This window comes from Chelonia mydas, chromosome 1 (genome assembly GCF_015237465.2).
Source record: "Chelonia mydas isolate rCheMyd1 chromosome 1, rCheMyd1.pri.v2, whole genome shotgun sequence".
NCBI lineage: Eukaryota > Metazoa > Chordata > Testudines > Cheloniidae > Chelonia > Chelonia mydas.
The window spans coordinates 207849319-207986570 of record NC_057849.1 but is presented as its reverse complement, the minus strand read 5'-3'; the positions used below and the strand labels follow the sequence as shown (position 1 = coordinate 207986570).

At 46.3% G+C, this 137252-nt stretch overlaps 1 protein-coding gene across 5 annotated transcripts; it reads right to left on the bottom strand.

The window, feature by feature from the left end:
• Positions 1-15870: 15870 nt before the first annotated feature.
• Positions 15871-96005, bottom strand: LOC102929785 (scavenger receptor cysteine-rich type 1 protein M130). 5 transcript variants are annotated; one of them, XM_037911442.2, is made up of 16 exons: positions 95843-96005; positions 93311-93424; positions 67134-67448; positions 65101-65415; positions 42882-43196; positions 42134-42445; positions 31839-32156; positions 29998-30312; positions 28209-28535; positions 27375-27410; positions 26853-26990; positions 25809-25901; positions 25034-25105; positions 24233-24322; positions 18040-18192; positions 15871-16557 (listed from the first exon to the last, which is right to left on the bottom strand). In XM_037911442.2, exons 2-16 carry the CDS (start codon positions 93378-93380, stop codon positions 16433-16435), a joined length of 2994 nt encoding a protein of 997 aa, XP_037767370.1. In that variant the 5' UTR covers positions 93381-93424; positions 95843-96005; the 3' UTR covers positions 15871-16432. The 5 variants fall into 5 exon arrangements, with proteins under 5 accessions (XP_037767370.1, XP_043400450.1, XP_043400513.1 ...); XM_043544515.1 differs by lacking the exon at positions 93311-93424 and having other exon boundaries at positions 95843-95991; XM_043544578.1 differs by lacking the exons at positions 93311-93424; positions 95843-96005 and adding an exon at positions 84897-84961.
• Positions 96006-137252: the final 41247 nt, after the last annotated feature.

Genomic DNA, 137252 nt, shown 5'->3' with positions numbered 1-137252 from the left:
GAAGGCGGCTAGTCTGTGAAAGAAGCTTATCTTGAGGGTGAGATTTTACCTGTAATCAATTTCTTAATGTATTAGGCTTAGACTTGCGTGCTTTTGCTTTATTTTGCTTGGTGACTTAGTTTGTTCTGTCTGTTATTACTTGAAATCACTTAAATCCTACTTTTTATACTTAATAAAATCAATTTTGTTTATTAGTAAACCCAGAGTAAGTGATTAATACCTGGGGGAGCAAACAGCTGTGCATATATCTCTTTCAGTGTTATAGAGGGTGGACAATTTATGAGTTAACCCTGTATAAGCTTTATACAGAGTAAAACAGATTTATTTTGGGTTTGGATCCCATTGGGAACTGGGTGACTGGGTGCTAGAGATAGGTGACCTGCTGAGCAGTTTTTGGTTAAAGTCTGCAGCTTTGGGGGTGTGGACCAGACCTTGTTCTGTGGTGCAGCGGGCTAGCATGTCTGGCTCAACAAGGCAGGGTTCTGGAGTCCCAAGCTGGCAGGGAAAATGGGCTCAGAGGTAATTCCAACACATCAGGTGACAGTCTCAAGGGGGTCTCTGTGACCAAACCCATCACAGTATTAAATAAGGGGCTTTTATTTTAACAACATCCCTTGTTCACGCTCTCTTTAGCTGGAGAGAGTTTGTAGAAGGAAAAACCCCTCTTGTCTGAGAGGCTTTTAGATGGTATCAAAGATGACAATAACTGTCTTTTTTGGAGAAAAGATGTTAATTAAGGTAGTTTGGAGCTATTGTTGTTGCTGTTGTTGTTAAAGTCCGAACCCATTTCCTAGAAGACAGAACAAGACAAACACACACAAAAGGGAAGAAAAAAGAACAGCAAAGATAGAAGGATAGAACCATGGATTAGTCAGCCTGACTTCAGTGTGAAGCTATCAGAGCAATGTATAAAACATTCCTTTGCAAATACCTGGAGGATGAAGGAGTAATCACTAGCAGCCAGAATGCATTTACCAAGAACAAATCATGCCAAACCAGCTTGATTTCCTTCTTTGACAAGGTAACTGGTTTGGTGGATAGGGGGAATGAGGTGAACATAATATACCTGAATTTTAGCAAGGCTTTTGACACAGTCCCACATGACGGTCTCATAAGCTAACTAGTTTTCTTCCAAATAACATGGAAAAAGCAGCAAGCAACTGTTCTTACTTGTAGCCCCTGACAATGTTAGGTTTATTTGCTTTTCTGTTTGAAGATCCCAGCCACAGAACAAATATTGCTGCTGTGCTAAGTTGATGTTGGTTGGGGGAACTGTAAGGAGTTGAATGAAGAAACCTTTTCCCCCATTCCCCACTTCTTGCCTTTAACTTTGTTCAGTTCCAAATTCTGTGGAACAGCGAGTGGTTTTGCACCACATTTGGTTTATTCAATGTGTTCATGTCTACAGAACTAATATTGCTCCTGTCTTTGCTGTGTTTGTTGGGTGTGGGGAAGGGGCAACTTTAGTTGAGAGAAATTGTGTAAGGAAGGGACACTCACACTTTTATTTCCTGTTGAACTTCCCCTCTTTCCCCCCAGACAACACTGGACAACTGGCTTGGCACCACATATGATTTATTTACTGTTATGTGTGTTTCATGTTTGCAGAACAATTCCATGCATAGATTTTCAGAATTTCTCTCACGCCTGGTCTGCTTCTGGTTTCAGTGTAAAAGCCACAGAGTAGGTGGGTGAAGTGTATGCATGGGGCATTTTGGGGGAGTACACTGTGAGGATTTTGGATCACTTGTGCTATTACTATAACCTAGCCCACAAATAGGTAGTAGAAGTGATGACTAATGTTTCCCATGTGTTGTTTTGGACAACAGTTACCTAAATAAAACAAATGTTTGTTGACAATGAGTAATTATGGACCCCAGAATGGTTTCTTTAGAAAGTCTTTAGGAGCATAACAAAGGAGCGATGATCAGGGACACACCCAAACCCCTCAAAGCAGGAGATGGAGGAAGAGATGCTAAGCAAAGCACAGCTGTTCAGGTGTTGCTTAGGACATGAACAAGGCTTCACCTTCCCAGTCTGTCATGCTGTATGCAGGAATGGCTGCCCTGATTGCTTCTATAATTTAACATTTTTTAGAAGGATGGGTTGCTGGCCTACCACTCCACCCTCAACCTGGGTGACGAGTCTACTGCTTTTCATCTGGTCGCTCCCCTTTGGCCTGTCCAGCTTGGGTGGCCCTATCAGGATTTACACTCCTGCCAGCATAGCTTTCCAGTCACTGGAACACACAAGCTCCCCTGCCACATCAAGGTACAGTCCCCAGGAAAAGATCAGAGAAACAGAACTAACTTAATTAACCACAGGAACATGAGGAACAAACAAATATCCAGGAACAAATCCATTCATGCAATCTAGCTGGGTGTGGGGCTCCACATGCAGTTGTGCTGAGTGATAACCATGCCTGGAGGGGCTTGCTGCTTGTGCCTCGAGGTGCTTTCTGCTTGTCACTAGCAAGGCATTGTGAGAGACAGCCCAGGCTGGAGAGTTTAGGAGGCACTGCAACAGACAATATTGATAACATTTCACTACGCCTGCATTCAGTACTAAAGTGATTTGTCACCCAACACCAGCCAGATTTGATCACTTTGAGCAACACTGCTCTATCTACTGGATATCTTGGCAGAGTACGTGTGTTCATATAAATACAGTTTGTTCCTGAAGTCTCTCCCCATCCCAGCTATCTGTCGGGAGAACTCATTCAGACCCTGCTTTCACAATTATAGCCATGCCACTAAAACCACAGATCTGGGATGGTACCCCTGGGATCAGCTGTATCAGAAACACAGGGAACAACCCCTGCTCCTTCTGTGGAACCCAGACTTCTCAGGGCTTCCTGAATGGAACAGGACTGTCAGTGGTACATTGGCATTAGGAGTGTTTCCTTCTTCAGATGTGACTGTTGGGATATTTCAGGGTTAAGTATAACAATAAGCTACTAATGTGCTGACATGGTATTAGTGGACAAAGGCATATGTAGGCAATATTTTCGTGTCTAATACATAAGTTGCAAATTTTTCAGTATTTGTCTAAAATATAAGTTGCCAGATTCTTCCCTTCTCTGTTGCTCATAAAGATTAATAAAATGCAGCTGTAGAAGCTGCAGGAGAAATGCCCTTGTATAAAAGAAGGTAAAAGGAATGTTTTACCTCCCTTTCTCAGCTACATAAACCAGTCCCGGCTTAGGGCCCCTTCCTTCCTTTCCCTGAGAACTGTTCACAGCCCCTTCCTGCCTCCCCTGAGAACTGCTGACAAGGAAAATTTATGGCAACAAATTATTGCAAAGAAATGTATCTTCAAGGTAAAAGTATGTGTAATGCTATGAGTAATAGATAGAGGTGGGTTTACTAACAGTAAGTGTTTCTATTACTTAATAAGGGTTTTGGGGGAGTTGTACCGGATGTAGGCATGTACATACTAACCCAAACAAAAAGACTGTCCTGTAACTAATTCAATGCTTACTAAACAATGGGGTCCAAAAAACCAAGTATCGCAATAAAGAAGCCTGTACTCATATCCGCCTCTGGGTCAACCTGCTTTTTTTTCTTCTAAGAGTGACCATCAGTGGCAGCAGAGTCTTGTAGGGCTTCCTGTTCACCCTCTTAGAACTTGTTCTTAACGCTTACTGATTAGATTATTTTCAGAGTAACAGCCGTGTTAGTCTGTATTCGTAAAAAGAAAAGGAGTACTTGTGGCACCTTGGAGACTAACCAGTTTATTTGAGCATGAGCTTTCGTGAGCTACAGCTCACTTCATCGGATGCATAGCATATCGTGGAAACTGCAGAAGACATTATATACACACAGAGACCATGAGACAAAACTTCCTCCCACCCCACTCTCCTGCTGGTAACAGCTTATCTAAAGTGATCATCAAGTAGGGCCATTTCTAGCACAAATCCAGGTTTTCTCACCCTTCACCCCCCCCCCCCCACACACACACATACAAACTCACTCTCCTGCTGGTAATAGCCCATCCCTCTTTGAAACCTCTCTTTATAATGCGCATGATAATCAAGGTGGGTCATTTCCAGCACTAATCCAGGTTTTCTCACCCCCCCCCCCACACACACCCCTCCAAAAACCACACACACAAACTCACTCTCCTGCTGGCAATAGCTCATCCACACTGACCACTCTCCTTACAATGTGCACAGCAATCAAGGTGGGCCATTTCCAGCATAAATCCAAGTTTAACCAGAACGTCTTGGGGGGGGGGGGGGTTGTAGGAAAAAAACAAGGGGAGATAGGCTACCTTGCATAATGACTTAGCCACTCCCAGTCTCTATTCAAGCCCAAATTAATAGTATCCAATTTGCAAATGAATTCCAATTCAGCAGTTTCTCGCTGGAGTCTGGATTTGAAGTTTTTTTGCTTTAAGATAGCGACCCTCATGTCTGTGATTGCGTGACCAGAGAGATTGAAGTGTTCTCCGACTGGTTTATGAATGTTATAATTCTTAACATCTGATTTGTGTCCATTTATTCTTTTACGTAGAGACTGTCCAGTTTGACCAATGTACATGGCAGAGGGGCATTGCTGGCACATGATGGCATATATCACATTGGTGGATGTGCAGGTGAACGAGCCTCTGATAGTGTGGCTGATGTTGTTAGGCCCTGTGATGGTGTCCCCTGAATAGATATGTGGGCACAGTTGGCAACGGGCTTTGTTGCAAGGATAGGTTCCTGGGTTAGTGGTTCTGTTGTGTGGTATGTGGTTGTTGGTGAGTATTCGCTTCAGGTTGGGGGGCTGTCTGTAGGCAAGGACTGGCCTTTCTCCCAAGATTTGTGAGAGTGTTGGGTCATCCTTCAGGATAGGTTGTAGATCCTTAATAATGCGTTGGAGGGGTTTTAGTTGGGGGCTGAAGGTGACGGCTAGTGGCGTTCTGTTATTTTCTTTGTTAGGCCTGTCCTGTAGTAGGTGACTTCTGGGAACTCTTCTGGCTCTATCAATCTGTTTCTTCACTTCCGCAGGTGGGTATTGTAGTTGTAAGAATGCTTGATAGAGATCTTGTAGGTGTTTGTCTCTGTCTGAGGGGTTGGAGCAAATGCGGTTGTATCGCAGAGCTTGGCTGTAGACGATGGATCGTGTGGTGTGGTCAGGGTGAAAGCTGGAGGCATGTAGGTAGGAATAGCGGTCAGTAGGTTTCCGGTATAGGGTGGTGTTGATGTGACCATCGTTTATTAGCACTGTAGTGTCCAGGAAGTGGATCTCTTATGTGGACTGGACCAGGCTGAGGTTGATGGTGGGATGGAAATTGTTGAAATCATGGTGGAATTCCTCAAGGGCTTCTTTTCCATGGGTCCAGATGATGAAGATGTCATCAATATAGCGCAAGTAAAGTAGGGACGTTAGGAGACGAGAGCTGAGGAAGCGTTGTTCTAAATCAGCCATAAAAATGTTGGCATACTGTGGGGCCATGCGGGTACCCATAGCAGTGCCGCTGATCTGAAGGTATACATTGTCCCCAAATGTAAAATAGTTATGGGTAAGGACAAAGTCACAAAGTTCAGCCACCAGGTTAGCCGTGACATTATCGGGGATAGTGTTCTTGATGGCTTGTAGTCCATCTTTGTGTGGAATGTTGGTGTAGAGGGCTTCTACATCCATAGTGGCCAGGATGGTGTTATCAGGAAGATCACCAATGGATTGTAGTTTCCTCAGGAAGTCAGTGGTGTCTCGAAGGTAGCTGGGAGTGCTGGTAGCGTAGGGCCTGAGGAGTGAGTCTACATAGCTGGACAATCCTGCTGTCAGGGTGCCAATGCCTGAGATGATGGGGCGCCCAGGATTTCCAGGTTTATGGATCTTGGGTAGTAGATAGAATATCCCAGGTCGGGGTTCCAGGGGTGTGTCTGTGCGGATTTGATCTTGTGCTTTTTCAGGAAGTTTCTTGAGCAAATGCTGTAGATGCTTTTGGTAACTCTCAGTGGGATCAGAGGGTAATGGCTTGTAGAAAGTGGTGTTGGAGAGCTGCCGAGCAGCCTCTTGTTCATATTCCGACCTATTCATGATGACAACAGCACCTCCTTTGTCAGCCTTTTTGATTATGATGTCAGAGTTGTTTCTGAGGCTGTGGATGGCATTGTGTTCTGCACGGCTGAGGTTATGGGGCAAGTGATGCTGCTTTTCCACAATTTCAGCCCGTGCACGTCGGCGGAAGCACTCTATGTAGAAGTCCAGTCTGCTGTTTCGACCTTCAGGAGGAGTCCACCTAGAATCCTTCTTTTTGTAATGTTGGTAGGCAGGCCTCTGTGGATCATTATGTTGTTCAGAGGTATTTTGGAAATATTCCTTGAGTCGGAGACCTCGAAAATAGGATTCTAGGTCACCACAGAACTGTATCATGTTCGAGGGGGTGGAGGGGCAGAAGGAGAGGCCCCGAGATAGGACAGCTGCTTCTGCTGGGCTGAGAGTATAGTTGGATAGGTTAACAATATTGCTGGGTGGGTTGAGGGAACCATTGCTGTGGCCCCTTGTAGCCTGTAGTAGTTTAGAAAGTTTAGTGTCCTTTTTCTTTTGTAGAGAAGTAAAGTGTGCGTTGTAAATGGCTTGTCTAGTTTTAGTAAAATCCAGCCACGAGGAAGTTTGTGTGGAGGAAGTTGTGTGGAGGAAGTTTGTGGGGGGGGGGGGGAAGGGTGAGAAAACCTGGATTTGTGCTAGAAATGGCCCTACTTGATGATCACTTTAGATAAGCTGTTACCAGCAGGAGAGTGGGGTGGGAGGAAGTTTTGTCTCATGGTCTCTGTGTGTATATCATAGAATCATAGAATCATAGAATATCAGGGTTGGAAGGGACCCCAGAAGGTCATCTAGTCCAACCCCCTGCTCGAAGCAGGACCAAGTCCCAGTTAAATCATCCCAGCCAGGGCTGTGTCAAGCCTGACCTTAAAAACGTCTAAGGAAGGAGATTCTACCACCTCCCTAGGTAACGCATTCCAGTGTTTCACCACCCTCTTAGTGAAAAAGTTTTTCCTAATATCCAATCTAAACCTCCCCCATTGCAACTTGAGACCATTACTCCTCGTTCTGTCATCTGCTACCATTGAGAACAGTCTAGAGCCATCCTCTTTGGAACCCCCTTTCAGGTAGTTGAAAGCAGCTATCAAATCCCCCCTCATTCTTCTCTTCTGCAGACTAAACAATCCCAGCTCCCTCAGCCTCTCCTCATAAGTCATGTGCTCTAGACCCCTAATCATTTTTGTTGCCCTTCGCTGGACTCTCTCCAATTTATCCACATCCTTCTTGTAGTGTGGGGCCCAAAACTGGACACAGTACTCCAGATGAGGCCTCACCAGTGTCAAATAGAGGGGAACGATCACGTCCCTCGATCTGCTGGCAATGCCCCTACTTATACATCCCAAAATGCCATTGGCCTTCTTGGCAACAAGGGCACACTGCTGACTCATATCCAGCTTCTCGTCCACTGTCACCCCTAGGTCCTTTTCCGCAGAACTGCTGCCTAGCCATTCGGTCCCTAGTCTGTAGCCGTGCATTGGATTCTTCCATCCTAAGTGCAGGACCCTGCACTTATCCTTATTAAACCTCATCAGATTTCTTTTGGCCCAATCCTCCAATTTGTCTAGGTCCTTCTGTATCCTATCCCTCCCCTCCAGCGTATCTACCACTCCTCCCAGTTTAGTATCATCCGCAAATTTGCTGAGAGTGCAATCCACACCATCCTCCAGATCATTTATAAAGATATTGAACAAAACCGGCCCCAGGACCGACCCCTGGGGCACTCCACTTGACACCGGCTGCCAACTAGACATGGAGCCATTGATCACTACCCGTTGAGCCCGACAATCTAGCCAGCTTTCTACCCACCTTATAGTGCATTCATCCAGCCCATACTTCCTTAACTTGCTGACAAGAATACTGTGGGAGACCGTGTCAAAAGCTTTGCTAAAGTCAAGAAACAATACATCCACTGCTTTCCCTTCATCCACAGAACCAGTAATCTCATCATAAAAGGCGATTAGATTAGTCAGGCATGACCTTCCCTTGGTGAATCCATGCTGACTGTTCCTGATCACTTTCCTCTCATGTAAGTGCTTCAGGATTGATTCCTTGAGGACCTGCTCCATGATTTTTCCGGGGACTGAGGTGAGGCTGACTGGCCTGTAGTTCCCAGGATCCTCCTTCTTCCCTTTTTTAAAGATTGGCACTACATTAGCCTTTTTCCAGTCATCCGGGACTTCCCCCATTCGCCACGAGTTTTCAAAGATAATGGCCAAGGGCTCTGCAATCACAGCCGCCAACTCCTTCAGCACTCTCGGATGCAACTCGTCCGGCCCCATGGACTTGTGCACGTCCAGCTTTTCTAAATAGTCCCTAACCACCTCTATCTCCACAGAGGGCTGGCCATCTCTTCCCCATTCTGTGATGCCCAGCGCAGCAGTCTGGGAGCTGACCTTGTTAGTGAAAACAGAGGCAAAAAAAGCATTGAGCACATTAGCTTTTTCCACATCCTCTGTCACTAGGTTGCCTCCCTCATTCAGTAAGGGGCCCACACTTTCCTTGGCTTTCTTCTTGTTGCCAACATACCTGAAGAAACCCTTCTTGTTACTCTTGACATCTCTTGCTAGCTGCAGCTCCAGGTGCGATTTGGCCCTCCTGGTATCTTTCCTACATGCCCGAGCAATATTTTTATACTCTTCCCTGGTCATATGTCCAACCTTCCACTTCTTGTAAGCTTCTTTTTTATGTTTAAGATCCGCTAGGATTTCACCATTAAGCCAAGCTGGTCGCCTGCCATATTTACTATTCTTTCGACTCATCGGGATGGTTTGTCCCTGTAACCTCAACAGGGATTCCTTGAAATACAGCCAGCTCTCCTGGACTCCCTTCCCCTTCATGTTAGTCCCCCAGGGGATCCTGGCCATCTGTTCCCTGAGGGAGTCGAAGTCTGCTTTCCTGAAGTCCAGGGTCCGTATCCTGCTGCTTACCTTTCTTCCCTGCGTCAGGATCCTGAACTCAACCAACTCATGGTCACTGCCTCCCAGATTCCCATCCACTTTTGCTTCCCCCACTAATTCTACCCGGTTTTTGAGCAGCAGGTCAAGAAAAGCGCCCCCCCTAGTTGGCTCCCCTAGCACTTGCACCAGGAAATTGTCCCCTACGCTTTCCAAAAACTTCCTGGATTGTCTATGCACCGCTGTATTGCTCTCCCAGCAGATATCAGGAAAATTAAAGTCACCCATGAGAATCAGGGCATGCGATCTAGTAGCTTCCGTGAGTTGCCGGAAGAAAGCCTCATCCACCTCATCCCCCTGGTCCGGTGGTCTATAGCAGACTCCCACCAGGACATCACTCTTGTTGCACACACTTCTAAACTTAATCCATAGACACTCAGGTTTTTCCACAGTTTCGTACCGGAGCTCTGAGCAGTCATACTGCTCCCTTACATACAGTGCTACTCCCCCACCTTTTCTGCCCTGCCTGTCCTTCCTGAACAGTTTATAACCATCCATGACTGTACTCCAGTCATGTGAGTTATCCCACCAAGTCTCTGTTATTCCAATCACGTCATAGTTCCTTGACATCACCAGGACCTCCAGTTCTCCCTGCTTGTTTCCAAGGCTTTGTGCATTTGTATATAAGCACTTGAGATAACCTGTTGATCGCCCCTCATTCCCAGTATGAGGCAGGAGCCCTCCCCTCACAGACATTCCTGCCTGTGCTTCCTCCCGGTATCCCGCTTTCCCACTTACCTCAGGGTTTTGGTCTCCTTCCCCCGGTGAACCTAGTTTAAAGCCCTCCTCACTAGGTTAGCCAGCCTGCTGGCAAAGATGCTCTTCCCTCTCTTCGTAAGATGGAGCCCGTCTCTGCCCAGCACTCCTCCTTCATGGAACACCATCCCATGGTCAAAGAATCCAAAGCCTTCTCTCCGACACCACCTGCGTAGCCATTCGTTGACTTCCACGATTCGACGGTCCCTACCCAGGCCTTTTCCTTCCACGGGGAGGATGGACGAGAACACCACTTGCGCCTCCAACTCCTTTATCCTTCTTCCCAGAGCCACGTAGTCCGCAGTGATCCGCTCAAGGTCATTCTTGGCAGTATCATTGGTGCCCACGTGGAGAAGCAGGAAGGGGTAGCGATCCGAGGGCTTGATGAGTCTCGGCAGTCTCTCCGTCACATCGCGAATCTTAGCCCCTGGCAAGCAGCAGACTTCTCGGTTTTCCCGGACAGGGCGGCAGATAGATGACTCAGTCCCCCGGAGGAGAGAGTCCCCGACCACCACCACCCGCCTTCTCCTCTTGGGAGTGGTGGTCGTGGAACCCCCAACCTCAGGACATCGCATCTCATGCCTTCCAACCAGCGGAGTCTCCTTCTGCTTTCTCCCCCCAGACATATCATCTGGTCCACTCTCCGCAATGGTACCTGTGGAGAGAACATGAAAGCGGTTAGTTACCTGTGTCTGTGTTACTGGAACCCGGACATTCCGCTTACCTCTTCTGGAGGTCACATGTTGCCAAGCTTCTTCACTGGCCTCTTGGCTCCTCTGTGCAACCTGCTCTATATCTTTAGAGCTTTGTGCCCCTAGAAGCCTATCCTGAGTTTTGTCCAGAAAATCCTCAGTTTCTCGTATACAACGCAGGGTCGTTATCTGTTGCTCCAGACCTTCAATCTTCTCTTCCAATATGGAGACCAGCTTGCACTTTGTACAGACAAAGTCGCTTCTGTCCTGTGGAAGAAAGACAAACATGGCACATCCAGTGCAGGTCACAACAGCTGAACCCCCCCCTTCCATATCACCTACCTACTATGAGCGTCCTCAGAGACGTTTGCAAGATGTAAGCCTCACTGGGCTCACTCCAGGCAAACTCCTGCTGTGAGCTGCTCTGCTGTCCCCGCTGCTCAGCTGGTTCGCTGCCGCTCAGCTGGTTCGCGAGGCTCTGGCTATTTTTAAACAGCCATTTATAATTTATAATGTCTTTATAATTTATAATTTATAAAGACATATATAAATATAATTATATTTATTATATACATATAATAAATATTATTTATTATTAAATTAAATTAAATATTAAATATTAAATATTAAATTAAATATTATTAAATTAAATTAAATTAAATATACATATAATAAATATTACATATTATATAAATATAATTTATATTTATAAATATATATTTATAATTTATAATGTCTTCTGCAGTTTCCACGATATGCTATGCATCCGATGAAGTGAGCTGTAGCTCACGAAAGCTCATGCTCAAATAAACTGGTTAGTCTCTAAGGTGCCACAAGTACTCCTTTTCTTGATTAGATTATGAGTGACTATTGCTCATACAGTAGTGTAGGTAGCGATCCAATCCAGGACTCTTAGTCCAGGCCAGTATGGTCTACCCTGTGTGGTAACTCTAGGCAGAACAGGCAGCTGGAGAGAACCCCAGGGTCCTGTACATTCCCATCAGTTTGAATAGAGGATCTCATGTATAGCCAGTGCTATTGATTCCCGTCTCTCCTGTACCATGAAGGGCATTACATGGCTAATGAGGACATGAGTTAATTTTGATCAAATCTTGGAAAACTGGGGAAATTCCAAATGAATGGAGAACTGCCAGTGTAGTTCCAATATTTATAAAAGGTAAAAGGGATGACCCAGGGAACTATAGACCAGTTAGCCTGACAGGAATCCTGGGTAAAATAATGGTACAATTAATTCACGACTCTACTAACAAAGAGTTAGATACTAAAAATGTAATTAATTAAATGGCAAAAAAAATTGTTAATGCAGAGTTAAGGTTGGTCGGTGACTGCTCACACCCTGCCAGAACATCAAGTTCAGCAAAAGTCATACTTGTGAAAACCAGGAAATACAGAGCTACAGTACATGCCCATGCAACCTCGTGGTCCATTCATCTCAGTGAGATGTTTTCAACGGAGTAGGAACTCCCTATAGAAGTAAATACAGCCTAAAACAATAGTACACTGCTGAGACGTGAACTGCTCCATTCATGTCAGGAAGTGTTCCCACACTCCACATCTCCACTGCTACCATGATCAAGCATGCCCTTTCTCAGCGCCTCACTCCAGTATCAGCAGTATGTTCCTGGTGTACGAGTCTACTATGCTTGTTCTCAGCTTCACACCCAGAGGGGCAGGGCTTCCCCTGATGCTGGCAGGGAGAGGAGCTCTGACAAGCTCCCCCCCCAGATCCCAGCTCACATGGTGGGTCAGGGAGAGAGGCTCAGATACCCAAAGGGGCAAGAGCCCCCAGATCCTGGTGAGTGGGGTAGGCTGAGAGGCACAAGCACCTGCAGAAGGAGAACCCCCCCACACACAGAACCTGGGTCACAAGAGAGGCAACACCCTGCTGATCATGGCACACACAGGGGAGGAGAGAATGTGGGGCTGACAGGCCCCCCTACCCCTGTTCTCTCCCAGTCCCCTTGCCACTCACACACATGACCCCTTCCTGGTGTCCCCCTTCCCTTCTCTCAATATGTAGTCCTTCCCTATTACTTCACCCAAACCCCTTTCCTACCCACCCACTCCCATTTATCCCCTACCCTCATTGCAGTCCAAACACCTCTCTCCCTATTTCCATCTACTCTTCCAACCCTAATCATCCTTCCCACCCAGTGAGTATTTGCATATGTAATTTATTTTCTTTTTTAAAAAATGGTTTCAGTGCCTGCTGAATATTGTTCTGTGCTCAGGTGACATCTCTCCAATATAATAAATAAAAATATTTTGACAGATGCAGATTGTAGTAAGACACCTCCTTTCTTTATTTCAGATGCCTGCCTGTAGCTGAATTTGACTTTACAGCACCTGTGTGCCGTTTAATTTCAATGACTATTACAAGCCCCTTGCGCTATTCAGTACCTGTAAGCATAGCTAGCTTTCAACCCCCTTAGCCTCTGTCTCTGCATATGTACAATGTAATCCATTTTGCACATGAGCCTTAGAAATGCTTGCAGCACACCTAACTGGAGAACCAAAATATTTGGCTAATAAGTTTATATTGGCTAATAACTCAGAGCAGGTGCACATGGGCATTGTCCTGCCAATGTGACTCAGCCTATAGGTGGGGAGTCCAGTTCTCAGATTAGAGTATAAAGCCTTCCCAAATTGCAGTCATTCTACTGAAACAGCCACCAAAAGAGCTAATTATACAGTTTATGTACTCGTGCTCCTTATGGGCACCTGAATTTCATCAATAGCACACTCACAATTAGGAAACAGGGTGGGCAGTGGAATTTTCCCACAGTGCACTCCATTCACAGGGCTAGAGCGTTGACACCTGTGGGGAGTGGGGAGCTAGGCACTTTGTGATATGTTTACTTTGAGTCAGGTCTGTGCAGAGGTTTGAGTATGGGTCAGAAAATCCTTAACCTAGGATTAAAATGCAATGTAGATGCTCAAGCCCAGGGGCCCATGACATGAGTTAGCTGACTCAAGTCCCACTAACCCTAGGCTTACATTGCTGTGTAGACATACCTTTAGAAGAGTTGAGCTTTAAACAGAAAGCTTGTCTTTGGTGCTCTGCTATAATATCAGTTGGCCTGGTTCCATGGAACATACATCTTATCAAGCAGACCTGTTGTCTTTTTTTGCTAGGATTACAAATCTGGCTGATGAAGGTAACTGTGTTGATATACTCAACTTCCATTTCTCCAAGGCATTTGCCTTAGTACCACATATATTTTGATTTTAAAAGTTGCATTATATGGAATGAAGAGGGCATGCATTAGATAGATTAAAAACTGGCTCATTGACAGATCACAAAGTCTAGTTGTTAATGGGGAGATATAAGTGAGTGAGGCTGTTTTTAGTGGAGGGTCCCCTAGAGATCAATTCTTGATCCAATGCTATTCAATAGTATCATCAATGATCATATGAAATCTTTTGTGGTAAAGTTTGAAGATGACACAGAGATCGGTGGGGTAATAAACAATGAGGAGGACTGGTCATTGTTACAGAGATCCTCCTGGTAAAATGGTCACAATCCAACAACACACATTTTAATATAGCCAAATTCAAAGTAGGACACCTGGAAACAAAGAATGCAGGTTATACCTACAAGATGGAAGACTCTGTCTTGGAAAGCAATGACTCAGAGAAAGTCATCATAGATATGCACCTCAACATGAGCTCTCAGCGCTGTGGCACAAAAGGGCTAATGTGATTCTTTGATGCATAAAAAGGGAAATATCAAGTAGAAGTAGGGAGAAGTTTTGCCTGTGTACACAGCACTGGTAACACTGCACTAGAATGCTGTGTCCTGTCCAGTTCTGCTTAGGTTCATTCAACCTAACTCAAAATTTTTTGTTTCAATTTAGGATATTTTCAAAAAAGCAATAGACGAGTAGATTCACAAAAGAGCTACGGGACACAGGCACCAACCCAGTGGTTAAAGCCCTCACCTGCCTTTTGTGAGACTCAGATTCAAATCTCCAAACTGCCTGATGTGGAGAGGACATTTGAACTTGGGTATCTCACATTGCAGACAAGTGCTCTGGCAACTGGGCTATTCTGATGTGAAACTTTCACATGCCAAAGCTGTTCTATTTATAAATAGCTATTGCAGTAGGGACTTGACGTCTGGTCTCCCACATCTTAAGTGAGTATCCTAGCCACCAAGCTACAGAGTCATCTGCTATTGTCCTTGGCCCAGTGACTATCCAGTCTTAGTATGAATGCTTTGAATTCCACTATGAATGATTTGAGATTAAACAAAATTTTGAAATGTTGGTGTTTCCGGTACGATGGGAATTCTGTTTTTTGAACAGCTCTAATATCCAGTCATGATCTCAATACTACAAGTGATGGAGAATCCACCATTTTCTTAGGTGAGTTGTTCCAATGGTTAATTGGACTCCGCCTGGGCATGTAGTGCCCAGTCCTGAGGAAACAACCACTGCTATAGAAAGCAACAGAGCACCTCCTGGCAACCCAGGTCACCAGGGCACACCAAGCCTGTCCTGGGCTCACTACACTGGCCTCCCGCAGAACACTATGTCTAATTTAATGTCTCAGTCATTCAAGAAACTTCATGATTTGGGCCTGGGACACTTAAGAGATTCCCACTCATTCCAGGACTGTGCCCATCAGCTTTATCCCTTAGACCAGTGGTTCCCAAACTTGTTCCGCCGCTTGTGCAGGGAAAGCCCCTGCCGGGCCGGGCCGGTTTGTTTACCTGCCGCGTCCACAGGTTCGGCCAATCGCGGCTCCCACTGGCCGCGGTTCGCTGCTCCAGGCCAATGGGGGCTGCTGGAAGCGGCGGCCAGTACGTCCCTTGGCCTGCGCTGCTTCCCACAGCTCCCATTGGCCTGAAGCAGCGAACTGCAGCCACTGGGAGCCGCGATCAGCCAAACCTGCGGATGAGGCAGGTAAACAAACCGGCCTGGCCTGGCAGGGGCTTTCCCTGCACAAGTGGCGGAACAAGTTTGGGAACCACTGCCTTAGACACAAAGGAGCTGTCTCCTGCAAGGGGAAAGCTCATTTGTACAGGAGACAGTTTTCTTGGGGGCTGATCAAAGACTCTAGAACAAAATCCCACAAGATCTAAAAAATCACCTGAAACCTCTTACTGTTCCACTTGTGAGGTTCCTCAGTCTGCTTTTGCTAATATAAGCCCATATCACATCATAAAATAAACTCACCGATAACCACCCATGACCCACCATAAAAATCCATGTGTTTTTGCTCTGGGGAGGAATAAAAGTACACATGTACACTGAAAGTAAATCATTGGAAGGTGCTCTGATGGCAGAATGATGGGCATGGCACATGAATTTATATAGAAGAGAAGAGGAAAGGATAGGGGCATATTTTCACTGCTATCTGATTGTGTGTGTATGGGCATTAAGATACCTGTAAATAGCATCCTATTTATCCTGGGGGTTAGGGCCATCTTTGGAGTGAGGAATATTCTGTTGCTAGGTATCTCACCATTACCACACACCTGGCAGAATATTCATTCTCAATGTAACACCCTGTCCAACAGCCTGAGATACCCGAGGGGCCGACATTTTACCATTATAATTTTTTGGTGGTTCAATCTCAATCTTTCCCCCAGTGGTCTCCAGGGAGCTGCCCAACACACCTCGTTGGAGAAGCATCAGCCCTGGAACAGTCTTTCAAAAACAGTTTACTAAGAAAGTAAAAATTCACAAGGAAGAAATAATATTTCATGTTAGAAATAAAACAGCAGGAATAAAAAAGCAGGACAGTTCCAGACAGTCTGATCAATTGGGAATTACAGGGTAAACCACAGACCCTGTCTCAGTCACACATATTTCTTGCAAGCAGACAAAACTGCAATATAAAAGCTGTATGAACTAGTTCCCAGGTAGGGATTGTTTCTGATGGCCCAGAGAGCATTTGAGAGAAGAATAGCCCAATCATACAACATTTATGTCCTCACAGGATATTTGATCTGAACTCAGCATTCTTATAGCGATGTCTCAGAGACCCTATCTTCAACGTCATCATAACCTGGGTCTCCAGGAAGTAGGGACAGGGCGTCTCTCTCAGCCTCAGAGACCTCTTCACTTCTTAGCAAGTGCAGACTCCAATCTGAAAATGAAAAAGGGGGCACATTGCAGTCAATGTAACCATTCTACACCCATGTGTACTCACAGTATAGGCTGTGACTTATCCCTTCTGTTCCTGTGACTGGGGCCCTGACAAGTTTAATCCATTATCTCTCTATAGCCTACAAAGAAAACATCTGGGAGTGCATTCACTCTGTGCTGAGACCTGCCTGTTGCAGGAGTAGTGTGGAGATGTCAGTGAGCTGGTGACGCCTCCCTGATGCTCAAGCAGGGGCTGCTCTAACTCCTGATGGCTGGTACAGTCCCTAAGGGTACATACACCAGCTGAAACCAGGTAGGGTGGAGCAGGCTGGAGCTTCTATCCCACAGGACATTCAAGGACAAGAAGCCAGAAAACAGGGGACATCATAGATCTCAACTGCCCACACAATATGAGTTTGAATGTTTCTCTCAACAAGAACAAAGAAATGCACATTTCATCCTAACCCACTTTCCTCTGAGGTGCAAAGTGGGAGCTCAGCCGTCAGCTCCAGACTGTGAGTTGCTCTCATACAAGGCTAATGGAGCCATTTACATATTGAAGAGAGTGATTTCAAACCTGATGCCAGGCCTCTAACTAACCCCACTGCAGGGCCCTGCTCTTCCCATTACCATACTGGGCACTGACACCTTGTTTGGGGGAAGACACACAGGCTGTGATCCTGCAAACGCACCTGTGTAACTTTGTCCTCACAACAAGTACTTTGGCCAGGGTCACTTCCTTGCTGCATAATCCATATTCCCATCCAGACATTGGTCCCGTGGATCACTGGGAAACACAGACATTTCCAGCTTTGCCAACCCCAAGCGTTCAAAAATTAGAAGTTGACAGGATGCGGGGCCTGCAGCACAGCCAATCTCCAGAGAACCTAATAATCTGCCTCATTGGCTGAAAGAGTCCTCAGAGTGGCTCATTAGTCCAGCAGAGCTGCAGTTCAGCAGCTACTTGTAGCATTCACCCATGGCTGCCATAGCTCCTGCCTTGTTCCCACTTTACCTCAGCCTTACCCCTGCCTTGCTTCACTCCAGGTTACCTGGTCCTGACCCTCAGCTCCAATTCCTGACTCCAGTTCTGCCCCTTGGCTCCAATTTCTGACTTTAGCTCTGACTCCAGCTCTAACCACTGAGCCTGATTCTGGGTCTAACTATTGGACACAACTACCTATGTCTCAGTCACTGACAGAAGTTAGGCCTCAACATATCATGAGATTTGGCTTAAAAATCAGTAGATTAAAAAGACTTTTTTTGGTCTTTTTTTTTCTCCTCTGGTTTCTGAGCCTTTAGGTGAAACTCAGTTCATGTTCTGAAGCTTCTTGCTGTAACCATCAGGGCTAGAGAACTTGCTTTTTAAAAAATTAAAGCAGAGACTCTCATGTCTCCTGGAGTTTGAACTTTTAAAAATACTAGATATCATGAGATTAGCAATAAACTGCAAGAATTGGCAAAAGTGCATTTCCTCACTCACCTGTCTGTGAATCCCTGTTCCTGTCACTCTCTCCTGGGGCTCCAGTGTCTTCCCAGGCACACTGCCCGGGGCCGTGGTTATCATTGGGGTCAGAAACTTCTTTGACATCATCATAACCGTTCTCTGTGACATCTCCAGGCAGTGCAGGAGCCTCTGAAAAAGAGGCAAGAATTAATGGTAATGAGGAGAGAACTTCCACTGAATAGAGAAATAAATTATACACCAGGTACAAACAGCCTGAGGTACTGACACCCCAAGGGGGATGAGAAACCAAAAGTCCCTCCCCCACCAACCTTAGTGTCAGAGGAATTTCATTCATGTAACTTTTGTCTGACACATTTCAAGGACCTGATATAACTGTAAATTACTCAAAGGAGCCTCAAACAGAAACTGAAATGAAGGTTGTGGGAGATTTGAGAAGAGGTGGCTAGGAGTGGGGTTTATGTCAGAGGAAGATTTGCCCATGGTACTTTGTTGTTATACTAATTACACAGATAAATGATACTTTAATTTGTTCTATCACTTACTTTCTAAACTTTCCATTATTGTGAAAAAGCTCATTTTGTTCCATTTCTCTAAACTAGTCTGGCCCATAACCCACCCCTGATCTGCAGTGTCTGGAAAACACACCACCAAGTCAGGCCAAGCATAGGAAAAACTTTTTCACTAGGAGGGTGGTGAAGCACTGGAATGAGTTACCTAGGAAGGTGGTGGAAACTCCTTCCTTAGAGGTTTTTAAGGTCAGGCTTGACAAAGCTCTGGCTGAGATGATTTAATTGGGGATCGGTCCTGCTTTGAGCAGGGGGTTGGACTAGATGACCTCCTGAGGTCCCTTCCAACCCTGATATTGTATGATTCTATGGATCTGTGGGTGTGAAATCTGTACATCCCTTTCATGTGTGAAACTCAAGTATAGATCAGTGGACTTAGCACAGGCAGGGATGGCTGAGGGAGACCATTACCACAGAGCAGAGGGCTGTGCTCAGAGAGCTTGTCCCCTAACTTTGTGAGTAATGTTAGTGCACATTAAAGTGAAGGTCAGGGAGCAGTGACTAGAGTCAGGGGCACCATGGGCAGGCACTGAATAAACTTCTTCTAGAGTCACACTGATTGGCCTGTGTGGTACCACATGCTTTACTATTTCCCCTCCATACAGCTCTGACCTAAACCAGCACCCACAGCCATGCTCTGTGGGAGAAGAGTTAGAAGATCCTATGACATGCTGAGCACCCTGAGTGTCACAGATTTATGGAGTTCAAGGCCAAAAGGGACCATTAGCTCATCTTGGCTGACGGCCTGTATATATAACAGGCCACTGAATTTTACCTAGTTGCCCCTCTATTAAGGAGAATAACCCGTGTTTGGCTAAGGTATGTCTGTCACAGTTCAGGACAACTGCACCTGTATTCCCCCTCTGTGGGCCACCAAGGGCACCCACTCTAGGCTCCCGGCTCCTCAGCTGTCTCCTCTCTTGGGCAGATACCTCCATCCCTTCTGACCAGGATTTTTCCAGCCTTCACAGTTCTCTGCCTACATGGTGATATTCCCAGCAAGTCAGACTGCCTAAGGGCCAGTGTGAATGCTTTGCTTTCTCTCCAGAAGTTATTCCCAGTATATTGCCTGCAGTTGTAAGTTGCCATGCACCTCCTTCCAAGCAAGCACATTTATTCTTAAGGTAAAAGCATTACAAAGAAAACATAGAGCAATAAAAGAACCTACACACAAGCTAAAAAGCTTACCAGAGAGCACCCCAACTCAAACCTCAGGCTCTAGCAGGTGCCAGTCCTTCGCAACCCACAAATGGGTTTTCTCCAGAGTTACAAGTTCACAACTGTCTCAGATTCAGAACCCAAACCCAGGTTGGGTGGTACAGCTGTTTCTTTACACAGCTCTGGCTTTTTAACTCATCTCTGGGAACAGGTAATCCGCACACAATGACCTACTCCTCGGGGTGTAGCTTCAAAAGACTGGATTTTTACATAACCAGCAGTGGTGCAATTTGCATTAACCACTCCCTAGGGATTCTCCAGGAAATCCACTTCACACTTATTTTCCCAAAAGTCCATTCTTGTCTGGCACATTTTCAATATAGTCCTTTGAACTCCCAGAACTCATATCACACCTCCCCTCAAATAGCGTACATGTAATCCTGGCCCATGGTAATACATAACCTTTGCATTTAATACAGTGGACCCCAGACATATTTAAACTTAGTTCAGTAAGACCGCCCAATGATATGCAGGAAATTGCCATATAGAATCATAGAATCATAGAATATCAGGGTTGGAAGGGACCTCAGGAGGTCATCTAGTCCAACCCCCTGCTCAAAGCAGGACCAATCCCCAATCAATATCCCCAATCAATCCCCAATATCTGCCATAGCATTCATTCTTGATTTGAAGACATCAAGAGATGGGGAACTTATCATTTCCCTTGGTAGTTTGTTCCAGTGATTAATCACCCATACTGTTAAAAATTTGCACCTAATTTCTAATTTTAATTTGTTTTGCTTCAGCTTCCAGCCAGTGGTTCTTGCTATGCCTTTTTATACTCAGTTAAAGAGCCCTTTAATATCAGTATTTTCTCCCTGTGAAGATACTTTATTAAGTCACCTCTCAATCTTCTTTTTGTCAAGCTAAACAGATTGAGCACTTTAAGTTTCCCCATGTAAGGCGTTTTCTCCATTGATCAGCTCCCACTGATTGCATCAGTACTGTTAGAAAATAGGCCTGTTTGTTAGCCTGAGATAGAATTTTGAGTTTGATTTTTGATACTCTTATATCCTTACTAATATGTGTGGACAAGAAACAAAGAGACTGTGTGTTGCATTTCCCACAACCAGATGGGGCTTTTAGTACAATGTGAAAAGATAAGAGATAGACCTAAAGTGTTGCTAGGTACGGTGGGAGTGTAATATATGAGCGTACACTTGAAGACTGCCTCAACTCCTATCTCAAGGCAAGGTCAAGCAACCAGTTGGGAGGAGTGAGGTGGATGGTGGGGAAGGTATAAGAAACACTAAAAGCCAAAGAAAATCCTGACGCTGGCTGATACATAATCTCACTCCCTACCCCTCCCATGGGATACAAAAGAAGTGGCACCAAAGCCCCCAGTGTGACACTATGCCCCCATATTCTTCATAGAAATATTATTATGATATGAGTATGGCATAATTATGATGTATTTGATTCAAGATAGGGTATGTGAAATATCACTGATATACTGAATATGATTATCCTACTTGAATGCATGTATCATTTCTGTATCTGAAGTTAGGAATATTGACTATGTATCTGTACTACAAATTGTGTTTACACATGGGGAACACCCACTAGACAGAATGCAATCAGTCTAGATGGCTAGCTAGGAACAAGTCAATGGACCATTAGAGAGAACAACAGGTCTTTGAAGATGCTAATCTCCCACCTTCCTGGGAAGTCTTCATGGGGATGCTGCAAACAGCCTCTGAGTTATGACTGCAGGGACATGTGACCAAGTCACCTGGTATTGGACACCATGATAATACTAGTATTTTCCTACTGGCCGGGGGTGGAAATCAAACTGGGAGACAAAGGATTCCCGCCACATGCAAAAACTAGTTAAGGCAGGTGTTAGGATATAGATATTCAGGCCTGTCTGTAAAGGGCTATACTCTAAGAATTTAGGTGTATTCTTATCACTTGGCTAGTTATAGAGGTATAAAAGAAACAATCAAAATCACTGTCTGCCAGTGTAAGAGCCTTCTCTTACTGTGACAGTCTGAGGCCCTGTTCTTAGGCTAAGGCCTTTGGCTAAGTAGCAGAGGCAGCCATAAGCTGGGAAGCGAACGGTTCCTCACATTCCAACCTAGTCACATTGAAATAAGGTGCTATTGGGCTGTTAGGAATACAATCCTGTCCTGATAATGCCTATCACCTCCAGAGAAAGGGAAGTGCCTAGAAGATGTAAAAGGAAACTTAGTTTGATAGCATCCTGTCTGGCAAGAACTCACTTACCAATAGCTGGGATGTGAAATCCTCACTTCTGTGTTTGTTCTATCACTGTAGTCCCCATTTCCCTATTGTTTGTCTGCATAATCTCTGTCTGGTTCTGTGATTGTTTCTGTCTGCTGTATAATTAATTTTGCTGGGTGTAAACTAATTATGTAACCAGTTATATCCCACCACCTTAATCATGTTACAATGTGTTAGGATTGGTTAGTTAAATTTCAGGAAAATGATTGGTTAAGGTATAGCTAAGCAGAACTCAAGTTTTACTATATAGTCTGCAGTCAATCAGGAAGTAGGTGGGTGTGTGGGTGGGGGAAATGGGAACAGGGAATGGGGGTGGGGAAACTGGAATCATGTTTTGCTAAAGGGGGAAATGGGAACAGGAAATGGGGGTGGGGAAACTGGAATCATGTTTAGCTAAGAGCAGGAATGGGAACAGGGACACAGGTAAGACTCTGTGGTGTCAGAGCTGGGAAGGGGGACACTAAGGAAGGAAACTGGAATCATGCTTGATGGAAGTTCACCCCAATAAACACTGAATTGTTTGCACCTTTGGACTTCGGGTATTGTTGCTCTCTGTTCATGCGAGAAGGACCAGGGAAGTAAGTGGGTGAAGGAATAAGCCCCCTAACAGCAGGGGAGTGATATCATCGTGGTTGGTTCTTCATTGTCTCCTCACCTATGATGACTGCTGTAAACACCTAAGACTGAACCTGGGGGGAGGGATAGCTCAGTGGTTTGAGTATTGGCCTGCTAAACCCAGGGTTGTGAGTTCAATCCTTGAGGGGGCCATTTGGGATCTGGGGCAAAAATTGGGGATGGTCCTGCTTTGAGCAGGGGGTTAGACTAGATGACCTCCTGAGGTCCCTTCCAACCCTGGTATTCTATGATTCTAAGAAAGGACTGAACCCAGGCTAGAGGGAGTTCCAGCCTGTGAAAGAAATACCTGGAGATTTAAGTTGCAAGCAAGTGCAGCTTGCCTTCAGGAACCTCTGCCTAAAACAACATTTAGGGTGAGAATTTGTTACACATATCCAGTTTCTTTAGTATATTAAGCTTAGCTTGCGTGGTTTTTTTTGTTTTTGTTTGTTTTTGGCTAGGTAATCTGCTTTGATCTGTTTGTTAACCCTTATAATCATGTAAAATCTATCTTTTGTAGTTAATAAACTTGTTTTTGTTTTGTCTAAAACCAGTGTGTGTGGAAACTATAATTGGGGAGCAAAAAGCTGTTGCATATCTCTCTCCACATTGAGGGAGGGGGCGAATTTCATGAGCTTATGCTGTACAGTTCTCAGTGAACTGCAAGACAGTATAATTTTGGGTTTACACCCCAGAGGGGGGTGCACACTTGAGTGCTGGGCAATTGCTTAGCTGAGCCTTCCCATACACAGCTGATCTCAACATGTGTGTGTAAAGCTGCAGGTGGGTGTGTCCCTACCTTTATGTGTGCTGGTAAGGTGCAGTCTGAAACCTGGGGATGGGCTTGGCAGGCTTGCCTCAGCAGTACATTGAGAAGGGAATCCAGGCTGGTGGGTCAGGTGGGTTCAGTTGTACCCCAGTTCCAAGCGGCACCTCAAATGGGGATGCGGGGAACATGTCACAACAAGACCCTCCAAAATGGAACATGATCATAAACTGTAAGGGGTGGGACCAAGGGCATGCATTATAGGTATAATTATGCCTGCTAAGGAAAGGGAACAGTGACACTGGGAAAAAGGCTCTGCGGCATCAGAGCTATGGATATGCTTGCTTCAATTAACCCCAATAAACATTGCATTGCCTGTACTTCGGAGTTCCAGTCTTCTGCTTTCTATCTGCATGACAAGAACCAGGGGAGGGGTGAAGGGAAAGCCCCTAACAAGTACTAAAGATGCTCAGCACCTCACAAGATCAAGCCATAAATGACAATTTTTGCCTGTATAGACAGACACTGTGATCTATTGGGCGGAGGTCTAGACAGGGATGCAGAAACCTGGGTTCTTTTCTCAGTTCTGCCACTGCCCTGCTAAATGATCTTGGGCAAATCACTTCACTACTCTGTGCCTCAGTTTTCCCATCTGTAAAATGGAGATAATAGTACCAACCTCCTTTTTAAAGTGCTTTGAGGTCTATGTATGAAAAGCCCTACTTAGGAGCTAGGTGTTATTAATTACTAGTTCTTCCACAGGGTATCATTGCTTCAAGGCTATAGATTTACTCCTCACCTTGGCTATCTGAAGTCAGGAGCACATCACTCGACACAGGGTCCTCCACATTATCGAAATCCAACTGAGACCCCCAAGGGGAAGCTCCCTCTGTAACAGCAAACAGCACACTCAGTGTCCCCTGAACACACCCAGTTCCTGAGCAGGTTTCTAGTTCCCCATTAAGTGCCTGTTCCCTTGGAGCATGGGCTGTTTACCATGGAGTTTGTAGGAGAAAGTCACAGGGTGATCCAGGGGAAAAGCATGATTGATATTCTGTGAAATTTTCTCATGCATTTTAGTGGGATCAGGATCTGTGTTGGTGCTGAGCTAACACTGGACACACTGGAAGATGGTAGCTCCTGCACCAGAGCTGACTTTTGTGACTCCAATCAAACTCTATAATGATGGTTTATAGTCTCTTAGTTTATATGGACTAGATTGTGACTTGGGCTACTTGCTTATGCCAGCTGGTAAGACCACAGGTACAGATCAAGGTCTGTTTACTGGTAGGTTCCAGCTGTGACTTTCAGTACTTCCATGCCAAGCGAATAGTTCTGGACCGCATTCCCTGAAGCTCCTCCCCGAGTGGAGGGCATCACAAACCACATACAGGAAAGGTGATGATTTTATCACACATTTCCATCACAAAGGTTGACAGAAATCATTGAAAGTCTGGTTAAATCTAATCCCATCAGAATGTATAAAATCTGTTCTGGGCCATGAAATTGATTGAGGGGAGATGACAGCCTTTACAGAAAATGCTGTGGAGATTAAATTCACCACCCAGATATGGTCTCTGTATCTCTCCTTCCCCATTACCTTGTTCTGATGCAGGATCATTTCCCACCTCACTGTCCCTGGTGTAATACCGAAGTTTCATCAGTGAATCATCTGAATAGGAGGTTGTAGGGACAACAAATGAGATGTTATCAAAGTGAGAGCAGCTAAATTGACAAATGGCTGGTGCATCTGGGGGCTGGGAGAAAGATTTCTGGTCTCCTTCTTTTAAGGAAGATGCTGAATGCACAGTGACACTGAGAAATATCCATTTTATTGTGGTAAACGTGGGTTTGGGGAGGATAAAATCAGACTGGGAAGATGCTGGGAACATCCATGCTGAACCTAGGAGGTGCGGGGGGGACTGAGTGTGACCTTTAACAAGGAATTTAAAAATCTCCAACTCCACCTGCTAACTCATGTGAAAGCTACAAACTGTCTTGTCTACACTGAGGTGTTACCTTGTGTAAGTTATCCCAAGTTAAGAACACACTTTTTCTTCTCAGTGAAGACAAGGCCCAAGGCTGCAGGATGTCAGTTCCAAGAATGGGAACAAGCAGAGAAGAGTGGGGAGGAAGCTCATCTTCATGAGTTCATCACACAACAAACCTGGAGATTGATGCACCTTGTGGTGTCATTTACACCAATGGAGAGTGAGTGCTATGTGGGAGTAAATCACTAACAAATCTGTATCCACAGTGTGCCAGGGATCCCAGGGATGAGGGCTGAGATTTTAGCTCTGGGTCAGTGCCTCGGGATGTAGTAGATATTTGCAGTGCAGTAGATATTTGCTCCGTTAGGAATGAGACATACGGACCTGAGCGACCCAACATCTTCTTCTCTCCATTCAGGTTATAATCGATCTCCTCATATATGGCTTCAGTGAAAAGGTCCGAGGATCTTCTGGAGTCTGGAAACAAAGGTCAGGATTTGCCCAGGGTCATAGAAAGTAGAGCTGGGAAAACCTATTAGATCATCCAGCCCCTCCCCCTGGGGCCAGTGCAAGATTGAGCCTTACAGCACATTCCCACTGCTCTGTCCAGGCTATATTTAAGTGAGTGTCCCAGCTGATGGGAGCCACATCCCATTCCACAACGTCCCTTTGGAGACGATTCCATGGGCAGGTTTACTGTCATAATGTCTTTCCTTGTGTTCATCCTAAATGTTCCCTCATGCTCTCATCCCATTGCTCCTGGTTAGTCCTCCTTGTATCACCTTAAATAATTCTTCCATCAACTTGGTGTTTACACCAATTGCAAAGTGGAAATAATAGTACTTACTTATCTACTGGCCAGTGACCCTGTGGGAAGGAATTAACTAATGGTTGTGCAGTGATTTATCAATGGAAAGTGCTCTAAGTGCCATGGATTAATATCAGTGTTTTGATCTTTTAGACATTATCACCAAGGCTCTTTTCCAGCATTTCTCCTTCTTCATACCCTCTCTCCCACTCAATCTCTCTGTTCAGGAACTTTGCCCCACATGGATTTTCTTGCAGATTTCCAAATGGAATCTCTACATGTTATTTTCTGCCACTATTGCAATCTCTTTAATCCTCTTTGAATTATTTCTCTGTCCTCATTACTGCTCTCAACTCCTCCCAATTCAGTGTCATGTGCAAGTGTCTCTGCTGTGCTGTTCATTTCCAGGGCCAGATCATCAAGGAAAATATTAAATAAAACAAGATTTCACATGGTACCTCATAGTTTTACCAAGGGTCCTCCCTCCCCTCAGCTACATCCTCCCCTCACCCTGCGCTGATCCAGCTCTAGGTCCTCTCACAGCCTTGGCCCTCTCCACACCTGCAGCTCCCCCTGCTATTGCAGAGGCATTTCAGACAGTGACACTAATCAGCACCCACCTTTGCGCTGTGCCTTGGCACTTCGCACCTGTGCACCCAGAATGATTAAGACCAGGCAGAGCAAGGCCCCCAGGATAATGCAGATGACCACGGGCACTGTGACTCTCCCACTGTCGGTCGAAGGGCGGCGCGGGGGAGCTGGGTGGAAATGAATATGCAACAGGGAGAAATTATCCTGTGAGAGTCAGGGGGGCCCCGGGGAGCTCCCCAGTCACTCATTGCATGGCCCAGGGCAGCAGGGTAACGGGCTGGGGCACAGTCTGTGCGCTATGGGGGCAGCTCACAGGCTGCTGTTTAAATCATGGGCCCTGCTCTGGTGGCTAGAACCAATAGACAGGAATCGTCCTGCTCAGCACAGCCTGCAGCTCCCACCCGGGTGTCATTCACACATGTGTCATTCACTCCTTAGATTTCACACTCAGTATAAAGGAGCTCATTCGCTCAGGCTGGAGGTTCCAGCTCATCCCTCTGTGACCCTGGCACCAGGTAAATTTAATCCTTGATGGGAGGGGAATATTTTACCTCTTCTAAACAGTGAAGCTGTTGTCTTCATCACACCTGCAAAGGGAAAGGAAAAGAGAGTTAGAGTCTGAAGTAAGGGGCAGGTGATGTGTTTGTTACATGAGAGAACATCCACTCTCAAAGTCTCTGTGTGTGGACATTTGTCAAACAGTGTCTGAGATGGTTTCCCTTTTCTTCTTATGGAAATAAAATTCTGAGAGAACAAATTGAGTAGTGTGCATGACACAGATGATAATAGGGTTTATCTGCATATTAAACCATTAATTTCAGCACTTTATAATGGAAAAATCGAAAAATTGGTGTATTTTATCATTTATGGATTTGCTATTCAGTTTTTACTATGGATGCTGAAATCTTTAGGCATAGCTTCTGCTGCTGTGTTTGTTTTTGTATATCTGAGTCTGTTCAAAGAAAAGGAGTACTTGTGGCACCTTAAAGACTAACAAATTTATTTGAGCATAAGCTTTCGTGAGCTACAGCTCACTTCATACAAGGGGTTCAAATGTGCACAGATTAATCAGCTGAAAATCACCCACGTTAGTATAAAAATCCATAGAAGAGAAATATTGTTATTACAGTTGGGCTCAAAATGGAACTGAAACTCACCCACAACACCCCTCTCTCACACACGCGTCCTCACACACAGACTTGTGGGGAATTCTGATCCTGACCCGAACTGCACATCCTGGACCCATCTCTGATTGTTCATCCCAAAAGGCTCAATAGCCAAAGAGCTGCACAAATTATGCTTTCTATTGAGAGGCTTTTCTGGGGTCTTACTAGTGGATTGCACCATGTGGTCCCCGCTTCTTTTATACATTTTTTTATAATTACCATTTGAAGAATCATTGCAAATAATATGGGTCTCTTCTGCTCGGTGATCACATGACTGCCTTTTCCATGGGCCTGAGGGACACTGCCAAAGGGAGCTGTGCTGCTCAGTGCATTTAACATGGTCCAGCCACGTGAGACCAGAACCTTCCCCATGTTGAAATTCTCCTGCAGTTAGCACTCCATCTCCACAGTTCAGCTGTTTGCATATAATTGTCGGGGTGATGCCAGTCATCTGATTTGAGCAAACACTGCCCCATGTCCCATTGTAGAAAACCTCCAGGCGCCCAGCACAGTCACTGCTGCTCACCAGCCTCAGATCTGTGAACTCTAGAAGGAAATGCACAAAAAGGGAATTTAAATTGCTGATCCTGAAAGTTTTTGGTCTACACTACAGTGTAAGGTTGACTGATTATGTCATTGTACCCACTGTAGCCTTGCTCCCACCAATGTAAGTGCCCTGCTACACCAACATAATAACTCCACCTCCACGAGAGGTGTAGGGCTTATGTCCATGGAGTTAGGGCGATGCAGTGTTCATGTGGACACTGAGGGTTACTTACATCAGCTGTTGGCTGTCATTCATGTCAATTTCACAGCTCCATGCTAGAACCATGAAATTGACAAGAAAGTTGTGTGGGGGCTTCAGCTAGAGCCCAGGTGCCCCCAGGCTCCCTGCTCCCTGCCAGATTGCTGCCCAGACTACCTCGTCCCCGCTCGGAGCTGGTTACCCCCTAGGATCCTGGCTCCCTGCTTCCAGCTGTGTTGCTGCTTGAGCTCCCCGCTCCATGTGGGGAGCCTGGCTGCACCAAGGCGCCTGGCTCCCCTCTGGGAGCCCAGGTGCTTTCCTGAAACTCCCAGTTCCCAGCTCCCTTTTTGGAGCTGGGCTGCATCCACACAGCTCTCTGCTCCCAGCTGGGCTGTTGCCTGGGCTCCCAGCTCCCTGCTCCCAGCCAGGAGCCTGGGTGCTGCCCAGAGGCTCCCAGCTTCCCACTCCCTGCTGCCCCAAGGTTCCCATCTCCCTGCCAGGAGCACAGCTCCCTCGCGCAGGCTCCCAGCTCCCCACTGGGTAGCTGCTGTGTTCCTAGTGGACAGCAGGGAGCTGAGAACCTGGGGTGGGGGTGCAGCTGTGCTACTGGCAGGGGGCAGGGAGCCGAGAGCCTTGGGGCAGCGGCCGGGCTCCTGACAGGGAGCTGTGCATGGAGCTGAGAGCCCAGGCTCTCAGCCCCACCTCCTCCACTGCCCCTCTTAAGTCAGTGGAAGTGCTCCTGGTGAGGATGCACACCACCGGCAGAAGGAGGGCAGTGTGGACATGAACCACCTGAGTAATTACTGCAGTGGCTGTAAGTCAACCGAACATAGGTCAACTATCTGGCTGTGAAGAATGAAATCCCAGTGATCGCTAATGATCCTGTGCATTATTCTGCAGGTACAAATGCCAGAGAGAATCACTCCAAGAATCAGAGACTCTTCTGGACACTACAGGCCCATTAGCAATACAGTGAACCCTTCGGGAAAGTCACCATTTCCCAACAGTTACACACACAGATAGCCAAGATACAGCAGTTACTGACCCTCCTACCGCTATGGAAATGCTGGGATATCTCCAACACCCCTGGGTGGGAACTGATAGTAACTGGTGACTTTCAATTGGGTCTGTGATTTGTAGGGAGGTAGGAGCGAGACAAGAGACAACGACAGCGAGGGAGAGGCTCTATCATTCTCACTCTCCTCAAACATCAGCCCCCGCGTTAAATTCCCTGGCAACCATCAAAGCATTCACAGAACAGACCTGAGCAGAGAACTCCTGCATCCTGTTTGTGTCTGCAGTTGTGCTGGCCCCAGCCCCCGGAAGGACACTCCCAGAGATCAGATTCCTTCCCAGAGCAGTTCACATCGTCCAGCCAGATCTGCCCGGATCCTTGCCCATAATGAGCAGAGAGAGTTGCACTTATGGCGTGGCCACATCCCAGTTGTGTGCAAACGACATTGGAGTCCGGTAGGTCCCAGGAATCATCACAGACTGTCCCCCAGGTGCCATTGTAATAGATCTCCACTCTCCCAGCACAGCGACCCGCCCCATTCACCAGCCGGATCCGCCTGCTTCCTGCAGCAATAAATCTTAACTGTTAATGTGCAATAAAATGATAAGTGAACAGCTTCCATGCCAATCAGTGAGGTTGCTACAATGGCTAAGACATAAATGCTTTTAAACATCTGTCTTTAACCAGAAACTTAGAAAAGAAAAAAATCTGTAGAGTAAGGAAATTATGAAGACTTTTTAGAGAAAGCTATTGTGAAAAAGTATGTAAAGGTAAGGGCCTAATTGTGAATTCTTTCCTCATCTGAGTAATTCGTATGGAATTCCCCAAATGAGTAAGAATGACAGTAATTGTGAGAGTAAGGGTTTGCAGGATCAGCCCTATTGGAAAAACTGATTTTTTTCAAACAGCTCTAAGATTATAAGCATCAAGGGTGTTTGAGGAATTTATGATTAGCTAATACATTTATCAAAAACTCTAATTTTCTTTTAAATTCTCACAGAACTGGAAGGTACCTGGGATTTGAGAAAAGCAAACATGGTACCAATTTATTTTGCAAATAAAATAAGAAAGGCAATTTGATGCATGTCTCTACAATAAAGTCCCAAATAGGTAGGGCTCAATTCTGCTCCTAGTGAAGTCAACAGCAACACCTCCACTAACACAATGGGTGGAGGAATGGGCCCTTAATGCACTGTAATTACCCTGCAACCAGAATATGCATGAATAAAAGTTTTGGTGCAGTAACATTACAGTGCACAGTACATACAAACAAATCTATTGCTTGACAGTTACCAGTGTGAAGGGCCTATGTTTATGTTTACTGTGGACTCTTAAAGTAAATAAATATATCAGTAAAAAGAACAATAGAATTATCTTTTACAATGGTAATATGCACAATCAATAACAATAACAGTCTTCATTTTTTCCTTTAAATGAAGCAAAATTACATAGTTATAAGATTTGAACATAACTATATCACACTAACACGGCTGCTACTCTGAAACCAACTTAACTTCTGAGTCACAGAGCCACTATTTGTGGCCCTCTTGATCAAATTGGCTTACATATGACTTTCTTTTCCTATTATTCCTTTCTGAGTAGGACAGCACATGATTTAAGATTAAGAAGTCACTAAAAATATTAGAACTGCTCAGAATTTTTATTTTCCTGGAAAAAAAATTAGACAAAAATGATTTTTTTTTCAAAAAAATAAAAACGTTTTTCCATAAAAACCTGAACATTGTCAATAAAAACAGCCTTTTGTGAAAATTTATGTTCTGTTGCAAATATTTTTCAGCAGAAAAAAGTTTGATAAAAAATGGTTCTTGACCAGCTCTAATAAATACAAGACAAAGAGAGAGAGGTTGCTACAGAGGTTGCTGCAGGTTACCCCTATAATGTGGCTATGTTTTTTCTGTTTACAAAACAATATGTTTACTATAAAAGTGTCAACGTTTGAACCTCAGATCCATATTTTTTTGAGCTCTGATGAGATCACAGCACAAGATGAGCTGGAGGCAGGCCCTGGGGAGGGTTATGTTCCTATTGAACAAGGAGAGGATATTTTTAAGATTTCACGGTAAGTCACCTGAGCAAACAACACCGACATCCTCAGCAATTCGTGCCTGAGCGGTCTCAGATGTGGAGACGTTGCAGAGAGTCAGATTAGTCTCATTTCCTGCACACTGGACACTTCTCAGCCCCACGGGGCCCATTCCTCGCTCAGACTTAGGGAGGTTAAAAGCTTTCTCAGAGACTCCACACTGGAGCTGCCTGCACACCACGCTGGCATCGTTCATGTCCCACTGGTCATCCAGCACTCTGCCCCAAGCACCACGGAGGGAAATCTCAACTCTCCCATCGCACCGGCTCTCTCCATTCAACAGTCGGAGTGATGCTGAACGACCTGGGCTCAGGAGAGATGGGAAATACACTGAATATCACTCCCCGCTGGTACTGCATTAGAAATAATGCACAGGTGTAAAGGGAAACACAAATTTCTGTGCTAAGTGGCTAAGTGGAAGATAACCCTCGTTATTGTTCTGCGATACTGGGAGCAGCCTCTAGCAAGGGCTTCATTTGTCTCTGTACTCAGAAATGCAGGGGGTGATGGTGGGAAAGGCTTCCCCAGCTCTGAGGCCAGATCCTGTGAGGAGCTGGGCACCTCCTATTCAGTGTGAAGTGTTCTCACTTCCCTCTGAAGTCAATGTGAGCAGGGGGTGCTCAGGAGCACTGGGCAGATCAGGCCCTTGGTTACGAAAGTGCCCAGTGCAAAAGAGCTCAGCGCTCACCCAACATACTGATAGTGGCAGTGCTGTAAGATAGCTGTGATTAACAGGCATCTGAGTATTGGACTGCAACGAGTGCACCAAGCTCCTCACTTCCCTGCTACAATTCCCAAAGCCAGCACTACCAGGACACGTGGTTCCTTTAAACAGCCCCCCTGTCCTCTTTGTCCCTGTTCAATGCACATTAGTGACCCACGATCACCGAATCAGCTCCAAACTCATAAGAAGCCAACAAAATAATTTTTTTTCAGGGTTTTTCCAGGCCAGGTCAGCAACTCTGGATGCCTGAATTACCTTTCTCATGAACTCTACCTATTGTCCTGGTTGGAGAGGATGCATGGAAGGATGAATGACCTCCCAGGAAATGGGGAAGACCATCCTAATTTTTAAAAGCTTTTTTTTTCATTTGAAAATTGTGACCACTGAGCATATAAATGTGTTGAAGTTCTTAGTGGGAGAAGTCCATACTCTTTCAGGTAATTACTGTTATTGCAGATTTATAAAGTGCATAAAGTACCTTGCATTCCAAAGAATCCATGTTGTTTAAAAATATTATGATTTATAAACCTGTTAAAATTTCCTAAATAAATAGCTGTAAGAAAAAAAACTATATATGTATGTCACAGAGGACAGCAATGACTAGAGCTGGTTGGAAATTTTACAATGAAATTAAAAATGCCGGTTCACCAAACCCAAAATTTCTCACAAAAGCCAGTTGTGTTTAATTAACTTTCACTGAATCAAAGGCAGTACTCCCATGAAACCTTTCTGCCAGGTAGGTTTACTTCCCTGGAGGGCTTCTGGGGAGCCTTGCCATGCAGGCTGCCCCAGGACTGGATACCACAGGCTTCTAGTGTTCTTGGATCTGGCCCTGGGGCAGCCCCATTGTGCTTACTGCCCCAGGCCTGGAGACCCCAGACTTCTAGTCTTGGAAGCTCTGGGGCAGCCCCACCATGCTGACTGCCCTGGGACTGGGGACCCACATTTCTATGGCCCATGGCTCTGGGGCAGCTCTGCCTTGCCAGACTTCCAGAGTCCCCACCATGGAACTGGGAGCCTGACAGCCCTGGAAGACTCAGTTTAAGCCAGGAATCTCAGGAATTCTGGGCTTGCAGCTCTGCAGCAGAAAGCCTGGAAGCCCTAATTCTAACTAGAGCTTGGCTCTGGGCTCTACGGCAGAGAACCTGGAAGCCCTGAGAAGCCCAATTTGAGCTGGGGCTTTCAGGGATTCCTGGCTCACTCCCATGGAGCTGGTAGCCTGCAGGTCCTGGGACAGACTGCCAGGTTCTGCGGCTCGGTGAAAGCCTGACCATGCAAACTGCTCCAGGCTGGAGTCACCACTTGCCCCACCCACCTCCACTCTGTGCTTCACACTACATGTGAGAAGCTTGTGCTCTAGGCCTAGCGACCCACCTATCCAACTGCAGCTTTGCTCTGACCTCATCTGCTGCCACCCACATCACTGCTGTTTGGCTCCAGTGCTCAGGGATGAAAGATTTAATTGGCAAAGATGGACAGAAGAATCATTTGCTAGGGAGTGATGAAGCAGGAGATTAGACATGGCTCTTCCATCTCACGTGCAAGGAGTGGAAGGTGTACAGTTTAATGGATATAGGCAAGACTTTGCTGTGTGGACATGGTAAGAGGGCTGGCATGGGGCACGGTGGTCAACAGGAGCCCAATCTCCTCCATAAACAAAGCAAACATTCCCCTCCCTGAATTATAGAGTATGAATGGTCCCAGTTCCCTATGTGCGGAATTACAGTGCCCCTGCTCCTAGCCCAGGGGTGCATTGCGGGCTGCCTTCTTCTGTTTCAGAGTCTCCACTTTTCCTGAAAAAGGACAATGAGGTGTCTCCCTTGGCAGCTGTGAAGGGGACTAGCTGATTATGGATTTTTACATTTTATCCTTAAAATAATCCAACAGTTTCCAGAGACCAATATACAGAACCTGGCTTAGAGAGGGAGTGAAAGCAGCTATAAAAATTCAATATATAACAAAAAGAAGAATGGGGAAGTAGAAAATTGATAAGGAAAGCAAAGGGACTCAAAGAGAAATCTATGGCCAGCAGAGTTAAGGACAATAAGGTATATTAGGAATAAAAGGAATCTTAACAATAGTATTGGTCCGTTACTGGATGGAAATGGTAAAATTGTCAATAACAATGTAGGAAAGACAGAAGTGTTCAATAAATATTTTTATTCTGTATTTGGAAAAAAGACAGATGATGTAATCATAACATGATTGTGTTGCACATTTCAATAGTAACTCAGGAGGATAAACAGCAGCTACTAAGTTAAGTTGCATCTAAGAGTTTAAAGAGATTGAGGAGTTCAATGTACCATTAATGTTGATTTTCAATAAGTCTTAAAATACTGAGGAAGTTCCAGAAGGCAGGAAGAAAGTTAATGTTGTACCAATATTTAAAAAGGGTAAACAGGATGACCTGAGTAATTATAAGCCTGTCAATCTGAGATGAAGCCTGTGCAGAATAACAGAGTGGTAGCATGGTAGCATGGGCAACAGTGAGCAGAGATACAGGCTATCTGCCCTGAGCACAAAGCTGCCTGGACCTCCTGGGTACATATTTGGGACAGCTAAGCCATGTTGCCACTCACTGCTGCCCGTGCTACATGGCTTCGCTACTATTTTTAGTATGGTAGCTCAATGAAAGCTAGTGTAAGTATGTCTTCGTGAGGTGGGAATCACACCCCTAACTCCAAAGTTACACATAACCTTAGACTTATGTAAAAAAATTGACTTGGTATAGCACCATATTTTGATTAAGAAACTAGAACAATACATAATGAAGATGGAACATATTACATGCATTAAAAACTGGCTAACTGATAGGTCTCACAGTATAACTGTAAATGCAAAATCCTCATGGATTGGGTGTGCTTCTAGTGGGGTCCCAGATGGATTGGTTCTAGGCCCTACACTATTTAACATTTTTACCAGTGACCTGGAAGAGAACATAAAGTCATCACTGATAAAGTATGCAGATGACACAAAAATTAGGAAGTGGTAAATAATGAAAAGGGCAAGTCACTAATACAGAGCAATCTGAATCACTTAGCCTTGGTCTACACTAGGAGTTGAGGTCAAATTTAGCAGCGTTAAATCGATTTAACCCTGCACCCGTCCGCACAACGAAGCCCTTTTTTTTGACTTAAAGGACTCTTAAAATCGATTTCCTTACTCCACCCCCGACAAGGGGATTAGCTCTGAAATTGGACTTTCCCGATCGAATTTGGGGTACTGTGGACACAATTAGACGGTATTGGCCTCCGGGAGCTATCCCAGAGTGCTCCATTCTGACCGCTCTGGACAGCACTCTCAAGTCAGATGCACTGGCCAGGTAGACAGGAAAAGGCCCGTGAACTTTTGAATTTCAATTTCCTGTTTCGCCAGCGTGGCAAGCTGCAGGTGACCATGCAGAGCTCATCAGCAGACGTGACCATGATGGAGTCCCAGAATCGCAAAAGAGCTCCAGCAAGGACTGAATGGGAGGTACAGGATCTGATCACTGTATGGGGAGAGGAATCCATGCTATCAGAACTCCGTTCCAGTTTTCAAAATGCCAAAACATTTGTCAAAATCTCCCAGGGCGTGAAGGACAGAGGCCATAACAGGGACCTGAAGCAGTGCCGTGTGAAACTTAAGGAGCTGAGGCAAGCCTACCAGAAAACCAGAGAGGCGAACAGCCGCTCCGGGTCAGAGCCCAAAACATGCTGCTTCTATGATGAGCTGCATGCCATTTTAGGGGGTTCAGCCACCACTACCCAAGCCGTGTTGTTTGACTCCTTCAATGGAGATGGAGGCAACACAGAAGCAGGTTTTGGGGATGAGGAAAATGATGACAATGAGGTTGTAGATAGCTCACAGCAAGCAAGCGGAGAAACCGGTTTTCCCCGACAGCCAGGAACTGTTTCTCACCCTGGACCCGGAACCAGTACCCCCCAAACCCACCCAAGGCTGCCTCCTGGACCCGCCAGGCGGAGAAGGGACCTCCGGTGAGTGTACCTTTTAAAATACTATACATGGTTTAAAAGCAAGCATGTGAAAAGATTAATTTGCCCTAGCATTCGCGGCTCTCCTGGATGTACTCCCAAAGCCTTTGCAAAAGGTTTCTGGGGAAGGCAGCCTTATTCCGTCCACCATGGTAGGACACTTTACCACTCCAGGCCAGTAGCATGTACTCAGGAATCATTGTAGAACAAGCATTGCAGTGTACGTTTGCTGGCGTTCAAACAACATCTGTTCTTTATCTCTCTGTGTTATCCTCTGGAGAGTGATATCATTCATGGTCACCTGGTTGAAATAGGGTGCTTTTCTTAAGGGGACATTCAGAGGTGCCTGTTCCTGCTGGGCTGTTTGCCTGTAGCTGAACAGAAATGTTCCCCGCTGTTAGCCACGGAGAGTGGGGAGGGTGGAGGGGCTAGCCATGTTGTGGGGGGAGGCAAAATGCGACCTTGGAACGAAAGCACATGTGCTATATGTATGTAATGTTAACAGCAAGGTTTACTGTGAAAGAGTGTACCCATTGTTCTATAAAATGTGTCTTTTTAAATATCACTGTCTCTTTTTTTTTCTCCACCAGCTGCATGTGTTTCAAGGATCACAGGATTTTCTCCTTCCCAGAGTCTAGCAAAGATTAGAAGGTGAAAAAAACGCACTCGCGATGAAATGTTCTCTGAGCTCATGCTGTCCTCCCACACCGACAGAGCACAGACGAATGCGTGGAGGCAGACAGTGTAAGTGGCGGGCTGAAGAGAGGGCTGAAGCTGAAAGGTGGCAGCAGCATGATGAGAGGAGGCAGGATTCAATGCTGAGGCTGCTGGAGGATCAAACTAATATGCTCCAATGTATGGTTGAGCTGCAGGAAAGGCAGCAGGATCACAGACCGCTGCTACAGCCCCTGTGTAACCAACCACCCTCCTCCCCAAGTTCCATAGCCTCCTCACCCAGATGCCCAAGAGCACGGTGGGGGCCCCCCAGCCACTCCACCCCAGAGGATTGCCCAAGCAACAGAAGGCTGGCATTCAAAAGTTTTAAACTTTTAAAGTGCTATGTGGCCTTGTCCTTCCCTCCTCCACCACCCCTCCTGGTGCTTCTCTCCTCCACCACCCCTCCTGGGCTACCTTGGTAGTTATCCCCCTATTTGTGTGATGAATTAATAAAGAATGCATGAATGTGAAGCAACAATGGACTTTATTGCCTCTGCAAGCGGTGATCGAAGGGAGGAGGGGAGAGTGGTTAGCTTACAGGGAAGTAGAGTGAACCAAGGAGCTGGGGGGTTTCATCAAGGAGAAACAAACAGAACTTTCACACCGTAGCCCAGCCAGTCATGAAACTGGTTTTCAAAGCTTCTCTGATGCGCACCGCACTCTCCTGTGCTCTTCTAACCGCCCTGTGTCTGGCTGTGCGTACCCAGCAGCCAGGCGATTTGCCTCAACCTCCCACCCCACCATAAACGTCTCCCCCTTACTCTCACAGATATTGTGGAGAGCACAGCAAGCAGTAATAACAGTGGGAATATTGGTTTCGCTGAGGTCTAACTGAGTCAGTAAACTGCACCAGCATGCTTTTAAATGTCCAAATGCACATTCTACCCCCATTCTGCACTTGTTCAGCCTGTAGTTGAACAGCTCCTGACTACTGTCCAGGCTGCCTGTGTATGGCTTCATGAGCCATGGCATTAAGGGGTAGGCTGGGTCCCCAAGGATAACTATAGGCATTTCAATATGCCCAACGGTTATTTTCTGGTCTGGGAATAAAGTCCCTTCCTGCAGCTTTTGAAGCAGACCAGAGTTCCTGAAGATGCAAGCGTCATGTACCTTTCCCAGCCATCCCACATTGATGTTGGTGAAACGTCCCTTGTGATCCACCAGTGCTTGCAGCACTATTGAAAAGTACCCCTTGCGGTTTATGTACTCGCTGGCTTGGTGCTCCAGTGCCAAGATAGGGATATGGGTTCCGTCTATGGCCCCACCACAGTTAGGGAATCCCATTGCAGCAAAGCCATCCACTATCACCTGCACATTTCCCAGGGTCACTACCCTTGATATCAGCAGATCTTTGATTGTGTTGGCTACTTGCATCACAGCATCCCCCACAGAAGATTTGCCCACTCCAAATTGATTCCCGACTGACCGGTAGCTGTCTGGCGTTGCAAGCTTCCACAGGGCTAGTGCCACTCACTTCTTAACTGAGAGGGCTGCTCTCATCTTGGTATTCTTGCACTTCAGGACAGGGGAAAGCAAGTCAAAGTTCCATGAAAGTGCCCTTACGCATGCGAAAGTTTCACAGCCACTGGGAATCGTCCCAGACTTCCAACACTATGCGGTCCCACCAGTCTGTGCTTGTTGCCCGAGCCCAGAATCAGTGTTCCACCGCATGAACCTGCCCCATTAGCACCATGATGCCCACATTGCCAGGGCCCGTGCTTTGAGAGAAGTCTGTGTCCATGTCCTCATCACTCTCGTCACCGCACTGATGTTGCCTACTTGCCCGGTTTTGCTTTGCCAGGTTCTGGTGCTGCATATACTGCTGGATAATGCGTGTGGTGTTTAATGTGCTCCTAATTTCCAAAGTGATCTGAGTGGGCTCCATGCTTGCCGGGGTATGGCGTCTTCACAGAAAAAAGGCGCAGAACAATTGTCTGCCGTTGCCCTGATGGAAGAAGGGGAGACTGACAACATGGCTTACAGGGAATTAAAATCAACAAAGGGGGTGGCTTTGCGAGAAACTGAATGGCCCCCTCAAGGATAGAACTCAAAACTGGGTTTAGCAGGCCGTTGATTTCATGGAGGGAGGAAGGAGAAAATGAATACAAAACAAATCTGGTCTATTTCTTGTTTTGAGCCACTTCATCTATCTTTATAGATCTTGCTGGCAGCAGACTGTGCAGTATGACTGCTAGCCATCGTCATCTCCTGGGTGCTCGGCAGAAGACAGTGCAGTATGACTGCTGGCCACCATCTTCTGCTGGCTGCTGATTAAAAGACAGTACACTGCCGGTGGGACTGAATCGCCATAAGACGAAACTTAAAAGGGAAATGACCTGGCTGAGTCACTCCCAGGTTTGCCAGGCGCCCCGACCTCATCAAGGTCAGTTAAAAGAGCACCCAGGACTACGTCGATGACGGCTACCAGTCATACTGCACTCTCTACTGCCAAAAGGCAATAAACTGCTGCTGTGTAGCAATGCAGTACCGCGTCTGCCAGCACCCAGGAGACATACGGTGACGGTTACCTGAGCGGGCTCCATGCTTGCCATGGTATGGCGTCTGCACAAGTAACTCAAGAAAAAGGGCGCAAAACGATTGTCTGCCCTTGCTCTCACGGAAGGAGGGAGGGAAGGGGGGCCTGACGATATGTATCCAGAACCACCCGCGACAATGTTTTAGCCCCATCAGGCACTGGGATTTCTACCCAGAATTCAAATGGGTGGCGGAGCCTGTGGGAACTGTGGGAGAGCTACCCACAGTGCAAGGCTCCGGAAGTCGACGGTTGCCTCGGTACTGTGGACACACTCCGCCGACTACATGCACTTAGAGCATTTGTGTGGGGACACACACAATTGACTGTATAAAAATGCTTTCTACAAAACCAACTTCTATAAATTCAACCTAATTTCGTAGTGTAGACATACCCTTAGTAAGATAGACAGAAGCAAACAATATATGTTTTAATATGGTTAAATATATCTAGGAGCAAAGAATGTTGGCCACACTTACATGATGGGGGATTCTATCCTGGGAAGCACTGACTCTGGAAAAGATTCAGGGGTCATGGTGGATAATCTCCTGAACATAAGTTATCAGAGCAACACTATGGTCAAAAGGGCTGATGCGATCCTTGGATGCATAAACAGGGGAATCTTGAGTAGGAGTAGAGAAATTATTTTACCCCTGTATTTGGCACTGGTGCAACCACTGTTGTAATACGACATCTTGTTCTGGTATCCACAATTCAAGAAGGATGTTATCAATTGGAGAGGGTTCAGAAAAGAACCAGAATAATAATTGAAGGATTGGAAGCATGCTTTAGAGTGCTAGACTCAAGAAGCTCGATCTATTTAACTTGACAAAGAGAAGGTTAAGGGGTGACTTGATCACTCTGTATATCTACATGGGGAACAAATATTTGATAATAGGCTCTTCAGATTAAAAGATGAAGGTATAATAAGACCCAGTGGCTGGAAGTTGAAGCTAGACAGATTCAGAATAGAAAACAGTGAGCGTAATTAACCATTGGAACAATTTACCAAGGGTCATGGTGGATTCTCCATCACTGTCAAATTTTAAATCAAGACTGGGTGTTTTTTTAAAACCATATGGTCTAGTTGAAAAGAAATTATTTTGAGGAAGCCATAGGGCTTCTGTTATACAGGAGATCAGACTAGATCACAATGGTACTTTCTGGCCTTGGAATCTATAAATCTATGAAACATACTCCGTCAGCTACTTCTGTTCTCTAGTGTGGCATGAAAAAGCCTTTGAAGTTGATTGGGGGAAAGCTTCAGAGAAACCTTGAGGAAAAAAAGACCCCTGCAGTATTTGTGTTGCTTTGTAGAGGAGGATCTTCAGCAAAGCACCAGCTGCTGTCACTAAGCGCTAGTCTACACTAGAAGTGCTAAATCAGCACAACTCTACTAATGCAGCCTGCACAGCTGTAGATCATCTAGTGAAGACGGTCTATGCTAATGGGAGAGAGTTCTGCCTTCAGCATAATTACTCCACCTCCATGAGAGGTGGAAACTATGTCAGTGGGAAAACGTCTCCTGCCGACATAACGTCATAAGTGGACAGAAGTTAGGTCGCTATAACTTGTGATGCTCAGGGGGGTAGGTTTTTCACACCCCTGAGCAATGGAAGTTATATCAACATATGTGGTAGTGTAGACCTACCCTGAGAGCAAGATCTGAGTCAGGTGCTAAATTTCACACAGACCCTGCTCTTAGGGACATCTAAGCCTGCTCAAGAGCCATCTGAACACTTTCCTGAAAACCAGGATCTTTGGAAAAGAAATTACTATTATATGAAGTGTTTGGGGGTATTACTTATCTATAAACATATACACACACACTGTGCAAAATCTGCAGATTAGGGCTGCAGACTAAAAGCATGTGACACAGTTTGGATAAGCGGGGGAGGGAGAAGAGGAAGCATTTTGTCCAGAACACTGGGGCAAACACCTACTTTTCCAGAGAGTAAAATTGGATTGTAATGGCACCACAGCTTGGATGACATCTCTGCATATAGCTTACTTCTGAAATGCCAGTCTAACCTTATGAATGGCTGGATCAGTCCTGCTGAGATCTGAAGGAATCTGTGAACTGCAAAACTCAAGTTTACAGTGCATAGCCATTCTCTCCAGTTCACTCTACTGTAGTACTAGGATCTACCTCACGACCCCACTCACTGCATCCAGAGGGGTCTCTGTTCTGGGGAACATGAAATGAAGAAAGCAAGGTTCTGGTACCCCTATCTACATTGAATAATGTAGTCCATGGGATTACTCGTGAATGTACTAATCTGGGCAGTACATTGCACTGTAACTAACACATACACGTCTATATTAAACTTACCTGAGCAAATAACCCTGGCAGTGTCTCTTGGGGAGCAGGCTGGGTTGCCCAGGGCTGTGCGAGAACAATCCCACAGACAGGATTCAGTCCCTTCACAATGAAAAGTGTCGCTCCATACGGTTCCTCTCCCTTCCCCAAAATGGGCTCCTCCCCAGGTTGACTCGGCGTATCCACAGTTCAGCTGATGGCAGAGGACGTTGGCATCTTGCAAATCCCAGTGGGAGTCACAGAGGCTTCCCCATGTGTCTCCATGTCGGATCTCCACTCTCCCGGAGCACTCGGTGCCATTCACTAACCTGCCGCCTGAGCACTCTGAGTACAAGGGAAAGTAAGTATTGAGATGGCGCAGTGACCAGTGTTAATGGCAACAACAGGGAAGGGAGTGGGGAACAGGAAGGGATTGTTGCTCCTGCTCAATGCTAGCAGTTACCCTGTGGGGGCTGTGTGGCTTTTCTCCATCAGCATATGCACAAACTGATACTTGATCCATCCCACTTAGTGCAAAGGGAGGACAAGAGTCTTTCATATATGCATCTTCATACCACCCCTGTGAGATAGGGAAGTACAGTTATCCCCATTTTACAGGAGGGGAATTGAGGCCCAGAGAGACTAAGGAACTTCCCCCGGGTCATATAGGATTTTGTGGTGGAGCAGGAACTGAACACAGCTCTCCCATGGTCCAGGCTAGTGCTCTAACCACTGGACATTCCTTCCTCTGTTTTCAGCTCCTCTTCCCATTGCAGCTCACCTGAACACACCACGCTGGCTTTGCTCCCAGGGGGACACTCAGTTGTACCCAGTGCAGTAACAGGACAGTCCCTCAGACGGGATTCGTTCCTCTCGCAGCCAAACGTGCCGTTCCAGACAGGCCCATCTCCTGTCCCAAAGAGCTGCCCTGCTGGCATTGACAGAGCGAATCCACAGTCAAGCTGCTGGCAGAGGGTGTGGGCAGCCTGTAAATCCCACTGGGAATCACAGAGGGTTCCCCAGGCGCCTCCATGGTGAAGCTCCACTCTCCCCGAACACCCTGTGCTGCCATTTGCCAGCCTGTATCCAGCATACCCTGAGAACAAGGAAAAGGGAGATCAGAGGGACATTTCTCTTACACAATTGTCTACAGAGCTGAGATAAAGGAGCCCCAGTTACCTGGGATCAATAATAATTAATTCACAGCTTACTGGAGACTTTTTTAACTCAGGACACACAGACCTTATAATCAGGCTCTTACACTAAGAACATAAGAATTGCCATACTGAGTCAGACCAAAAGTCCATCTAGCCCAGTATCCTGTCTTTCAACAGTGGCCAATGCCAGGTGCTTCAGAGGGAATGAACAGAACATGTAACCATCAAGTGATCCATCCCCTGTTCCCCATTCTCAATTTCTGGCAAAACTAAGGCTAGGGACACCATTCCTGCCCATCCTGGCTAATAGCCATTGATGGACCTATTCTCCATGCTTTTTTTGCCTCTGTCTTCACTAACAAGGACAGCTCCCAGACTGCTGCGCTGGGCATCACAACATGGGGAGTAGATGGCCAGCCCTCTGTGGAGAAAGAGGTGGTTAGGGACTATTTAGAGAAGCTGGACGTGCACAAGTCCATGGGGCCGGACGAGTTGCATCCGAGAGTGCTAAAGGAATTGGCGGATGTGATTGCAGAGCCATTGGCCATTATCTTTGAAAACTCGTGGTGAACGGGGGAAGTCCCAGATGACTGGAAAAAGGCTAATGTAGTGCCAATCTTTAAAAAAGGGAAGAAGGAGGATCCTGGGAACTACAGGCCAGTCAGCCTCACCTCAGTCCCTGGAAAAATCATGGAGCAGGTCCTCAAGGAATCAATCCTGAAGCACTTACACGAGAGGAAAGTGATCAGGAACAGTCAGCATGGATTCACCAAGGGTAGGTCATGCCTGACTAATCTAATAGCCTTCTACGATGAGATTACTGATCTGTGGATGAAGGGAAAGCAGTGGATGTATTGTTTCTTGACTTTAGCAAAGCTTTTGATACGGTCTCCCACAGTATTCTTGTCAGCAAGTTAAAGAAGTATGGGCTGGATGAATGCACTATAAGGTGGGTAGAAAGTTGGCTAGATTGTCGGGCTCAACGGGTAGTGATCAATGGCTCCATGTCTAGTTGGCAGCCGGTGTCAAGTGGAGTGCCTCAGGGGTCGGTCCTGGGGCCGGTTTTGTTCAATATCTTCATAAATGATCTGGAGGATGGTGTGGATTGCACTCTCAGCAAATTTGCAGATGATACTAAACTGGGAGGAGTGGTAGATACGCTGGAGGGCAGGGATAGGATACAGAGGGACCTAGACAAATTGGAGGATTGGGCCAAAAGAAACCTGATGTGGTTCAATAAGGATAAGTGCAGGGTCCTGCACTTAGGACGGAAGAACCCAATGCACAGCTACAGATTAGGGACCGAATGGCTAGGCAGCAGTTCTGCGGAAAAGGACCTAGGGGTTACAGTGGACGAGAAGCTGGATATGAGTCAGCAGTGTGCCCTTATTGCCAAGAAGGCCAATGGCATTTTGGGATGTATAAGTAGGGGCATAGCGAGCAGATCGAGGGACGTGATCGTTCCCCTCTATTCGACATTGGTGAGACCTCATCTGGAGTACTGTGTCCAGTTTTGGGCCCCACACTACAAGAAGGATGTGGATAAATTGGAGAGAGTCCAGCGAAGGGCAACAAAAATGATTAGGGGTCTGGAACACATGACTTATGAGGAGAGGCTGAGGGAACTAGGATTGTTTAGTCTGCAGAAGAGAAGAATGAGGGGGGATTTCAACTACCTGAGAGGTGGTTCCAGAGAGGATGGTTCTAGACTATTCTCAGTGGTAGAAGAGGACAGGACAAGGAGTAATGGTCTCAAGTTGCAGTGGGGGAGGTTTAGGTTGGATATTAGGAAAAACTTTTTCACTAAGAGGGTGGTGAAACACTGGAATGCGTTGCCTAGGGAGGTGGTAGAATCTCCTTCCTTGGAAGTTTTTAAGGTCAGGCTTGACAAAGCCTTGGCTGGGATGATTTGATTGGGGATTGGTCCTGCTTTGAGCAGGGGGTTGGACTAGATGACCTCCTGAGGTCCCTTCCAACCCTGATATTCTATGATTCCATGAATGTATCTACTTTTTTTTGGAACCCTGTTTATAGTTTTGGCATTCACAACATCCTCTGGCAAGGAGTTCCACAGGTTGACTGTGCGTTGTGTGAACAAATACTTCCTTTTGCTTGTTTTAAACCTGCTGCCTAATAATTTCATTTGGTGACCCTTAGTTCTTATGTTATAAGTAAGGGTACGACTCAGTCATGGGTATTTTTAGTAAAAGTCATGGACAGGTCATGGGCAATAAACAAAAATTCACGGCCCATGACCTGTTCATGACTTATACTATAAATACTCCTGACTAAATCTTGGGGTGGCTGCTGTGGGGGCGCACCCCAGGGGGCTGCTGCTGGAGGAGGGGGCTGGGGCCAGCTGCACCTGCAGCCGGGGGTCCACTGGAGCAGCAGCTGCTCCGGCCACCCTGGGGACAACTGCCAGGAGCCACCAGAACAGCGGCTTCTTCAGCCGCCCAGGAACCACTACTGGGAGCCACCAGAGCAGCAGTTGCTCCGACTACCCCGGGAACTGCTGCTCGGGCAGTCCCCAGGGCCAGCTACCTGGGGCTGCCAAAGCAGCAGCTGGTGCGACTAGCTCCAGACTGCTCCAGCAGTGGCCGGTGCGGCTGTCCCTGGGGCACCTGAGCAGCTGGCCCCCAAACTAGCTGCTCAGGTGGTCCCAGGGCCACCCACACTGGCCGCTGCAGAAGTCACGGAGGTTGCGAAAAGTCACAGAATCTGTGACTTCTGCGACCTCTGTGACAGACATGGAGCCCAAATTATGAGGAGTAAATAGCACTTCCTTATTTACTTTCTCCACACCAGTCATGATTTTATAGACCTCTATCATATCCCTTAGTCGTCTCTTTTGAAAGCTGAAAAATCCCAGTCTTTTCAATCTTTCCTCATATGGAAGCTGTTCCATACCCCTATCATTTTTGTTGCTTTTTTCTGAACCTTTTCCAATTCCAAAATATATATATTTTTCTGAGATGGGACGACCAGATCTGCACACAGTATTCAAGATGTGGACATACCATGGATTTATATAGAGGCAATTCGATATTCTCCGTCTTATTATCTGTCCCTTTCTTGATGATTCCCAACATTTTGTAAGCTTTTTTGACTGCTGCTGCACATTGAGTGGATGTTTTCAAAGAACTATCCACAATGACTCCAAGATCTCTTTCTTGAGTGGTAACAGCTAATTTAGACCCCATCATTTTATATTGTGGCAAGATGGCCAATGTTTATATGGTGGGTCCTGCGCTTTTCTTGGGGAGGGGCTAAGATGCCACCCCTTGCCCCTGCTCTTGGGTGCCGAGGGTCCCGCTACTAGCCCGGGAAGGTGGTAGAGTAGGGAAGCAGGGAAGGGGTCTGGGTTTGCTCCTCACTCTGAGTCCCAGCCCCTCTCAATCCCTGCAGGTTTTTTACTCTCGTCCCCCTTAGGTGGGGTTACCCTGGGTCCTTAGGTGTTGGGGGGAAGGGAATCCCCCTGTCCCGCTGGGGCAGGGTCTCCCTTACTTCAATTCTCAGGTCTTCCAAATCTCTCAACAAACCTCCAAGCTCCAGTCCTCTCTCCTTCCTCCTCCTCCTCCGACTGCCTGAAGCAGGGGGTTTTATTAGGTTCCTGACAGGGTTTAATTGACCACAGGTGCTCCAATTAATCTGTAGCAACCCTCTCTAGTCTACAGGGAACCACGCCTTAATTAGCCTAGGGTTTATATATTTCTCCTTGACCACTCTACCGCTGCTCCCTGGCCCTTCTGTATCATATACCACCACCACTCAATACCATGGGGTTGGGCTACTTGGGACGAGTGACAGTGTTGTCGTGACAGGCTATCCGCTTTGCCGTGTTGGCTTCCAGCTCTATGCTGTATCCAGAAGTGGAAAGGTTGTAGGGATAGTAACCATCTAGTTACTCGTGCATTCCTCTCTTTGTTTGTGTGCATCCATTGGAGTGGGGCATGGTCTATCACAAGAGTGAACCGCTGCCCAAGCAGGTAATACTGTAGAATTTCCATGGCCCATTTAACCGCTAGGTATTCTTTTTCTACTATGGCATATCGTTGCTCCCTGGGCAGGAGCTTTTGGCTAAGGTAAAGGATTGGGTGCTCCTCATCCCCCACCATCTGTGAAAGGACAACCCCAAGTCCTACCTCCGAGGCATCTGAAAGATGAATTAGTTTTTAAAATCTGGGGCTATGAGCACTGGATGACTGCAAAGGGCCATCCTTAGGTCTCTGAAAGCTTTTTCTGCCGCTTCGGTCCACTTACTATCTCCAGACCCCGAGCTCTTGTGAGGGATGAACCAGCAATAGTACCCCACTATCCCTAAGAATGCTCTGACTTGCTTCTTCTGGATTGGGCGGGGCCATTCCTGTATTGCCTTCACTTTGTTCCGTTGGGGTTTCAACAGGCCCCTTCCAACTACATACCCCAGGTATCTGGCCTCGGCTAACCCTATTGCACATTTGGACAGGTTAGCAGTGAGGCCAGCCTGTCTAAGAGTATCTAGTACCACTTCCACTTTCTCCCAGTCAGGGCTATGGATTACAACATCATCTAAATAGGTGGCAGCATACTTGGCATGGGGTCGAAGTAATCTGTCCATCAATCGTTGGAAAGTCGCGGGGGCCCCATGGAGCGCAAAAGGGAGGACGGTATATTGGAAAAGGCCATTGGGCATAGACAAAGCAATATGGCTTTATTGTCACCCTTGCTCCGGGAGAGGTGACAACGTGGTCCTGGATCAGCGTTGTATGGCCTGGTTGTGTAAAGAACACGTCTTGGTTCCTCTGGATCATTTCGACAACCTCTGTTCATTGTTCTGGGACTAATTCGGGGGATATCTTTACCTGCCCTTGTGGGCCATCTGCCTGGGATGGAACTGGCAGGACAGCCGGGCATGTCTCCCAATCATGCCAGGGTTTCAGTAAGTTGATGTGGTATATCTGCTCTGGCCTTCAGCAGTCTGGCTGCTTCACCTTATAATTCACCTCCCCAATGGCTTCCACGATCTCATAGGGTCCATGCCAACTGGCCAGGAGCTTACTTTCTGTTGTTGGTACCAGCGCCAATTACCGTGTTTTTGCCCGATTGTAGTAGGTTCGCTGGGACTCTTGTGCTTTTTCCAAATGTTCTCTTACTATGGGGGTCACTTGGGCTATTCATTCTCTCATCTGGGCTACATGTGTAATGACGTTCTTCCCTGGGTTGGGTTGTTCCTCCTATTTCTCCTTCGCAATGTCTAATATGCCACGTGGGTGATATCCATACAGTAACTCGAAGGGGGAGAATCCAGTAGATGCTTGGGGAACTTCTTGTATTGCAAACATCAGGTATGGGAGGAGGGTATCCCAGTCTTTTCCATCTTGGGCCACCACCTTTTGTATCATACTCTTGAGAGTTTGGTTAAATCACTCAACCAGGCCATCTGTTTGGGGATGGTAGACCGAGATTCGCAAGGCTTGGATGTGAAGCAGGGTACATAAGTTTTTCATTACTCTCGATATGAAGGGAGTCCCTTGGTCTGTCAGGATCTCCTTAGGGATGCCTAAGCAAAAACCTGCACCAGTTCTTTTGCAATCACCTTGGACATGGGGTTTCTTAAAGGAATGGCTTCGGGGTACCGTGTAGCGTAGTCCAGAATGATGAGTATGCTTTGGTGGCCGGGCTGTTTTCTAGTTGTCCCACTAGATCCATTGCTATCCTTTCAAAAGGAACTTCAATTATAGGCAAGGGTACCAACGGGGCCCTTAACTGAGGTCGGGGACTATGCAGCTGGCACTCTGGGCAGGAGGTGCAATAGCGCCAGACTTCTGCCCGTAACCCCGGCCAGTAGAACCTCCTTAGGACTCTATCCAGGGTCTTGTCTACTCCTAAATGTCCCCCAAACAGATGACTGTGAGCTAACTCTAATTGGCCCTTGTGTGCTTCCGTGGCACCAAGAGCTGTTCTACTACTTCCCCCCCATGTTGGCACTACCTGGTACAACAGATCCTGCTTGATAATAGTAGGGCCCTGGGCCTTTGATTTTCCCTTCTACTTGCACACCATTTACCTCTACTACATCGTCCCTCACGTTCACATACAGTGGGTCATCAGCTTGGTCCTGCCCAAAATATTCGCGTGTGGGACCGATCTGGCCTGATTCTATCGGAATGGGCTCCCCTCCTTTTCTTGTGGTGCTTCTGCTTGTGCTGGGGGCCATTTCTGGGTTTCCATGGGACTTCCTCCCAACCAGGGCAGCTCTTTGGTTTGCTGCCAAAATCCTGGTTCCTAGTCTTTTGTCTGCCCTCCTTTCCCATCTGGATTTCCAAGACTTCCTGGGGGGTGAAAATAACTCTGGGGAAAACCCAGCAAAAAATGTGGTAGGGCCATCCATGGACGCCTTGAACTCTGCTTGGGGTTTACTTCCCTCCCCTAACTCGATGCAGGGGGAGTAAGCTCTCAAACCCAGAAAAGTCTCTGCCAATTAAGACTGGGTAGGGGAGCTTGGGGACCACCCCTGCAGTCATCTTGGTAGTGTTTCCCTGGATCTCAATCTGTATTGGAATTGTGGGGTAGAAATGTACTGTGCCGTGGACACATGTCACTCTGGTGCTCTTGGCCCGGCTCAGTTGGTCTTGCCCCACTAACTTTCCTGAGACCAATGTGACAGCACTTCCAGAGTCCACCAAAGCTGTGGTCTGGATGCCATTTATCCTTACTGGCCTGGTGTACTCATGTGGGGCCATCACGACCTCCACCAGCCTGATTAGGCCACATTGGTCTCTGGGATCCCCGAAGTTGCATTGCATGGGCTCCTCCCTGTTGGGGCACGGGGCTGCTATATGCCTCAACTCCCCACACTCATAACAGCAATATCTCATCCCAGAGGTCACCCTCTGTCTTGGGCCCACTGACACGCTCCCCCAGCCCTCTCCCCCAAGACCCACAGGTCCCTTTGGGGCCTCAGGCCGCTCCTTGGTGCCTGTTCTTCCCACTATGGCTTTCCTGGAGTTCTCGATGACCCGGAGCCTGAGGGTCGGGACTGGTTTCCTGGAACACCATGTTTCACCTCCCGGGGTTTCGACCAGTTCACGGGTTGCCAGTTGTCTCTTTACAAGGGTGACCAGTTCATTATAGGTGGAGGGGTCATTCTGGCCTACCCCAGCTCAGAGGCCCAAGGGTAGTCCCCTCGTATAGTGCTCCAGCACCAGAAGCTCCATCATTTTCTCTGAGAGCCTCTGGACGTAACCACTTCCGGGCTAGGTGGATTAGATCAAATAGTTGTGATCGTGGTGTCTTGTCCGCACTGTACTGCCATTCATGGAACCTCTGGGCTCGCAAGGCTGTCATTACCCCTGCCCTGGCCAGAATCTCCCCCTTCAGTCAGGTGTAATCTGCTGCCTCCTCTGCAGTCATGTCATAGTAGGCCTTCTGGGCCTCCCCGCACAAAAATGGGGTGAGTATGCCTGACCACTGGTCTCGGGGCCAGGCCTCCTGCAGGGCTGTCCTCTCAAAGCCCAGGAGGTATGCCTCCACATCATCCTCTCAGGTCATTTTCTGCAGACAGTAGGTGGCCCGTATGGTCTGTGTTCCATCATACCCATGGCTCAGCGCCGTAAGGGCCTTCACCTGGTTCACTAGTTCCTGCAGCATGGGCTGACCTTGGGTGGCCTGGGTCATCAGCAGGTGATTGCTCTCTTGCTGCAGCCTCATGACCTCCTGTTGGGCATCTGCCTGGACCCGGGTAGCCGCCTGCTGGGCAGCAGTGGCTTGCACCAGTGCTTTGACCACGTCCTCCACCTTGGGGCAGGGTGGTCATGACCCACCCCAGATTATGTTCACGGAACAGAAATCCCACCCCTGACACCACATGTGGCAAGATGGCCGATGTTTATATGGTGGGTCCTGCGCTTTTCTTGGGGAGGGGCTAAGATGCCACCCCTTGCCCCTGCTCTTGGGTGCCGAGGGTCCCGCTACTAGCCCTGGAAGGTGGTAGAGGAGGGAAGCAGGGAAGGGGTCTGGGTTTGCTCCTCACTCTGAGTCCCAGCCCCTCTCAACCCCTGTGGGTTTCTTACCCTTGTCCCTTTTAGGTGGCGTTACCCTTGGTCCTTAGGTGCTGAGGGGAAGGGAGTCCCCCTGTCCCGCTGGGGCAGGGTCTCCCTTACTTCAATTCTCAGGTCTTCCAAATCTCTCAACAAACCTCCAAGCTCCAGTCCTCTCTCCTTCCTCCTCCTCCGACTGCCTGAAGCAGGGGGTTTTATTAGGTTCCTGACAGGGTTTAATTGACCACAGGTGCTCCAATTAATCTGTAGCAACCCTCTCTAGTCTACAGGGAACCAAGCCTTAATTAGCCTAGGGTTTATATTTCCCCTTGACCACTCTACCACTGCTCCCTGGCCCTCCTGTATCACAATATGTATAGTTGGGATTATGTTTTCCAAGGTGCATTACTTTGCCTTTATCAACACTGATTTTCATCTGCCATTTTCATAGATTCATAGATATTTAGGTCAGAAGGGACCATTATGATCATCTAGTCTGACTTCCTTCACAATGCAGACCACAGAATTACACCCACCACTCCTGCGAAAAACCTCTCACCTATGTCTGAGCTATTGAAGTCCTCAAATCATGGTTTAAAAACTTCAAAGGAGCAGAGAATCCTCCAGCAACTGACCCGTGCCCCATGCTACAGAGGAAGGCGAAAAACCTCCAGGGCCTCTTCCAATCTGCCCCGGAGGAAAATTCCTTCCCGACCCCAAATATGGCAATTAGCTAAACCCTGAGCATATGGGCAAGATTCACCAGCCAGATACTACAAAAAATTCTTTCCTGGGTAACTCGGATCCCACCCCATCTAATATCCCATCACAGGCCATTGAGCCTATTTACCATGAATATTTAATTACTAAAACCATGTTATCCCATCATACCATCTCCTCCATAAGCTTATCGAGTCTAATCTTAAAGCCAGATAGATCTTTTGCCCCCACTGCTTCCCTTGGAAGGCTATTCCAGAACTTCACTCCTCTGATGGTTAGAAACCTTCGTCTAATTTCAAGTCTAAACTTCCTGGTAGCCAGTTTATATCCATTTGTTCTTGTGTCCACATTGGTACTGAGCTTAAATAATTCCTCTCCCTCTCCGGTATTTATCCCTCCGATATATTTATAGAGAGCAATCATATCTCCCCTCAGCCTTCTTTTAGTTGGCTAAACAAGCCACGCTCCTTGAGTCTCCTTTCATAAGACAAGTTTTCCATTCCTCGGATCATCGTAGTAGCCCTTCTCTGTACCTGTTCCAGTTTGAATTCATCCTTCTTAAACATGGGAGACCAGAACTGCACACAGTATTCCAGGTGAGGTCTCACCAGTGCCTTGTATAACAGTACTAAAACCTCCTTATCCCTACTGGAAATACCTCTCCTGTTGCATCCCAAGACCACATTAGCTTTTTTCACAGCCATATCACATTGGCGGCTCAGAGTCATCCTATGATCAACCAATACTCCAAGGTCCTTCTCCTCCTCTGTTACTTCTAATTGATGCATCGCCAGCTTAACTAAAATTCTTGTTATTAATCCCTAAATGCATGACCTTACACTTCTCACTATTAAATTTCATCCTATTACTATTACTCCAGTTTACAAGGTCATCCAGATCCTCCTGTAGGATATCCCTGTCCTTCTCTAAATTGGCAATACCTCCCAGCTTTGTATCATCCGCAAACTTTATTAGCACACTCCCACTTTTTGTGCTGAGGTCAGTAATAAAAAGATTAAATAAGATTGGTCCCAAAACCGATCCTTGAGGAACTCCACTGGTAACCTCCCTCCAGCCTGACAGTTCACCTTTCAGTAGGACCCGTTGTAGTCTCCCCTTTAACCAATTCCTTATCCACCTTTCAATTTTCCTATTGATCCCCATCTTACCCAATTTAACTAATAATTCCCCATGTGGCACAGTATCAAACGCCTTACTGAAATCTAGGTAAGTTAGATCCACTGCGTTTCCTTTGTCTAAAAAATCTGTTACTTTCTCAAAGAAGGAGAGCAGGTTGGTTTGGTACGATCTACCTTTTGTAAAACCATGTTGTATTTTGTCCCATTTACCATTGACTTCAATGTCCTTAACTACCTTCTCCTTCAAAATTTTTTCCAAGACCTTGCATACTACAAATGTCAAACTAACAGGCCTAGAGGTACCCGGATCACCTTTTTTCCCTTTTGTCTTAAAAATAGGAACTATGTTAGCAATTCTCCAATCATACGGTACAACCCCTGAGTTTACAGATTCATTAAAAATTCTTGCTAATGGGCTTGCAATTTCATGTGCCAATTCCTTTAATATTCTTGGATGAAGATTATCTGGGCCCCCCGATTTAGTCCCATTAAGCTATATGAGTTTCGCTTCTACCTCAGATATGGTAATATCTACCTCCATATCCTCATTCCCATTTGTCATGCTACCATTATCCCTAAGATACTCATTAGCCTTATTAAAGACTGAGGCAAAGTATTTGTTTAGATATTGGGCCATGCCTAGATTATCCTTAACCTCCACTCCATCCTCAGTGTTTAGCGGTCCCACTTCTTTCTTTGTTTTCTTCTTATTTATATGGCTATAGAACCTTTAACTATTGGTTTTAATTCCCTTGGCAAGGTCCAACTCTACTTGACTTTTAGCCTTTCTCACTTTATCCCTACATGTTCTGACCTCAATAAGGTAGCTTTCCTTGCTGATCCCTCCCATCTTCCACTCCCTGTATGCTTTCTGCTTTTTCTTAATCACCTCTCTGAGATGCTTGCTCATCCAACTTGGTCTACGTCTCCTGCCTATGAATTTTTTCCCTTTCTTGGGATGCAGGCTTCCGATAGCTTCTGCAGCTTTGATTTAAAATAATCCCAGGCCTCCTCTACCTTTAGATCCATAAATTCTTCAGTCCAATCCACTTCCCTATCTAATTTCCTTAATTTTTGAAAGTCAGCCCTTTTGAAATCAAAAACCCTAGTCGCAGATTTATTTTTGTTAATCCTTCCGTTCAGTTTGAACTGAATTAGCTCATGATCACTTGAGCCAAGATTATCCCCTATAACCATTTCTTCTATGAGGTCCTCACTACTCACCAAAACCAAATCTAAAATGGCATCCCCTCTAGTCGGTTCAGCAACTACTTGATGAAGGAATCCATCAGCTATCGCATTTTGTAGTCCAGTCATCCAGTTTTGTGAGATCCCTTTGTAACTCTTCTCAGTCCGCTTTGGACTTAAACTATCTTGAGTGGTTTTGTATCATCAGCAAATTATGCCAGCTCACTATGTACCCTTTTTTCCAGATCATTTATGAATGTGTTGCATAGTACTGATCCCAGTACAGACCTCTGGGGGACACCACTATTTACCTCTCTCCATTCTGAAAACTGACCATTTATTCCTACTCTTTGTTTCCTATCTTTTAACCAGTTACCAATCCATGAGAGGACCTTCCCTCTTATCTCATGACAGCTTATCATAGAATATCAGGATTGGAAGGGACCTCAGGAGGTCATCTAATCCAACCCCCTGCTCAAAGCAGGACCAATCCCCAACTAAATCATCCCAGCCAGGGCTTTGTCAAGCCTGACCTTAAAAACCTCAAAGGAAGGAGATTCCACCACCTCCCTAGGTAACGCATTCTAGTGTTTCACTACCCTCCTAGTGAAAAAGTTTTTCCTAATATCCAACCTAAACCTCCCCCACTGCAACTTGAGACCATTACTCCTTGTTCTCAGTGGTAGCAGATGACAGAACAGTCTAGATCCATCCTCTTTGGAACCCCCTTTCAGGTAGTTGAAAGCAGCTATCAAATCCCCCCTCATTCTTCTCTTCCACAGACTAAACAATTCCAGTTCCCTCAGCCTCTCCTCATAAGTCATGTGCTCCAGCCCCTAATCATTTTTGTTGCCCTCCGCTGGATGTTTTCCAATTTTTCCACATCCTTCTTGTAATGTGGGGCCCAAAACTGAACACAATACTCCAGATAAGGCCTCACCAATGTCAAATAGAAGGGAACAATCACGTCCCCTGATCTGCTGGCAATGCCCCTACTTATACAGCCCAAAATGTCATTGGCCTTCTTGGCAACAACAGCACACTGTTGATTCATATACAGCTTCTCATCCACTGTAACCCCTAGGTCCTTTTCTGCAGAATTGTTGCCTAGCCATTCGGTCCCTAGTCTGTAGCAGTGCATAGGATTCTTCCGTCCTAAGTGCAGGATTCTGCCCTTGTCCTTGTTGAGCCTCAGATTTCTTTTGGTCCAATCCTCCAATTTGTCTAGGGCCCTCTGTATCCTATCCCTACCCTCCAGCATATCTACCTCTCCTCCCAGTTTAGTGTCATCTGCAAACTTGCTGAGGGTGTAATCCACACCATCCTCCAGATCATTTATGAAGATATTGAACAAAACTGGCCCCAGGACCGACCCTTGGGGCACTCCACTTGATACCGGCTGCCAACTAGACATGGAGCCATTGATCACTACCCATTGAGCCCAACATTCTAGCCACCTTATAGTCCATTCATCCAGCCCATGCTTCTTTAACTTGCTGGCAAGAATACTGTGGGAGACCGTGTCAAAAGCTTTGCTAAAGTCAAGGAACAACATGTCCACTGCTTTCCCCTCATCCACAGAGCCAATTATCTCGTCATGGAAGGCAATTAGATTAGTCAGGCATGACTTGCCCTTGGTGAATCCATGCTGACTGTTCCTGATCACTTTCCTCTCGTGTAAGTGCTTCAGGATTGATTCCTTGAGGACCTGCTCCATGATTTTTCCGGGGACTGAGCTGAGGCTGACTGGCCTGTAGTTCCCTGGATCCTCCTTCTTCCATTTTTTAAAGATGGGCACTACATTAGCCTTTTTCCAGTCGTCCGGGACCTCCCCTGATCACCATGAGTTTTCAAAGATAATGGCCAATGGCTCTGCAATCACATCCGCCAAGTCCTTTAGCACTCTCAGATGCAGCACATCCGGCCCCATGGGCTTGTGCTCATCCAGCTTTTCTAAATAGTCCCGAACCATTTCTTTCTTCGCAGAGGGCTTACTTTGCTTAAGAGCCTTTGGTGAGGGATCTTGTCAAAGGCTTTCTGATAAACTAAGTACATTATATCCACTGGATCTCCCCTGTCCACGTGCTTGTTGACTCCCTCAAAGAAATCTAGTAGATTGATAAGGCATGATTTCGCTTTACGAAAACCATATTGACTCTTCCCCAACAAATTGTGTTCATCTATGTATCTGATAATTCTGTTCTTTACTATAGTTTCAACCAGTTTGCCCGGTACTGAAGTCAGGTTTACCGGGCTCTAATTGCCAGGACCACCTCTGGAGCCTTTTTAAAAAACTGGTGTCACGTTAGCTATCCTCCAGTCACCTGGTACAGAAGCGGATTTAAATGATAGGTTACAAACCGCAGTTAGTAGTTCTACAATTTCACATTTGAGTTCCTTCAGAACTCTTGGGTGAATACCCTCTGGTCCTGGTGGCCTATTACTGTTTAGTTTATTAATTTGTTCCAAAATCTCCTCTAATGACACCTCAATCTGGGACAGTTCCTCAAATTTGTCACCTAATAAGAATGGCTCAAGTTTGGGAATCTCCCTCACATCCTCAGCCGTGAAGACCAATGCAAAGAATTCATTTAGTTTCTCTGGAAAGGCCTTATCGTCCTTGAGAGTTCCTTTAACATCTCAATAGTCCAGTGGCCCCACTGGTTGTTTAGCAGGCTTCCTGCTTCTTATATACTTTAAAAAATGTTGCTATTATTTTTTGAGTCTTTGGCTAACTGTTCTTAAAAAAAAAAATTGGACTTCCTAATTAGATTTTTACACTTCATTTGTCAAAGTTTATGCTCCTTTCTATTTTCCTTGATAGAATTTAACTTCTGGTTTTTAAAGGATGCCTTTTTGCCTCTTACTGCTTATTTACTTTGTTATTTAGCCACAGTTGCACTTTTTTGGTTCTCTTACTATGTTTTTTAATTTGTGGTGTAAATTTAAGTTGAGCCTCTATCAACTATCATGGTGTCTTTAAAAAGTTTCCATGGAGCTTGCAGGGGTTTCACTTTTGGCATTTCAGAGTAACAGCCGTGTTAGTCTGTATTCGCAAAAAGAAAAGGAGTACTTGTGGCACCTTAGAGACTAACCAATTTATTTGAGCATAAGCTTTCGTGAGCTACAGCTCACTTCATCGGATGCATACCGTGGAAAGTACAGAAGATCTTTTTATACACAAACCATGAAAAAATGGGTGTTTACCACTACAAAAGGTTCTCTCTCCCCCCCCCCCCCGCCCCACTCTCCTGCTGGTAATAGCTTATCTAAAGTGATCACTCTCCTTACAAATTGAAAGCTTATGCTCAAATAAATTGGTTAGTCTCTAAGGTGCCACAAGTACTCCTTTTCTTTTTGCGAATACAGAGTAACATGGCTGTTACTCTGAAACCTCTCCTTACAAAGTGTATGATAATCAAGTTGGGCCATTTCCAGCACAAATCCAGGGTTTAACAAGAATGTTGGGGGGAAGGGGAAACAGGTTACCTTGCATAATGACTTAGCCACTCCCAGTCTCTATTCAAGCCTAAGTTAATTGTATCCAATTTGCAAATGAATTCCAATTCAACAGTCTCTCCCTGGAATCTGGTTTTGAAGTTTTTCTGTGGTAATATCACAACTTTCATGTCTGTAATCGCATTACCAGAGAGATTGAAGTGTTCTCCGACTGGTTTAATAATGTTATAATTCTTGACATCTGATTTGTGTCCATTTATTCTTTTACGTAGAGACTGTCCAGTTTGACCAATGTACATGGCAGAGGGGCATTGCTGGCACATATCACGTTGGTGGATGTGCAGGTGAACGAGCCTCTGATAGTGTGGCTGATGTTATTAGGCCCTGTGATGGTGTCCCCTGAATAGATATGTGGGCACAGTTGGCAACGGGCTTTGTTGCAAGGATAGGTTCCTGGGTTAGTGGTTCGGTTGTGTGGTCTGGACCCATGGAAAAGAAGCCCTTGAGGAATTCCACCATGATTTCAACAATTTCCATCCCACCATCAACCTCAGCCTGTTCCAGTCCACACAAGAGATCCACTTCCTGGACATTACAATGCTAATAAACGATGGTCACATAAACACCACCCTATACCAGAAACCTACTGACCGCTATTCCTACCTACAGGCCTCCAGCTTTCACCCTGACCACACCACATGACCCATTGTCTACAGCCAAGCTCTGCGATACAACTGCATTTGCTCCAACCCCTCAGACAGAGACAAACACCTACAACTACAATACCCACCTGCGGAAGTGAAGAAACAGATTGATAGAGCCAGAAGAGTTCCCAGAAGTCACCTACTACAGGACAGGCCCAGCAAAGAAAATAACAGAATGCCACTAGCCGTCACCTTCAGCCCCCAACTAAAACGCCTCCAACGCATTATTAAGGATCTACAGCCTATCCTGAAGGATGACCCAACACTCTCACAAATCTTGGGAGACAGGCCAGTCCTTGCCTACAGACAGCCCCCCAACCTGAAGCAAATACTTACTGGCAACCACATACCACACAACCGAACAACTATGCTCCACTTAGGACTAAATCAAGGATTGCCTCTCCTCTTGTGGGTTCCAGTACTAGCTGCTTGGTGTTATTGCCCATGTCTGATGTCTGCCCTGCCTGAGGGGTCCTGCAGCACTCACCAAACTCTGCCCCAGCATATACTGCTCTGGGTTCAGTATCACACCTCGGATGGGTTCTCTGAGGGCTGGGCCAGTCTCTCCTTTGACTGTTCCAAAATCTTAGTCAGGATTCTGCAGGGACTGTCCCCAAGACTTCATATAAGTGTCATGTGAAGGAAATGGGGTTCTTACATGTCACTGCTACTGTGTTCTAAGTTACTGGAAGTTCATTTAATCAAAGCATTAGGACTCAGGGGTCTGACTAGAGAAAAATAAAGAATGGAGATATTCTACTCAAACTCTGGCCTCAGTCTCCAGTTCTACCCCAGTCCCAGATCAGCTCTAAAATGAGGGGCAGTGAAATAGTCACTGGTGCTTGCTTAGTCATAAAGTCTCAAATTAAACACTGTTCACTGAGGCAATTCACATCTCTTGGAGCTCTTGTTTCACTGATGTTAATGGAAACACCAGGCAGCTCTTCACCAAGGAAGATATGACCATTTATTTAGCTGATTAAGTATGGATTTAGGTGCCTAACTTGAGGTACTGAAATATGAAAATGTGTCCTTGTATCTTATTGAGTCTGGGGTTTTTTTTTTAACGAAAGCTTAAATTATGAAGCATTTGATGCTGCCCAAGAAAAGCATTAGCACATTGTACCCCTGAATCCTCGATCAACCCATCCCCTGCTGATAGCATTAATAAATGTAACAGCTTTATTGTGCATGTTCACACTGCAGGACACAGCACATCCCCTTTTACCCTGTGGCTCTTTACATTGGATAACACTGATGTCCCAAGGGAGGGTCCCTGGGATGGAATACACCCCAGTATTCACACTGTACATACTACTTAATAAACTTTGTACAAAGTATGCCTCTCAAGGTATCATTTGAAAACTCATAATTTGCTGTTCAGTATTGTCCTGGTAAAATATGTGGAGCAACAGTGTACGTGAAGTTATAAGATTCCCCTGTATGATGTGATTGGAATAACAGAGACTTGGTGGGATAACTCGCATGACTGGAGTACTGTCATGGATGGATATAAACTGTTCAGGAAGGACAGGCAGGGCAGAAAAGGTGGGGGAGTTGCACTGTATGTAAGGGAGCAGTATGACTGCTCAGAGCTCAAGTATGAAACTGCAGAAAAACCTGAGTGTCTCTGGATTAAGTTTAGAAGTGTGAGCAGCAAGGGTGATGTCGTGGTGGGAGTCTGCTATAGACCACTGGACCCGGGGGATGAAGTGGACAAGGCTTTCTTCCGGCAACTCACGGAAGTTACTAGATCTCAGACCCTGGTTCTCATGGGAGACTTCAGTCACCCTGATATCTGCTGGGAGAGCAATACAGCGGTGCACAGACAATCCAAAAAGTTTTGGAAAGGGTAGGGGACAATTTCCTGGTGCAAGTGCTGGAGGAACCAACGAGGGGCAGAGCTCTTCTTTACCTGCTGCTCACAAACTAGGAAGAATTAGTAGGGGAAGCAAAAGTGGATGGGAACCTGGGAGGCATGACCATGAGATGGTTGAGTTCAGGATCCTGACACAGGGAAGAAAGGAGAGCAGCAGAATACGGACCCTGGACTTCAGAAAAGCAGACTTTGACTCCCTCAGGGAACTGATGGGCAGGATCCCCTGGGGGAATAACATGAGGGGGAAAGGAGTCCAGGAGAGCTGGCTGTATTTTAAAGAATCTTTATTGAGGTTACAGGGACAAGCCATCCTGATGTGTAGAAAGAATAGTAAATATGGCAGGTGACCAGCTTGGCTTAACAGTGAAATCCTTGCTGACCTTGAACACAAAAAAGAAGCTTACAAGAAGTGGAAGATTGGACAAATGACCAGGGAAGAGTATAAAAATATTGCTCGGGGATGCAGGAGTGTAACCAGGAAGGCCAAATCACACCTGGAGTTGCAGCTAGCAAGAGATGTTAAGAGTAACAAGAAGGGTTTCTTCAGGTATGTTAGCAACAAGAAGAAAGTCAAGGAAAGTGTGGGCCCCTTACTGAATGAAGGAGGCAACCTAGTGACAGAGGATGTGGAAAAAGCTAATGTACTCAATGCTTTTTTTGCCTCTGTCTTCACGAACAAGGTCAGCTCCCAGACTACTGCACTGGGCAGCACAGCATGGGGAGGAGGTGACCAGCCCTCTGTGGAGAAAAGTGGTTCGGGACTATTTAGAAAAGCTGGACGAGCACAAGTCCATGGGGCTGGATACGCTGCATCCGAAAGTGCTAAAGGAGTTGGCGGATGTGATTGCAGAGCCATTGGCCATTATCTTTGAAAACTCATGGCGATCGGGGGAAGTCCCGGATGACTGGAAAAAGGCTAATGTAGTGCCCATCTTTAAAAAAGGGAAGAAGGAGGATCTGGGGAACTACAGGCCAGTCAGCCTCACCTCAGTCCCTGGAAAAATCATGGAGCAGGTCCTCAAGGAATCAATTCTGAAGCACTTAGAGGAGAGGAAAGTGGTCAGGAACAGTCAGCATGGATTCACCAAGGGCAAGTCATGCCTGACTAATCTAATTGCCTTCTATGACGAGATAACTGGCTCTGTGGATGAGGGGAAAGCAGTGGACGTGTTGTTCCTTGACTTTAGCAAAGCTTTTGACACGGTCTCCCACAGTATTCTTGCCAGCAAGTTAAAGGACTTTGGGCTGGATGAATGGACCATAAGGTGGATAGAAAGCTAACTAGATCATTAGCTCAACGGGTAGTGATCAATGGCTCCATGTCTAGTTGGCAGCCGGTATCAAGTGGAGTTCCCCAAGGGTCGGTCTTCGGGCCGGTTTTGTTCAATATCTTCATAAATGATCTGGAGGATGGTGTGGATTGCACCCTCAGCAAGTTTGCAGATGACACTAAACTGGGAGGAGAGGTAGATATGCTGGAGGGTAGGGATAGGATACAGAGGGCCCTAGACAAATTGGAGGATTGGGCCAAAAGAAATCTGATGAGGTTCAACAAGGACGAGTGCAGAGTCCTGCACTTAGGACGGAAGAACCCCATGCACCGCTACAGATTAGGGACCGAATGGCTTGGCAGCAGTTCTGCAGAAAGGGACCTAGGGGTTACAGTGGACAAGAAGCTGGATACGAGTCAACAGTGTGCCCTTGTTGCCAAGAAGACCAATGGCATTTTGGGATGTATAAGTAGGGGCATTGCCAGCAGATCGAGGGACGTGATCGTTCCCCTCTATTCGACACTGGTGAGGCCTCATCTGGAGTACTGTGTCCAGTTTTGGGCCCCACACTACAAGAAGGATGTGGATAAATTGGAGAGAGTCCAGCGAAGGGCAACAAAAATGATTAGGGGTCTAGAGCACATGACTTATGAGGAGAGGCTGAGGGAGCTGGGATTGTTTAGTCTGCAGAAGAGAAGAATGAGGGGGGATTTGATAGCTGCTTTCAACTACCTGAAAGGGGGTTCCAAAGAGGATGGATCTAGACTGTTCTCAGTGGTAGCTGATGACAGAACAAGGAGTAGTGGTTTCAAGTTGCAGTGGGTGAGGTTTAGGTTGGATATTAGGAAAAACTTTTTCACTAGGAGGGTGGTGAAACACTGGAATGCTTTACCTAGGGAGGTAGTGGAATCTCCTTCCTTAGATATTTTTAAGGTCAGGCTTGACAAAGCCCTGGCTGGGATGATTTAGTTGGGGATTGGTCCTGCTTTGAGCAGGGGGTTGGATTAGATGACCTCCTGAGGTCCCTTCCAACCCTGATATTCTATGATTCTATGGTGTGACTGACACATGTTCCAAACCCCACATCCCTGCCTTGGCAGAAGTCATGTCTGCCCTAAACAAAGGAAGGATTGTGTGCTTGCCTTAATTTTCAGTTAAGCATTAAACAGAGGCATCAAGCAGGAAGGGAAGACAAAAGAATTTAAACAGGTTTAAAAACCAGCAGGAAATAACTTTTCACAAAGACACTTTCGCTCCTGGGTCTCAGCTGGAAATGTTTTTCAAGAGGGGGACTTTTTAAAAAGGAGGGACAAACACCCCAACGGACCGCTCTCTCTCTCTCTGCCCATTGCGTTCTCTGCACCTGAGAAGACAAAAGGAAACTGCCCCTGGAATTTGAAAGAGGGGCCCTGACCTGAAGAGTTTGGTCAGTAACCTGGCTGGAAACATGTGATGAGAATTTTTGCTTGAATCTAGCATAGTTTGTGGAGTTAGGCACTATTAAACATTTTTCTTGTAATCATTTCTGACTTTTATGCCTCATTACTTATACATACTTAAAATTGTTTTGTAGTAAATAAATTTGTTTTACTCTTTTATCTAATCCAGGGTGTTTAAATTGAAGTGTCTGGGTACTTGATTTAAAGTAATAAACTGGCATATCATTCCCTTAAAGAAATAATCAACTTAATATATTTGTATTGTCCAGGAGAGGACTGGGCAATACAGGACATACTTTTCTAGGGGAAGATCTGGCAATGGAGGTGTCCTGGGGTCACCCTGCAGTATAACCAAGGCTGGTAAGAACCAAGGTGTGGCTGACTGGCAGCAGCACAAACATAACTGGAAGTGACTTACATGCTGGAGGCTGTTTGTGAGAAGTCCAGGTTGGAGGCTACAGCCTCAAGATATTATAAAGGGCACCCTAGGTTAGAGGGCAGGGGTGACACAGCTATTCGTTAGTCTGGACTGTGCCCTGGTGTGTCAGTCCCCCAGATACAGAGCTCAATCCCACAAGATATGGAGCAGATCCCTCAACTGCCACTGCCAGATCAGACAGGGAGTGAAACACACCACTGAAGGGAAAATTGGGGAAGGGGCAGGGAGAGGAGAAAGCTTTATTATCTCTAGGAGCTCTCAGAGAGATTTGCAGTAATGAGCACCAGAGGGCTAGGGTCTCTCTCTGCCCCTCTTTATGGAGGAATGAGCTCCCTCTCAGATCTTGGCCTCCTCTCCCCCAGTACTTTACCTTTTAGGGAAAAGGACCATTCTGTTTTCCATTTCCCCCACCCAACCTAGCAGCATGACCATGGGCTCTTTATTCACACAGAGACAGGCTAACTGGCTGGCTGCAATGGATGGCTCTTTCAGCCAATGGTGTGTTCCACAGGCAGGCTGGTGGGCAGTACAGATCCTTTCCAGGCTGTGCTACTAGCGGTGATGGGAAAGGCTACGCACTAGATGGTCCAGCCCTTATTTTAACTCACCCATTTAGATTTGTGTCCTGACAAGATCTTGGCCCTAACAAGAAGACAGTGTTTGTTATCTCTGAAAACCAGATCCATATTAATGGGGGGCACAAAGCCAACCCCTGTTACAGGGCAATAACATACATAAGTGGCGACAACTGCACAAATTCTGTCAGTAAAGATCTGAAACAACACTTGGCCCGTATGTAGCATGATGTATCCAAGTGCCTGAAAGCACTTTACAAGCATTAATGAATTAAGCTTCATAACTATTCGCTGAGGTAGGTAATTATTATTACAGATGGGGAAACTGAGGCACGGGGATTAATGAACAAAATGGCAAAGCTGGAACCATGTCTCCCAGGTGCTGGTTCTGTTCTCAGGCCGCTAGACCATGCCGTATCGCTTTACAAATGTAGGGAGTGTAGGAAACGGAGTTCTCAGCACTGGAAGCGCATTGGAGAACATGTACCCCTAATGAAGGATGAAGGAGAATCAGAGCATTGCTGGGACTGTGATGTAATAGAGGAAGAAAAGCAAATAGAAGTGTCTCCATTTATTGGATGCAGTCTTGTTGTAGTCTTATTGGTCCCAGCTATTAGAGAGACAAAGTGGTTGAGGTAATATCTTTTATTGGACCAACTGCAGTTGATGTAGCTTGAAAGCTTGTCTCTCTCATCAACAAAAGTTGGTCCAATAAAAGATATTACCTCACCCACCTTGTCCCCCCATTTATTGAGGATACGTGAAATAGAGTGAGGAATGAGAGAGATAATGTGGTTTCTTGCCATCCCTTCTGGCTCCCATTGAGGGGAGAGAGAGTGAAGCCACCCTTGCTAGCAAACTGGAATCCTCTGAAGCATCATGGAAACATGCAAAGGATTCCGAGATGTGCGTTCACAGGAGAAATAGGTGGATGTGGGAGAAAAGAGACTGAGTATCCCAGCTGCCGGCATGTTTATGGTATGTTAAAGTCATCAATCTGAATTCTTACCTGAGCACAATAGGCCAACATCATTAGCGTGGGAGCATGTCTCATTAGAATGGGACATCCTGGGACAGTTTGAAAGGACAGTCTCATTCCCCACACACTGGAATGCTTCCTTCCAGATCAGATCATGTCCTTCTCCAAAGTGAGCTGCTCCCAAGGTGGCTACAGCCTGTCCACACCCTAATTCATTACAGATAACTGTAGCGGCTTTGAAATCTAAGTGTGAATCACAGACTGTCTCCCATGTTTCTCCATGTTTTACTTCAACACGTCCTGAGCAGGCAGTGCCCCCTCCAACCAGCCGGAGCTCAATGTGACCTAGAAAGTCAATAAATCCATCAGTAAGCAGGGGTTGCACTGACATCCCATAGCCCTCCACACACTTTCATAGAGACAAAACGAAGGGCACCTTCTTCTCCCAGTAACAGATATTTTTAAATAGGCAGGAATTCTTTACCCAATCTGACAATTTCTGTGCTCCAGTGATGAGAGAGTTTGAATCATATGGTTAGAAGGGACCTCAAGGGTCATCTAGTCTAACCCCCTGCCAAGGTGCAGGAATTGTTGTGTCTAAACCATCCAAGACAGATGGTTATCCATCCTCCTTTTGAAAACGTCCAGTGAAGGAGCTTTCACAACCTCCCTGGACAGTCTGTTCCATTGTCCTACTGTACTTACAGTTAGGAAATTTTTCCTGAGATTTAATCTAAATCTGCTATGCTGTAGTTTGAATCCATTACCTCTTGTCCTGTCCTCTGTAGCAAAAGAGAACAACTTTTCTCAATTTTTTTTATGGAAGCGTTTCAAGTATTTGTAGACCACTATCATGTCCCCCCTGTATCTCCTCTTTTCCAAGCTAAACATACCCAGTTCCTTCAGCCTTTGCTCATATGCCTTGCATTCCATCCCTTTGATCATCTTTGTTGCTCACCTCTGGATCCTTTCCAGTTTCTCCACATCCTTTCTGTACATTGGTGACCAAAATTGGTCACAGTACTCCAGATAAGGCCTAACCAGTGCTGAGTAGAGCAGTACTATCACCTCCCATGACTTGCATGCTATGCCTCTGTTAATGGAACCTAAAATTGCATTTTCTTTTTTCCCCAACAGCATTGCATTGCTGACCAATGTTGAGGTTGTGATTCACCACAACTCCCAGATCCTTCTCAGCAGTGCTGCTGCCAAGCCAGTTATCCCCCATTCTGTATTTGCATATTTGGTTTTTCTTCCCTAAGTGTAACACCTTACATTTGTCTTTGTTGAGTTTCATTTTGTTGTATATAGGCCAGTTCTCCAATTTATCAATATCCCGCTGAATTTTAGCTCTGTCCTCCAAAGTGTTGGCAACCCCCAGCCCCAGCTTTGAGTCATCTGTAAACTTGATCAGTGTGCTCTCTATTCCTACGTCCAGGTCATTAATAAAGATCAATAAACATCAGCTGCACACATACAAAATGGGAAATGACTACCTAGGAAGGAGTACTGTGGAAAAGGATCTGGGGGTCATAGTGGACCATAAGCTAAATATGAGTCAACAGTGTAACACCATTGCAAAAAAAAAAAAAAAAAAAAAACGAACATCATTCTGGGATGTATTAACAGTTGGTGCAGTTGTTTTGATTGCCTCCCCCTTGCCAAGTTCAGGTTCATGGCTCCTCTCCTGCTGCCTCAGTGAACTCTGGGGAAAGCTCCACAGCACTCAACCCCCATTGGCTCCTGTCCCAGATCCAGCAGCCACTGTCACGACCTGCTGCTGAGACCCAGGTGAGATACTGGGCTTTGGGCACCTACCAGCACAGACCTTCTAATGGGACCACCTGACCTCCACCTGCCCCATACTGGCAGCCTAGAGGATGTTGCAGCCTGCTCATCCCCAGTTTTCCCAGAAGAGCTCAGGGAGAGACTGGTCAGCTCCACATGGACCCCAGTGCAGGGCATGGTCCAGTTCTGACTCATCAGGAATGTCACACACATGGGTTCAGTCCCTTCTCTTTCATGGTGAGTTTCCTATGGGGGCAGATTTGCCAAGTTCTTACCTGAGCAGATCACTCCAGTATCAGCAGAATGAGAGCAGGTGATTATACCCCATCCTGGATGTTTGCAGTCCCAGAGAGCTGATTCGTCACCATCACAATCAACTACAATCAGCCAAGTTGGTCCAGATCCTTGTCCAAAATGAGCCCAAACATGGGCGCTGACAGCAGATCCACATCCCAGCTGCTTACAAACCACCTCAGCATCTTCCATGTCCCAGCGATCATCACACACCGTCCCCCACTGATTGTTGTGTTTAACCTCCACTCTCCCGGCACAGGGGCTGCCTCCATCCGCCAGCCTCAGTTCATCAGCACCTTCAAAGAGAGACAAAGAGCAGAGTTACAGACAGCACAGAGCCCCCTTGTTGTTGGTAATAATCCCTCTGGCCTGGACAGTATCAAACATGGGGTTTACCCCCTGCTGCCCCAGTCAGACCTCATCCCTCTCTGCCTGCTGCCCCTGAACCCCTCATCCCTGGCCCCACCCCAGAGCCTGCACCCCCAGCCCAGATCCCATACCCCCTCCCACACCCCAACCCCCTGCCCCAACCCGCAGCCCCCTCCCATACTTCAAATTCCTTGGCCCCACCCCCCAGCCTGGAGCCCCCTCCTGCACCCCAAATCTCTCATCCCTGATCCCACTGGAGAGCCTGCACCCCCAGCCCAGTGAAAGTGAGTGAGGGTGGGGGAGAGAGAGCCACTGAGGGAGGGGTAATGTAGTGAGCAGGGGGCAGTTGTGAAGTTCCTCTGGTGTTATCTGGACTAGGTTATCTGCTAGGTCACTCCAATCCTCGACTCTGGGAGCCAGCCTTACTCTGCGTCGCTGTGAGAACCCCCACTCCTGGGCTGTTCATGCACAGCCTCTGGCATGTAAGCTGTTCCCAGCTATGTGAGTGAGCACTTTTGGCCAGTCATTGTTTGGATTCTGCAACCGAATGACACTAGCCAATATCTCCGGTCCCAGACACAACCCTACGAACCTCTGTCTTGCAGTGTCCAGTTATGCCCACTAGACATTGCAAGCTTATATGAGTTTGTCAATTTAACAAAGAAATTGATATGTACCAGGCTTGTTATCCCAAGGGGACCCTCTGACACACTTCAAACCAGACGCACTGCTTCAGGTAGAACAAACAAACAAATTAACTACAAAAGATAGATTAAGTGATTATAAGTCAAAGCACAACAAGTCGGATTTGATCAAATGAAATAAAAGCAAAAACACATTCTAAGATGATCTCAACACGTTCAGTGCCCTTACAAACTTAGATGCTTCTCACCACAGGCTGCTGGTTGGCCTTCAGCCAGGCTTTTTGATCAGCGCTTCAGTCCGTTGGTGGTGATGTCTGTAGATGGAGGTGGAAGAGAGAGGAAGAGCATGGCAAATCTCTCTCCCTTTTATCATGTTCTTTCTTCCCTCTTGGCGTTGCCCCCCCCCACCTTCAGGTTCAGGTGAGCATTACCTTGTCATAGTCCCAAACTGACCAAGGGAAGGAGGCTGACTCACTCGGGAGTCCAACATATCCCTTCTTGCTGCCTAGGCCAGTGTCCTTTGTTCCTCACTGGGTTTGTCCCATACATGCCCTGATGAGGTGTGAACTGCCCCTCTGTTCCTGGAGAGTTTTGCCTGGGATTGTTTTAAGCTACAAGGACACATTTTCAGCCTCGTAACTTTATACATAAAACTACAAGCTATAACATTACTATAACAACAATGCTCAGTGCATCATGAGCCTTCTGAAGACACCTGACATGACAAACTTTGCATTGGATACCACACAATCATACTATAAGGATGAACAAGGGGATGCAGGGTGTTCCCCCGAGATACAGAGGGTCACAGCGGGGCCTTGGGGAAGGACGGGGCTAGGATGTTTGGTTTTGTGTGATTAGAAAGTTGGTAACCCTAGCCGCACCGCAATCTTCCCTCCCCTTCCTAGACCCCAAGCCACCTGGGAAAATCCTCAAGAACATGACAGCATCTCCCCCCAAAGAAGAACCTGAGGTTTTGATATGCCCCATGCAGGTACCAGCACAGCTGAGGAGGCGGTATCTGCTACTCAGCTTCTTGGGTTCATCAGTAATCTCTCTGGAGTCCAGGGAGATTACTGATGTACCCAGGAAGCAGAATAGCACATACCGCCTCCTCAGATGCCCTGGAATCTGCATGGGCCACAACAAACAAAAAACTTCTCCCAAAACCCACACCCAGGTGTCCAGCACCAGCAGCAAGCCTCACCTGGCCTATTATATCCGCCTCCCATGCAGTCAGCTCAATTTGCATGTCCTCCCCTCTTAACTATATGTGTTAGATCCTATCCTCACTGTGCTTGAGTCCTATAAAAAAATAAGTGCCAGAATGCTAGAATTAGCAGGGGGTTGATGTAGGATTTTTGGAAAAGGTCTCTTTTAAAAAATTCAAATATTTTTAGCTTTACAGTTATGACAAGTACTGGGACACTGTTCTGGCTCCTAAACCAAATGCCAAAAAGGCATTCTGGAGCATTCCAGCACTACTCAAGAGCTGCACCCTAATGCTGGATATATCCAGTTTCTGTATTAGCTAAATCACAGAAGTAGCATGGATTTACCTCCTGTTAAATCCTTCTGATCAATTTTACCTTATCTTAACATGTAAATTACTGACCGACCCCAGGTCCTCAGTCTCAGGGGCTCTTCCACCATCTGCATTTCATCTGCTGTTATAAAGTATAAATGCAGATTCTTCTTCCAGTAGAGGCAGCTGTGCATGCCACTCAGGTGTGTGTGTGTGTGTGTGCGCGCCCAGCACTCCAGAGCAAGAAAAATTTGCTTAGCAATACCTGTCAAGGGGCAGCACTTGCATCTTGTGGCCATTGCCCCTCCCCAACTACATGAGGTGATGGACGGATTTCCAATTAGTCACAGTAGGCACGTGCCTAGGGGGACCGGCATTCTAGGGGCGCTTAAAACTTAAAAGTGGGTTAAAAGTTTAATTTTTTACAGAAAGCCTGGAGGTCAGCTGTAGGTGGAGGAGGGGGGTGCTGAAGATGCTGTGCCTATGGGTGCATAAGGTGTAAATCGAGCCCTTGAGGTGACACTGCCACCTCAACCAACCCTCAGTTCCTCTTTACTGCCGAGGCTGGAGTTGGAGCTGTGTGTGGTCTTAACTAAACTTATTGAGAGGTTGTGAGGTTTTCTTTTGTTGCATATAGTTATTAGTATCCTTATTGTTAGATTAGCATTAGTTGTATTTGTTTAGTTTTTCTCAGTGATGCCTTCAATGGGGTTTAAACACAGTCCTTCATGTGGGGTAGTGATACCAATAGTAATCCTCACTGTGACGAGGTATACCAGACCCTCTGAGGCCCCCTGCTGGAGGCCTCCTGGCCCTGCCACACCCCACCCAAAAAAAGGAAAGTGAAGAGGGTCCTCCAAGCTGCCTAGAATGGCTGTGTGGGAAGCAGCTAATCAGGGCCAGCAGCCTAGTATAAGAAGAGCTGCAGGGCCAGAAGGAGTTCAGTTCCTTCCAGGTGTTGCAGAAATGTGGATGGTGTGTGGCTGGCTGATGAAGCTGGAGAACTCCAGACAGGGCAGGGCTTCCAGAAACTGGGGAGAGCAAGAAGGAGCCCTGAGCTGGTTGATGAGACTCCATTAGGACAAGAACCTGAGGTAAGGGTGAAGACAGCGCACAGTTGTGGGGAAGTGGCCCAGAGAATTAGAGAAGCTGTGTGGCAGAGTTAAAGGGACACAGCAGATGGCTGCTATCAGCAGGGTCCCTGGGCTGGGACCCGGAGTAGTGAGTGAGACCAGGTTCTGAACCCATCCTCCATTAGCCACAGGGAGGAAGTGGCCTGGACACTGAGGCACCCCGAGTGGGAACTGAACTATAGTGGCACAGCTGGAGGGCTGTAGCCAGAAAGCCCAAGTGGACAAAGACATTGTCATGAGGGTGGTAGCCTTGGAGCCACTGCTCTATCCCAGAGCAGGGACAAACTCAAAGAGAGAGAGAGTGCAGGCACACGCACTCAGCCAAGGGGGCACTCATGAGAGGTGAGTGTCCCCCATTACACTGATACCAGAAGTGGGGATTCGTGACCAACCCCTGAAACAAGGGGCCAATGGAAAAGTTGGTAAGGCTGCTGGCCCAGCAGCAGCACAGCTCTACTGAAACCGAGAGGGTGCTAGCTGAAGCACAACATGAGGTGCAGCGGGCCGCTCAATAAAAGCGGGCTGTACTATTAGAGAGGCTTCAGCTCCAGCAGCACTAGCAGCAGCAGGAGCAGCAATTCCCGGAGGCATTGCTGCAGTGACTAACTAGCTCAGCCTCCTCAAAATCAGTTGAACTCTGGGCTGGGTATACCACTGGCCAAGCTGAGCCCACATGATGATCCAGAGGCCTATTTAGTCACCTTTGAGCAGGTAGCCACAACTACAGCTTGGGATAAAGAAACCTAGGCCACTCACCTGGCTCTGTTCCTGTCTGGGGAAGCTCAGGTGGCTTACCAGGCCCTGGATGATCATAGAATATCAGGGTTGGAAGGGACCTCAGGAGGTCATCTAGTCCAACCCCCTGCTCAAAGCAGGACCTAACCCCAACTAAATCATCCCAGCCAGGGCTTTGTCAAGCTGGGCCTCAAAAACCTCTAAGGATGGAGATTCCACCACCTCCATAGGTAACCTATTCCAGTGCTTCACCACCCTCATAGTGACATAGTTTTTCCTAATATCCAACCTAGACCTACCCAACTGCAACTTGAGACCATTGCTTCTTGTTCTGCCATTTGCCACCACTGAGAACAGCCTAGCTCCATCCTCTTTGGAACTCCCCTTCAGGTAGTTGAAGGCAGCTATCAAATCCCCCCCCTCGCTCTTCTCTCCTGTAGACTAAATAAGCCCAGTTCTCTCAGCCTCTCCTCATAAATCATGTGTCCCAGTCCCCTAATCATTTTCATTGCCCTCTGCTGGACTCTCTCCAATTTTTCCACATCCTTTCTGTAGTGGGGGGGGGGCCCAAAACTGGATGCAATACTCCAGATGTGGCCTTACCAGTGCCTAATAGAGGGGAATAATCACGTCCCTTGATCTCCTGGCAATGCTCCTACTAATGCAGCCCAATATGCTGTTAGCCTTCTTGGCAACAAGGGCACACGGCTGACTCATATCCAGCATCTTGTCCACTGTAATCCCCAGGTCCTTTTCTGCAGAACTGCCGCTTTGCCAGTTGGTCCCCAGTCTGTAGCAGTGCATGGGATTCTTCCTTCTTAAGTGCAGGACTCTGCATTTGTCCTCATTGAACCTCAGATTTCTTTTGGCCCAATCCTCCAATTTGTCTAGGTCACTCTGGACTCTATCCCTACCCTCCAGCATATCTACCTCTCTCCCCAGCTTAGTGTCATCCACGAACTTGCCGAGGGTGCAATCCATCCCATCATCCAGATCATTAATGAAGATGTTGAACAAAACCGGACCCAGCACCGACCCCTGGGGCACTCCTCTTGATACTGGCTGCCAACCAGACATCAAGCCATTGATCAGTACAAGTTGAGCCCAACAATCTAGCCAGCTTTCTATCCACCTTATAGTCCATTCATCCAATCCATACTTCTTTAACTTTCTGGCAAGAATACTGTGGGAGACCATATCAAAAGCTTTGCTAAAGTCAAGATATATTGTGTCCACTGCTTTCCCCATATCCCCATTCATATGACGAATCAGTGAGAGATTATCGGACAGTGAAGGCTGCCATATTCGACTGCCTGGGAGTATCCCCAGAAACCTACCAGTGCAGGTTCTGCTCAGAGTTTTTTGCCTCAGGGGCTCACCCGAAGGCTGAAGCCCAATGCCTTAAAGACTGGGCCACCCGATGGCTATGCCCTGAGGTCCACACAACTGCGGCCATCATAGACGTGAGTCTTACAGTAGTACCTAGACATATTGCCAATGTCAATTCCAACATGGGCTTGGCAGCATAGCCCCGACTCGCTTGCCACTGTGGTACAGATTACAAAAGGATTATTTGTTAGCTGCCAGGCCTTTCAAATATACCCTGCTGAGATCTGACAACTGGCAGGCCCGGAATCCAGGGAACTCTGCCCGGTTGCCAAAGGGGGCACCCAAGAGATCTGAACCAACCAGGAGGGAAGTCCCTCTGGATCCAGCCCCAGAGCACCGGTCACAATGGGTGCCTGCCCCACTCCCATCCCAGAGCTGCACTGGGAAACATCAATGATGCCCTCTACAGGAGGGATGCTCATTGATTTTATAAAAGGGGAAACATGAGATGGTTCAAAAGACAATGGCAAAAAATGGATGGAATGAGGGTATGAGTATGATAGATAGCGTGTCATAATAGTCTGGTCAGAGAAAAAAATTAAAGAAGAGGACTGTAATAATGTATTGCAAATATAAATGGAAATTAAAAAAGTTAGAAATACTCCAAAAGGCTCTTACCATCAGAGCTAAATTAAAAGGCAAATTGCAACTGTAAGATGAGTTAGCTTGAAGCAGAAAACAAAGCTCTAAAAGCAAAACTAAAAGAAAACAACTCCTCTGCGTGGCATATTGTTGCTAGCAAACAACAAAAGGGTAATTTCACTGACTTTGGTTTAGGCAGCAATATTAATAAAAAACAAAATGAAACTAATCGGAAACACCTTAAAAAACAAATTCAAAATTGGAACCTGGCAAAACAGGGGAAGATCGAGATAATTGCCCCCCTCTTCCTCCTCCTCCTGCCCTTTAACCCAGAATTAAGTGCCAGTGCTCCCTTGGCCCCTCTCCAAGTGACCACTCGGTGGTCAGGGACAGGTGAAAACAGAGTGGCCCATAATACTCACAAGTACACTACTCTCAGCACAAAGGAAGTAAGGGGCTTACTGAAAGATCTCCCTGATATAAAGCCCAAAGACCCAAATTTGATATTCTGAAAAAGAATAAGCCAATCTTACGTTATATCCCAGGGATCTTTATATCTTAACAAAAGCTAAATGCCCCAACCTATCATGGGCCAAGATCCCTACAGAAGGGCACCGAAACAGCATTTGGGCCTCTGTAAAATTTTAATCTGAAAATGATATGACCCGTGCCTCCACTGAGTTTAAGGAAGCCATCCAAGAAGCCTTGGGGAATGGAGCCAGTAACTGGGGATAAGGCAAGGACCAGCCTGCTTCTCAGTATTGAGAGAGAAAATGGGAGATGTATTCCTGCAATGCAGGTATTGCGGACTCAAAGAAAACTGATCAGGCATTTCTAAAAATGTTAAAGGAAGGTTTTAACTCCCACCTGTAAACAGCCCTTAATTTGGGAGTGAACCCAGGCTCTAATCCATCTATATGTGGGCCTCCAAACGCAAAGCCAAATAAGCTAAAAAAAAAATAAATAAAGAGCAAGGCTACTCGTGTTTCTGTGGTAACAGCAAACAGTAATGTAGCCTGCTATAATTGTGGGTGTCTCGGGCATACCCAAAAAAACTGCAGGCGCAAGGCCCAAAAGCCTAGTCAGGGACAGCATCATGGCCAGTTGAATCCCCCTGCAGCACCTCACTGCCCTTGCCAATCTGGTCCTGGTCCCATCCCCACCCCCTCACACACCTCAGTGTTTTGTATGTGGGGAAATCATGCCCAAGCTAGATGCCCAAGCTGAGTAGCCCTGGGCAACCGGCCCCAACCGGTATCTCAACCAGCTGCCAACCCTTACTCACACCTAAGCAAAAAGGAAATGGCCAAGCTTTTAAATTCCATGACCCGCTAAAATCCAGCGCACCCCCTGCACCCTTGCTCATCTGTACTGCTAATGCAGATATAGATCCCCTGAGGCCAGACTTACAAGCATGAATAAGGGGCTGGCCATGCACAATTCTTGTGGACACAAAAGCATCTGCTTCCATTACTGACCCCGCTCTCCCAACTACTAACAGTATACAGGGCCAGCTCCAGGCACAGCAAAACAAGCAGGTGCTTGGGGTGGCACATTTCTAGGGGTGGCATTCTGGCACCGGCCATACTGCCCCTAGAAATGTGCCCCCGCCGCCCCAACTCGCCTCCGCCTGCTCCCCTGAGCGTGCCGCCTCTGCTCCGCTTCTCCCTCCTCCCTCCCAAGCTTGTTGCGCGCAAAACAGCCTTTGGAACATGTTACACAAGATACCTGTTTCAAAGCTGGCCAGTATGTGCAACTCCCTACAAGAGGCAGAGGCGAATGAGTAAAAACACCTGACACTTAGGTTCTAGGTGGTTTGGTCTGGGGGTAAGCTATCGTAATTGCAGCTCACCTCCAAAAACATCCAGGCTCCAAGGTCTCAGTCCAACTACCACAGCCCCGGAGCAGTCTTTGGCTCCCTCCCTGCATCTCACCGGATCTGGACTGTAACTGGGTATTTAGCTTCAGGGGATGTGGGCACACACATAAGACCCCCAATTTCGGGATGCAAAAAATCACAAAATGTTGGGGAAAAAGCCAAAAAAAACCGTAGCATGTTAGATGACAGGATTTTTTTTGGAAGATCCAATTCCATACTAAATATGCTTAATTTAAATTCTAAAAAGTCATACAATTCTTGGATCAAAGGCCAAACCATCCATGCCCTTAAGCATACTAACACCAGGTTATCTTATGCTCTAACTGCAATTAATGTAGCCTTAAAGGATTTTTACAAAATCATTAAAAAAACCGCAGATGCTATAGTCAACCTGACGAAGTCACAAGCTAAAGGTCGTGCTTGTAATATGCTGGCTCATAATCTGTTTAACGTTGCAAAAAAACCCCATGTTAAATGTATGCCTGGGTTCCCCCCCCCATACTCTTTCCTCTCCCACCCTCGCCCACATTGCAGGCATTTCTAAGCAACTAATAGTAGCCTCTTTACTTCCTCCAGACTCACCCTTCTCCTTTAATTTCCTTCTTGTGTACTCTTCTGTTATCCCTACCCATGTGTTTTTCTTCTTCTTCTTTCCTTTTTAAAGTCTATTAAATATATAACAATATGGTGTATGAAGTAAGGCTGTCTGGATACCTGGCACCATTCCCTGGTAGCTACACTAATGACAACCTCAAACTGTTGCACAAAAATGGACTGCTTCATCATGTGTTCCTGTTCTACCCTTCGTCCTTTAACCTCATCCTCTTCTGTTGTTGTAGATGTCCTTCCTCTTGCAAATGGTAATGTTGCTGTACAAGTATCCACTACTCAGTGGTGTTTCATCACTGCTGCATCTTATTGCATGTACAGACCATTACAGTGCCAAGCAAACCTTCCATGTGCCTGCAAATTACTAACTCATTTACTCCAGGTGATGTGCACCTCCCTGGCCGTATGTTCACTGAAATAACAACGGCTCCCCAGTAATATAACAACCTATACCTGGACAACACACTGGTTCAACTAGCCAAAAAGCTACTACTCAAAATAGTCCTAGCTGTTGCTTCTGCATCTACCAACATTCATGACAGCACCACTAAAGGCCGCATTCAAGTTCAACTATCCAATCGAACTATCACCTGACTGAAAAATCCTGTTCATAATGAATCCTACAGCCCCATCTCCTAGTAAAACATTGTCCAAACAGCTGCTACTGCTTCTATATTTATGTTACTAACCTCTTGTTATGTGTGAGTACTTTAAACACATGCTTAAAATTCTTACTATGTTTCCTACCTTTACCCCCTTCCCCCAATTCCCCTCTCCCCTCCCCTGGACAACCCTAAAACAAATCATGTATATCAAAGCATTTAAAGTATTGACTTTATCTCACCTAAAAATTCAATATGTCAACAGGAGGGCACTGTCAGGCAAGAGTTAAAATTTAGCCAACAACTAAGACGGAAACCGCAGATCAGGCAAGAATGCTTCAGTAGCACAAAGACACTGACAACTGTAAACAACTGATAAACTTATATGGTCAATTCCCGCCCAGTAACTCAGCTCTTAGAACAGAACAAACCCTCCCTTCACAGCCCACCGGATATCTGTAAGCACTCTTCCCCCCTACCCACCACCTCTTTCTCCTGCAAAGTAGCCACAGATACTTAATGTAATCAAAATGATCTCTATACATACATACTGTTCCTATTTTATCTTTGTTCAGAGTTTTTTCTTGACTTGCAAATAAATTAATAAAAGAATGTATATAACTGGCCATGGTGGCACCATATTTTTGAAGCTGTTTATCAGTCTTCGCAGTACCGTGAATAAACCCTCTTCAGTATTGTCTGTGCCTGCCTAATTCTTGAGGGGGAAAAATTTTGCCTAACTTTACCAGGCAAAATAAAACAAAGCACACAAGTCTAAGCCTAATACATTAAGAAATTGATTACAGAAAATCTCACCCTCAGAGATGTTCCAATAAGCTTCTTTCATAGACAGGCCTCCTTCCCAGTCTGGGCCCAATCCTTTCCCCCTGGTACAGTTCTTGTTAGCTCCAGCTCAGGTGGTAACTAGGGGATTTCTCATGACTGGAACCTCCTTTGTTCTGTTCCACCCCCTGTTATAGCTCTGGCACAAGGTGGGAATCTTTTGTCTCTCTGGATCCCCACCCCTCCTTCTAAATGGAAAAGCCCCAGAGTTAAGATGGATTCTAGTACCAGGTGACATGGTCACATGTCCTGTGAGACCCCAAGCCTTCCTTCTTCCTGGCCTGACTCACGGGAAGGCTTGCAAGTAAACAGAGCCATTTACAACTAATTGTCTTAGTTGATGGGAGCCATCAAGATTCCAAACCACCATTAATGGCCCATACTTTGCAAAATTACAATAGGACCTCAGAGTTATATATTTTGTATTTCTAGTTTCAGATACAAGAATGATACATTTAAACAAATAGGATGACCACACTCAGTAGACTATAAGCTTTGTAATGATACCTTAAAGAGACCTTTTGCATGAAGCATATTCCAGTTAAATTATATTCACACTCATTAGTATATTTTCATAAAATCATATGGAGTGCAATGTCACAGCGGGCTCCTCTAATACCCCTACCTCTAGTAGGTACGCCCTTTGAGAGGATAGGGATCAATATTGTGGGCTCCCTGGAAAAAAAAAAGTGTTCAGGACGACCAACATACTGGTCGTGGTGGACTATGCCACATGATATCCAGACGTGGTCCCCATGCACTCAATAACAGCATGAACTGTAGCAATAGAGCTAGTTCAACTTTTTTCTGGATGGGCTTACCGAAATCCTGGCCAACCAAGGGACAAATTTCAGTTCCGGTTGTTCAAGGAGGATAGGACACTTCAAGGTTAAGCCTCTCAGGACCTCCTTGTACCATCCCCAAGTGGATGGCCTAGTGGAGAGGTTCAGTCAAACCTTGAAAAACATGTTAAATAAATTTGTACACACCGACCCTCACAATTGGGACCAACTCATGTCCTATCTTATGTTTGCAGTATGAGAGGTGCTGCAGGCATCAGTGGGATTTTCCCCATTTGAGCTGCTTTATGGCCAGTGATCCTGGGGGATACTGGACCTTCTTAAGGAAACATGGAAAGTAGGGCTGGCTCCAGCATTTTTGCCACCCCAAGCAGCAAACAAAAAGCCTTGCAGCCGAACACGGAGGCGGAGTGATGGTGCGGCCGCTGAATTGCTGCCGGCAACCGAAGGAGAGTCGCGTCCCCATCGCCAAATTGCTACCAAGAGCGAAACGCACTCTGATGGAGTGGCCACCGAATTTCAGCCGCCGCTGAGAGCGGATTGCCGCCCCAGAGCCAGACGTCCTTCCGCCCCTTTACATTTGCCGCCTCAGGCACCTGCTTGGTTTGCTGGTGCCTGGAGCCAGCCTTGATGGGAAGAGCAACCTACCCAAGCCCAAGTTGTAATTCGGTATGTGTTACAAATGCGTGAATGACTAGATCAGGTGGCCAGGTTTGCTAGAGAGAATCTGGAGTGGGCCCAACAAACCTAGGCTCACCATTATAATAAAGGAGCCCAGGAGAAAGTCTACCAATCCAGTGACTGTGTCTTGCTATTGTTACCAGCTCTGAGAGTACCTCTTAGCCAAATGGCAAGGGCCCTATGAGGTCATAAAACAAACAGGGGATGTGGACTATGAAATCTGTTGCCCACATAAGAGGAGGGAAAAACAAATTTTCTATGTAACCTTGTTAAAAGCATGGAAAGCACAGGAAGGCCTATTTATAGACCTCCAGGACCTGCCGGATGATTTCAGACCAGTGGTGCAATCCCCAGCAGGTGCTGCAGATGTACCCATAGCAGAATGCCTCCCTCTTAGTCTGCAATGGCAGGACAAGAATCTTCTGGGATAATTTGATGATCTCTTCTCCTCTCAGCCAGGTTGGAATCATCTACTGCCCATCAAATCCATGCAAATCTGACTGCCAAGCCTGAACACAATACCTACCAAGTTCCTGAAAAGCTCTGTGAGGCTCTAGAACAAGAGGTTCAGGCAATGCTGGAGTTGGGGGTCACTGAGGAATCCCAAAGCCCTTGGTGCAGCCCAATGGTCCTGGTGCCCAAACCTGATGGCACCACCCAATTTCAGGGCCCTAAATGCAGCCCTACAGTTCAATGCTTATCCCATGCCCCCAGTTGATCAGCTTGGAAAGGCAAGGTACATAACATTGGAATTAACCAAGGGGTATTGGCAAATACCCCTTACAAAAGATTCCGGGGGCGGGGGAGGAGATCTACACTTGCCATATCCCTAGGGCTGTTCCATTTTATAGCTGTGCCCCTTAGATTACATGGGATGCCAGCCACCTTCCAACACCTGATGGATCAGGTACTGCATCACCATGGGCAATTTGCAGCTTCCTATTTAGATGATGTAGTGATCTTCAGTGAAGATTGGTGGTCATATCTAATGCAGGTAGCATCCATTCTGCAGTCACTGAGAGAGGCTGGGCTCACAGCAAAGCCAAAGAAATGTAACTTTGGTATGCAGGAAACCAAAATACCTTGGGTATCTGGTAGGGAATGGGAAGATACAGCCCCTACAAGATAAAACCAAAGCTCTAGAACAAACTCCAATTAAAAAAAAAAAAAAAAAAACAGGTTTGGGCCTTTTTAGGCCTGGCCAGTTATTACCGTTGGTTTATCCCCCCATTTTGCAAGAGTAGCAGAACCACTGACAGACCTGACCAAGATGTTGGCACTGAATATGGTACTGTGCATACAGGAATTCCAGGTGGTGTTTCAAAGTATAAAAGACATTTTGGGGCAGCAGCCAGTGGTCTGATGCATCAACTTTTACTTACCATTTATCCTGCACACAGATGCATCCAATGTAGGTTTGGGGGCTGTACTGTCCCAGAACTTCCAAGGGACAGAACATCCAATCCTCTATCTGAGCAAAAAACTTCAGCTGTGGGTGACTAGGTACTCCACCATAGAACAAGAGTGCTTGGCTGTCTGCTGGGCAGCGGTGGCACTGTGCTACTAATTACTGAGAGCCCCGTTCGAATTCCTCACAGACCATGGCCAGAGGGCCATGGCAGGGCCAGAGGGAATTCAGTTCCTTACAGAAGCTGTAGGAATGTGGATGGTGTGTGGCTGACTGACAGAGCTGCAAAACCTCAGACAGGGCAGCGCTGCCAGAAGCTGAGGAGAGCGAGAAGGAACCCTGAGCTGGTTGATGGGACTCCATTAGGATAAGGCACGGGGGTGTGGGAAATGGACAAGGGAATTAGAGAAGCTAATTAAAGGGACACAGCAGATAGAGTAGTGGCGAGCTCAGGTTCTGCCCCCATGCCCCATTAGCCACAGCTGGGGCGGGGGGGAGTGGTCTGGACACTGATGCACCCCAGAGCAGGAACTGAACTATAGTGGCCCCACTGGAGAGCTGCAGCCAGAAAGCCCAAGAGGATGAAGACATTGTCACCAGGGTGGGTGCCCTGGGGCACTGCTCTATCCCAGGTACATGCACTTGGCCAAGGGGGTGCTCATGAGAGGTGAGTGTGCCCCGTTACACTCACACACTGTGCTTGCTCTGTCTCAGTGAGGCCCACATTAAAGAGTGTTGTGTGATCTGCATATTGTTCAAGAAACAGACTCAAGAGGCTTTGCCTGAAACAGCACCTGCTCAAACAGGCTATGAGGTTGTTTCAGCACCAAGGCCCTTGTTGGGTCGGAGGTCACCCTCGGGCTCCAAGAGTACTGTTGCTTCACGTTCAGAGTAGCACCTCTCTGAAGAAACAGAGGGGCTGCTCCCTGTCAACTGTGCCAAGGACAAGGTCACATAAGACTAGTCAAGACAGCTCATGTTCTCAGGGGAACACTTCTGCCTCCCCTAGGAAAAGCATGGACTGGCATGCAGTTGGTGCTAGTGTGCGGGATGACATGGGTACCTCTAGCCCTTCCCCAGTACCAAGTAGGGAGGTTAGAAACCCCATATTGTTGACTCCAGTTCTGGCCCCAGGGCATCCATTGAATCAGTTCCAACAAGGGAGATGCCAGCACTGACTGTTTCCACCTTGGCAGCATACAAGGCAGCTACAGGCCTATTCTACCTTTTGGCCCTGACCTCTCCTTTGGTCCAATACTTCTAGAGCCCCATCAACTGCTTGCCGCTGAACCCCCAGGTCTGGAGGCACTGCACCCCAGTGTTCCCCTTCCACATGTTGGGATCGGTACAGGGGACCTCAGTACTGGGAATCTCCTCAGCACCGCTGCAGGTGGCACCATAAATGTTACCTTGGCAGCTTTTACCACCCTCGACGTCAGGACCATCAGACATGCTGGTACTGCTGTTGACTTTGGGATTGACACTGCTTCCAGCACCTGCATGCTTGGTACCAATGGTACTGCTTACATGTCCATGCTGTTTCCTGCCTCGTTCTGGGCAACAGATGTCAGAACGGTTACTCACTCCCTCTGGTTTCGCTCCTCCCATATCCCTAGGATCCTGAGGCTCCTTGGTGTCTGGGTCAGGGTCATCATCCTCCTGCTCTGTCAGCTGAGATCATGGAGCTCCCACTCTTTGTCACACTTGAAGACAAGATTGCTGGTGAGGTCTGCGTTGGTGACCATCAATCTGCTACAGGGCCAGGCACCAGAGGTCCTTCTCCCTGCAGAGCCTCCAGAGCCATTCTGCCCAGGTCTGTCAGCTCTGTAACAGAATCCAGCTTTGACCCAATTAAAGACCTTGTGTTGTTCTCTGGACGATTCTGTGCTGCCTGACTCGTCCTTCCTCTCAGTACCAGAGGATTAAGGCATAACAAGACCTTTTGCAATATGTAACTGCTTCCCTCAGTATCCAAGTGGACTTATTGCAAGAGAACACCCACAAATTAGTGGATATACTGCAGTCATCTGCTCCTGGGAGAATTGCCCTCCCTATCAATGAGGCGGTCCTTGAACTGGCTAAGGCCCTCTGGAGCATTCTGGTTTGGGTACTGCTTGCAGCTAAATGCATGAAAAAGCACATATTCATTCCGGTGTAGGGGTTTCACTCCCATCTGGCCCCAAATTCCCTAGCTGTAACTGCAGTGAATGACAGAGCCCAGCAGGGCAGTTTTAAGTCCACCCCCAAGGAAAGGGTAAACAAATGGCCCTCATGGGCAGGAAGAGTTACACTGCATCTTCCTTACAGATGCTAATTGCTAACCAGAAAGCCTTGCTGTCCAAATACAATTTTGTTAACTGGGCAGCTATGTCAAAGTTTGCAGACCAGCTGCCCTGAGGCCTCGCAAGAGGAATTTGGGGCATTTGTCACTGAAGGCTGCTTGGTGGCTAAGATGTCCTTGCAGTCCACGCTAGATGTTGTGGATACCTCGGCCATGGTGATGGCCTGAGATCACTATGAGGAGGGCTTCCTAGCTGCAGAATTCAGGCACTGGTCCAGCTGTCCAGCAAACTATTGAGGATTTGCCCTTTGACAGCCAAACGCTGTTCTCCAACAAAACTTATAAGATGCTGCACTCCCTCAAGGACTCCAGGGCTACCCTGCAATTCTTGGGGGTGTACATATCAGCAGTGCAGACATACCGCTATGGCGTTCGGCAGCAGCAGCAATATCATCCACAGTGCACCTTTGGCCAGCTTTTCCCTCCTCAGACACAATGGGACTACTCCAGAAAGGGACAGATCCCACAGGAGGAAGCAGTCGGACTCAGGGTTGGCCAGTCCACATGACCGACCCTGGCACCCCCCAAGTGTCCATTTTGACTCCTTGGTCCAGAGCACTGTTCCTGTCATTGCTCCTCCCTCCCCTTTTAGGACAGGCTAGCCCACTTTTACAATGCTTGGGGCTCAATCACTACCGACAGCTGGGTCCTAAGTATCTTCAGATCAGGTTATGCCATCCAATTCCTCTCCACATCTCCTCTTCATATCCCTCTTCAGGGACCTGTCTCATGAGATACTGCTCCTTGATCAGGACCACCCACTGCTGCTAGTACTTTCTGGTACCCACACACAAAGGAGGTTTAAGACCCATCCTTGACCTTCTTGGCCTCAAATATATCAGGTATATGAGGTTCCGAATGGTCACTTTATCAACTATGCCACTGTAGGAATTCTAATGTAAACTAACCCCTAGAGAGGATCGATGAAGGAATAAAGAGAAAAAAAAACTGTATTCCTCACAGCACAGAAGATACAAGACCAGATCCACACCTGAATGGAGCTTTGTGTAAACTGACTTCTCAGAAGAGGTTTCAGAGTAACAGCCGTGTAGGTCTGTATTCGCAAAAAGAAAAGGAGTACTTGTGGCACCTTAGACTAACCAATTTATTTGAGCATAAGCTTATGCTCAAATAAATTGGTTAGTCTAAGGTGCCACAAGTACTCCTTTTCTTTTCTCAGAGGAGGGTTATTTGTGTTATAATTTGAAATACACCTGAGAGTCACCCTTGTTCCAAAACCACCGACCAAGATTTATTAAGGGTCCATCACTGTGGTGGCATAATTTACTCAGCAGGTGAGAGCTGGGGGCAGGGTGGTGTTACAGCATGATAAAAGGTTATTTAGTGGTAGACAAGACACTACAACTGGTTGTCAAAAAAATTACATAACATATTTAACCTGGAACAAACGGAACTGGATTCCACCTAACTACAATAACACTAAATAGATGAATATAGATAATATAAAAACTGTGTGTGTGTGTGTTCAAATCATTCTATCATTTACTACTAAGTGTACTTAACTAAATATAATGCACTTAAATAAAAAAAATATATCTATATCTCTGTATGCACAAGCTATTATTTTCTAGGTTATTATTATTATTTTCTTCAAGGTTCCCCTTTACCCAAATATCTCACTTGGTGCTGGATAATGACCAAGTCAGATTTTGAGCATTAGGTGCCTCTTGTGAGTTCCTGACAGGATGAACTTGACTCATGATATTCACTGGTCATTAGACCTGACTCACTGGAACCGATGCTCAGGAACAAACAGGGATGGATGCTCAGGAACACATCGTCAAACATGAACTGACTTGACCAGCCAGCTTTAAACTGACAGGGACCCTCTCCTGCCTGCCTGCCTGTCCTGCCCAGCCTCTGCCTCTCCACTCACTCTGGGTTGCTCTCAGTCCCAGTTTCCCTCTATCCCTCTGGCTGCCCTGTCCCCTCACCCTGTTTGTCTCCATTTACTCCCAGACTCTGTTTCTCTCTGTCTCTCTCTCAGGCTTCCCCCGCCCCTGTCCCTCAACCGTCCTTCTCCTCCAATTGCCACTCTCCCCGCCAACCCCACAAGGGGAGAGGCCACCTACTCCCACTTTCTCAGAGGGAGGAGCTATTGCCTCTCCAGGAAACAAAGACAGCGCATTCACCCTGAACACACCCTAAATGATATATCCCAATACAGGGTCAAGCTGCTTTACCTTGTTTATATTTGCATCATGCAGGTGAGTCAGCCAGGGCATGTTGGACAACAGTATAATTTATAGCAGGCTACGAAATACTCTGAGTTCTACCAGCTGGAATTATTTATGAACTGCTTAAAACAGCCTTGTGTCTGGTTCTCCTTTGGTTTGCACTTTGGGTAGTTATTTCTGCCTGTGCAATCTGCATGTACAGTGGGTTTCAAACACGATGTATTCAGAATGGCAATACTTCATATACACTTTGCCTGGTAAAAAGTTCAAGAAGTGGACAGCCAGGCCGTTGTGTGATTCTGGAACAAAGCAGAACGTGTTTTTGATCATTTAACAATCTGTTGACCACATCCCCAGTACTAGCATCTTATGACGGTTCCAGTCATCTCCGCAAACTAAACAGCTGTGGTTGCATTTTGAGGTGCTATTCCAGTGATGATTGGCTGTCGGTAGCTTATTGTTATGGGCTGGGTTAAACCCCATTGAAACTGGTGGATGTAACAGTTGCCCTTCCATTCTGGCTAAATGACCGAGAATTTAAATGCCCCTTTGTTCATCAATAGCTGAAACAATAGAGGCCACTGCCCCAAACACAGGCCCATATGGCAAGGCTGAGCAGAAGCTGTATGATATGGCCCAAAGGATTTCCCAGGGGCTGATATAGCAAATGCAGGGTTGGGGTATTGACTGGTGGCACTATGTGTGTTACTGTGTTTTTGAGATAAGCAGAACTGCAGGAGAAGACACCAGAGTGTAGAAGCAGCAGCAAAGCCAAGGACACAGCCATAATAAACACTGGGAACATGGCCCTGAGAAAAGCCTAGAGACAGAGCTTTTGGGCTAAGTGCTGACTGGAAAGGGGGCTTGGAGCTGTGAGCAAAGAAATTGTCTCTTGTTTTATTCCTGCCATGTTCTGGGGGAAAGCACTTTGTACATTCCTTGGAAATAAACAGGAAGCCATCAAAGAAATATCAAATTCTACCAATAATTTCTCCTAACTGGGACAACCTGCAAAACCTCAAAATTCTGCCCCAAGCCTCAAAATTCATGGAGGGTAGGTCAACAGATAGCTATTAGCCAGGATGGGCAGGGAATGAGCAACAGGGAATGGATCACCGTTCTGTTCATTCCCTTTGGGAAATGGATTACCTGTTCTGGCACTGTCAGAAGACAGGATACTGGACTAGATGGACCTTTGGTCTGACCCAGTATGGCCGTTCTTATGCTCTTAACTGCTCAGGTCAAAAGAGGTAACAATATTATTCTGTGAAGGTTTCAGATTCCAAGAGCAGTTACACCCAACTAGGGAGAGATAGTCTGGCAAATGTATGGGTGTGAACGTGGTACACAAGATAGTTGCAAGGTTTGATAATTTCAAGCTTATGAGAGACCAACAGCCACTAGTGACACAAATAAACAGTAAAGAGCTAGTCCGTTATTACAAGACTGCTCATGCAAGTGGTGAGATTTAAACCATTAGGAGAATATGAACCATGGAAGTCCCTAGTGAGGTTTTTGGGGGTTTTGTTTTGTTTTTTACACAGCGTACACCCAGAGAAGTAGAAGAAAATATAAATACTCTTTCTGGAAGGTTGCAATGGAACACGACTTTATTTCTTAGACTCCAGAACCCTAACACACAGGAACCACTCCCCCCTGCCCCCAAAGAAGGATGGTCCCTAAAGCAGAGATGCACAATTTCACCCACCTTGCTCAAGGCTAGCTCTCTACAGGTTGCCTAAGAGGCTACAGATCAGAGGGTTTCTCTCAGAGGTCCCTAGCCTGCAAGCAGGACCAGGAACCCTCTTAAAATTACAAACAACCACCTTAAATTGTAACAGTTCTCTGTACACCACATAAGGAATAACATATTCTAAAGGAGCCTGACTGATCACACAGGTTGTCTAGAGGCTCAGGTTGATATACAAGGACACATGGGTGCCATTTTGAATGCCCTGCCAGCCTCAGCCCAGAAATAGAACTGATTTGAAAGGCACTACTGCTGATACACAACTAATAAACTTGGATGTAATTTGCAGACTTGCTTGGCTCAACTATATCTTAGAGATCCCCATTCAGTCTGTGATTTTGGTGCAATGACAGGAGCTCTCCAACAGTGAACTCTGGTTACCTATGATATTCCTGTTGTGGTACTGGAAACAGGAGAGACAACCAGGGCCTCACAAAATGCCAGGAATGAGCCTGAATGTTGGTTTGGTAGCACATGGAGAGTCATGAAGGTCTTGCAGAATGACCAGGAAGATACAACTCAAAGATCCTTCCCTACTTATTGTGTCACTTGATAGGCTGTGGAAAGGAACAACTTTAGAACAAAAGCTGGTTGGAAAATCAAAATTTCCCTCAGAAAACCAATATTTTTTGACTGAAAAATTTAGCACAAAGATTTTTTGCTCAATTTTTTTTTTTTTTTGCCAGAAATATTTTTGAACAGATTTGAAGAAAAAAAAATTTCCAGGCAACATTTTGAAACAAGATGAAAATTTGTCCCTGTATTTTGATTCTTTAAACTAAAATGCTGAAATAGAACATTACGTCAAGATAAAATGAAATCATTTTAATATTCCTTATGTGAAAATTGAAATTTTTCAACCGAATAGATATTTTCCTGTAAAAAAAATTTATAACAAAACCCTCTTTTTGGAGAAAAAAAAACTTTCCACACAAACAATTCAACCATCTCTAATTAGATCTGTGTGAGAAAAAGGGACACATGTGGGCCCAACAGCCATGGGTGTTCTTCTAGATTTGCAGCACCATTGTCAACATTAAAAGGCATCTCCTCTCATTTTGATATTATGGACCACAGTTTGCCATCTCTGAATTAGAACCTTTTGGAGGTATAGTATGATTTCAAGTATATTATCTCCACCTCCCCTACCCATGAGGGAATAAAATGCTGGAAATAGCAGCTCACATTGCTAACAAAATTCTGTAGCAAAAAGAACCATATCAGCTCATTTGTAGGGCAGGCCCCATGTCAGTTATCAGAATAACCTTGAGCAGCTGCTCATGGGCCAACAGATCAGAATGTTGCCAGCCTTAGAGATAGAACTTCATCTTAAGTGTTCCCTGCTTAAAGGATGCAAGACTGAGACACAATAAATAATTTTATCCGCCCACTAAGTGTCTACACAGCTCCAGAACTCAGCACCTTCTGCTGCACTGAACTGTCAGCTCACTTCTTAGAAAAAAATCACCTGCATGCCAGAGGGTTTCTCAGGACACTAATAACTACAGATCAGACAAAAGCCAGAGAATGCAACCTTTCTTTAAATTTGACCCATTCACCCAACTGGAAATCTAAGAGGATCCCAGAATCATAGAATATCAGGGTTGGAAGGAACCTCAGAAGGTCATCTAGTCCAGCCCCCTGCTCGAAGCAGGACCAAGTCCCAGTTAAATCATCCCAGCCAGGGCTTTGTCAAGCCTGACCTTAAAAACCTCTAAGGAAGGAGATTCTACCACCTCCCTAGGTAACGCATTCCAGTCTTTCACCACCCTCTTAGTGAAAAAGTTTTTCCTAATATCCAATCTAAACCTCCCCCACTGCAACTTGAGACCATTATTCCTCGTTCTGTCATCTGCTACCATTGAGAACAGTCTAGAGCCATCCTCTTTGGAACCCCCTTTCAGGTAGTTGAAAGCAGCTATCAAATCCCCCCTCATTCTTCTCTTCCGCAGACTAAACAATCCCAGCTCCCTCAGCCTCTCCTCATAAGTCATGTGTTCTAGACCCCTAATCATTTTTGTTGCCCTTCGCTGGACTCTCTCCAATTTATCCACATCCTTCTTGTAGTGTGGGGCCCAAAACTGGACACAGTACTCCAGATGAGGCCTCACCAGTGTCGAATAGAGGGGAACGATCACGTCCCTCGATCTGCTCGCTATGCCCCTACTTATACATCCCAAAATGCCATTGGCCTTCTTGGCAACAAGGGCACACTGCTGACTCATATCCAGCTTGTCGTCCACTGTCACCCCTAGGTCCTTTTCCGCAGAACTGCTGCCTAGCCATTCGGTCCCTAGTCTGTAGCGGTGCATTGGATTCTTCCGTCCTAAGTGCAGGACCCTGCACTTATCCTTATTGAACCTCATCAGATTTCTTTTGGCCCAATCCTCCAATTTGTCTAGGTCCTTCTGTATCCTATCCCTCCCCTCCCCTCCAGCGTATCTACCACTCCTCCCAGTTTAGTATCATCCGCAAATTTGCTGAGAGTGCAATCCACACCATCCTCCAGATCATTTATGAAGATATTGAACAAAACCGGCCCCAGGACCGACCCCTGAGGCACTCCACTTGACACCGGCTGCCAACTAGACATGGAGCCATTGATCACTACCCGTTGAGCCCGACAATCTAGCCAACTTTCTACCCACCTTATAGTGCATTCATCCAGCCCATACTTCCTTAACTTGCTGACAAGAATACTGTGGGAAACTCCAAGCCATCACATTGCGACTTTGATCCTAGTCTTTCTTGCCCAGTGAAAGCTGAGTGCGCCTCGGACCCCTTCTAATAGAAATCATCCTCACTTCCTTTGAGGTAAGAATCATAGAAAGAAGGGATGGAAGAGACTTGTTTAGTCCATCCCCCTGCATTGAGGCAAGACCAAGTAAATGTAGAATATTCCTGACAGGCGTTTGACTAACCTTCTCTTAAAAACCTCCAATTTTATCTGTAAAAAGAAAAGGAGTACTTGTGGCACTTTAGAGACTAACAAATTTATTAGAGCATAAGCTTTCGTGACCTACAGCTCACTTCATCGGATGCTGGACCACATTTTCCTAGTCTGCTTATGAGAATGTCACATGGGACTATATCAAAAACATTACTAAAGTCAAAATATAGCATGTCTATTGCTTCCCTCATCCATTAGCCAATAACCCTGTCAACGAAGGTATTAGGTTGCTTTTGCGTAATTGATTCTTAACAAATCCATGTTGGCTATTCCTTATAGACCTATTACCCTATAGCTGCTTACAAACTGATTGTCCACTACTGCCCCCTCACCGTCATCCCCCAACAAGCGCTGGCTTCCTCCGGGCCCTGGGGGTGCTTAACCCCCTGCTCCATCCCATGCCCCACCTCCAACCACCCCCTTTCCCCAAGCCCCCACACCATCTCTTCCCACTCCTGCTCCACCCCAGACCCCGCCTCCACCTGCCCCCTTCCTCCAAGCCCCAACTCCTGCCCTGCCCCTTCCCACCCAGATCTGCCCCCTCCTCTGAGCATGCCTTGTCCCTGCTCCTCCAACGCCTCCTGCATGCTGCAAAACAGCTGATTGTGGCGGGTGGGAGGTGCCAGGGGGGAGCTTGGTTGCTGGTGGGTGCTCAGCACCCACTAAATTTTCCATGGGTGGTCCAGCCCTGGAGCACCCATGGAGTCAGTGCTGAAACATCCCCCTAAATTTAACATAATCCAGCCATTACTTAATAAACCATTGCTTGATTCAGCCAATCTCTGCAGCTACTAACGGTATCTAATCTCCCATTCCTGTGCAGGCTAATGGTGAGGTTCACCAAGGGTACACTGTGTTTTACAACCCACTGCTATAAGTCTGAGAGCACAGGTCTACAGACACAGGCTCACTCCCCAGCACTAAAAACAGCAGTGCGGAAGTTGCCACTCGCACGGCTGTTTGGCTCTGAAACCTAATCCCTTCCATGGGTTTCATAGGTAAGCATCTACACAGTGCTGTAACATGAGCCCCACAAACCCAAGTCTGTAGACCTGGACTCCGAGACTGGTTGCTGCAGGTTTTAAAACACAGTGTAGATGTACCCAAAGGTCCCTCCAACTCTACCTGTAGGGCCAACAGTCTGGTCCTCTCCCTATCAGGCTTCACATGAGGACATGCAGCAGAGATGGCACTAGTGGCCCTGATGGATGATTTACTCCTGGCCATACATGGGCAAGAGCCATACATGGGCAAGGGCCATATATCCATGACACTACTGCTGGACCTCCACATAGCATTTGCTGGTATCTGACTCAAAGCCACTGGAAGTCAACAGTGGATTATTCAAGTGAATGCTCCTCCAATAACTTCTTAGAGTAAGGGAATTAAAGTGCTCTTCCAGTTACGAATTTTAGCAAAAAAAGTCAGTAATGTATACAGTACTACTGCTTTAACAACAAAATCCCCTTTAGCCCATTGTAAATTACTATCCCAAGGCAAAAACCAAAAGCCCTTGTTAAATTGGAATACAGATTGAAAAAGTATGGGTAATTTAAAGCACACAAATCTTTGAGAATATTTTAGATTTTGGAAAAAAACAAACAAACAAACCCACAAATATAAGAAAAACATGGAACCTCTAAATTAAGGTTTAAAATTTACAGTTAAGTTAACCAAACAATATTTACTCTCCTTCTCTTGACCATTTTGGGGATTAAAGGAAACTGTCTTACAGCTGAATGATTTCAGCTCTTCCATGCTTGAATTTTAAGTCCTTTAGCACGTTCTTTTCAGCATACTAAATTTCATGGGATTCTTTAATCAGAGCCTTTGTTGGGGATATTCCATACACTAAGGGGGAACATTCCCCATAACATTAATCTATATTTCCTCTAGTATATCCTATGAGGGATTGTGTTTAGAGAGATATAGCCAGATTCTGACACTCTTCCTCATGCCGAACACCACCTAACTCTACAAGTGGTCCCACTGGACTCAGCAGGACTATTCATGCAGCAAGGGCCTACACAGCACGAGAAGTTTCTCAAGAGTGAGAATCTGGCCCATATATAAATGGGCATTTGTAGATTTGAAAAGCACCTCATTACTGAGGGAGGGTGGCAGAGAACTCCCGTGCCATTTTAAACGGTTATTTAATTCAAGCTCATACAACATGCTCATGGTCTGTTGGATTATGAACTTTTAACTAGACACAAGTGTGATGATGATATTCCTGTTCCACAGAGCCACATTAAAGGCAAGAAAAGCAATACTGTAACCAGCTCCTATTAATACTCTCACCAGACTGTTCATAAATGGAATCCGCAGCCACACTCTCTTTCTGAAAGGTACAAGTTACGCCCATGGTAGCTAATGGAAATCATTCTGACCGTGTGGAGAGAATTGGGCCCCATATTTTCACATTAAGCCTGTCAGTGCGGTTACCCAGGAATCCCAGTAGAATTCTCTGCTGCTTCTCTCTGGTGAAGTTCAGTTTTATTGTGAGATCAAACTCCAGCTAATTCTGTTTGAATTTCTTGGGAAGTTCAGGTACAAACTCCAGACAGAGAGGACGATGGTGGACAACTGCCCAGGGCGTTGTGGTCAGGGGGGAACCATGGCCAAGAGGCAAGGAGCAGGGCAAGCCTAGGGTGTGAGGTCGTGGAAGGGAGCTTGGGGCAATGAGCAGGGGAGGCAGTGGGCCCCCAGGGTGATAGGGGGAGCCCAGGGAGGCAATGGGGGCCGGAGGAGAGTCCCGATAGGGAGTGGGGGTCCGGGGCGATGGGGGGGGAGCCCAGGGAGGCAGCAGGGCCCATGGGGGGTGAGGGGGAGTTCAGGGAGGTATCAGGGCCCAGGGCAATGGGGGTGTGTGGGTGGGAAGCCTGGGGAGGCAGTGGGAGGCAAGGAGGCCAAAATACAAGTTCGCCCAGGGCACCAATTTCCCTAACCATAGCCCTGACCTCACATTAACTGCTCCTGAAAATGTCTTGCTCTGCAATCCCCAGCTTCTACCCTCCCAGACACAGATGTTGCAGAGCTATCTGTGATCTGCACATACCAGGTGTGATACCACGGTTTGTCTCTAGCAAAATATTTGAGGTTTTAAAATCTGATTCCCATCTTCAACTTCACCAATTTATACTTCAGTGTCTCACACTGCACCAACTCAAAGAAACAGGCTGCTACTGGACAGTTCAATGTCCTGAACGTGGATCGCTCAAACCCTGCTGAAGTTGGCCCAGAACATTTGACACACACAGCATAGCAGTGTTATTTAAATTGTATGGACTGTATGTCTGGAATTATTTACAGGTCCCATACTCAGGCACAGAGCTGGACAGGGGGATGAGACTGGATTTCACAATATAGAAGCCCGCTTTGCTTGTCTTGTAGCAAGTTTCTTTATCAGGAATTTCTAAGCACTGAAGTCAGTCTTTCCTTGAAACCAAATCTGGGCTCACAGTGCTACAAGAGTGGGACAATTCATAAATACGCACAGTCGGTGACTGGGTAAAATCTATGATTACTGTAAATACATAAACTTCCTCTCTCAAAATCACCTTTGGGAGCTAATTCAAGACACAAATTTACTTTAACTCAATTGCCTGCTTGCCCTTTGTCCACTGACTTCTGGAGTAAAACACATTTCTAGTGGATTCAAAATTATATTCCCAGTTCCAGTCTGCCCAGCTCAGTAAGAGAAATAAAGCAGGCACTTACCCATGGCAACCTGAAGAGAGAGGAGAAACAGCCAAAGCAGCTGAGCAGAGATATGTCCCTTCATTGCCATCCTGACCCCTGTGCCCTCCTGACACTGCACTGGCTTCTCTGTGTCTGACAAGTGACAACAAAGCAGTTGCAGGGAAATATATAGATTCAGACACTAGCATCAGCTACCAGAAGGAACCAATAGAAACAACATTCACCTTTTTAGACATTATCAGAGAGTTTATCTAAAACTTTATGCAGCCAAAACATCCAATACAATTCTAAAACTCCAGCTGTGACCATATATGAGTGACGAGTCCGCTTCTGATGTCATGTTCGCTTCAGTCTCGGATCATCATGTAACCACCCTCCTTGGCATAGGGCAGACCAGTGTGAAAAATGATTCTGCCTTATTAGGCAAATAAATGTGGAGCCTTGAATGCTGATCATTGTATAATTTGAGAAAAATAAACCTCTAAAATCCAACCCCTCAGAGATGTTGGGGTCCAGTTTTAGTCACACCACTAAAACCACAGAGCTGGGACAATACCCCTGGGATCAGCTGCATCAGAAACACAGGGAACCACCCCGCTCCTCCTGTGGAACCTAGACTGCTCAAGGCCTCCTGAATGGAGCATGAATAGCAGTAGTAAATTGGAGGGAGGAGTGTGTCATAGAGCTTCCTTCTTAACATGTGACTATCACTGGCAACAGAGGCTTGTAGGGCTTTTTGTTCAGGCTGTTAGACCTTGTTCTTAATGCTTACTGATTTGATTACAAGTAGAGCCCATTGGGAATTTTCCCATGGACATCCAGACTCTGTGGCTCCAGACCAGGCCCTGTACACAGACTGCCTCAGAGTCGGGGACGTCAGGGCTTCCAGGGTCCCCTGAACCTTAGCTGAACTGGGACCTTTGGAGCTTGGATTCTCAGGCTCAGATTTTACTTCCGCTTAAGCCAGGGCTCTCAGGACTTCCTGGTAGCCAGTGGAGAGTCAGGAGTTTAGAAATCCTAGGAGCTACCTCTGAGCTCTCAGGCTTAATTTCCATTAGACATTTTCAAATGAATTTCTTTTTTCAGATTTTTGCTTTCATGAGAAATTTCAACTTTTTGTTCAGAAATAGAACGATTTTTTTCCAGGAATGGAAATTCTGACTTTTGACCAGGTCTGGTTATCAGTGACTATCCCTGGTGCTGTAGTGTAGTTAGCAACCCTTTCCAGGACTCTCAGTGCAGGCCCGTATTTAGGGCTGCCCTGTGTGGTAACTCTAGGATACACAATCTGCATTAGTCCGCCTGGCAGCTAGAGAGAACCCCAGGGTCCTGCTTGATTGCATCAGTCTGGATAGAGCTTCTGTTGTGTAGTCAGTGCAGCTGAATCCCACCTCTCCTGTACCAAGGAGAGCACTACATTGGCCATAAGGACATGAGGCCCCCAAGTGGAGACGTCAGCAAGGAAAAACAATGGAGCACATTATGTAACACATTCAGGCAGTGGTTTTCAAACCGGGGCATGCCCTCCTAGGGGGAAGAGAGGAACGTTCAGGGGGGTTGAGTGGCGATGCTCAGCCTTCAGCTCAGCATGGGGGGGCTAGGGGAGGGAGTTCCACCAGCACCTCCAACTCACCTCTTTTTGTCTAGGTTGGGGAGGCGCAACCAAAACTTTTAACTCAAAGCGGGGCCTCAGCGCAAAAAGTTTGAAAACCACTGCATTAAGGGGCTGGTGGGTCCTTAATTTTGCATGGCAGATTGTAACACTGATACACACAAAGTGTAACAAGGGGGTAGGTGGGTCTTGAATATCACCAAAAAATGGGATGAGTAATTAATGGACAGCCCCCATCACCTCCACCCAGTGGAAAGGTGGCCAGGGGAGGGGCAATCAAAGATTAAATTCAGCCTGAAGAAGCCACGTGTCAGTGTTGAAGAATGGCTCACTGGCTGGCCTGCCCGCAGTGACTGGGCATGGCATAGCAGGTTCCACCTGACAACAGTCACTCCAGCCCAGCCGTGGCCTGCTTCTTCTCAGGACTTGGCCGTCTGGCTAGCTCACTTATAGTCCTTCCTTTCCAGGATAGCAGAGAACACCACAGATAAAAGTCCAGCAGCCTCACATTGAGTTTTTGATCCAAGTCCAGACTCACTAATCCTTCCACCCCTGGTCTCCAGGGACCTTGCACCACCCTTCTCAGTGGGCTATCAGGGTTTCCAGACCCTCCCTCTCCTCTGGATTGCAGCCCAAGGACCCTGTAGTGAGCAGGCAAAATCTGTCTGTTCAGATCCCACACACACACACTGCCGCCCTGAGCTTCTTCCTACCTCAGTCTGTCAGCAGACCTTTTCCACAGCCTCCTCCTAGGCCCAGTATGAAACTGTATTTTTCTCAGCCTCCATGACCTCTCTATGTTCCCAGGCACCACAGCTTCTCCAGGTTCACCCTTCTTTCTGGGCCAGAGCTCACAGGGCTCCCGCATGGAGTTCCCCAAGCCCTTTTGAGCTTGAACATTCCTCCATCTTAAGTTCCCCCTGTGCTCCATTCCTCACCTGAGCACCTGCCAGTGCTTTCTCCTTGGAAATCCAGATCCTCTCTTTTATCAAGGCTCACTGCCAGAGCTTGCTCCACACTTGTGTTTTCTCCCTTTCTCCTCCTGCACTTTTGCCAGAGTATTCAGGGGAGGATCTCAAGACCAACTCTTCCCCTGAGCTTCCCTCTCTCCTTCTGCCATTCCTTTTTATTAGTCACCCAGCTCCTCCTCAGCTGGGTCTCATCCTTCACTGGGGCAGCCATGCCCAGTCGTTTCCACCAGGTGCCTTAATTGAGCTCTCCAGCTCCCTCTAACTCTGTCAGTGTCAGATTGGATATACACCCCACCACAGTAGGTATGTGTTAGAACAGGCCTACCTGAGGAAAGTTTAGCATGAAATTTTAAATCTGCCCCTCACAGCAAGTGTGGTGCAAAGCAGAAGGCATGGATGACTGGCACCTCCCCATACTGAAGGGGGCACAATCTAAAGGAGAGGATATGTGATTGCCCCACATGTCCTCTGCCTAGTGACTCCCCTGCCTTGCGCCCCAGGGGACTGCTGCACTCTCCCCACCCCACATTCCCTGCCTGGGGGGAGGCCTCTGTCCTCCTCTTCCTGTGCCTCCCTCCCTGGGGCCAAGCATGGAGGGAGGGGCTCTGGCTCACTCGGCCCCTATCCCAGGCAGCAGAGCGTTGGATTTTAGAGGACATAGTCTCTCCTTGTCCCTTTGGATTCCCCAGATGTCCCTCTGGGGCCAGAATTGCAGGATGGTGAGGAAGGGAGCCCATGCCAGCAAACAGAAGCAGGGTCCACTAAGCAGCTTTCACAGCTACGTTCAGGGCGGGCCAAGATGGAGCAGGCAGTCCTAGGCAGGTTGTGTGCTGAATCAGAGCAGGCGGGGACAGATGGAGGCTCCACTGTGAGAAGTGAGCAATGAAATTGCAGGATCTCCCACCAACTGAGGGGTCAGGGAAGACCTGGGACAGCAATGCAGGGAGGGAGAGCTCAGTGGTTTGAGGATTGACCTGCTAAACCCAGGGTTGTGAGTTCAATCCTTGAAAGGGTCATTTAGGGATCTGGGACAAAAATTGGGGATTGGTCCTGCTTTGAGCAGGGGGTTGGACTAGATGACCTCCTGAGGTCCCTTCCAACCCTGATATTCTATGATTCTATGAATGCACCCTGCTTCAGCACCAAATGAGATGATGGGCATGGCAGAGGCCCCTGGTGAGTCAGAAAGCCCCCATGTCTGATGGCCAGGAAGCTGGAAGCTGCACCCAACACCATTAGTAATGACAAATGAGCCTAACTGCTGATCTCAGAAAGAGAAGGGGGCATATTTGGCCACCAGCCTGACTGGGGTAGCCCTACCAGTTCTGGCCTCTGTTAGCATGGAGGAGCTTGGCAATTACCAAGGCCTGTGCCCAGATGGGAAGCAGGCAAAGGGGCCACATCTAATTCCAGGCATACCGGACACAAATGGCTGAGATGCTCCTAAGTCTCCCTAGGGGTCTGCAGCGGCTGGTGCAGGTGGCTTCTCTAATGGCTCCTGTGGCAACACTGGTGGACTAATGCAGATTGTGTATCCTAGAGTTACCACACAGGGCAGCCCTAAATACTGGCCTGCACTGAGAGTCCTGGAAAGGGTTGCTTACTACACTACAGCACCAGGGATGGTCACTGATATGGGGGTGCCAGCGTGCTACTCTAAAGTACAGAGTGTCACAGTAGGCCTTTTTGTTTAGACTAATTCAGTCTGTCTGTTTCCTTTTTTGCACCTTTTACCAAAAAAAACATGTTCACAGAATCATAGAAATGTAGGGCTGTAAGGGACCTTGAGAAATCATCAAGTCCAGCCTGCTATGCTGAGGCAGGACCAAGTAAATCTAGGCCATCACTGGCAGGTGTTTAGCCAACCTGTTCTTAAAAACCTCCAGTGCTGAGGATCCACAACATCCCTTGGAAACCTGTTCCAGAGCTTAGTTACCCTCATAGTTAAAAAGTTTTGCCTAATATCTAACCTAAATCTCCCTTGCTGTAGATTAAGTCCATTACTTCTTGTCCTAGCTTCAGTGGACCTGGAGAACAATTTATCACCTTCCTCTTTATAACAACCCTTAACATATTTAAAGACTGTTATCAGGTCTTCTCTCAGTCTGTGTTTTTCAACCTTTCCTCATAGGTCAGTTTTCTAAACATTTTATCACTTTTGTTGCTCTTCTCTGAACTCTCTCCAATTTGTCTACATCTTTTCTAAAGTGTGGCATCCAGAACTGCATGCAGTATTCCAGCTGAGGCCTCACCAGTGCCAAGTAGAGGGACAATTATTTCCTGTGTCTTGCATATGACACTCCTGTTAATACACCAGAGAATTATATTATCCCTTTTTGCAACTGCATCACATTGTTGGCTCATCTTCAATTTGTGATCTACTATAACCCCCATATCCTGTTCAGGAGTACTATCACCTAACCAATTATTCCCCATTTTGTAGCTGTGCATTTGATTTTTCCGTCTTAAGTGAAGTACTTTGCATTTGTCTTTATTGAATTTCATCTTGTTGATTTCAGACCAATACTCTAATTTGTCAAGATCATTTTAAATTCTAATCCTGTCCTCTAAGTGCTTGCAACCCCCTCAGCTTGCTGTCATCTACTTTTTTATAAACATACTGTTTACTCCATTATCCAGGTCATTAACAAAAATACTGAATAGTGCCAGTCCCAGGACAGATCCTCTGGGACCACACCAGATACGCCCTCCCAGTTTGAAAACAAACCATTGAGTACTCTTTGAGTATGGTCTTGCAACCAGTTTATAGTAATTTCATCTTTTACTTTATAGTAGTTTCATCTCAATCACATTTCCCTAGTTTGCTTATGAGAACGTAATGTGGGACAATTATCAAAAAGCTTTACTAAAATTGAAATACATCATGTCTACTGCTTCCCCCTTATCCATTAGGCCAGCAACACTGTCAAAGAAGGGACTTAGGTTGGTTTGGCATGGTTTGTTTTTGACAAAATCTATGCTGGCTATTCCTTATAACCCTATTATCCTCTAGGGGTTTACAAATTGATTGTTTAATAATTGGTTCCAGTATCTTTCCAGGTATCAAAGTTAGGCTGACTGGGCTATAATTCCCCAGTTCCTCTTTGCTCCCTTTTTAAAATATAGGTACTATATTTGCCCTCCTCCAGTCCTCTGGGACTTCACCAATTCGCCAAGAGTTTTCAAAGATAATTGCTAACAGTTCCGAGCTTGCTTCACCTAGTGCATTAAGTGGCCTGGATGAATTTTATCAGGCCCTACAGACTTGAATACATCCAATTTATCTATATATTATTTCATACAATAATAGAATCATAGGACTGGAAAGAACCTCAAGAGGTGATCTAGTCCAGTCCCCTGCACCCCTGGCAGGACTAAGTATTATCTAGACCATCCCTGACGTATTTGTCTAACCTGCTCTTAAAAATCTCCAGTGATGGAGATTCCACAACCTCCCTAAGCAATTTATTCCAGAGCTTAACCACCCTGACAGTTAGGAAGTTTTTCTTAATGTTCAACCTAAACCTCCCTTGCTGCAATTTAAGCCCATTGCTTCTTGTCCTATCCTCAGAGGTTAAGAAGAAAAATTTTTCTCCCTCCTCCTTGTAACAACCTTTTATGTACTTGAAAACTATTATCATGTCCCCTCTCAGTCTTCTCTTTTCCAGACTAAACAAATCCAATTTTTTCAGTCTTCCCGGTCATGTTTTCTAGATCTTTAATCATTTTTGTTGCTCTTCTCTGGACTTTCTCCAATTTGTCCATATCTTTCCTGAAATGTGGCACCCAGAACTGGACACAATACTCCACTTGAGGCCTAATCAGCGCGGAGTAAAGGGGAAGAGTTACTTCTCATCTCTTGCTTACAACACTCCTGCTAATACATCCCAGAATGATGTTCACTGTTGTTACACTGTTGACTCATATTTAGTTTGTGGTCCACTATGGCCATTCCTCAGTACTCCTTCCTAGGCAGTTATTTCCCATTTTGTATGTGTGCAGCTGATTGTTCCTTCCGAAGTGGAGTACTTTGCATTTGTCCTTATCATCCTATTTACTTCAGACCATTTCCCCAGTTTGTCCAGATCATTTTGAATTATAATCCTATCCTCCAAAGCACTTGCAACCCCTCCCATCTTGGTATCATCTGCAAACTTTATAAGTGTACTCTCTATGCCATTATCTAAATCATTGAGAATATTGAACAGAACTGGACCCAGAACTGATACCTGCGGGACCCCACTCATCATGTCCTTCCACCATGACTGTGAACCACTGATAACTACTCTCTGGGAATGGTTTCCAACCAGTTATGTACCCTCCTTATAGTAGCTTCATCTAGGTTGCATTTCCCTAGTTTGTTTATGAGCAGGTCATGCGAGACAGTATCAAAAGCTTTACTAAAGTCAAGATATACCACATCTACCACTTCCCCGCTATCCGCAAGGCTTGTTACTCTGTCAAAGAAAGCTATCCGGTTGGTTTGACATGATTTGTTCTTGACAAATCCGTGCTGACTGTTACTTATCACCTTATTATCTTCTTGATGTTTGCAAACTGATTGCTTTATTATTTGTTCCATTATCTTTCCAGGTACAGAAGTTAAGCTGACTGTTCTGTAATTCCCCAGGTTGTCCTTATTTACCTTTTTATAGATTGGCACTATATTTGCCCTTTTCCAGTCTTTTGGAATCTCTCCCATCTTCCATGACTTTTCAAAGATAAATGCTAATGGCTCAGATATCTCCTCAGTCAGCTCCTTGAGTATTCTAGGATGCATTTCATCAAGCCCTGGTGACTTGAAGACATCTAATTTGTCTAAGTAACCTGTTCTTTCCCTATTTTGGTTTGCATTCCTTATCCCTTGTTAATATTAATTGTGTTGAGTATCTGATCACCATTCACCTTTTTAGTGAAGTTATTAGCTCTCCTTCCCAAATAAGTAGAAGACCTATACTTTCCTTTGTCTTTCTCTTACTCCTAATGTATTTAAAGGATCTCTTTATATTGATCTTTATGATTCTTTATGGGTGTGACTGATTTTGTGCTTTGTATTATAGGTTGTATGGCATATTACAAACTTTTATTCATTTTCTCACAGTTAGGCTTACAGTTACGGTAAGCCTAGTAGGCCCCAATTATCACTACAGGTCCCCTGGAGAAGACAACATGGAGGCAGAGGGGACTGATGCCAGCCTGAGCCATCAGGTCTCTGAGAAGTCCATTATCATTCCTGATGTCAGGCTGCCAGTTCCCTCAGCTGCTGGACACCCAATGAGCAGTTCCCAGCCCTCAGGACAACCTCAGAGGATTCACAAGCCACCCAAGATTGGCTGGGCCCTGTCACAGGTCAGAGCAACTGCACCTGTATTTCCCCCTAGTGGTCGAGCAATGGCACGCACTCTTAGGCTTCTGGCTCTTCAGCCATTACCTCTCTTGGGGCTGATACATGTCTCTTTCTTTCTCTCCTGACCTGGGCATTTCCAGGCTGCACGGTTCCTTGCCTACACTGTGAATTCCCCAGCAAGGCAGACTGCCTCAGCGGCCTTGCTTTGCCCTCTCCTCACAGGCTATAAACAGAGTAATTGCTCACCATTAACTTACTGCACAGCTTTTTCTAAGCAAGCATGTTTATTCTTAAAGTGAAATCATTATGGAGAAAACATATCATCTATCTATCTACATATATAAAAGAACCTTCACGTGTGCTAATACATGTGTGATTTGTGTGTGTGTGTGGTTACAAGTTCATAAGAGCCTTGTCTCAGAACAAGCACACTGATGAATAATTTAGCCTCATCCTTTATATAGCCTGGGTCTTTGATCTGGGAACAGGTAATTTGTAAGCAATAGATCTCTCTTCAGGGCATAGCTTCAAAAGGTTGGGTCCAGAGATGTAAATTATCCCAGATATGTCCTAAGAAACACACTCAACTTTAAAAGTTTGCATTGTTTCAAATAGTCCTTTGAAACTCATAATATTTCAGAGGGTTTAGTCAGGCCTTCTATCTAGGGGAGTTACATACAATCTGACAATATGACACACACATTTTCATTTTTAATACAATGAACTACTAAGATACTTAAACTTAATTCAATAAGGTTTGTCCTAGAAATTGTCTGTCACAGGCCTTTTCTGTCCTGGGAAGGATGAGGGGAAATAAGGCATGAGGATATGTAAGGCTCAGCATAGTCCCAAATGGACTCTGCTTTCTAGAAAGTTCTGAAGTCACCCACATGGGGCTTTGGCGCCAACAGTGGGATCCACCTGGACAAGACATCTCAAAACACCACAGTTACTATAAGGTAAGTGATTGTTCTTTCTTGTGGAAGAAGGTGCCACCCACTCCCAGTTTTAGGGGAGGTGGCACTGCTGTATGAAGGATCTGTCTGCATTTGAGTGTGGACTTTTAGACAATGTGGTTGGTCTCTCCTCATTCATTCAGACACCCATGATGTCACAGTATTTACTATTATAACTTTGGCTAATTCTTGTTGTTCACGTTCACATCTGCTCTTTGTGGAATCCTCCAGATCCTTCACGTAAAAGAGACACCAAGACTAGGAGCTGGAGTACAGGGGCTGGTGATGCCCTGCTCAAGTGTAGCTAGGAAGGGCTAACGGTAGAAGGTGGAAGATCCCTGCTGTGAGGCTGAAGAAAGGAGTACATATTTGTGGTGTTCCAGTACACAGCCCCAGGGAAGGGGAACTGCCATATGGGGTATGGGCACTTTTTAGGACTGCCACAGGGGAAATGGAGGCTAGGGTGGCAGCATTGCTACACCATGGGGACCTATGCTGGACTGCATCCTGTGACATTGCTGATCTGGGGTCAAAAGTGTGGGGAGAAGATGTGGAATGTTCTAATTCACACTGCCAGAAAGCATAAAATATCCATAGAGTCCTGCTACTGGGCTCTCATGATTGACACTGAGGCTAGTATACTCCTTAAGGGAGAAAATCTATTGGGTTTCACTCCATATTGAGAATGGGCAGGGAGACGATTGATACAATTTTACTTCTGTCTCTGTGGCTAGATACGGCAACCATTTCCTGTTTGAATTTCCTATTCATTCCTGTATGACTATATACTTTAGTATGTGTCTCTGTTAGTCCCCACAAACAGAAAATAATCATTTCCAAAGGCCCTTTCCATCTTGGTTTATTTCACAGTCAAGAAAACACCAAAGAGGTGATCAGTATAAAGAGAGAGAGGCCCAGTGTGGGGTCCGTGCTGTGCTCCCAGCCTGGCCCATCCTGGAGGAGGGCAAGGAGACTCCTCACATTTAAAGGAGCAGAACACAGGAAAGAGAATTGTAACATCTCCCTGACATTCATTGTACAGGAGGGTGGGGGAGCCTGAGGCAATGCAGCAGCATTGCCCACATTGTGACCCCTCAGACATTCCTATGCTTGAGTTCCTCATGTTTGGGTCTCAGCAGCGACAGGAAGTGTAACTGAGGCTGGAAAGGGCAGATCCTTTCCCTATGTCACCATCATCTTATAAGCCTTCTGGGATTTCACTGCATAAGAAACTCCCACCGCATACTGGGGTCAGTACAAGACCTGAACTGGATTTTCTGAGGCCTGTCTATTCTCTGGTAGTTCCAAACTCCTGGTAAAAATCTGGAGGTGGCCATCCGCAAGACATTGCAGAGTGAGTCCCAGTTCTCTCTCGGACAGATCTCACTGACCAAACTCTGCCAGGCTTTGTTGGGACAGGTAAACTCTTTTTTGGACCAGCTGATGGCTCAGCAGACAGTAGTGTCCTGCAAGGGTGGGGGAAACTCCCTATCCTTCCCTTTTTCCTCCAAGCTGGGGGGAAATGGCAATATGACCATACAGGAGTTTCTTGCCCTTCCACACCCGTAAGAATAATAACAAGACACCTCTCAGCCCTTCCCCACATCAGACCACACCAGCCTGAAGCCTTTTCTGATCCCCATTAACACTTTTGTTGTCCCCCCACCTCCTATTGCTGTTCTCAAGGTGATTCAAGATAGCTGTTTTTGACCTACTGTGCCACACCCCCACACCAAATACAGCCGCACCATCTACATCCTGTCAAACTTTTCAGATGCTGGTCCACATACATCAATTAATGTCTGTGATGTGATTCAGGTGGGAGGTTTCCAGATCACAAATGTTTATAAGCCACCAAATGTTAACTGGACCAGCAAGTTTTGCCGAGACTAGCTACCCAGCTGTCTACAATGGTGCCACAATCCTGAGTGGAGATACTCAGCATCAAACTCTAATGGAGACAAACTGGTGGAGTGGTCATCTAACAACAATCATGCCCTTACCCATGATGCAAAGCAGAGAGGCATATTCTGCTCAGCCAGATGCTCTCAGGAATACCTCATGATTTGTGCTGGGTGTCATCTGTGATCATTCCAAACCTGCATCATATCTGGTCTTGGAAGATTTCCCACACAGGCAACACAAACCTTCTGTTATCCACATCGTCCTAAAACTCCCAATCATTAGAACCTTTAACAAACCAAGATGGAACTTCAAGAAGGCAGAGTGGTAGAAGTACTCAGATGCTCTAGAAAAAAGTGTCATCTCTGTACCATCACGCATCACCCCAGTCAATGAAGCTTATAGTCTATTCCAATGAGCCATTTTCAGTGCTGCTAGTACATTTGTACCATGCAGCCACCATCCAGCCTATATACCATGCCTTGAGGCTGAATGTTCTAAACTCCTCAGTCAGAATGAATCCTTTGGTGATCCAGATATTTCTGATAATCTAATCAGGTCACTGGATGCTGCCAGCTGGGCACAATGGGAAGACACAACTTGGAATCAAGACATCACCCACTCAAGCCAGAAAGGCTTGAATTTGATTTGTCATCTCGGTGCAGCTCAGCAACCAACAACCTTAAGCCAACCACCTGTCAAACCAAACCAAGCTGCCAGCCATCTGCTGAATGTGTCAAAGACCCTAAATGAGAAGCATGTGAGATGACAAGTTTGTGATGAATGGCGTCAGTGGCATCAGAGAAACGCCTCTCAGCAACTCAGAGAGCCATTCACAGCCTCAGATTTAGACAAAATTCTCAGTGGCACTGCTGCTGGCTATGACAACATATTGCCAGAGTTTTTGAACTACCTTGAGGGTTGTTTTCATCAGTGGCTGGAGCGCTTCTTCATGCAAATGGTCAACACAAAGCGACTTTTGAAGACACGGTGAATATCAAAAGTCATCAACCGATATCTCTGTTGTCTGTTCTATTCAAGGTGCTTTCCCAACATTAATTGAAAATGTTTTTCAGAAAAACCTGGAGACAGGTGTCATATTTCTGGACCTGACAGCAACATATGACATAGTCTGGCACATGGGGGTTCTTAGTCAAGAGCACCCCCAGCATGGATAGTCAGTGTTGTTGACATTCCCATCCGCAACAGACATTTCTGAGTGCACGTGGGAGACAGTGCATGGAGAAAACAAGCAAACTGTCTACCCCAAGACTTTGTGCTGACACCTATGCTTTTCAACCTGTACAGAAACAACCTTCCATGTACCCAGTCCCACAAGGTCACATATGCAAATGACATTTGTCATCTGTTGAGAGTCTTTGGGTTAAGTTTAGAAGCAAGAGCAACAAGGGTGATGTTGTGGTGGGTGTGTGCTATAGACCACCGGACCAGGAGGATGAGGTAGATGAGCCTTTCTTCAGACAATTAACTGAAGTTTCCAGAGCACAGGCCCTGGTTCTAACGGGGGACTTCAATCACCCTGACATCTGCTGGGAGAGCAATACAGCAGTGCACAGACAATCCAGGAAGTTTTTAGAGAGTGTTGGGGACGACTTCTTGGTGCAACTACTGGAGGAACCAACCAAGGGCCGTTCTCCTCTTGACCTGCTGCTTACAAACAGGGAAGAATTGGTAGGGGAAGTAGAAGTGGGTGGCAACCTGGGCAGCAGTGACCATGAGATAGTTGAGTTCAGGATCCTCACAAAAGGAAGAAAGGAGAGTAGTAAAATACGGACCCTGGACTTCAGAAAAGCAAACTTTGACTCCCTTAGGGAAATGATGGGCAAGATCCCCTGAGAGGCTCATATGAGGGGGAAAGGAGTCCAGGAGAGCTGACTGTATTTTAAAGAACCCTTATTGAGGGCACAGGAACAAACCATCCCGATGTGCAAAAAGAATAGCAAATATGGCAGGCAACCAGTCTGGCTTACAAGTGAAATCTTCGGTGAGCTTAAACACAAAAAGGAAGCTCACAAGAAGAGGAAACTTGGTCAGATGACTAGGGAGAAGTATAAAAATATTGCTCAAGCATGCAGCGGTGTAACCAGGAAGGCCAAAACACAACTGGGGTTGCAGCTAGCAAGAGATGTGAAGGGTAACAAGAAGGGTCTCTACAGATTTGTTAACAACAAGAAAAAGGTCAGGGAAAGTGTGGGACCCTTACTGAATTGGGGAGGCAACCTCGTGACAGATGATGTGGAAAAAGCTGAAGTACTCAATGCTTTTTTTGCCTCGGTCTTCTCAGACAAGGTCAGCTCCCACACTGCTGTCTGGGCAACACTGTATGAGGAGGAGGTGAGCAGCCCTCAGTGGTGAAAGAACAGGTTAAGGACTATTTAGAAAAGCTGGACATGCACAAGTCCATGGATCCAGTTCTAATGCATCAGAGGGTGCTGAAGGAATTGACTGATGTGATTGCAGAGTCATTGGCCATTATCTTTAAAAACTTATAGTGATCGGGGAGGTCCCGGACAATTGGAAAAAGGCAAATATAGTGCCCATCTTTAAAAAAGGGAAGAAAGAGAACCCCGGGAACTACAGACATCATCTCAGTCCCTGGAAAAATCATGGAACAGGTCCTCAAGGAAACCATTTTGAAGCACTTAGAGGACAGGAAGGTGATCAGGAACAGTCAACATGGATTCACCAAGGGCAAGTCATGCCTGACCAACCTGATTGCCTTCTATGATGAGATAACTGGCTCTGCAGTCATGGGGAAAGCAGTGGACATGGTATATCTTTACTTTAGCAAAGCTTTTGACACAGTCTCCCACAGTATTCTTGCCAGCAAGTTAAAAAAGTATGGATTGGATGAATGGACTATAAGGTGGATAGAAAGCTGGATAGATTGTCGGGCTCAACGGGTAGTGATCAACGGCTCAATGTTTAGTTGGCAGCCCGTATCAAGTGAAGTGCCCCAGGGGGTCGGTCTTAGGGCCAGTTTTGTTCAACATCTTTATTAATGATCTGGATGATGGGATAGATTGCACCTTCAGCAAGTTCACGGATGACACTAAGCTGGGGGGAGAGGTAGATATACTGGAGGGTAGGGATAGGGTCCAGAGTGACTGGACAAATTGGAGGATTGGGCCAAAAGAAATCTGATGAGGTTCAAAAAGGACAAGTGCAAAGTTCTGCACTTAGGATGGAAGATTCCCATGCACAGCTACAGGCTGGGAACCAACTGGCTAAGCAGCAGTTCTGCAGAAAAGGACCTGGGGATTACAGTGGATGAGAAGCTGGATATTAGTCAGCAGTGTGCCCTTGTTGCCAAGGAGGCTAATGGCATACTGGGCTGCATTAGAAGGAGCATTGCCAGCAGATTGAGGGAATTGATTATTCCCCTCTATTCAGCACTGGTGAGGCCACACCTGGATTACTGAGTCCAGTTTTGGGGCCCCCACTACAGAAAGGATGTGGACAAATTGGAGAGAGTCCAGAGGAGGGCAGCAAAAATGATTAGGGGGCTGGAGCACATGACTTATGAGGAGAGGCTGAAGGAACTGGGCTTGTTTAGTCTGCAGAAGAGAAGAGTGAGAGGGGATTTGATAGCAGCCTTCAACTACCTGAAAGGGGGCGGGGGTTTCCAAAGAGGATGGAGCTAGGCTGTTCTCAGTGATGGCAGATGACAGAACAAGGAGCAATGGTCTCAAGTTGCAGTGTGGGAGGTCTAGTTGGGTATTAGGAAACAACACACAGGAAGCTCCGGGCTCTGGACTGCCAGCTACCGCCCAGCCCCACGTGGTGGGCTGCAGGCTGCTGGCTGCCGCCCACTGCCCGGCCCCACACAGCGGGCTCGGGGTCCAGGGTCCCAGCTGAGGCCCGGAGTTGCAGCAGAGTCTGAGGTCAGAGTCCTGGCTGCCCCCCGGCCCCACACAGCGGGATCCAGGGTCGGGGGTCCCCACGCAGCAGGGTCTGGGTCCCTGCTGCCCACCCCATGCCCAGCGCTCTGCTCCTGGCCCCACTCTGTGGAGGGGTCTCTGGGTGGTGGATGCTGGGCATAGAGGTTTGTGGGGGGGTTAGGTGGGGAGCACTGTGGTTCTCAACCTGCAGCCCAGGTAACACTTTGTGGGCCGTATATGCAGCCCACAATTATAAATAGGTTGAGAACCACTGCTTTAGATGATGGTCCTTGTTGGTGGATGTTTAGAGTTGCTGATTCTCACTCTCCTCCTCACACTCTGGGACCAACAAGAGCTGCAGAGGATGCTGCACTGGCACATTACACTGCCCAGGCAGCAGGTTGGGGTGCAGACAGGGAAAGAGACAGACTGGCAAGAGGAAGTCCAGAACAGTTATCTAGTGTGTGGGGGTGCAATCCAGACCAGTGATGGATTGTGTCACTGGCTGTCCTGCAACCTTTGGGTCAGCTTTGCTGTTGTACCTCCCAACCTGGGCTGTGACCCTGAAACCTCTGTATGTTCCCCCAGCAAAGAAACAGGGATTTCAGAGGTCACACCCCCTCCCCGATCATGCATGTCTGATGTCAGGGGCTCTGTGATGTCACTGCCACTCCATCCCCTATGCAAAATGAAGTCACTTCCACACCCATCCCGCAGCCCCTGGCCAGCCCTTCTTGTTATTTGAGCTGCCCCTTTGAACCTCCTGGAAGACCCCACTTGCTCACTGTGATTCTAGGGATCATCAGGTTACCCAGTATAATAGCAGAGGCTGCTCCCCATGCTACACTGAGTTAGCTCTTCAGCCCTCAGGCACCACATATCCTCTTGTTCCCTGCAGAGCAGGGAAAGGGCTCCTGGCCCACCTCTCACATGGAGTCAACACAGGATATGCACATGCTTAGGAGCCATGTCAGCCATGGGACTCTGAACCTTTCAGGCAGTCACTAGCTTAAAAACTCACTAAAAGTCTGAAACATAGACAGGGCCCAAATCTCTGCTTCTCCATTTCTCACCCTGTTAAATGAGATAATAAACACAACCTTGAGTACCTCCATTTTATAGTTGTGGAAACCAAGTCACAGCGAGGACAAGTGACTTGCTCATGGCCATTCAGTGATTCAGTGGCAAAGCCAGGAATAGAAAGCGACAGGTCTTCTGCTTGCCAGGCCTGTGCAATCTCCTCTTCTCCTCATCTCTCTGTTCTAACTTCAGGTACAGCCCAACTAGAAATTTTTCCTTTTTCCCATTTCCTTTAACTTCACATTATCAAAGAGGAAGGGTTCCTGTTATCAAGTAGGAGAGAGCCAGGATAAAGGGGTGATACCTGGCTTGTGGAACTGACACCAGAGCCCCAGCCAGGCAACCAGCCAGGACACCTGGATTAGGAAACCGAACAAGGGACCCTAGGAGGTTGTGTCCATGGATGGGGAACAGCCTCAGCAGAAGGACAGGGAGTCCCCTGGATTGCAGTGATACTTGTGTGGGGGATGTTGCACTGAGAATATGTACAATAAGGGCTGATTGACGCAAGGTCAGCTGTGATTATTTTGTGACCCCAAGTCCTGCACAAAGTGGGTGCTTCCTGCAGAAGAAACAGGGTCCAGTCAGTGGGCAATTGAAGACTGCATCAGGGAGTTAGGCAGGATAGTTGGGCAGGCCTTGCTGAAGATTAGACTTGGGGAGATGGAGGTCCCACAGGAGATGTGGGTAATGTAGCCCAGTGGTTCTCAAAACTGGTCCTCCGCTTGTTCAGGGAAAGCCCCTGGCACGCCGGATCGGTTTGTTTACCTGCCGCGTCCACAGGTTCGGCCAATCGCAGCTCCCACTGGCTGCAGTTTGCCACTCCAGGCCAATGGGGGCTGCGGGAAGGGCAGCCAGCACGTCCCTTGGCCTGCGCCGCTTCCCGCAGCCCCCATTGGCCTGGAGCGGCGAACCGCAGCCAGTGGCAGCTGCGATCGGCCGAACCTGGGGACGCGGCAGGTAAACAAACTGGTCCAGTGCGCCAGGGGCTTTCCCTGAACAAGCGGCGGACGAGCTTTGACAACCACTGGTGTAGCCCATAGGATTATTTTGCTAGCTACTGTATTATAACCTACTAATCCAGCAAGCAGTATCGATTAATATGTTTCTTTTTCTGAAATTAATCCATTTTATTCTTATACTTTATCAGTATTAATTCCTTGGAATTTAGGATGTGTTGAGGCATGTGTTTCCTAATAATAAGTTTTGCTGAAATGCTGAAATGCAAGAAGCCTACCAGCCTGTAAGATCCGGTAAGATCTGCTATATTGCAAAAAGTTATATTATATATATATATAAAGTTATATATAAAAAGTTATATCAGTTATAAATATGTCACCATAAAAGCTGGCAACCTTTGGCACAGATAAGAATGGTCCCTGAACTTTGGGGAATCAAAGGGAGGAACTATCCACATCACATCACAGGTTTATCCAGCTTCTACAACCGGTTGGTAACCTCAGGGTACACCACAACTTGGAGGTCATCAAGAGAGCCTAGGTTTGCAGTTTTGGAATGAGATAATCCTTATTAATACATTTAGAAAGTAAGTGTCATAATCCACTAACCTATAGGAGAAGGGTACACATAAATTTCTTAGGGTATGGAAATAAGATTTGGGTATAGTAGGTTGGGCCTGAATTACATAGGTCAGGATCCTATAAAATACCTTGTAAGAGAGTTCAGTTAGTGCAGTTGGGTTCTGCTAAATTTAACTCTTCTAAGTTCTAAGCTCTATCTATCTATTCTATCTTCTATCTATTATCATGCTATCAGCTCATCTTGTGCAGTATAGTATAACTACTCAACATTCCTAACCATTGGGGAAGCCAGCACAATCGCATAATCTGGCATGCCAGGAGTGAGGCTGGTCCTTCACCTCTATTACCGGGTCCTCAAAGAAGGGTGTGAGTATGTTAGGTTAAGGTACTTATAATAGAAGAAACTGAATGCAAGATTCATCATATGGCACCTGCTACATTTAAGCAGTTAATGAAGCAGCCTTAGGGAATCCGCTGCCTGCTGGCTGTCAAGTGCACTTGGATGACATCCTGGGCCAGGCAGGAGCCATTGAGCTAGCTCTGGAAAGGCTGAGGAATGTGCTAGAGCAGCTTTGATGAGCAAACTTACAGCTCCCCCTGCAAAGTGAAAATTATTCCAAAGGGAACCTCTTCCTGGAGTACTTTGTTAGTGGGGAAGGGATCTCCATGGACCCAGGGAACATGGCTGCAGGGGCAGAGTGGCCATATCCCCAGCATGCCCACCAGCTCATTAAAACAGTGTATTGAGGATTAGTAGCTCACACAGTGTTTTACTAGAAGTGACATTGAATGGGGGAAATAAGGGGAGAGACAGAAACCACTTTCTTCCTGGTTTGGGCCTTGTTGGAGGGAGTTCATGTCTCATGCTGATGGGTTGCCATGTGCTGTGGTTTCTGCACCTGCAATCTGCATGTTCAGGAGCTTAATCTCCAGATCACAACGTGAAGGGGAATATCTGGGACTTTATTTTTAAATACCTAAAGCAATATCTCTGGATCTGTGTGTTTGATTCCACTTGTGTCATTTCATAGCTCTGTGTGTGTGTGTGTGTGTGTGTGTGTGTGTGTGTGTGTAAACCAAGGTCACTGAACACATATCCCTCTGTGTGTGTATCTGTCTGTCTGTCAACACCCAGGTAGCTGAAAAAATGTCCCCAGTAATAGCCAAGGGCAGGGACTAATCTTTGCATTTATTGATTTAGTTTTGGGGGCAGACACAGGGATTAGGAAAATGGAAATTATTTATTAACAAATAATAATTCACTAAGACTCTCACCGCAGCAGACAGCCTTTCACAGGCCCCAGTAGCAGCACCTCAGGAAAACATGTGAGTAAACAGCTGGCCTGACACAGTCCTGCGGGTTAGCAAAACAGATTTAACCCACCAATGTATGGAGTGAGCATCAGCGCTTTGGGCTGCCCACTTCCCCTAGATAGTCAAATTTCAGGAAGGGAAGTAGGGACATCTCAGATGTTGGGAAGGGAGAGAGGAGGGTCCTTTGTTTATCTAGGACCTATACTACAGAGGGGATTATAGATCAATATCTTGAATTGAACCATGTTCTGACTAAGAAGCCAATGCACACAACCCTTAGCTACCCCCCACCCTTCACCCTGAGCTACACGGTGACTGCACACAGCCCCTAGCTACCGCATCCCTGCACCCTGAGCTACCTCCTGTCCATACACAGCTACCCCTCTCCTACTACCCTGAGTGATACCCCTGTCTGCACCTTGAGCTACTCCTGTCCATAAACAACTACCCCTCTCCTAGTATCCTGAGTGATACCCCTGTCTTCACATAGCCCCTAGCTACCCTCAGCCTGTACCCTGAGTGACACCCCTCAGTGCACACAGCCTCTAGCTATCCCCTCTCTGGACCCTGAGCTATACCCCTGCCTCCACATACAGACACTAGCTAGCCCCTCTCTGCACCCTAAGCTTCACCGCTACCCACACAGAGCCCCTAGTTACCCAATCCCTGCAACCTGAGATACAACCCTGCCTGCACTCAGCCCCTAGTTACTCCTCTCAATGCACCCTGAGCTACATCCGGGCCTCACAAATCCGCAGCTACTGCCTCCCTACACCCTGAGCTACCCCTTGCCTGCACGCAGCCTTTAGCTATTCCCTGTCTGCACACTGAGCTGCCCCCCAAGCCTGCACACAGCCCTTAGCTACCCCCTCCCAGCACAACATGCTATCCCCCTGCCTGCACACAGCCCTAGCTACTACCCTCCCTACACCCTGAACTACCCCCCTTCCCACACACAACCCCTAACTACTACATCCCTGCACAATGTGCTATCCCCCTGCCTGCACACAGCCCCTAGCTACCCTCTGCATGCACTCTGAACTACCCCTCTGCCTGCACACAACACCTAGTTGCCCCTCTCACTGCAACCTGAACTACCCCTGCCCACACACAGCCTCTAGACACCCCCTTCCTGCACCCTGAGCTACCCCCCTGCATGGACACAGCCCCTAGATACCCCCCACCTGCATCCTGAACTACATTCCTGCCTGCATCCTGAGGTATACCTCTCCTGACATGCAGCTGTCATCAGTCGTTGGCTGCATGTGTATGTTCTCTGTGCGCTGCACTGGCTCTGGCCAGCTAGCCTGTACAGCAGGCACTGATCGAACTGCCCACGAAGACCACAGACTCCATTCAGGGACGAAGGTGCTCGGCCAGGTTTATTGTCAACAAAGCACAATATTAGTGCCCTATATATACTACAAATTCATTTAATACATGAAAAGAAAAGGAGTACTTGTGGCACCTTAGAGACTAACCAATTTATTTGAGCATGAGCTTTCGTGAGCTACAGCTCACTTCATCGGATGCATACTGTGGAAACTGCAGAAGACATTATATACACAGAGACCATGAAACAATACCTCCTCCCACCCCACTCTCCTGCTGGTAATAGCTTATCTAAAGTGGTCATCAAGTTGGGCCATTTCCAGCACAAATCCAGGTTTTCTCACCCTCCGCCCCCCCCCCCACACAAATTCACTCTCCTGCTGGTAATAGCCAGGCCCATGACAACAGACCAGATGAGTGAAATCCATGCCCCCCTTGGCCAAATAATGACACCCCCTCAGTAATTCCTCTTTTATACGCGGATACAAACGCATTGCCCCTCTGATGTGGTTAGTTACCACCCTTTATCGTGTTCCTGTTGGTTCGATCAAAACATCTCTTCCCATCACGTCATCCTGACCTTATCTTTAAGAGGGGTCAGTGTGTCCATGCATCATCTTTGGGGAGTGTGTTTACACCATAACTATGTATCTGGGTGTTCTGGTACCACCCTTCTGGAACGTGTTGACATGAATACTTAGTGCAAGATGTGCTTGTGTTTTTGCAATGCCAGCCCTGTTCTTGCCAAGTTCACATATCGGGTAGTGAACCTGCAAGCAGGTACCTGCTTTGTAACAGGGTCAGACATTTGCTCATAGCTTGATTCTTGGTAACTTCACTTTATCCCAGCAGAGCCTGACTTTAGTTCATGCCTTAGGCCTTACATCAGGCCCCCTTTAACAGTCCATGTGTCTCAGGATCTCTCTTTCTACTACAGCAGCCCCTAGCTACCCCCTGCCTGCACCCTGAGCGGTTTTCAGACTTTTTGAGCTGAGTCCCCCACTTTGAGTTATAATTTTTGATTGTGCCCCCCAACAACCCGGACAAGGTGGGTGACCTGCTGAGGTGAGTCAGGGGTGAAGGTGGTGCTTGCTCTCTGGGTCCCGCTGTGCAGAGCTGGCCTGAGTCCCGCCACGTCCTGCCCTCCCAATATAGAAGTCAAACTATGCCTGCGCACTGCCACCTCCAGCCTCTGAGCTCTGCTGCTGAGTACTCTGTGCTCAGCGTGAGCCCGCTGCCGCTCAGCACAGCGCTAGCACACAGGAAGTGCCAACCCCTTCCACATGATCCACCCAGGGTGCCATAAGCTTGGGATGTGCCATCCTCTATCCCTGTGAGGAAAAGGGGCCGTGTTAGTTCATTATTCCCCCTTCCGCATGCTGTACTTTAAATTGGTCACTGTTATCTCTGGCTGTGTGATGCCCTGTGTGGAGATGCTGAGTAGGTGATGTAAACTGCCCCTGCTCCCACAAAAACTAATCGAGGTAGTAGTATCATTGAGATTTTCCAGTGGCAATGCAGGACCACGGGACAACTTTCAAACTCTGGGCCAGATTCTTGCTGTTCCACACAATGCGGGACACTTGAGAGGTACACAGTGAGGAGATCACAGAGCCAGAGACAACTGCGAGGAGTCCAGTTCACAGACAAATCATTGCATTGATGTAGCTAAACACAAATGGATGCTACCTGGGGATTTACAAGTAGTTGGGGACTGTAGAAGAGTGAGCCCTGGTCATAGATTCATAGATATTAAGGTCAGAAGGGAACATCATTATCGTCTAGTCCGACCTCCTGCACAACGCAGGCCACAGAATCTCACCCACCCACTCCTGCAATAAACCTCTCACCTATGTCTGAGTTATTGAAGTCCTCAAATCATGGTTTAAAGACTTCAAGGTGCAGAGGATCCTCCAGCAAGTGACCCGTGCCCCATGCTACAGAGGAAGGCGAAAAACCTCCAGGGCCTCTTCCAATCTGCCCTGGAGGAAAATTCCTTCCCGACCCCAAATATGGCAATCAGCTGAACCCTGAGCATATAGGCGAGACTCACCAGCCAGATACCCAGGAAAGAATTCTCTGTAGTTACTCAGATCCCACCTCATCTAACATCCCATCACAGGCCATTGGGCCTATTTATCATGAATATTTAAAGATCAATTAATTACCAAATCAGGTTATCCCATCATACCATCTCCTCCATAAACTCATCGAGTTTAATCTTGAAGCCAGATAGGTCTTTTGCCTCCACTGCTTCCCTTGGAAGGCTATTCCAGAACTTCACTCCTCTGATGGTTAGAAACCTTCGTCTAATTTCAAGTCTAAACTTCCCGATGGCCAGTTTATATCCATTTGTTCTTGTGTCCACATTGCTACTGAGCTTAAATAATTCCTCTCCCTCTCCGGTATTTATCCCTCTGATATATTTATAGAGAGCAATCATATCTCCCCTCAACCTTCTTTTGGTTAGGCTAAACAAGCCAAGCCCCTTGAGTCTCCTTTCATAAGACAAATTTTCCATTCCTCAGATCATCCTAGTAGCCTTTCTCTGTACCTGTTCCAGTTTGAATTCATCCTTCTTAAACATGGGAAACACAGTATTCCAGGTGAGGTCTCACCAGTGCCTTGTATAACGGTACTAACACCTCCTTATCTCTACTGGAAATACCTTGCCTGATGCATCCCAAGACCGCATTAGCTTTTTTCACAGCCATGTCACATTGGCGGCTCAGAGTCATCCTATGATCAACCAATACTCCAAGGTCCTTCTCCTCCTCCGTTACTTCTAATTGATGCGTCCCCAGCTTATAACTAAAATTCTTGTTATTAATCCCTAAATGCATGACCTTACACTTCTCACTATTAAATTTCATCCTATTACTATTAGTCCAGTTTACAAGGTCATCCAGATCCTCCTGTACGATATCCCAGTCCTTCTCTAAATTGACAATACCTCCCAGCTTTGTATCATCCATTAGCACACTCCCACTTTTTGTGCCGAGGTCAGTAATAAAAAAGATTAAGTAAGATTGGTCCCAAAACCGGTCCCTGAGGAACTCCACTGATAACCTCCCTCCAACCTGACAGTTCACCTTTCAGTAGGACCCACTGTAGTCTCCCTTTTAACCAATTCCTTATCCACCTTTCAGTTTTCATATTGATCCCCATCTTTTCCAATTTAACTAATAATTCCCCATATGGCGCCGTATCAAACACCTTACTGAAATCGAGGTAAATTAGATCCACTGCGTTTCCTTTGTCTAAAAAATCTGTTACTTTCTCAAAGAAGGAGAGCAGGTGGGTTTGGCACGATCTACCTTTTGTAAAACCATGTTGTATTTTGTCCCATTTACCATTGACCTCAACGTCCTTACCAACTTTCTCCTTCAAATTTTTTTCCAAGACCTTGCATATTACAGATGTCAAACTAACAGGCCTGTAGTTACCTGGCTCACTTTTTTTTTCCTTTCTTAAAAATAGGAACTATGTTAGCAATTCTCCAGTCATACGGTACAACCCCTGAGTTTACAGGTTCAGTAAAAATTCTTGATAATTGGCTTGCAATTTCATGTGCCAATTCCTTTAATATTCTTGGATGAAGATTATCTGGGCCACCTGATTTAGTCCCATTAAGTTGCTCGAGTTTCGCTTCTACCTCAGATATGGTAATATCTACCTCCATATCCTCATTCCCATTTGTCATGCTACCATTATCCCTAAGATACTCATTAGCCTTATTAAAGACTGAGGCAAAGTATTTGTTTAGATATTGAGCCATGCCTAGATTATCCTTAACCTCCACTCCATCCTCAGTGTTTAGCGGTCCCACTTCTTCTTTCTTTGTTTTCTTCTGATTTATATGGCTATAGAACGTTTTACTATTGGTTTTAATTCTCTTTGCAAGGTCCAACTCTACTTGACTTTTAGCCTTTCTCACTTTATCCCTACATGTTCTGACCTCAATAAGGTAGCTTTCCTTGCTGATCCCTCCCATCTTCCACTCCCTGTATGCTTTCTGCTTTTTCTTAATCACCTCTCTGAGATGCTTGCTCATCCATCTTGGTCTACATCTCCTGCCTATGAATTTTTTCCCCTTTCTTGGGATGCAGGCTTCCGATAGCTTCTGCAGCTTTGACTTAAAGTAATCCCAGGCCTCCTCTGCCTTTAGATCCATAAATTCTTCAGTCCAATCCAATTCCCTAACTAATTTCCTTAATTTTTGAAAGTCAGCCCTTTTGAAATCAAAAACCCTAGTGGCAGATTTATTTTTGTTTATCTTTCCATTCAGTTTGAACTGAATTAGCTCATGATCACTTGAACCAAGGTTGTCCCCTACAACCATTTCTTCTATGAGGTCCTCACTACTCACCAAAACCAAATCTAAAATGGCATCCCCTCTAGTCAGTTCAGCAATTACTTGATGAAGGAATCCATCAGCTATTGCATCTAGGAAAATCTGAGCCCTATTATTATTACTAGCACTTGTCCTCCAGTCTATACCTGGGAAGTTAAAGTCTCCCATGATCATGCAGTTTCCATTAGTATTTACTTCATCAAAAACATTAAAGAGGGCTCTATCCATATCCAAATTTAATCCCGGTGGTCTATAGCACACCCCAAGCACTATCACAGGGGGGGCTTTAGTACTTTTCTTCCCCAATGTGATTTTTGCCCAGACGGATGCTGTCTTATCCATTCCATCGGTTCTTATTTCTTTACATTCTACCTCATCACTGATATACAGTGCTACTCCACCACCTTTACCTTTATTTCTGTCTTTCCTAAACAGCACATACCCTTCAATAGCTGTAGTCCAATCATGACTACTATTCCACCATGTTTCTGTTATCCCTATAATATCTGGTTTCACTTCCTGCACCAGTAGCTCTAGTTCCTCCATTTTGTTACCTAGGCTCCTTGCATTGGTGTACAAACATCTTAATTTTTGCTGTCTGGCCTCGCTCACATTCTTTATCTGATTAGGCACGGTCATTCTACAGCCAGTATGACCTATTAGACTGGTATCCACACTGCCCTTCCTCCTTATGTCCATTCTCCTACCCACAGCTGTACCCTTTCTTACTTTGTTTTCTTCCCTCTCAATGCTAAAATCCGATATGGAGATTACCTGGACATCTCCCAACCATCTCCCCCAAATTCCTAGTTTAAAGCTCTCTTAATCAGTTGTGCCAGCCTCCATCCTAGAAGTCTATTTCCTTCCCTACTCAGATGAAGTCCATCCTGAGAGAACTGTCTTCTGTCCATGAATGCTTCACACCTTTGTTGCCCTTCTCTAAGAACAGGCAGAATCCCACTAAAGATCATCTGAGCCTCAATTTCCTTCCGCAGCCTGGCATAGTCTCCCTTGATACATTCCAACGAGAATCTACTGGTATCATTTGTTCCCACATGAAGGATAATTAGTGGATTCTTTCCCACTCCCTTTAGGATCCTTTTCAACCTCAAGTCTACATCCCGTATCTTAACACCTGGAAGACAGCACACCCTTCTATTCTCTGAATCAGCTCTAGTTACAGGCCCGTCTATTCTTCTCAGTAAGGAGTCCCCGATCATGTAGACCTGCCTTTTCCTGGTGACGGTGCTATTCTCCAGTCTATCTGTAGCTGGGTATGGCATAGCAAGGTCTCCTCCTTGGAACCCCCTGCTAAGAGTCACTCTGGGCCTTTGGTGGTCTGCTTTTTCTCATGACTTGGCCCTCTGGACAAGTCATGTTCAGTCCCATCCCCTTCTAGGGTAGCAGAGAATCCCACAATGGTCCAGTGACCTCACGCCTCACGTTTCCGGCCCTCCAACTGTGAGCCCAGTGTTCCTTATACTCCTTGTCTCCAGGCTTTCACTAGTCCTTACCCCTTGTATCAGGGGTTTCATGCCACCTTCCTCGGTGGCCAGCAGGGAACCCCAGCCCCGCCTTTACTATGGATTCCAGTCCAGGGACCCTGCTGCAAGCAGCTAATGTCTGTTCCCTCAGAATCCTTGCTGCCTCCCTGGACTGCTTCCGACCTTGACCTGTCTCTAGGCCCGTTTCCAAAGCCCATGTCTGGGCTCTGCAGAGTTCTGTTTTCTAGCTCTTGTAGCAGCAATGCCTCCCAGGAAGTCAACTCCTGCCACTTTATCACAGCTCACTGCAGAAGCTCTTTCCATCCTTGTGGCTCCCCAGTGTCTTTTGTGGCCTTTTATAAGGTTCCCTTTTCAGGAAAGGATCTAAGGCCTGCTCTGCCCTGTCTCCCTATTGTCTTGAAGCCCTTTCTTTATATTAAGCACCCAGCTCCTCCCCAGCTGGGACTCATCCTTAATTGGGCCTTGCCCACCACACAGGTGCAATCGGGTGCACTAGTTTCTCTTTGGCTCCAGTGAGCTTTTTCATTACCAGTGCGGGGTACACACCCCATCACAGAGACATAGAAGTCACACACGTTGCAAACCTCAGTGACAGATTGGAAGAACATCTTCACTAATGGGAGATAACAGCACCACCCCTCTTCCTTCAGATACTTCCCTAACCTACCAGTATCATCAGCCATCTTGTTCTCACTACAGCCATGCAATGGCTAGCGCAGGGTGACTGCACCATTCATATGAGATGGAAAAAAAACATCCTGATAGTGCCACAGCCCAAAACATCTCACCATCACTCTCTCCCCCACCAGCCTAACATAGATTCTGAATACAAGGGGTTACACAACAGAGTCTTGCAGAAGGGCACACAAAGAGCACCTGCAGAGCAGGTGAGCAGTTACCCAACACCAAGGTGGGTGAAAAATGGGTGAGAGGGGGATTTGGTGACAATGTGTTGGAAAAAATTCTTTTTGTTTTGTTGAAATTATAAATTATGACCAAAAATTCAATGAAATTGCAAAGTTTTAAATATTTCCCTCACCCTGTCTACCACAATGCTCTGGGATCTGTATGGAAGGAAAGAATTGAGCCATTTCAGGGCAGTACCTTTCACACCAGCTATGGCATGCAGATAAGGCCACCACACCTCAGAGTCAAGAGTTTCAAAGGCTGATAGCAGATCTAAGAGAGCCAGCATAGCTAGAAGGAGATAATCAACCAATGAAATCAGAGCATTTTCCATTCCATGTCCAGGATGTATCCTGACTGAGACAACTCAAGTACATCAGATGATACCAGAACAGCTTCCCCACAGCTTGCCCAAAGAAATAACCCTGAATATGAAAAATAAAGGCAGAGCAAGAGTTTCTGAGAACAGCTTGTAGAAGTGGCTTCTTTGGGCAGGCCCACATTAACCAGTGTCCACTCAGTGCAGTCACACAGGAGCCCCATCTACGGGGGCCCCGACCACCAGGGGAAAAAACCTAAGTGGCTCTGCAAACCCATGTGCTAGATCACAATGACACTCATTCAAATTTGGCCTAGCTGACGCCCTCCTTTCGTAACGGAAGGGCAGCCAGGCCAAACCTGATTGGCACTGGGACATGCAAGTGTGGGATGGATGGTGGGAGAGAGCAGAGCTGGGTGGCTGGTATAGGGAAGTGTCACCCTAGCCTGGGATGGGAGGAGAGTGCTGAGTTGGGAGGTGCTGGTGAGTGGCCAAGAAAGTTCTAGGGGCAGTGAGTGAGGAGTTGGGGGTGAGTTGTTGGTGGGATGAGTGGGGTGTGTTGGAGGCTGCGGGATTAGGGGTTGGGAATGAGTGGGAGATGCTAGGGTGAGTTGTGATGGTTGTGGAGGGAATGTGGGATGTTGGAGTCACTGAGGCCAGGATGCTGGGGGGCTGGGATGAGTTGTGGGGACTGTGGGGTGAATGGGGGATGATGGGAATGGGACTCAGGATGTTGGGGTCAGTGGGGATGGGGGATGAGATGTTGAGGGAAGGTGGAGGATGTTGGGAGGAATTGTGTTGGGGGGCAGTGGAGATGGGGGATGGGATGTTGAGGGGCAAGGAGGATATTGTGGACTGTGGCTGATGGGCCTGTGTTGGGGGCTGCAGTGAGCAGGATAGGCTTCTAGGGGCACAAAGCTCTAAAGATATAGAGCAGGTTGCACAGAGGAGCCAAGAGGCCAGTGAAGAAGCTTGGCAACATGTGACCTCCAGAAGAGGTAAGCGGAATGTCCGGGTTCCAGTAACACAGACAGAGGTAACTAACCGCTTTCGTGTTCTCTCCACAGGTACCATTGCGGAGAGTGGACCAGATGATATGTCTGGGGGGAGAAAGCAGAAGGAGACTCCGCTGGTTGGAAGGCATGAGATGCGATGTCCTGAGGTTGGGGGTTCCACGACCACCACTCCCAAGAGGAGAAGGCGGGTGGTGGAGGTTGGGGACTCTCTCCTCCGGGGGACTGAGTCATCTATCTGCCGCCCTGTCCGGGAAAACCGAGAAGTCTGCTGCTTGCCAGGGGCTAAGATTCGCGATGTGACGGAGAGACTGCCGAGACTCATCAAGCCCTCGGATCGCTACCCCTTCCTGCTTCTCCACGTGGGCACCAATGATACTGCCAAGAATGACCTTGAGCGGATCACTGCGGACTACGTGGCTCTGGGAAGAAGGATAAAGGAGTTGGAGGTGCAAGTGGTGTTCTCGTCCATCCTCCCCGTGGAAGGAAAAGGCCTGGGTAGGGACCGTCGAATCGTGGAAGTCAACGAATGGCTACGCAGGTGGTGTCGGAGAGAAGGCTTTGGATTCTTTGACCATGGGATGGTGTTCCATGAAGGAGGAGTGCTGGGCAGAGACGGGCTCCATCTTACGAAGAGAGGGAAGAGCATCTTTGCCAGCAGGCTGGCTAACCTAGTGAGGAGGGCTTTAAACTAGGTTCACCGGGGGAAGGAGACCAAAGCCCTGAGGTAAGTGGGAAAGCGGGATACCGGGAGGAAGCACAGGCAGGAATGTCTGTGAGGGGAGGGCTCCTGCCTCATACTGGGAATGAGGGGCGATCAACAGGTTATCTCAAGTGCTTATATACAAATGCACAAAGCCTTGGAAACAAGCAGGGAGAACTGGAGGTCCTGGTGATGTCAAGGAACTATGACGTGATTGGAATAACAGAGACTTGGTGGGATAACTCACATGACTGGAGTACAGTCATGGATAGCTATAAACTGTTCAGGAAGGACAGGCAGGGCAGAAAAGGTGGGGGAGTAGCACTGTATGTAAGGGAGCAGTATGACTGCTCAGAGCTCCGGTACGAAACTGTGGAAAAACCTGAGTGTCTATGGATTAAGTTTAGAAGTCTGTGCAACAAGAGTGATGTCGTGGTGGGAGTCTGCTATAGACCACCGGACCAGGGGGATGAGGTGGATGAGGCTTTCTTCCGGCAACTCACGGAAGCTACTAGATCGCATGCCCTGATTCTCATGGGTGACTTTAATTTTCCTGATATCTGCTGGGAGAGCAATACAGCGGTGCATAGACAATCCAGGAAGTTTTTGGAAAATGTAGGGGACAATTTCCTGGTGCAAGTGCTGGAGGAACCAACGAGGGGCAGAGCTCTTCTTGACCTGCTGTTCACAAACCGGGAAGAATTAGTAGGGGAAGCAAAAGTGGATGGGAACCTGGGAGGCAGTGACAATGAGACGGTCAAGTTCAGGATCCTGACACAGGGAAGAAAGGAGAGCAGCAGAATACGGATCCTGGACTTCAGAAAAGCAGACTTTGACAACCTCAGAGAACTGATGGCCAGGATCCCCTGGGGGACTAACATGAAGGGGAAGGGAGTCCAGGAGAGCTGGCTGTATTTCAAGGAATCCCTGTTGAGGTTACAGGGACAAACCATCCCGATGAGTCGAAAGAATAGTAAATATGGCAGGCGACCAGCTTGGCTTAATGGTGAAATCCTAGCGGATCTTAAACATAAAAAAGAAGCTTACAAGAAGTGGAAGGTTGGACATATGACCAGGGAAGAGTATAAAAATATTGCTCGGGCATGTAGGAAAGATACCAGGAGGGCCAAATCGCACCTGGAGCTGCAGCTAGCAAGAGATGTCAAGAGTAACAAGAAGGGTTTCTTCAGGTATGTTGGCAACAAGAAGAAAGCCAAGGAAAGTGTGGGCCCCTTACTGAATGAGGGAGGCAACCTAGTGACAGAGGATGTGGAAAAAGCTAATGTACTCAATGCTTTTTTTGCCTCTGTTTTCACTAACAAGGTCAGCTCCCAGACTGCTGCGCTGGGCATCACAAAATGGGGAAGAGATGGCCAGCCCTCTGTGGAGATAGAGGTGGTTAGGGACTATTTAGAAAAGCTGGACGTGCACAAGTCCATGGGGCCGGACGAGTTGCATCCGAGAGTGCTGAAGGAATTGGCGGCTGTGATTGCAGAGCCCTTGGCCATTATCTTTGAAAACTCGTGGCGAACGGGGGAAGTCCCGGATGACTGGAAAAAGGCTAATGTAGTGCCAATCTTTAAAAAAGGGAAGAAGGAGGATCCTGGGAACTACAGGCCAGTCAGCCTCACCTCAATCCCTGGAAAAATCATGGAGCAGGTCCTCAAAGAATCAATCCTGAAGCACTTACATGAGAGGAAAGTGATCAGGAACAGTCAGCATGGATTCACCAAGGGAAGGTCATGCCTGACTAATCTAATCGCCTTTTATGATGAGATTACTGGTTCTGTGGATGAAGGGAAAGCAGTGGATGTATTGTTTCTTGACTTTAGCAAAGCTTTTGATACGGTCTCCCACAGTATTCTTGTCAGCAAGTTAAGGAAGTATGAGCTGGATGAATGCACTATAAGGTGGGTAGAAAGCTGGCTAGATTGTCGGGCTCAACGGGTAGTGATCAATGGCTCCATGTCTAGTTGGCAGCCGGTGTCAAGTGGAGTGCCCCAGGGGTCGGTCCTGGGGCCGGTTTTGTTCAATATCTTCATAAATGATCTGGAGGATGGTGTGGATTGCACTCTCAGCAAATTTGCGGATGATACTAAACTGGGAGGAGTGGTAGATACGCTGGAGGGGAGGGATAGGATACAGAAGGACCTAGACAAATTGGAGGATTGGGCCAAAAGAAATCTGATGAGGTTCAATAAGGATAAGTGCAGGGTCCTACACTTAGGATGGAAGAATCCAATGCACCGCTACAGACTAGGGACCGAATGGCTAGGCAGCAGTTCTGCGGAAAAGGACCTAGGGGTGACAGTGGACGAGAAGCTGGATATGAGTCAGAAGTGTGCCCTTGTTGCCAAGAAGGCCAATGGCATTTTGGGATGTATAAGTAGGGGCATAGCGAGCAGATCGAGGGACGTGATCGTTCCCCTCTATTCGACACTGGTGAGGCCTCATCTGGAGTACTGTGTCCAGTTTTGGGCCCCACACTACAAGAAGGATGTGGATAAATTGGAGAGAGTCCAGTGAAGGGCAACAAAAATGATTAGGGGTCTAGAGCACATGACTTATGAGGAGAGGCTGAGGGAGCTGGGATTGTTTAGTCTGCAGAAGAGAAGAATGAGGGGGGATTTGATAGCTGCTTTCAACTACCTGAAAGGGGGTTCCAAAGAGGATGGCTCTAGACTGTTCTCAATGGTAGCAGATGACGGAACGAGGAGTAATGGTCTCAAGTTGCAATGGGGGAGGTTTAGATTGGATATTAGGAAAAACTTTTTCACTAAGAGGGTGGTGAAACACTGGAATGCGTTACCTAGGGAGGTGGTAGAATCTCCTTTCTTAGAGGTTTTTAAGGTCAGGCTTGACAAAGCCCTGGCTGGGATGATTTAACTGGGAATTGGTTCTGCTTCGAGCAGGGGGTTGGACTAGATGACCTTCTGGGGTCCCTTCCAACCCTGATATTCTATGATTCTATGATTCTATGATTCTATCATGGCTGCTGAGAGGTGTGGTGGGAGCTGTCAGGATAAATGGAGGCTGGTGGAGGGCTGTTGGGATATGTGTGGGTTGGGCGGGATTGGGGGGGATCTGTGTGTGAGATGGGGAGAGAGGGACATTCTGGGGTCTGGGTGGGGTGGGGTGGTATGTATGAGGCACTTTGCTGAGCAGCTCCTCTGCAGGAGCTCAGCATACTGTTCATGCCATGCAGGGCAGGCAGCAGCTGGAGCAGAGCTCTAGTTTAAAGAAGGTAGGGGGCCCCTTAATTTCCATAAGGATTCCAAAATTATTTAATCTGGGCCTATTCTTGGGTGGGGGCCTACCAATGGCTCCTTTGAGGGAAGATGGCACTTCGAAGAAGGAGGATCCGGGGAACTACAGGCCAGTCAGCCTCACCTCAGTCCCTGGAAAAATCATGGAGCAGGTCCTCAAGGAATCAATTCTGAAGCACTTAGAGGAGAGGAAAGGGATCAGGAACAGTCAGCATGGATTCACCAAGGGCAAGTCATGCCTGACTAATCTAATTGCCTTCTATGACGAGATAACTGGCTCTGTGGATGAAGGGAAAGCAGTGGATGTGTTATTCCTTGACTTTAGCAAAGCTTTTGACACAGTCTCCCACAGTATTCTTGCCAGCAAGTTAAAGAAGTATGGGCTGGATGAATGGACTATAAGGTGGATAGAAAGCTGGCTAGATCATCAGGCTCAATGGGAAGTGATCAATGGCTCCATGTCTAGTTGGCAGCTGGTATCAAGCGGAGTGCCCCAAGGGTCGGTCCTGGGGCCAGTTTTGTGCAATTTCTTCATTAATGATCTGGAGGATGGCGTGGACTGCACCCTCAGCAAGTGTGCAGATGACACTAAACTGGGAGGATAGGTAGATACGCTGGAGGGTAGGGATAGGATACAGAGGGACCTAGACAAATTAGAGGATTGGGCCAAAAGAAATCTGATGAGGTTCAACAAGGACAAGTGCAGAGTCCTGCACTTAGGACGGAAGAATCCCATGCACTGCTACAGACCAGGGACCAAATGGCTCGGCATCAGTTCTGCAGAAAAGGACCTAGGGGTTACAGTGGACGAGAAGCTAGATATGAGTCAACAGTGTGCCCTTGTTGCCAAGAAGGCCAATGGCATTTTGGGCTGTATAGATGGGGCATTGCCAGCAGATTGAGGGACATGATCATTCCCCTCTATTCGACATTGGTGAGGCCTCATCTGGAGTACTGTGTCCAGTTTTGGGCCCCACACTATAAGAAGGATGTGAAAAAATTGGAAAGAGTCCAGCCGAGGGCAACAAAAATGATTAGGGGGCTGGAACACATGACTTATGAGGAGAGGCTGAGGGAACTGGGATTGTTTAGTCTGCGGAAAAGAAGAATGAGGGGGGATTTGATAGCTGCTTTCAACTACCTGAAAGGGGGTTCCAAAGAGGATGGATCTAGACTGTTCTCAGTGGTGGCAGATGACAGAACAAGGAGTAATGGTCTCAAGTTGCAGTGCGGGAGGTAGGTTGGATATTAGGAAAATCTTTTTCACTAGGAGGGTGGTGAAACACTGGAATGGGTTACCTAGAGAGGTGGTGGAATCTCCTTCCTTAGAGTTTTTAAGGTCAGGCTTGACAAAGCCCTGGCTGGGCTGATTTAGTTGAGGATTGGTCCTGCTTTGAGCAGGGGGTTGGACTAGATGACTTCCTGAGGCCCCTTCCAACCCTGATATTCTATGATTTAAACAGAAAACTTAAGGTAAAAACTTTACTTTAAAGAAGTCCAGTAAATTAATTATTCTAATCCTTCAGGAATGCAATCGCTGCAAATGCTCTGAACTTTCTTGAAGATATGGTTGCCAAACAACAGAAGTGTTTAAAATAAAAGTAATATGAAGTAATGAAAATTGCCTTAAGTTAACTAAATTAATACAACAAAGGGGGAAATAATATGGATTTTTATCAATTCTTATTAAAAGTTTTAAATAAAAAGTTAATATTTTGCTTATTTAAATGTTTAATATTTTTGTTTACCTGTCTGTTTTCTAAAATGCACTGCTTTAATAACTAAATTCTTAATGACTTATTTTGTATAGTTATGAATATAATTTTAGCACCATTTGTCTTTAATAGTAAGTTTGTTCTGTATTTCATTAATGTTGTCCTGTATTGTATGTTGTGTTTGTCACATGAAATTTTTTTTATTTTGTTGTAACAAAAGTCAATATTATACTTTTTTAAAATATAAGTGGTACCACACTATTTTAATATTATGGTTGAGGTATAACCATCATATTATTAATAACTGATTATTTTTTGCAAAGCTCCAAAATGCCTCAGTTATAAATATATCTACATATATTTCTGCCTCAACAAATAAAGCAATTGCAAACAAAAAGGATTTTCTTTTTTTAATCACAGGTTTGTTTATTTTATTCAAAGAAAAAATGTAAAGGGAAACCTCAACATTAATATAAAGGAAATATTAGCAAAATGTCAATTTCTTGTTTGGGTTTTTATAAACTTGTTTGCACATTTAAATATAGTTATAAGAATGTTATAATGAAAATGAAAAAAATATATAACAATATGTATGTCTGGTTATTTTGCAAAATATTAAAGATAACCAAACAATTTCAACAGGTTTCCACCTTTGTCTCCCAAACACAACCAGGTGTCATAAAAGCTTAATACCCTCAAAGTGTGTGCATAGACCTGCATTTAATATTCATTTTGATTTAATTTTTACGCTCTTTTATTTCGTTATGTTAAAGGGAAGTAATGGTTGTTAAAGTTTGTGCTTTCAAATACAGTAGTTAACAAAATTGAACTGGTATTATAAGCAAATGAACTCTAAAAAGCGTGGGTAAAAAATTATGATGCTAACTCTTTTGCTAAAACAGTGCTCAGCATGAGAAAGCAATACACTTTCTCACAGAAGATGGTGGACATCTATCTTAGCAGTTGAGCACTCTATTTAGTATAAAAATAAGTAACACACATGTTAAGGAAGTAAAAATAAATGTCTATGCAAAAACTGCAAGTGCATTTGAAACAGTTATATTTGTGCCAGAAAGTTGGAAAAATCAAAACAAAAAATAGCTTGTGTTATAAAAAACTTGCTCCCTATTACGTTGTAAACAAACTAGTTAATCTGTGTATTAAATTTGGGTAACAGAAAACAAGATAAATGTCAAACAAACAAATAAACAATTTTATTATGTTAACTAAGATAAGCTGTTTAAATTGGTTAACATCAGAAGATATCAGAAGATATCAGTGCACAGTGAAGAAACCCCTGGGCATCAAGAAAGAAAAATGAAGTGCTTTATAAATAATAGACTGGTCAATTCCACTTCAGTCTTCTATATACGGACAATTAAGTGTGCAATCAGCTGATAACCACTTGTTGGGACAGGTCTAACTGAGGTTTAGAAATGTATATTATTGAGCAAAGTAAGTTCATGTGCCTGTGGCTTTAAATCTTTATCTCTGAAATATGGATTAATTTGGCTACCTTGTAAAAGCAACTGTATTATTGCTCAAAAGAAAAGGAGGACTTGTGGCACCTTAGAGACTAACAAATTTATTTGAGCATAAGCTTTTGTGAGCTACAGCTCACTTCATCAGATGCATTCAGTGGAAAATACAGTGAGGCGATTTATATACACAGAGAACATGAAACAATGGGTGTTACCACACACACTGTAACAAGAGTGATCAGGTAAGAGTAATAGCTCACCTTACCTGATCACTCTTGTTACAGTGTGTGTGGTAACACCCACTGTTTCATGTTCTCTGTGTATATAAATCTCCCCACTGTATTTTCCACTGAATGCATCCGATGAAGTGAGCTGTAGCTCACAAAAGCTTATGCTCAAATAAATTTGTTAGTCTCTAAGGTGCCACAAGTCCTCCTTTTCTTTTTGCAGATACAGACTAACACGGCTACTACTCTGAAACCTGTATTATTGCTGTATACTTCTCTGGTAATTGATATACTAGAATTTTATCAGAAATATGCACAACACTCAAGGACTGGGCAAGAGACTATTCCACAGTCTGTTATCTCTCAAAATATGAGACTCCGAAATCTAGATGGAATTATGATTACATTTCAAGATTATCTGAATCTGGAGATCTATTTGGAACAGGAGTAAGGAGATAGATAGATAGATGATGATAAAAACTAACTATTTTGACTACCAAGCAATGGAAACTATCTCTGTAATTTATGGTATTAAGGGCCTGACTGCTAAATTGTTTAACCAAATACTAGTAAAAATTAACAAACTAATTGCAGCAAACAATATAAAGGTAAGGAAAAAACAAATTGGTAAGGAAATGTTGAATGTTGTTGCATATAAACAAGTCTGGGGTTTTTCTAAGGCAAAACAATTGTACTTTAGTACACCCAAAATGATTGGTGGATGTGTATGTAAATAGAACCCAGCTGGAGAGCCAGAAGGCAACCATACTGGGTAGCACAGGAATTCTATGAAATTCTGCAAACAGTAAGAAATTACACTGTAAAATTCACTTGTTAACTGATGGATTAGGTCAAGCCGTTAAAAAAGGAGGAGGGATTAGTATTTTAATCATGTAGCCAAAGGCATTAATTATTAGTAATATGCACTTGTTATAAACATACAGCTAAGGGTAAGCATAAAATCCCTCCTTTACGTGTAACGGGTTAAGAAGCTCAAATAACCGGGTTGGCACCTGACCAAAAGGACCAATAAGCGAAGAAGATCCTTTCAAATCTGTGGGGGGAGGTTTTGTTTGCGCTCTCTTTGTTTGTGCTCTCTCGGGACACAGAGAGGGACCAGGCAGGAAAAAAACCTCTCCTAAAACCCTACGTGAAATAAGCATCTAAGATTACAAAAAGTGTAAGTAAAGCAAGGAAATGTATTAGATTATCTTTTGTTTTAGTTTGTGAATTTTCCCTCGGCTAAGAGGGAGGTTTATTCCTGTTTTTTGTAACCTTAAAGTTTTGCCTAGAGGGGAATCCTCTCTGTTTTAAATCTTATTGCCCTGTAAAATTACCTTCCATCCTGATTTTACTTGTTTTACTTTTTTCTTTATAATAAAGTTCTGCTTTTAAGAACCTGATTGGTTTTAAGTGTCCTAAAAACCCAAGGGTCTGGTCTGTGCTCACCTTGTTTACCTATTTGGTTGATATATTATTCTCAAGTCTCCCCAGGAAAGGGGGTGAAGGGGCTTGGGGGATATTTTGGGCAAACAGGAACTCCAAGTTGTCCTTTTCCTGAATCTTTGTCTAACTCACTTGGTGGTGGCAGCAATACTGTCCAAGGAGAAGGAAGAATTTGTGCCTTGGGGAAGTTTTTAACCTAAGCTGGTAAAAATAAACTTTGGGGGTCTTTCATGTAGGTCCCCACATCTGCACCCCAGAGTTCAGAGTGGGGAGGGAACCCTGACATGGTGGCAGAGCAGTGGGATCATTTTGAGCCAGAAGAACAGACCTCAGGATATTAAAAGGACTTTTTTTCTTCTTCTTTTGGGCTTGAAAACCAGGGAGGTTTTTTTTAAAAAAGGACTTTTTTTTTTTTAACTGAGAGCAGCTGGAGGTTTTTTTCGCTGCCTCAGAGCAGAGTAGTTAAGTCCTCCAAGGGAATTTACAAGCTGGGTTTTTTTTTTCTAGCTCTTGGGTTAGGGAAGGCTAAGCACAGGAAGCCTAGGATGATGGAAAGTGAGGTCCAAAAGAAACTAGAATTACCCAGATGGAAAGCTGAAGAGAGACAGAATGAACATGAAAGACAAATGGCCTTAAAACACTTGGAGTCGGACACAGAGGAGAGGAAGGAGGCAAAACGCTTGGAGGCAGAAACAGCCAGGGAGGAGGCTGCCCATAAAAGAGCCCTGGAGTTAAAAGACAGAGAAATACAGGTCCAGATTGAGGCCCAGATTGAGGCCCAGAAGCATGAACTGGCTGTTATGGAGTTGAAAAGATAGAACCCTTCAGCAGCTGGCTCCACTTCCCCAAAAATCCACAAATGGGAGTGACTATGTCCACATAATGAATCCAGTGATATTGCTGAATATTTCATCACCTTTGAGAGACTGTGCATCCTCCATGTAATTCCTGAAGATCACAAGATGACCCACACTAGTAGGAAAATTGACTGGAAGAGTTCTGGACGTATTCAACAAGTTGCCTATCAAGGATGCTTCTGACTATGGTAAATTTAAGCATTTTGTTTTGAAACAATTTCAAATTACACCTGAAAAATTTAGAGCCCTTAAGAGAGGGGCTGGACTAAGTAATGTGGCTTATGTAAACCAGATGAAGGATCTGTTAGAAAAATGGGTCAAAAGAAGGGGTGTAACTAGCTTTGAAGGAATGTGTGATTTGATTGTACAGGAGCAGTTCCTGACTATGACCAATGATGATGTAAAACAGTGCTTATGGGATAAGAAAATGGACTCAGCAGAAAGTCTTGCTTCTTATGCTGATCAATACGAGCAGTCCCAGACCGCCCGAGAGATGGGGCAAATTGGAACAAAATGGGTGGACGTAGCAGAGAGAAACAACCCTTGTCGCAGTTTGGGCAGATACCAGAAGCGACAACCCGAGACCACACCATACCACCAGGGAAAGTCCAAAGCCCCACCCACACCCCAAGGAAAACCCCAGACACCTTATCGTCCCACCACACCATTCTCCAGCAACCCACCTTGCCTCACTGACAAGTCACCTGGGAGATGTTTTAAAGGTAATGAGCTGGGACATGTAAAGGCCAACTGCCCCAAGAACCCCAACAGATTACAGTTCATTGCACCAGGGTCACACCAAAGTTCCTCAGGCCTAGATGCCTCCCAGATACCCTCAGAGAAAAGGGAAACTGTGAGTGTGGGCGGAAATAAGGTTATCGCGTGGAGGGACACTGGAGCACAGGTGTCAGCTATCCACCAATCCTTAGTGGACCCCAAATTCATCAACCCAGAGGCCCAAGTGATGATTCAACCCTTCAAGTCAAACTCTTTTGACTTGCCTACAGCCAAGTTGCCTGTCCAGTACAAGAGCTGGTCAGAAATGTGGACTTTTGCAGTCTATGATGATTATCCCATTCCCATGGTGCTGGGGGAAGACTTGGCCAACCATGTGAAGCTGGCCAAGGGGGTGGGAATGGTTACCCGCAGCCAGGCTAAGCAAGCCTCCACATCTACCCATGTTCCTGAGCCTTCTACAAGGGCCCAGTCTGTGTTACCAGAGACCCAGATTGAGGTGGTGGAACTGGACCCCATGCCAACATCTGCAACAGCCGTAGTGGATCCAGTCACAGAGACCCAGCCAGAGCCAGTCCCAGAACCAGAAATGGCGGAGCAACCAGCACCAGAACCATTGCCAGCACTGAATCCAGTGCTTGCAACCCCGTCTGCAACTCCAACACCAGAGGGCACCACTGACCCCGCACTGGCAGCAGCAGCTAAACCTGCACAAGAGTCTCAGCCGGAGCCTGAACCCCAACACCGTGCACCAGCGGAGAGTGGTTCACAGTCAACGGAAACAGCCCCATCCCCTACATCACTTTCAGAGGGACCAAGCCCAGGTCCACAATCCAGTGAGGAACTGATGTCTCCAGCATCAAGAGAACAATTCCAGGCTGAGCAGGAAGCAGATGAAAGCCTCCAAGGAGCTTGGAGGCGGCACAAAGCAACCCACCGCATCTCAGCTCTTCTAATCTATCCTGGTTTGTTGTAGAAAGATGACTTTTATACAAGGAAACTCTTTCTGGTGGGCACCAGGAAGACTGGCATCCTCAAAGACAGTTGGTAGTTCCACCTAAGAACCAGGTAAAGCTCTTGAGCTTAGCCCATGATCATCCTAGTGGCCATGCTGCGGTGAACAGGACCAAAGACCATTTGGGGAGGTCCTTCCACTGGGAGGGAATGGGCAAGGATGTTTCTACCTATGTCCGGTCTTGTGAGGTGTGCCAAAGAGTGGGAAAGCCCCAAGACCAGGTCAAAGCCCCTCTCTAGCCCCTCCCCATAATTGAGTTTCCATTATAGCATATATCTGTGGGTATTCTGGGTCCTTTCCCTATGAAGACATCCAGAGGAAACAGTACATCCTGACCTTCATGGGTTTTGCCACCCAATGGCCGGAAGCCGTAGCTCTAAGCAACACCAGGGCTAAAAGCATGTGCCAGCCATTAACAGACATTTTTGCCAGAGTAGGTTGGCCTTTCGACATCCTTACAGATTCGGGAACTAATTTTCTGGCAGGAACTATGGAAAGCCTTTGGGAAGTTCATGGGGTGAACCACTTGGTTGACACCCCTTACCACCATCAAACAAATGGCCTGGTGGAGAAGTTTAATGGAATTTTGGGGGCCATGATATGTAAATTCATAAATGAGCACTCCAACGATTGGGACCTAGTGTTGCAGCAGTTGCTCTTTGCCTACAGGGCTGTACCATATCCCAGTTTGGGCTTTTCACCCTTTGAACCTTTGTATGGCCATGAGGTTAAGGGGCCATTACAGTTGGTGAAGCAGCAATGGGAGGGGTTTACACCTTCTCCAGGAACTAACATTCTGGACTTTGTAAACAACCTACAAAACACCCTCCAAGACTCTTTTTAGCCCTTGCTCGAGAACCTAAAAAGGCTCAGGAAGAGCAAAAGGCCTGGTATGATAAACATGCCAGAAAGCGTTCCTTCAAAGTAGGGGACCAAGTCATGGTCTTGAAGGCGCTCCAGGCCTATAAGATGGAAGCATTGTGTGCAGGGCCATTTACAGTCCAAGAACACCTGGGAGCTGTTAACTATCTCATAGCATCCCCACCTCAACCCTAAAGCCTAAAGTGAACCATGTTAATTCTCTCAAGCCCTTTTATTTCAGAGAATTAAAGGTTTTTCGGTTTACAGCCCAGGGAGGAGATGACGCTGAGTGGCCTGAAGGTGTCTACTATGAAGAAAAAGTGACAGTGGCATGGAAGAGGTGAACCTCTCCATGACCCTTGGACGTATACAGCGATAACAGATCAAGGAGTTGTGCACTGGCTTTGCACCAACGTTCTCAGCCTCCCCAGGACTGACTGAATGGGCATACCACACCATTGACACAGGTAATGCTCACCCCATTAGAGCCCAACCTTACCAAGTGGCTCCTCAAGCCAAAATTGCTATAGAATGGGAGATCAAGGACATGCTACAGATGGGTGTAATCCACTCCTCACGCAGTGCATGGGCATCTCCAGTGGTTCTAGTTCCCAAACCAGATGGAGAAATAAGCTTTTGCATGGACTACCATAAGCTAAATGCTATAACTTGCCCAGACAACTATCCAATGCCACGCGCCAATGAGCTGTTGGAGAAGCTGTGACGTGCCCAGTTCATGTCTACCTTAGACTTAACCAAGGGGTACTGGCAAGTACTGCTAGATGAATCCACCAAGGAAAGGTCAGCCTTCATCACCCATAAGGAGCTGTATGAATTTAATATGCTCCCTTTTGGGCTGCGAAATCTACCCGCCACCTTCCAGAAACTTGGAAATAGTCTCCTAGTGGAATTGGGAGAATCTGCAGTCACCTACCTTAACAACGTGGCCATATTTTCTAATTCATGGGCAGAACACCTGGAGCATCTACAAAAAGTCTTCAAGCACATAAGGGAGGCAGGACTAACTGTTAAGGCTAAAAAGTGTCAAATAGGCCTCAACAGAGTAACTTACCTTGGACACCTGGTGGGTCAAGGAACTATCAACCCCCTACAGGCCAAAGTGAATGCTATCCAAAAGTGACCTGTCCCAAAGTCAAAGAAACAGGTCCAATCCTTCTTAGGCTTCGCTGCGTATTACGGGCGATTTGTACTACACTCCAGCCAAATCGTCGCCCCACTGACAGACCTGACCAAAAAGAAACAGCCATATGCAGTTCAGTGGACTGAAAAGTGTCAGAAGGCCTTTAACCAGCTTAAAGCCACACTCATGTCTGAGCCTGTGCTAAGGGCCCCAGATTTTGACAAACCTTTCCTAGTAACCACAGATGCGTCCAAGTGTGGTGTGGGAGCAGTTTTAATGCAGAAAGGACCGGATCAAGAATCTCATCCTGTCGTGTTTCTCAACAAAAAACTGTCTGAGAGGGAAAGCCACTGGTCAATCACAGAGAAGGAATGTTATGCCATGCATCCGATGAAGTGAGCTGTAGCTCACGAAAGCTCATGCTCAAATAAACTGGTTAGTCTCTAAGGTGCCACAAGTACTCCTTTTCTTTTTACGAATACAGACTAACACGGCTGTTACTCTGAAACCTGTTATGCCATTGTGTACGCTCTGGAGAAGCTACGCCCATACGTTTGAGGACGGCGTTTCCACCTGCAGACCAACCATGCTGAGCTGAAGTGGCTTCATACCATCAAGGAGAATAACAAAAAACTTCTTTGGTGGAGTTTAGCTCTCCAAGATTTTGATTTTGAAATACAACACATTTCAGGAACTTCTAACAAAGTCGCTGATGCATGCTCCTGTGGAAGAATCAACTGGTTAAAATAGTCCTTAAAATGTAAAAAATACTGTTAGTTCTTATCTAATCAGTAGTTTGTCTAGAGGTGCATGTGTCTTATTAACTCTGTTTTCTCCTAGAGCTCCAGGAAGAAATCACAGCCAATGTGGAACAGGCTGTCCAGTACCTTCTCTGATTTGGGGGGGGATTTCATAAATAGGGGGGAAAGTAGCATAAAATCCCTCCTTGGCAGCTGTACTGAATTGCCTTACCTGTAAGGGGTTACACAGTTCAAATGAACTAGTTGGCACCTGATCAGAAGGACCAATGAGGAAAGTAGATACTTTCAAATTGTGGGGGGGAGGAGGATTTGTTTGTTGGTCTCTTTTGTTGTTGTTCCCTCTCCCGAGGGAGGGAGAAGCCAAGCAGGTACAACATCTCCTGAAAATATACCTGGAATCATAGAATGTCAGGGTTGGAAGGGACCTCAGGAGGTCATCTAGTCCAACCCCCTGCTCAAAGCAGGACCAATCCCCAACTAAATCAGCCCAGCCAGGGCTTTGTCAAGCCTGACCTTAAAAACTCTAAGGAAGGAGATTCCACCACCTCTCTAGGTAACCCATTCCAGTGTTTCACCACCCTCCTAGTGAAAAAGATTTTCCTAATATCCAACCTACCTCCCGCACTGCAACTTGAGACCATTACTCCTTGTTCTGTCATCTGCCACCACTGAGAACAGTCTAAATCCATCCTCTTTGGAACCCCCTTTCAGGTAGTTGAAAACAGCTATCAAATCCCCCCTCATTCTTCTCTTCTGCAGACTAAACAATCCCAGTTCCCTCAGCCTCTCCTCATAAGTCATGTGTTCCAGACCCCTAATCATTTTTGCTGCCCTCCGCTGGACTCTTTCCAATTTTTCTACAACCTTCTTGTAGTGTGGGGCCCAAAACTGGACACAGTACTCCAGATGAGGCCTCACCAATGCCGAATAGAGGGGAATGATCCCGTCTCTCAATCAGCTGGCAATACTCCTACTTATACAGCCCAAAATGCTGTTAGCCTGCTCGGCAAAAAGGGCACACTGTTGACTCATATCCAGCTTCTCATCCACTGTAATCCCTAGGACCTTTTCTGCAGAACTGCTGCCTAGCCACTTGGTCCCTACTCTGCAGCAGTGCATGGGATTCTTCCTTCCTAAGTGCAGGACTCTGCACTTGTCCTTGTTGAACCTCATCAGATTTCTTTTGGCCTAATCCTCTAATTTGTCTAGGTCCCTCTGTATCCTATCCCTACCCTGCAGTGTATCTACCACTCTTCCCAGTTTATGCATAGTAATCCATCTAATACCATAGAATTTGAAAGTAGGGCAAGGAAATGCATTAGGTTATCTTCTGTTTTAGCTTGTGAATTTTCCTGTTCTGCAAAGGTAGTTTTATTCCTGTTTTTGTAACAGTGAAGCTGAGCCCAGAGGGGAGTCCTCTGTGTTTTAAATCTTTTATTTACTCTGTAAAGTTACCTTCCACCCTGATTTTGCAGATGTGATTCTTTTTCTTTATAAATAAAGTTCTTTTTTAAGAACCTGAAAGATTTCAGTGCCATAAAGACAAAGGGTCTGGTCTGTGTTCACACTGCTAAAGCAATTGGTCGGTAGGAAAGGGGGTGAAGGGGATTGGGGGGATATTTTGCGGGGATAGAGATTCCCTGAATTTTTGTGTAAATCACTTGGTGGTGGCAAGAGTACCGTCCAAGGACAAGGAAA

Bases quoted from the DNA above. Each gene is read 5' to 3' on its own strand.
- LOC102929785 (XM_037911442.2), bottom strand. From the start codon at position 93,380: ATGGCAATGAAGGGACATATCTCTGCTCAGCTGCTTTGGCTGTTTCTC. The intron at 26,991-27,374 runs GTAAAATATTCC...ATTTCCACCCAG, and splicing joins AGCTTCACTGTTTAGAAGAG to CTCCCCCGCGCCGCCCTTCG. The intron at 16,558-18,039 runs GTGAGTGAGGAA...TTTCATTTTCAG, and splicing joins GAACAGGGATTCACAGACAG to ATTGGAGTCTGCACTTGCTA.